This window comes from Telopea speciosissima, chromosome 5 (genome assembly GCF_018873765.1).
Source record: "Telopea speciosissima isolate NSW1024214 ecotype Mountain lineage chromosome 5, Tspe_v1, whole genome shotgun sequence".
In the NCBI taxonomy this organism is placed as follows: Eukaryota; Viridiplantae; Streptophyta; class Magnoliopsida; order Proteales; family Proteaceae; genus Telopea; species Telopea speciosissima.
The window spans coordinates 5,588,562-5,730,099 of record NC_057920.1 but is presented as its reverse complement, the minus strand read 5'-3'; the positions used below and the strand labels follow the sequence as shown (position 1 = coordinate 5,730,099).

At 38.1% G+C, this 141,538-nt stretch overlaps 8 protein-coding genes across 16 annotated transcripts; 4 read left to right on the top strand and 4 right to left on the bottom strand.

Moving 5' to 3' along the window:
* Positions 1–14,983: 14,983 nt before the first annotated feature.
* LOC122661882 (auxin-responsive protein IAA9-like) lies at positions 14,984–21,340 on the bottom strand. Of its 3 annotated transcripts, none has more exons than XM_043857391.1 (6): positions 21,153–21,338; positions 19,346–20,104; positions 19,032–19,258; positions 18,758–18,899; positions 16,195–16,256; positions 14,984–15,367 (listed from the first exon to the last, which is right to left on the bottom strand). In XM_043857391.1, exons 2-6 carry the CDS (start codon positions 20,062–20,064, stop codon positions 15,330–15,332), a joined length of 1,188 nt encoding a protein of 395 aa, XP_043713326.1. In that variant the 5' UTR covers positions 20,065–20,104; positions 21,153–21,338; the 3' UTR covers positions 14,984–15,329. The 3 variants fall into 3 exon arrangements, with proteins under 3 accessions (XP_043713326.1, XP_043713327.1, XP_043713328.1); XM_043857392.1 differs by having other exon boundaries at positions 21,058–21,159; XM_043857393.1 differs by lacking the exons at positions 14,984–15,367; positions 16,195–16,256 and having other exon boundaries at positions 18,754–18,899; positions 21,153–21,340.
* A 34,326-nt stretch (positions 21,341–55,666) lies between these two features.
* On the top strand, positions 55,667–60,867 carry LOC122661787. The gene is made up of 2 exons (XM_043857293.1): positions 55,667–56,749; positions 60,101–60,867. Exons 1-2 carry the CDS (start codon positions 55,667–55,669, stop codon positions 60,692–60,694), a joined length of 1,677 nt encoding a protein of 558 aa, XP_043713228.1. The 3' UTR covers positions 60,695–60,867.
* LOC122661226 (phosphoglycerate mutase-like protein 1) lies at positions 58,643–85,600 on the top strand. 3 transcript variants are annotated; one of them, XM_043856569.1, is made up of 11 exons: positions 58,643–58,653; positions 61,238–61,240; positions 72,703–72,764; positions 72,928–73,035; positions 73,173–73,252; positions 74,417–74,579; positions 75,861–75,935; positions 76,070–76,158; positions 76,692–76,811; positions 77,094–77,138; positions 77,260–77,543. In XM_043856569.1, the coding sequence occupies exons 3-11, from the start codon at positions 72,705–72,707 to the stop codon at positions 77,381–77,383; spliced, it is 864 nt and encodes a 287-aa protein (XP_043712504.1). In that variant the 5' UTR covers positions 58,643–58,653; positions 61,238–61,240; positions 72,703–72,704; the 3' UTR covers positions 77,384–77,543. The 3 variants fall into 3 exon arrangements, with proteins under 3 accessions (XP_043712504.1, XP_043712503.1, XP_043712502.1); XM_043856568.1 differs by lacking the exons at positions 58,643–58,653; positions 61,238–61,240; positions 77,260–77,543 and adding exons at positions 71,768–71,939; positions 85,458–85,600; XM_043856567.1 differs by lacking the exons at positions 58,643–58,653; positions 61,238–61,240 and adding an exon at positions 71,768–71,939.
* Positions 62,229–63,817, bottom strand: LOC122661225 (transcription factor bHLH93-like). 2 transcript variants are annotated; one of them, XM_043856565.1, is made up of 4 exons: positions 63,119–63,817; positions 62,883–63,069; positions 62,614–62,781; positions 62,229–62,488 (listed from the first exon to the last, which is right to left on the bottom strand). In XM_043856565.1, the coding sequence occupies exons 1-4, from the start codon at positions 63,781–63,783 to the stop codon at positions 62,402–62,404; spliced, it is 1,107 nt and encodes a 368-aa protein (XP_043712500.1). In that variant the 5' UTR covers positions 63,784–63,817; the 3' UTR covers positions 62,229–62,401. The 2 variants fall into 2 exon arrangements, with proteins under 2 accessions (XP_043712500.1, XP_043712501.1); XM_043856566.1 differs by having other exon boundaries at positions 62,883–63,050; positions 63,193–63,816.
* On the top strand, positions 82,812–84,570 carry LOC122661710 (phosphoglycerate mutase-like protein 1). The gene is made up of 6 exons (XM_043857209.1): positions 82,812–82,892; positions 83,036–83,143; positions 83,238–83,317; positions 83,522–83,687; positions 84,276–84,350; positions 84,478–84,570. The coding sequence occupies exons 1-6, from the start codon at positions 82,833–82,835 to the stop codon at positions 84,568–84,570; spliced, it is 582 nt and encodes a 193-aa protein (XP_043713144.1). The 5' UTR covers positions 82,812–82,832.
* Positions 85,601–85,838: 238 nt separating the features above from the next.
* LOC122661224 (protein odr-4 homolog) lies at positions 85,839–109,762 on the bottom strand. Of its 3 annotated transcripts, XM_043856562.1 has the most exons (12): positions 109,597–109,760; positions 109,275–109,484; positions 106,033–106,128; positions 104,980–105,068; positions 104,706–104,834; positions 102,421–102,541; positions 98,798–98,882; positions 98,581–98,690; positions 96,508–96,662; positions 95,615–95,711; positions 87,357–87,692; positions 85,839–85,852 (listed from the first exon to the last, which is right to left on the bottom strand). In XM_043856562.1, exons 1-11 carry the CDS (start codon positions 109,675–109,677, stop codon positions 87,390–87,392), a joined length of 1,476 nt encoding a protein of 491 aa, XP_043712497.1. In that variant the 5' UTR covers positions 109,678–109,760; the 3' UTR covers positions 85,839–85,852; positions 87,357–87,389. The 3 variants fall into 3 exon arrangements, with proteins under 3 accessions (XP_043712497.1, XP_043712496.1, XP_043712498.1); XM_043856561.1 differs by lacking the exon at positions 85,839–85,852 and having other exon boundaries at positions 87,344–87,692; XM_043856563.1 differs by lacking the exons at positions 85,839–85,852; positions 95,615–95,711; positions 96,508–96,662 and having other exon boundaries at positions 87,344–87,692; positions 109,597–109,762.
* Positions 109,763–112,953: 3,191 nt separating this feature from the next.
* On the bottom strand, positions 112,954–128,890 carry LOC122662123 (fatty acid amide hydrolase-like). 2 transcript variants are annotated; one of them, XM_043857689.1, is made up of 21 exons: positions 128,872–128,890; positions 128,612–128,692; positions 128,322–128,431; positions 128,140–128,200; positions 127,371–127,555; positions 127,158–127,287; positions 126,933–127,010; positions 126,701–126,848; positions 126,112–126,224; positions 125,950–126,025; positions 123,849–123,920; positions 122,847–122,898; positions 120,848–120,928; positions 120,605–120,688; positions 120,402–120,505; positions 120,164–120,256; positions 118,449–118,517; positions 118,106–118,170; positions 115,654–115,715; positions 113,406–113,501; positions 112,954–113,271 (listed from the first exon to the last, which is right to left on the bottom strand). In XM_043857689.1, the coding sequence occupies exons 2-21, from the start codon at positions 128,688–128,690 to the stop codon at positions 113,209–113,211; spliced, it is 1,821 nt and encodes a 606-aa protein (XP_043713624.1). In that variant the 5' UTR covers positions 128,691–128,692; positions 128,872–128,890; the 3' UTR covers positions 112,954–113,208. The 2 variants fall into 2 exon arrangements, with proteins under 2 accessions (XP_043713624.1, XP_043713622.1); XM_043857687.1 differs by lacking the exon at positions 128,872–128,890 and having other exon boundaries at positions 128,612–128,787.
* A 10,257-nt stretch (positions 128,891–139,147) lies between these two features.
* LOC122661052 lies at positions 139,148–141,024 on the top strand. Its single transcript, XM_043856363.1, has one exon. It carries the CDS (start codon positions 139,372–139,374, stop codon positions 140,821–140,823), a length of 1,452 nt encoding a protein of 483 aa, XP_043712298.1. The 5' UTR covers positions 139,148–139,371; the 3' UTR covers positions 140,824–141,024.
* The last annotated feature ends 514 nt before the right edge of the window (positions 141,025–141,538 follow it).

Here is a 141,538-nt window from a genome sequence, read left to right as displayed (position 1 = left end):
TAATAATCTCAAAACTTAAAAAATTGAAATAGCATTATATAATAAGATCCCAATGTGGTCAAACCCTACCACCACACTCTTTGACTATTGCAGATGGAGATTTAAAAAGAGAGTGAGGGCACAACCTGTGATTGGAATAGGAGGATTTGAGTGACTCATTCTAATGATATATAAATATTAAAACAAGAGCAGCAAGGGAGGGAGTGGTGGTGCATTGGGGATATCCCTATAAACGTGATTGAGACTTCAAAAGAGCTCAAAACAGCCCACATTGCACATGATATAATTAGACATACCATATGGGAGATCCCAAAGGACTCTTAAAACAATTTTTTTTAAAACCCAGTGAAGATTTGGGAGGTCATTACTGGTCCAGGCAAATTGGTAAGTCAAATTAGTTTCATAAACCATGTTTGGGTAGATCTAATCATCAGTTAGCTCCATGTGTGATGGAATCACTTGTTGGGGGTTCTCCATTTTAGTTGTTAGGTTGGTTTTGTGATTGATTAAGCATTAATAAATAGATAATGATCTCTATATAGTGAGATTAATACTGAGATTTGGTTGGCAATAATGATGTAATATTCGATTGATCAGAATAAAAAGAAGACATTCCTTCACCAGAGTCCACCCTGGTGAGAGTCATAGCAAAGCTGGGGGGGGGGGGGGCATGGAGATGCTGCCAATTGCTAAACTACCATTAATAATGCATGGTTTAGTCAAGGAGCTAATGTTGTTAGTTGATACTTTGGTATAGGTGGGGGCATGGACTTAGGTATCGGAATCAATCTCGATCGATATCAATATTGATATCGATATTGATACTAATTTTTTTTTTTAAACAGAATACTACCATGATTTATTAGTCAATACGCCCTTCAAAATTTTTTTTCAGAGAGGAACTGGAAGTACAAGGGGAAGAGAGGGTGGAGGATTAACCACTAAACATTATAAAAAAACAAATTCGAAGCTCTTACAGCAAACTAATGAGCTTCAGAATTAAGCCTGCGAGGATTATAACGAAACAAAACAGGAAAAACTGACAAACAAGAGACTTTATATGTACTACTAGATCCCATGTAACCCAATCAACCGTATCAAGCCGGATCAAACTGTTTTGTCCCTTAAAATACCGATATGGGTTTTTGTGGACCATTTTGGCTTCCCCTATTCTGATTTTGTATCAGTATTGGCCATGGATGGGGGACCACTACTTGGGTTCCTTAACCTCAGCTAACATGAACTTAAAAATTAAGTAATGAAATAATTTAAAATAAAGCATTATTAGAGATAACAAAGGCCATGCTCATGATAGAAGCAAGCAAGCAAGCATGCACAGATGAGTTCAAACTGTCAAGATTTGAAGAAGCTCATCTGTGGGTGTGTGGTCACATGGATAAGTACTGAAGGGGTTGATCAACTTGAATAAGGAAGTGGAGAAAGAGATGATCATCAATTAATAATTAATTTTTATTTCTTCTGATAATGTAATGGAAAAAGAAAGGTTTCCTCCCAGTTGGTGGGTGAGATGTTAGTTGCCATTATTAGGGCACATGACCTAAACTAATAACTGCTAAGGAATCCCTAACTAACTTGTTTACAATAATATACAAATATATTATTATTATTATAACTCAATCCCTTCCACCATCTCCTATTCTAAAACATATTTCTTTGCTTCAATTATGGCCATATGCCAAGTGGGTCCTCTCTCTTTCTTTCTATTACTTACTTATAATTCATGTATATAGACATCCAACTATCCAAACCTTTTTCTTTAGAATTTTTTTTTTCCTCAAGGGAATGCAAGGGTCCAAATCATAACTAAGAGTGGTATATATTTTCAGTGATGGACCCAAAAAAAAAGAGAGAAAGCTATAAGTCTTGATCAATCATCATCTTATGAGGGACCTGACAAAGAGAAAATTATTGATCAAGTGATCTTTTCATATATAGTTTCACTGTTTCACTCTTTCATACAAATTAAAAGGACAAACCTAATGCATGAGGCTCCTGTTAGTGTGGGATCTAGGAAGGATCGTAATGTATGCAGTCTTATCCTTGTTTTTGCAGGTCCGTCAGGTCAATTTTACAAATTGTTCTTCAAATTATTTTTTTCAAAAAAAAATATTTTACTATTTTTGGTCTATACAAATACAATAGACGACTTCAAAATATACCTTTAACAACCTGTATCAGACCAATAAAATTGATCTATATTGGAAAAAATAGATATCTGTATTTACTACTTTGAGAAGGGGAAATTTGAAAGTTGGTCAAAATCAACATGAGATCCTCTTTAAGTTATTATTATTATTTTGTGTTTAGATCTATAAATCTTAAAGGGTGCATCTTCATGGGATCCAACGATTACTTGGGTTAGCCTATGAGTGTGAGTGCCTCCGAATCCCCAGTTAGTCATGTGCTTTGCACGTGGCCGATGGGAATTTTTTTGTCTTTTTTTGGTAACCTGGCCGATGGGATTGAAACTGGCTTTCTACCACCCTATCAATCAACCGTATTTATCCAAAAAAAAAACCAAAAAATAAAACAAAACAAAACAAAACAAAAACATCCATTCAGTAGGGGCTGTGGCAAACAGTATTTATGGTTGTAATTTAAGCACGCAAAACAAAGACTCACAAGGGCCTACTGGGTCATACTTATTACTACAACTATCTCAAGAAAGGGTTTTGCGAGAGCGGGAGGGGGAGGAGTGTTGGAATTTTTCAAAATATTGATGTGGACTTTTAGTCCCACATCGGCTATGAAAGGAAAGCTCATTGGATTTATATGTGTTAGTAGTAAGTAGTAATTATTATCACATGTAATGTTAGAAGAGATTGTGCGGTGCACTTGCGAGCGAGGACGGTACCTGTCCGAGCGCGTACGCGTGCGCATGCGTGTGCGTGAGGCGTAATGTGGCGCTTTGATAGCGCACTTTGCACTTCGCACGTGCGCATCGTCGCAGTATGTCGCCTTAATCCTTTCGGGATCGACGGTGTCTGATCAAAGGGTGCTTAGGATCGATCCGACCGTTGGATCGGTGGCTGATCAAAGAGGGAGTGCAACCCTTGGTTTAACATTGACCCCAAGAGTTGCAGCCCACACGAACAGCCAAGGGAGCCCAGCCCAATAGTCATGACCTGTCAGGTCAAGCCATATGAGCCAATGGGTGTGACCCATCCGAACAGGCCTTGTGGGCCTATAAATGGGCCACGAATTCTCTCAGTCCAGGGATTAAAAAAAAAAGATTCTCTGATAGCTTCACAGTGTTACTGTCTCTGCAACCAGTAACAGTCCGCCTGATTTATCTTGGGAGGCAGGTTTGCTGCAACCCTTTGCAGGATTAGGAGGGTGCAAATACTGTCTTAAGGACAGAACGATTTCGTTCGACTCAGGCCTTCTTTCTGTCCTCTCCTTTTTTGTTCAGATTTTTCACAAGGAGGGTCGAACTTGTGACAATCTCTGGACTTCCACTAGATACAACTGTCTAACCCCCTACCATTGAGCTAGAAACTCATCCCCAAAGACCCCAACTATCAAGTTGATAGGGAAAGCCATTTCGTGTGCTGGATTGATGTAAAAAAAGACATAACTAATGCACAAGCTTTCCGCCACTATGAGGTTTGAGGAGGATCATAATTTAGATAGCCTTACCCCCCACTTTGTAGAGAGACTGGTTATTGATTCGAACCCAGGACCATTAAGTTGTAATGGAGCAATCTTATCATCGCACCGTTGTCCGCTTTCTATGACGTAAGTGGAGATAAATTGAAAGTGACATAGCATTATGGATTTTTAATGAATAAACAGTGTTTTGATCAACCCTGATAGGACCGATACTTATATGTATCAGTATTGATATTGACAGCAATTGATACTAAATCCATGCTACGTTGTATACTTTTGTGTAAACCTAATTCTTGTTTTCTTGGTATGACTGTGGGAGCCTATTCTATATATAGCCCCACCAATAAACATTGAAAGGGAAATGCATGCTTGTCCAACTTGCATGCAACATATAGCAAGGGATGTATATGACATTGCCAACCCATTTCTATTGATTGGGAGCTTTTTTTGTCATTATATATAGGAAATCATGATAAATGAGGGTTTCTAGGAGTAACTTTTTTTTTGGGTAGAAGATTTCTAGGAAAAAATTACATATAGGTCAAGTTTGGTTTCAAATCATCTTTTATCACCCAATGCTTGTGTTAGGTCTCCTATATCGTAAGGCTTCATTCTTTACCATGTGGAAAACTGATATGATTGGTACCAACAGTTAGATGTATGAGCATAAGAATTTTCTTTCCTAGATATGGGTTTTGAGACACCTCTTATCCGATAGATCTAATTTTTAAGAAAAACAATGCCTAAAATGGCGATTTATAGAAGAAATACGAAAAACAGAGAAGAACAAGCTCACACAAACACACAGGATTTATATGGTTCATCCCCAAGATGATAGCTACATCCACGGCCGAGCAACAGAACGAATTTCACTATTCTCTGGAAAATGTTACAAAAAACCTTTCTTCCAATCTTCTCAGAGATAAGAACATTATATAGAGAAGCCCTAACCTGAAGAAGTACAAGAATACCCCTGGACCCAAAAATTGCCAAACCGGACAGGGTCTAACCAAAACATAACGTATATCTCATAATATACCGTTTCGAAGATCTCGACGAGCCTAACACAAAACCCTGCTTAGCAGGTATGTACGCCATTTTTTGGCAATCCGAGATCGTTTGGAGGCCAAAATGGCCCTCCGAAAGATCTCAACCGCACATTCTGGACCAAAAACAGGCTTCACCAATAACACTAATCTCCTTTCATGTTTAATAAAAGGGAAGCAGTTTTCTGTCTGAGAATGTGGCCTATGCCAACACTCCCATGTGTCTATCTCTCTCCTCCTTAGAACAAGGGGGTAGAGCTATCTTTTCATATGGCCTAGGTCAAGTTTGGTTTCAAATCATCTTTTATCACCCAATGCTTGTGTTAGGTCTCCTATATCGTAAGGCTTCATTCTTTACCATGTGGAAAACTGATATGATTGGTACCAACAGTTAGATGTATGAGCATAAGAATTTTCTTTCCTAGATATGGGTTTTGAGACACCTCTTATCCGATACATCTAATTTTTAAGAAAAACAATGCCTAAAATGGCGATTTGTAGAAGAAATACGAAAAACAGAGAAGAACAAGCTCACACAAACACACAGGATTTATATGGTTCATCCCCAAGATGATAGCTACATCCACGGCCGAGCAACAGAACGAATTTCACTATTCTCTGGAAAATGTTACAAAAAACCTTTCTTCCAATCTTCTCAGAGATAAGAACATTATATAAAGAAGCCCTAACCTGAAGAAGTACAAGAATACCCCTGGACCCAAAAATTGCCAAACCGGACAGGGTCTAACCAAAACATAACGTATATCTCATAATATACCGTTTCGAAGATCTCGACGAGCCTAACACAAAACCCTGCTTAGCAGGTATGTACGCCATTTTTTGGCAATCCGAGATCGTTTGGAGGCCAAAATGGCCCTCCGAAAGATCTCAACCGCACATTCTGGACCAAAAACAGGCTTCACCAATAACACTAATCTCCTTTCATGTTTAATAAAAGGGAAGCAGTTTTCTGTCTGAAAATGTGGCCTATGCCAACACTCCCATGTGTCTATCTCTCTCCTCCTTAGAACAAGGGGGTAGAGCTATCTTTTCATATGGGGAGAAGAGAGATAGACTCATGGGAGTGCTAGCGTAGGCCGCACTCCTTGACAGAGTTATTTTTCCCTTAATAAAATTCTACCCCATAAGCGGGTTTGAAGCAACCACAGAGAGAGAGAGAGAGAGAGAGAGAGAGATGTATAAAGAACCTTTTGAATTTGTAACTCCACCTATAGAGGACGGTTCACCCACCATCCTAGGATTCACAAACCCCTCCTAATGTTATATAAATATTCTCTTGATACTCATGCCTGTAACTTTAGTGCCTGAGCAGCCCTATATATAATTCACTTTTTAATGTATTATTTTCATTGTATTTCCATTGAAATAAATTTTGTAAATGAAATCCTCATTTTCACCAAGAATTTTAATCATTTAAGTGCGGCATAGAAAATTCCATTCCAATTAAAACTTGAAACTTGAGTAAGGAAGGTGGGACCTACTTCTTGAGGCATATTTTGGGTCGACATGACCTTTCAAATGTCCTAAAGAACATATGGTGCATTTGAAAGATGCGAAATGCAATTAGTGAAGGCGGGGACCTTAGGTTCTATATCCTGGGATGAAAATCCTACCTAGGAAAAGACATCTTGTCTCTTAATTCACAAGTGAGTCTATTTACTTCTTTTTTAGAAAGAGATCACTGCTTAGACCTTTAGAGCCTGAGAGCATGCATGTAAGCAGTGTTTGGACAAGATTTTCATTTTTTCATGGGATAGTGTGGTACTTTTGCTTACTTCTATGTCTAGACATAAGAGCCTCAAGACCAAGCAACGTTCTTTTTCCCCTTTATCAAAGGTATCTGATGGGCATTTTGAACATTCATCTTGTAAAAGCAAACTTTTATTTTCTTCTGAATTTCTTACCAACAACACCCACTTGATGGTAAAAGCGTCGTACAAGAACTACAAGATTTAACCTTAACCTGACACTTTGATAGCCTTCAGCAACTACCAAACATCCAATAAGGAGTTAGGCTTCCTCAATAGAGTCCATCTTTTGTCATCATGAAATTCAATAGTATATTGGTGGGTGAAGAGTGGGTACGCTGACGGCTTTGATCAATGGGCTGGTGGCATGGGAGGGGCAGAGTGGGTGAGAGACAGTCACAGCTTGGGCACCCTGGTGGCCAGACTTTTCCCTATAAATTTGTAAACTTCAAGGGAAAAAGACCTTGTCTAGTCACATGATCCTACACCTAGACATAAGAGCACTTTAAATCACTATCTCACTTCCCAGGAAATCAAAAAAATTCATCCAAGTAGATGCTCTCATTCCCCCCCCCCCCCCCCCACACATTGGTGTAAGAGCAACACGAACCAAACAGAAATATCTTGCCCCAACTTCAAATATGTTAGGCCGCTTGTCTCATCATAGTAGGCATTAGCCTTGGTCTCAAGTTAGAGCCCTCCCCTGCATTTGAAGTGCTAGTTGCTATTCTCTTTGAGTGCCTCCCTCTTGGGAGACCAACCTAGTGCCCTATAGATCCTGGTTAGGAAGGACAAAAAAAAAATCCCACCTCTATTGGATGTCACCCTTGCACACTCTCGTTGGCTAGAAAAGAAAAAAAAAATTAAAAGGGTCTTAATTCTTAACCATGGTTTGAAAACCCTGGTCAATAGTACAAGGGACAATGGGAGCATGCGTAAAAGCATTACCTAGAGCAACATCTCTGCCTTTGAGGGGGATAGGGTGGTCATTTTGTGCCTTGTCTGCAGGGACTTGGGTTCCTTCAAGCAAAAACAAGATTGCCTCCAACAAAAAGGGGAGTTTGGTCATTCCAAGAGAAAAAAGAAAGATTTTGCACTTAAACTGTGAAACAAGAATACTTGTAAGGGTAAAACATCTCTTCAAATAAAAAAAAAAGACAGAAAAACAAAGTAGAGTGAAAGGATAGAGTTTCTGAGAATTATGAGAAACCCGGCCACCATTATTAATCCTCCTGAACTGTGAAGGGTTAGAAATAGCGATGGATCAGATCAGATGAGGTTCTATTCATCATCATCATCATCATCGGCCAAGTGGTCATCCAACATTTCCTTAACAGATCTTGAGGACAAAGGATGGAAAGCTTTACCCCACACAGCGACAAACACTCGAACTACAGACATCTTTTGTTTATCGTCGTCCACTGCCGCCATTCTCCACCTCTTCTTAAGCTGCTTCTCCGTCAAACGAAGATGGCGACACAAGTCTTCAAATAAGAATTGTTTGCTCTTCTTCATTGCCTCTTTTTCACTTACCCAATGCTTTTGTATCTTCGCTACCCTTTCTGCTAAATCTCCGCTAACCTCCTCTGCTGCATCACCACCACCTCTTCCTATGCATTTGGCTTTGGATATCTCCATCTTCGCCTTTCCCCTCTTATTATTATTATTATTATTATCATTAAGAATCGTTATTAGTGAATAAGGAAAAACAGGGATTGAGACTTGGTGAGGTTTTGGGAGGATCTGGGGTGAAAAGGAAGGAGCTTTGAAGGCCATCTATCTATTATCTATCTGAGAGAATCTCAATCACACCTCAACATTGCTCTAAATTTAATGAAAGATCGATAAGATCATAATTCATAACTGCTAGGGTTTCGTTTTGTAGTTTTAGTCCCGTAACTTAAGTATCCCCAATTCCATACCTTACCATCTTCAGAACCTTTCGGCTAATTTTGCGGAACGGAACAGCTCTTGTTAATTTCCTACATCAAATTACTATGATACAACTTTTGCATCATTAGATTGGAATATTCGATCGAATTATTGGGAACTTGGGATTACTGCTTTGGTGAGGAGTCTCGAAATGGATTGGATCGGCCATCTTTTACATGAAACAAACAAACACACTCATGGCAGGAGTAGGAACACTTCTCCTAACACGTAATGTGTATGACTTGTTAGGAGAAGTGTTGTAACATCATTCACTTGAAACCGTATCGGTGGATTGGTGCAGACAAGGATAAAAATGTAAAAAATTAATTATTTTTAAGAAATCATGATTGATCCAGATTGATTGGACGGGCAAATATCGATACCAATTACTAAAACCCTGCATACGACATTTGAAATAGAAATCCGAGAATGTTGCCTAGACGTTGATGGTGCTAAAAACCCCGCTCCCCTAATGTTTCAGGTCAATTGTCCTCTCACATAGGTTTTTTATAGATAAGATTTGCCTTCTCCACTAGGTGAAGGTTGACCACACCATCCTAGGGTTTACAAATCCCTATAGGGTTTCAGTATATTCCTTAAAATACCCTATTGATACCTTCTTGTGTGCATCTGAAACTCCCCGGTAAATGAATTCCCACACCATGGCTGAGGGAAAACTTGGTCCTTTTTATTATTATTATTATTATTTTCCTACTTCAAATATATGGGTCATATGTGGATGATACTTTTGCAACAACCATTGGTATGGTGTGCAGATTCCTCCCCTACACTGGCGCCATGGGAAACCCTCTCTCCCTAAAAAATTAAAAAACAAAGGGAAAAAGAATCTTGAAAGGCAAAAATCCCGCTCCTTATTGATGCTTCTGCAAATTATCACCCCGTCCCCTTGGAAGGCAAAAATCTCACCCTTGTTGATGCCTCCATGCATGTTCCTATTATCCCCACTCTGGTGCAAAGGTCATGTTGCCTTTCAGGAACCCTCTCCCAAAAAATTAGAAGGGAAATGGGGGATAATTCAATAAATCAAAAGAAAGCAAAACTTTTTCATCACACATGGTGAAGGGTTCATCCACATTACTCCCCCTCATATGTTGAAAAAGAGGGTCCCAATGCATGAGACTCCCGCTACAACAGAGCTTGAGGGGGGCAAAATGTACGAAGCCTTACCCCTACTTTGCAAAAGAGGTTGTTTTCAAATTTCGAACTCGCAACCAACAAGTTGCAATAGTGCAACTTAACAGTTGCACCGACGCTCGCTCACTGCTACTTCTCATATGTTGAAGTTTGGAAATTCCCTCCGACCTCCTAACACCCATCAAAACACAATGATGGCCATGGGTGAAGGAATTCCTCCTTCATTGTAGCTTTAGGAAAACTGAATCCATCAAAAGAAAATAAAAGTTTTTCTCTCCACGTGAGTTGAGTTCGTCATTGCCCATTTCATAATCTAAAGGTCTACGTCCCCTAAATGGGAAGCTTACAAGTCAAATTTAGTTGTTCATCCCAACTCTCAGTTGTAGGACCTTATGCCCTATTTTAGAAGGACGCTTTTTATTTGAGTAACGTGGATAAATAATTTGGCAATTCCGACTATTGGATAAAGACAGGAAAAATAATCCTCTCCAATTCCTTAAAAGTGCAGTTTGGAGATGACAGCTCGGTACCGTTGAATTTAACATCTTACACATGTTAAGCTCTCAGCCCAAATTTCACCGCCCTGCACTTTTAGGGAATTGGAGAGAATCTTTTTCCAATCAAATATCTTCTTGTGTATTTACATGTATATACTATATACACTAGTATATACACATATATTTGTGGATTTTTAAAGCCTATTTTAACTCTTTTAAGATTCCAATTGGACTGAAACTTGACCATTTGAGCGAAGGACCTAAGAGTCTACCATTCACAGAATCTAGGTTTAAGGGCGGTTTATATCTAAAATGTCTTGATCATCTTTAGCATTAATCCTCCGTCTCATATTATATAATTTTCAAAGATATTGAAATCTCACATGATGTTGAAACCCAAGATTTCACCCCCATAGTTAATAAAATCTTGTATTATTTATCTGCTTAAAGTCTCAAACTGAAAAGCATATTTACCAAAGGTATAAAACAATAATTAAAAACTCCAAAGGCTAGACTGGAAAGATCTAGGTGACCACACTTTAAATTTTTGCACAAAAGTGCAGGGTTCTTAAAAGGTTGATTTTTCTTGAATGATGTCAAGAAAGATTCTCATCAATTAACTTTTTTTCTTTTTAATTTGATCTTGAAGATTCTCATCAATCAACTTTTAAAAAAAAAAAAAATTGAGCTTGAACAGTTAAAAAAAAAAAAGCAAGATCGAGTTTCCCTCCACCCACGATGACTGTGGGGTCGAGAGAGAATGGAAAATGGTATTGAGAGGATATTATAAAACATACCAAACCTTAGGAGGGGTTTGTGAACCATAGAATGGTGGGTGAACCGTCCTCTGTGGTTGGAGGGAGTTTAGTCCTAAAAAAAAATAGTGGTGGAAATTATTGAAACAAAGCACCCTAGGTAGCTAGGCTACTAGGTTTTCTTTTGTAGGGCATGGAGGTGCAAAATATAAACTATGGGACTAAACCAAATGAGAGAGACTAAATTCCTTAACAACAGTAATTAAATAAACTAAATGAATGGATTAAGGAAACAAAAGTCATGCAAAGTACAAATAAGGTGACAATGTATGAGAATGATAGCAGCCTAATCCTAATTAAATAAGTGGATTAATCAAAGATTCTTCCCAATTAAACACAAAATTAGCGCAGCTCGCAAGGAATGATTAGAAGAACTTGCATCTTTATGGATATTTTGATGATCTTTTAACACAATCTAGTAGCATTGTTAATAGCAGTGTCTGCATTATTTTGAAATTCTAGAGCAAACAACCACTAAACTCTGTTTTCTTATGTCAATTATTATAAAAAAAGGCACACTATACCCAATAAAGCATACCAGACTGAGGTAGTTTTTCTACAGATTTTACTGATTTAGAAAGATTGAGTGCTTTGAAAATTGAGTTGTGAGACAGTTCTGAGACGTCCAAATTAAAATTAAGGATAAGATTAGAAAGCAATTTGATTCCTTAGACGAATACAATGGTCAAAGAGCCGCAGAGTTCTAGATGAATGGATTCAAGGAAATATGTCACCATGAGCATATCAAATGTAGAAAACAAAGCTCTATATTTTCCTTTGAAAACACAAAGTGCTCTAGTTAGGTAGTGATGGAGCAATGCACTAGTGAGTATTGAGTATTTTAAAACCTTGAAATGTGAGAATAGAGTATTTAAAAAGCTTGAAATTTCATGATTTTCAAGATATGATCCACCAAACATTACTAATGGGAGTTGGTGTTAAAAGACTCAAAAAAAATCAAAATTCTAAGGCACAATCATCGGGTCTGTATAAAAATTGATTCAATCTCAAGCAACTAAAATAAAGATGCAGCAAGGGACCCAAGAGGAGATGACATGTGAATCTCAAGAAAGAAACATGTCACCAAGCTTCAAGTGTAATGGGTAATATCTGCAAATCCGCAATAAGTAAAGGATTTGACCTTACATCCCCTTCTACTCTAAAGTCTAAACCATTGGAAGCTAGTTTTGTTTGCAAAAATGAGTAAAACCCATTTTAAACAAAAGGTTGTGGAGGTATAGGAGTGATTCTATTGCCACTTAAGAAAGAAGTCAACTAGCAAACATGAGTTTGAATGGTTCTTTTTGAGTTTTCTTGTCTTTTTGTTTTCTTTTAGTATTCCCAAATATCATGAAACTACATGACAAGTTCATGGAGACAGTAGCAGAGACACCCAGAAAGGACTCTGGTTAGCATTGTGGCACTAGATGAGTGGCAGTGTAGTTTCAAGCTTTGCCTCCTCTATGGTCTTCTGTATTGACTGTTACATTAGAAACTAGAGTTTGGTGCCCTCAGCTTAGAAGTATGAATTTACAGGAATGCTTGGGATCGGGTTCGAATAGGTAGATTCGCCCAATATGATTCTGATTTTTAAATCGGGGATCGGCCAAATTCCAGAATGGCAGGAATTGGGATTGGATTTGAATAAGCAGGTTCACTCAATTCGATTCCGATTTTCAAACTCATGACATACAAGAAAATACAAGAATACATGGACAAAGAATTTCATTGAATTTGATCCTAAACATTGAGATATGCTTAATACAAAATTTAAACATGTCTATTCAAAATAGTGGACCATTCTTGTAAAGCTTATGAGAACATTGATGGATTTCAATATTTCATCTCATAAATCACCACCGTAGTATGCTATTATAGGTTTCAGCCAGAACTCCGACAAAGCTCTTATAAGAGCCCAAGCGATTGTTCAACAACTCTGCATAGTATGCAATATCTAGAACCTTAAATATGCTTTAATGTACCCTTGGACCATCTCTATCTAATGCCTTAAGGTTTTATAGATTGAACCCTTAAATGGTACAATACATATTGGAGTTACCAAGTCCTCTTTGACTTCCAGCCAGAACTTATCTCCACATTCAAGGTAAAGGGCTAAAGAAGTATTCACTTATGTGGAGGCTATAAGGAAAGTCTTTAGTATTTTGGGACTGCCCAATGAATTTGGCAAATCAAAGGCCAAACTATTTTCTGATATAATAGACAGGACCTTGAGGAAGAATGTCTGGTGGAAAGAACAATAGCTTTCTTTTGGTCGGAAGGAAACCTTGATTTAGTAGTTTTTAGTATACCCAACTCTGTTATGTCTTATTGTTGGAATTTTTCAAAATATTGATGTGGACTTTTAGTCCCACATCGGCTATGAAAGGAAAGCTCATTGGGTTTATATGTATTAGTAGTTAATAATTATTATTATCACATGTAATGCTAGAAGAGATTGTACGGTGTACTTGGGAGCGAAAACGGTAACTGTCCGAGCGCGTGCGCGCGTGAGACGCAATGTGATGCTTTGATGGCCAACCTTACTTTAGGATTCCCAATTGCATCATTTTGTCAAGAGGAAAAAAAATTGATTTACAGCAAATTCTGTGGAGAGGGTGATTTAAAAGAAAATACATTGGGTGAACTGGGAAAAATTGAATCCCAGTAAATTTGGTGGAGGGATGGATTTCAAAGAGTGGGAAATATAAGGAAAATTATCACCTCCAGTTTGTTGACCGGCCCAGTTCCCCAGTTCCTCTAATAGGGGGATGGTGGACCCCATCCGGGCAGGGTGTTTGGGCATGGGTAGAGAGGTCATTTCAGCCCCCCTTTGTTAGAGGAACTGGGGAACTGGGCCGGTCAGCAAACTGGAGGTGATAAAGATCCGAAATATAATGTCTTATATTGGAAAATTATCACCACCAGTTTGCTGACCGGCCCAATTCCCCAGTTCCTCTAATAGGGGGATGGTGGACCCCACCCGGGCAGGGTGTTTGGGCATGGGTAGAGAAATCTTATATTACATCACTTACGTTTCTGGGTTGATTACTCCGAGCCATTAAGAGGAAGAGCGCCAAAGGCCGGGAGGAATCGGCCCACCTTGCGTGTTATCTTTGTTACTTGGTCTTCGACGAACCAGTGGGTCCATGGTGAGGGTTGGGGCCAGTAATAAATATCTATTTGAATATGCAAGGAAAAATAGGCCATACTAGGAAGGAAGGTACAGCAAATCCCATACTTGATCTCTTTCCATTCAATTGTTTGGATCAACTCTAGTCGGCCAATCACATCATAGAAATAGGAATGTAGGAACTATAGTCTCCCATCAATTTCCAAGGGCGAGTTGGGGAACATAATGGAGATTACATTGGCTTGGAGGAAGTAGAGTAGAGATAATGCTTGGGCTGGGCTTCAGCTTGTACAAGCTGGACCAGGGTGGCATTTCCACGCCTGAGGCTGAGTCGAGCTGGGCCTGACCGAGGCCTTGGGTTGATAGTAAGCATTATAATTTACATTTAATATAAATTCTTTATTTAATATTTTTAAATATATAAATAAAGCCCTTTTAAGTGTCACTATGCCTAATGAAATATACCGATCCACTATTTGCCACTTAACAATACATAAATTAATCCATGTGATACAAGACCCCACATACATCTCAATGAAATTTTTTTAATCAAAAGTAAATGAAAGTAAATTGCTCAAACTCTTCTTCAAAATTTAATAAATTAACAAAATGCCATCAAATGTAGAAGAATATAAAATACAAAGTGACATCCTTTGTAAGTTCAGCAAACTTCCTCTATTCATCTTAATTTGAAATTGTACCAATGATAAGCTTACCTGCTCTTATTGAGAGAGCCTGAGAAGAGCTAAACGTTACCCTATATCAAGTCCCATTTAGGAGTGATTCTGGACATTGAATCGACAAAGATCCAACCCAGATCCAGATACACTAGTGATAATCCAAAATTCAGACGTGGAACAAATACCCCAGCTCCAAACCACTACTATTACACTGATGACAGTGGTAGAAATCGAAGACATCACTACTTGACAGTCCAGGCAGTGGATAGATTAATTTGTAGAAGTACTAACTGGGGAGAAAGTATTTATAGAGCAAACACAAAGCAAGCACCAACCATGTCCACCAATAACTCAAACCACTTTACATACTAGAATTCCTGAGGGCAAACATGAACTCACCAGAAGAATCAAATTACGAAAAGAGGTACTCCCATAGGTTGTGGCCTCAGCTCTATAATTATAATGGACTCAAGACAATTAAAAGCAACATGAATTATCAGCAACGCAAAATATGTATCTAACCCCAAGATCTGCCATCCAGACCATTGCATCTGGCCACACCATTCCTTCCTGAATCAAGGTCTCCCTCCCTTAATTTGCTTCCCTACCATCCATGAATACTTTCAACTATTGATTGTTGGCTGGAGAGCAGTCATGATGTTGAGACAATACCTAGTTTCTGTTCCTGCATTTCTCCATTGCCCTTGGAGCTGCAGGCACCAAACAAAACAGAGATTCTAAAAGTTAAAGCCAACCTACTACCTAACAACAGAAATAACTTATAAGTTGCCTGAAGTACTATTCCAAACCATACAACTCTCATTTACTAACAGAAAGCTGCTTGTTACAGCAATTTACAACATCGATCCACTGACATTGAAATTTACAAGCATTTATAAATTAGCCTATATAGGACCGAGTTTTCCTTCACCCATCGTGAATGAAGAATCCCTTGACTATGGCCATAGGTAGATGACCAAGGGAAGAGTATTTTCAAATTCGTCAATAGGGTGTGGGAGTTTGTTGATGGGACTCTTGTCCCATCATATGGTCACATCACCAGCGGGCAAGAGATTCTTCCCACTCCATTGGTGAAGGAAAACTTTCACCAGTGGAGGAGGAAGAATCCCCATATCACTGGTGATGTGATCATGTGATGGGACTCTTGTCCCATCAACAAACTCCCACCCCTATTGACCAATTCGAAAATACCTCCCCCTTGGTCATCCGACAGTCCCGATGCCCATGGGCAAGAGATTCCTTCACCATGGGTGAAAGAAAACTCAATCCACATATTTCTTATCATGTTACCGGAATTAAAAAGTATAATTCCATGCAAGGATACTGGAGGTTGGAATAAAAAGATGGTCCAACTCCCATTCATGTGCTATGCATATGAAAGAGACAGGTTCAACGACATTCTCATCCTGACAAAATTATTCATCTCAAAACGATATATTCTCAGGACAAGGGTGAAACTCTCTTACAGGGTCAACCTCTAAAAAGATATTGAAGGATAAATGGAAAACAGACTCACCTAAGCCAATTGCATCAGAGCTCTTCATGATCCTCAACCTTTTGCATGAATCAATAAACATCCTGCCATGAGTCCAAAAATAACAATCAGCACAGTTACCAACAATGCCGGTTGGTCAAGGCAAAACATTTTGCATGTGACTAATGAAATTGGAGGGTTCACTGTAACACAGGGTAGTCAAGATGATACATTCACTTATCAACTAAGTTATCAATTTCTTATTGTCAATTGAAGTATGGTATTTTAATTATTTTTACTTGTTCTCAATTCCTTATCTCTAAACCATTGACTCTGCAATGGTATAATACAGTCACTAGATGTTTCAAGTCATTAGACCTAAGCATACGATACTGTCAATCCATGAAACAAGCTTCCAATGCTAGATAACAAAATTGCCTGCTGCTGTGATAACCAGACAATTGGGTTATAATATGCAGACATCAACTCTGTGTCACGTCTTCCATTTTTACCCTCTTTGGACATGGATATGGTATGGTCATCCAATAGCCAGAAGAATTCCATCCAAAATTCTTCTTAGAGAGAGAGAGAGAAGTGTTTAGTGTTTATCAAATTCATATGTACAATGTACTGCAAGAAGGCAAAAAAAAATTTCAAGGTTCTAGGATGGAGCTCCTACACGCTCGTGTAATAAATGCCAGATGGCAGTTCCTTTTGGGTCCCAAATTTGGTGGATATGTTATCTACAACATCATCTATATAAGGTTAAAATTTCAGACCAATCTGACATGCCCACGTGTAGTGAGAGTATGCATGGAGGAGATATACATGGGAGGGTATGATTGAATTCAAAGTTTGAAAACATGGAGAAAACCCATACATGGTGGGCCATACGACTGAGATAGGCCACCAAATTTGACACATGACCTATAAGGGAGGTCCCAAAACTACCCAACGGTCAGCCTGCCAAATCATCAGTCCACATGGCTTAAAAATGGTAGGCATGAAGGAAAGGGTTCTTGGTATAGGTGTGCAAGAAACATTTTGGTAATAAAATATGGACAAGTTTTCCAACACACCACTCCTTCCAACGATTTCCAAGATACCAACTATATTTCTGCCACATGGAATGATGATTTGATCATGCTGATCATTGGATAGATGAGATCTTACTGGATAGGCCACATGTCAAATTCGGTAGACCACCTCAACCATAAGGCCCACCATGAATGGATTTTCTCTAATGTTTTTCAATGTTCTCCTTTCTTGAAATAGTCACAAAAATAGTTGGCTATTTCCAACAATTTTCAAAATATTGCATTGAAATTGTTAAATCAGATTGGTCTGAAAATTAATCCACTACTGTGATGCAGACTAATCCAATTTACTCAATTAACCAAACCGTCATATGGCAGTTACAGCTAAGCATGCAGTAAAGACTTACGGGGGTGCAGTGCCAGAAACATGCACCCATAGAATAAACATAGAGGTACTGGATCCTTACATCTCATACATATGTTTCAACTCCATTATTTGTAGGAATGCATTAGCACTTGCTACTAAAGCAGGGCTATGATTTTGGCTGATCACCTGACCTCAGTTGCAAGTAAAACAAATGCTCACTAGATCAACACACAAAAGTTTAAACACTGTTACAGTAATAAACAAACCAACACATTTATAGTTTCTTTATTTTCTTTTTCTTGTCCTTCCTTTCTTGAGCCTAAAAGGTTTGCATCTTGAACCTTTCACCGTGGGTGTATTCAGCCTTTTCATCAATACCATTCTCAAATTGTATTAATGAGCCATCAATGGAGTTAAACTCCAAAATCCCCTTTTCCTCATTCTCTCTCCCATTACATTTCGATAACAGTGGCTCATGACTACCTTTGAGCCCAAACTCTACTAGACCAGCTTATGCAAAGTGCATTATCACTGCTCAGTGGTTTGGGAGGAATTTAAATTTTGGCCAAGAAAAGCCTTGACGAAGACCTTCCATTCTTGTTATATGGTCTGCAGTCAGGATTTTATGACGGGTGTCCATAATGATAGCAAACAATGTACAGTATTACTTAATACTGTGATTAGATTTTTTTTTTTTTTTTAATATTATACCCTTGAAAAAATTACTGTGTTAATTTGACCCCCTTTCCCCTCCATTCCTTATGTACTCTTTTCTTTTTTTAGCCAAACTGGTAAAAGATTCCACCTGTTTATTAATGCTTTTCTATATTATTTTTTACTTGCAGCAGATAGTCCAGATTTTATTGTCTCAAGATAGCATTCTCATGGAATGCATGAACATATCCTTATCATTCAACAAAGGATACTTGTATGATATGTTCCTTTCACTACTAGTGGTGCAGTTGATGGCACAGATATGATTTAGTGACTAGAATTTCCTAACTGCATGCTATTGACAATGTGACAAACTGACAATTAGGACACCACGAAAAACACAGCAACTGTTAAGACATAATGGCATTCTCAGTCTTCATATCCATAACACTTCTGTGATCTTTATGTAGTTGATCGTATAAACTAAGAAAAACAACATGAAACAAAATTTAAGGCGGTCAAAATAGGTAAGAATATAAGTGCTTACTCCCACGGGACATCTCCCACAAGCATCCAGTCACCATCCTTGTCCTCATAGGTAAGAACGTATTCTGACCCATGTAGTAGGTCCCTCAGGTTACTCTCACTCAGCATCTCCCTCCCTGGATCTCCATGTGATCCACACTGGCCTGAAATCACATGCAAACAGCAGTAACTGGATCTATGCTAACATGACTGCAAAACCACGACTCAGCACAAATCCACATAATAAAAGTTTATATGATGAGATCTTACAAGATTGGAACCATAGAATAGCTCACCTATGGTAAAACAACTGAACATCTTCTCCAGTGCAGAGGAGAGCTCCTGATATGCAGAATATGTTCTGAGGTCTACCTTCCTTAAATAAGGAGCACCGTCCATGCTGACCTTGACGAAAAGAGCACCTGGGCCTGGTTTACCATCGACTTCATCATTGTTCTTGGAAGTGGTCGCCAAAGTGTTCTTCCTAAATGATCTAATTGGTGGCCAACCTACTACTTCAGCCCTGCCGTGAACGGAACATCAGTGACCAATTTACACAGTTAACCCAAAACCATTTGATCAGAGCCTTCTTTGAAGCAATATCACTTACTTGGCAGCAGGTGCACTGCTATTGTTCTTAGCAGCAGCACTAGGATTATGGCTGTTCTCATTGGCAGTATGGGGGCTCTCTTGTAATACCTTCACAGGGGTGGCTTCTTTCAACATGCCTGGCTGAGCTCCAGAATGCTCCTTCACAGAAACAGATTTCACCCCCGAGTTCAGGGAAGGTCTAGGTGATAGCATAACATTAACTCCCGAGTTAACAGAAAATTTCCCTTGAGGTGCCGAATGAGCAGTTTCTGAATCAGAGCCAGCAGCTGGAAACATCCAATTCCCTTCATTAAATGTAGCACTTTTAATTTCAGAGAAACCATCCATGGCAACCGAGAACCCTCTCTTGTTTCCTAAAACAGCAACCTTTTGTGATGAAGACTGAGTACCGCCCTTCAAAGGAAGTAAAGAAAACAAGGGTTTCTCATCTAGTTTTCCGGGACTCAGCAAGGACAGCTCTGGATCCCTCTGGGGGGATTGGGATCCAGGAAGTCCAAGCCTCAGCTCTGTTGCTTTCAGATTCAGGCTGCTATTTTTTCCTTCAGACAAACTTGAGATTGCGGAGCTGTCCACTGAAGAACAATTAGATAACCCCATGTAATTACGCTCTTTTAATTCGGAGTTATTCTGGCAGCTACCATCTGCGGAGGCCGGCGGCAAGGCCACCAGAGAGACATTCCCCTGCCCTTCCACGACACCAAGCAAAGGCGGAGACATTAGGTGTATGTTTCCAGAACTACAAGATTTCCTCGCGGACCTGCTTGCAATTAAATCATGTTCTCATTGGGGAAATGCAAAAGAAAAAGCGAAGCAATTCTACCGCTCACGAAACTAAATGTTTATTTTCCACCAAAGTAAAAAAAGGAGAATGCATTGAATTAAAAAAATCCGTGTAGCTGATGAAAAAGCTAGTAAAACAAAACCCAACTGCTAGAACTCTCCTGCGCCACTTCTATTCATGAAAATGCTCTTTGGTCTAGAAAATTCCCTGTTCCATGGATAACAACCAACTAAAGAGAATACCAAAAAATCTAACCAGACTCGTCAGAATCTTAAGTCTTAGGAAAATATTAAAAAGAAAAAAAATAAAAACAAAAACAAAAACAAACAGCTTAAACCCGTACGGATCTATACTTCAGAAGAAAAAAAGGGTAGAGCCAGCATTACTATAACCCCGGGCTTTGCAGAGATGAAAACACACAAAGAGTAGCCTTCAAAGTTCAACAAGAGATCACCAAGAATAAGCCCGCAAAATAAGAAAAGCAAAAAGGATTTCTACCTTGAAACAAATTGCAAAACTGAAAATAAAAGTTTACAACAAAAATTCAATACAAAGGCTGTCGTCTCCCCCCACCCCCAAAAAAAATCCCGAGCGCCGGAAGAAGAGTCCTAGTTTCAGTGACTGAAGCTCCAAATCAGCACAAATCTCGGTACGAAAACGCGAACTGAAAAATGAATGCAGGAAAAAAATGAAGAAACACTACTAGCTACTACAGCTACTAACTTTCACACCCAACAGAGAAAGACAAATATTAAAAACCCCGGGGAGGGGGGGGGGGGGGAGAGGGGGTGCAATCCAAAGCATAAACAAGAAAAACAGAAAAGCTTAAGACATTTATGGTGAAATCAGCCTCAAACGAAGTAAATACCTCCATGGGGATCAGATAGCTACCAAGTAAGACAAAATTTGCGCACAGAGCAAGAATAAACCAGTGAATTGTTAGATCTCAACAGGAACAACTTCAAATAACAGAGTTAAAGAGGTTCCTGAAAACAGAGAAACTTAAAATTTTAGTGTAACTTGCCTGAGCAATTACGCAGACCGATTTGAAGAGACGGAGATCGATTAAAGCTCTTAGCAGAAAATGTACGAGTCAAGTAACGAAAGATAGAGAGAGAGAGAGAGAGAACGCTAAGGCCCCTCCATTTTAGCAGGAACTAGAGAAAGCAACAAAACCACAAGAAGGCCGTTCGCTGTGAAGCTCAAAATAAGGAAAGAAATATAAGGCGGAAATAAAAAATAAGAACGCCTTTTGTTCTGTCACGACAAATCCTGTCTGTCATTTTAGGGGCAATGCCTTTATATCCCCGCCGATCAAGTAGTGGTAACAACCATTGATCAACATCTATCCTTCTCAGGTTTTTTGAATCTACACCGTTGATCTTCTGTCTCGGTTGTTGAAAAGGAGAAAGGCTCTTCTTTTCTTTTTCCTTTTTTATTTTTTTTATTTTTTTACTAAACCTGCTCGTGTGTTCGTAAAAGGGGTAAAGTCGTAATGATAGTTTCGGGTTTCTGCCTTTGGGTGTTACTCGCTAAAATACGCTTGTTTGAGGCTGGAATTACAAGTATACCCCAAACCCACGTGCTTCTCTGTTTGTCTCTACTATCTATATATAAGACGATAGATCGTTTGTCTTTGTCAGATGGCTCAGATCTCAGTGGCGAGAGTACATAATAGTGACTGTAAGGGCACCATTGTACTTCAGTCTTAAACTTTTTTTTTTGAAAGAAAACGCTGCCCAGCAGTCCCTGCGGCGTTTTGCATGGCGCATTGAAATGACCACCCCACCCCTCCCCTCCCCTCCCCTCCCCTCCCCTCCCCTCAAGGATTCCTGACATCCTCCCTTTGACCCACGTTAACACAGGAGCCACAGCCTTCCAACAAACAAAGAAGAAGAAAATTTCATGAGAGAAATTTGAGACCTGCTTATGTATTTCATATGGTGTTCAATTAGTATATAGACGAGTCCACGTCGTCGTTGAAGGAAAAGACTATGATGGGTGTGTACACTATACATCAAACTGTTGTGTGGTTGTGTGGTTGTGTGCCTACCTTTTTGTATTTTCATTTATGAAAAAAAAGAACTATGTCCGAGAGTGTTGTCTACTTCAGTACTCTCATGAGTCTATCGCTTCCCTCTGCATACTTGCATACTGTATCAATCAAATATTAATATTAGTCATGATCGATATCGATACAAATTGATCAATATAGTTGATTCGATATTGATTCCTAAAATCATATGTGGAACCTCTTCGGTTCTTCTATGACGATTTGTAACCCATTAAAAATAATTTCTGTTTTTATGAATCTAATATAAATGGGCAAAGTCTCATCCTTCTCCCATATAATAAATTAATCACTAAGGAAAAGATTGCAAATAAGGTGAAAACTAGGTTTTTCATGTCCATGTCTCTTTTTTTTTTTTTTTGGTAGAAAGCAAGGCTATTGATTCATGCACACCCAACACCAAAAGAAAGAAAACAAGAAACATAACGCAGATAACGCAAATAGTTGACATATGATACATAAGGTTTCAAAACTGATAGAGTTCAGAAATCAGTGAGAGACATATGGTCCTGACATACATGTCATAAACAGGACCGGTGGGGGAGGGAATAGGGAGCAACCACATCCCAAGAAAACTCGATATAGACACAGCTTACATAATGAAGCGCATGCACGAACATGATCCTGGAAGACAGGAAAAGTCACAATATGCACGTAGTCCAATGAAATTCTTGATAGTCATTGCATTGATTCCAGGGCCCACATTCTGAGTAGCTTCACCATCGCCAGCGACGGTAACTACCCAATCGAAAGGGGGAAGGGCTTTGATTCCGGGCAAAGCCATAAAGAGAATAAGGTGCTTCAAAAACATTGTTATTGAGAAGGGATACATAATTTATGACCACCCATCCATCGCTAATATTTTTTTTGGAACGCCTTAAGGTTGTTTATACTACTTCCAACCCCTTACCCAGCCTTTGAAAGTTGAAACCTTGTTTGACCATGTCCTCTCTAATTCTGTTAATTTTATTTTTTAGTGTTTTACCCACTGAAGATGAAATAAGCATTCTGTTTTTATCATTAGTGCTCTGAAGGCCCCCTGGTCATGATGGAGTGTCAAGTTTATTTTTCCAGAGATATTGGGATGTTGGTAGAAGGGATGTGGTGTACTTTTATTTCTTGATGTTTATCTTTCTTTTGGATCAACCACAATCTCATTTCCTTGGTTCCCAATGAGGATAATGTTGAAACTGTATATGATTTTAGGCCCATTAGTCTTTGTGCAATTTTTTTTTAAATTATATATACGTTGTTGACTATAGATTAAGGGGGTATTAAATAATGTTATATCCCTATTACCGGAAAAAAAACGATAATATTATCTTCCTTTTTTGGCCTGCTTTTATCCTTTGACGCCATATTACTGAAAATATACTTATCGGTCATGAACTTTTTGATTATCTTAGATGGCACAAAGGGAAAAGAAGTTGGACGGCTCTCAAACTCGACATGTACAAAGCTTATCATAGACTTGAGTGGAGTAATCCTAAAACCTTGCTCGAATTCTTAGGTTTTGATCAGAAGTGGTGTGACATGATCCAGCTACCTAATATTCACTTGTAGATATTCCATTAAATTTTGCACATAGGGTACTTATTTCAATTTTTTTGAACCCTCCAGGATATCCGTCAAGGATGTTTTCTAAGCCCATATCTCTTTAGTCTTGTTCTAGAAGGTCTCTCGAGGCTTCTTATTTTCTACTGTGACCTTAATCTCTTTAAAGGAATTAAGATGGGTCATGATAGTATTGAAATCTCATATATCCTTTTTGTTGGTGACACTTTGATATTCTGTCGGGCTATTGAAAATGTTGTTTTAACCATCCAAGCCATTTTGAAAATATTTTTCTGGATTTGTCTAGGGTTTTTTTTTTTTTTTTTTGGTAAGAGGATTTGTCTAGATAACATAACATTTTCTCTGAGAGTGGTGGAGTTGTTTTTTTTTTTTTTTTTCTTTTCAAAAGTGACTCCATGTTAACTAGAGTGAAAATAATTAAACTTCTTGAAGGTGCTCTTTATCTTGATACCCCTTTGGTGTTTTGAAAGGGGAAGCTAGTTATTTGATACAACAATCTTGATACGGCGGGGTTATGGCAGGCATCCCTTTTGTTTCAGGTTGGATGTTATGATCTTATTAAAGCAGTGTTAGGCTTTGTACCCGGAGTTTTATCCTTTAAAGTGCGGTGCACTAGGCAATGCACCACATTTGAGAATCCAACCGTCCATCCAACACTTGAGAAAATGAAAAGGCATCATTGCCCATGTTTTACGATTGGACTCTCAATTTACCTTGGTCTCAATGAGTTATGATGTTTTAGGAATGTGCTAGCATAAGAAACCAGAAAATGTCTTGCAGGGTTCGCAGTGCGAAGTGGCACAAAGATACAAGGAAGTAGAGGTTTGGTTGAATGACTAAAATCTTGTCTCGTGGATGATTTAGAAGACTCAAGCAGGCTGAGGTGTGGATCTGTTTAATCAGCTTTTGGCTATTCCGTCTTTGTTTAAGGGATGATTGTAATTTTATTTCTTAAAAATGTTGTTACTATTTCGGTCGTTATTAGGACAGTTAAACAGAGTGCAGAGAATGTTCACGTACGTGAGCGTATATGAACAACTCACAACTGTTCAAATGGAATCTATTATGTGAAAATGTTCCATCTGAACTGCTGTAAATTGTTCACTACGATCACGTACGTGAACATTCACCCCCTCAGTTAAGCATGATAGGGATAGTAAAATTACTTATACAAGTTACACAGTTATACAATATGGATCCGTTTGTTTATCGGAAAAGAGTGTGGTGGGGAAAAAAAACAGAAAATCTTCCATAAATACTAAAAACTGTGTTTGAATGGTTTCCACGTGGGAGGATGAAAAGACATTCATGCATAAATAAGCGGGACTGTTGGCTTGCATGGCAATCAAAATTTTCCATCCCATTCCTCTCCAAAATCTTTCTCACTCTTTTGGGTTGGATTTTGTGGGCAAGGGAGGGTAATAAAGCTTTTGGCTAATTAACAATAACGCACAATGGTCAAAAGGGAGGGTAAACTATGTGGTTCCAAGCCCCGTTGTGGTCACGTAGGTGAAGATTCTGTGATAAGATTTCATGTGGAGAGGGTGTGGGGTGTTGGGAAGAACATGGGAGTTGGGGTAGGGAAGGATGAGGGCCAGCAGGAGACGAGGGGTGTTTTAGGGCTGGTAAGGATTGCATAGTAGAAACTTTGTGTTTCACCCCTTTTTTTTTTCTCTTTTTGTTTTTTCTTAGTATTTTTATTAAGGGAAAGAGAATGTTACCTGGGCACGTGCAGTATGCTGTCCTTGCGCCCAAACACAGGGACACGCAAAATGATCATTATACCCTCAGAAATTTCCACCTTTTTATGGAGGCACAACGATCATTTTGCACACTCCTATGACTGGGTGCAGGAGCAGCACACCACATGCACTAAAAGAGGAGATTGACTAGGACACTCCGTCTCTCCATTCATCTACACCTTTCTTTTCTTGTGCATCTGTCCGACCTGATTCACAGTTCAATTTCACCTTCGGAATGGGGTTCCTTGAATTAACTTTTCAGGATAAAGTTTCATGATTCAAGTTTTCAGGTCTTAGATTTTTTTGTTGGTAAATTTCAAGTCTTAGATTACATATTTTAAGGTTTTACGGTCTATGAATTTAAGGTTTTTAGTGCGGAAGGGTGTTGCAACAGCATCAAGTTGTCTATGCAAATCTCTAAGAAGAAAAAGAGAAGAGGTTGAAATTGATTGTTTTATTAAATGTGAGGCCCGTAATTTTACTCCATAATTTCCTTTGTTCTCTTTCTTGTTCACTTACTCCATTAATTACTATCCCACCTATTTTTTTCCGGCTGACAAACTAACTTTATAGGATGTAACTAGGGATGTAAATGGATAATCAGAAATCCGTACCTAATCCATGTTTGAATCCTTTTAGAATGTTTTTGAATCCGAAATTTTGGTTTTCAAAAAATATCTAAATCCATCCAAAAGATAATCAGATTTGGATTCGGATATTTTCATTTTGGACTTAAATATCCGGATAATTTGCTATCTGATTGTAAAATACTATTAGTTTGAAAACATATGATATATTATAAATATTTTTTATAAGGATATTTTGGTAGTATGCCTAATCTTAAGTCCTAACCCAAACCTAACCATGAGTCCATATAAGTCAGATTCGTTTAGTAATTTGATAGTTTATCAGATAATAGCCAGATATCCGATAAACTCCATAATTCAAATATGATATTATTTTTAAAATTCCATCAAATATCGAATCGAATATGCATATGTCATTTAATAAATGGATTCAAATTTGGATAATAGTAATTCTGAACAAACCTAACCATGAGTCCATATAGGTCAGATTCATTTAGTAATTTGATAGTTTATCGGATAATAGCCAGATATCCGATAAACTCCATAATTCAAATATGATATTATTTTTAAAATTCCATCAGATGTCGAATCGAATCGAATATAGATATGTCATTTAATAAACGGATTCGAATTTGAATAATAGTAAATCTGAACCGAATCCAATCCGTTTACATCTTCCATGTAATTGGGTTTAGCTTTGATTAATTTTATTTTGTTTTTTTCTATTTTTATTTAAAAAAATGGGGAGGAACAATAACCCTTGGTGGCTTGGTGGCAATAAAACGTCTGTACCCATACACAACTGGAGACGAAATGACTGGCCTGCCACCGACGTGAATGTGTAAAATCTCATCCCTATTTATGCTCCCGCGCGTGTTGTGACTTGCCCCCGCACTAGCACAGGGCCATGCTGCCAGCAGAGAATTCTCTCTAATAAATAACAAATTAAAAAGGAAGGAGTGCCAGAGTGTGTTGAAATTATGAGAATAGAAGAAGGGTAAAATGGAAGATCAAAAAATGTAAATAGAAATTATATGTTTTTTTGGTGGGGTTGGGGTAACCCAAGCGTGAAAGGGAGGTGTAAAGTTACGAAAGAAGCATTAATTGGGTGGGGATTGAGTTGGGGGACAGAGGAAAACAGGGAATGGGAGACAAGAAAGCGGCATTTGGAGTTGGATTGCCGGGTAGGGAAGCTGACACCTAACTTCTCTCTCTCTCTCTCTCTCTCTCTCTCTCTCTCTCTCTCTCTTCCCATTCTTTCACATTTTCATCATTGCTTTCTTTCCTCCTTTTACTGATGGGGATATATTTATGTATTTTATAATTTAATTAATAAACGAAGAATAGAAATTCTCCAAAAATACACATTAAATAAAACATTCTTGAAAATAATAATCTTCACGAAAACATCATTTAATAATATGTTAAATAAAAAGTATTTATTAAAAGGGGACAGACAGAGAATGGCCGTCATGATTAACTACCCAACTAAGATAAGGGGCCCACTTTCTAACCCCTCTCAAGTCTCACCCCCACGCTCTCCTTGAAAGCTTCTTGCCCACCACATTCATTCCTTTGGCCAATGGCCATGGCAATAACCTGAACATCCATCATGAATGCCATTGTAGGCCTATGGGATGGGATGGGATGGGATGGACCCCTCCATCATGTCCCCCCTTCTTCTTCTTCTTCTTCTTCTTCTTCTTCTTCTTCTTCTTCTTCATCATCATATCTCTTGATATCATATCATATCATATCACATCTTTCATTTCGCTTCACTGCTGTACATCTCACCTCACGTCATCATTACATTCCCGACATAAACTGATAAATTAACAACCATTTCCGAAATCGATACATTATCGATACGTATCGGTTTATATGAGTTGAACCATATAAAGGGCTTTTTTTTTTTTTTTACTGATAACATGACTTCGATATCAAATCGAATCGACTAATATTGGATCAAGATATATGGTTGATCCAATATCGATACCTTAAATCATGATACCAGATCGGTGGTACAAAAAACATGGAGGATAAAAAATATCCGTGAAATCACTACAAAATTTTTAAAAAATATCATTTTTTTGTTAATACCGTTGATGCTATACAAATCGGCTGATATGACTGATCCGATATCAACATTTAAAACCGGATACCAATTCGGTGGTACAAAATCACAGAGGACAAAGGATTTATAAAATAAAAGTAAGAATCAGGGTAGGGTAGGGTAGGGTAGGGTAGGGTGGGGTGGGGGGGGGAAACGTTTGATCTAATCCAATATGGGTCGATTGCAGTAGCGATCTAATACCTTGATTATTGATGCATCCGACGGTGAGTGATGCTTCCAGATCCAACCCATAACATCGGAACCTAGAGGCCAGGGCAAAAGGAATTCAGTACAATGCCCCGTTAATTTAAAGGGGAAGGTGGGTGGGATTATTGAGAAGATTAGAAGATGGGATCGACATGTTGGTAGGATTTTGTTGTGTGGAAATGTTGAGTTAAAGTTACTTTTTTTCATGAATAGTAATTAAGGTCACACAAATTTGATGTGACTTTAAATAAGTTAAGATGGGATTTTGAGGTGCCACATCAGCAGACAAAACATTTACTGATGTTCCCTAAGAGTCTGTTTATTTATCGAATGAAAGTAAGATAGACAAATATGGATGGGAAACGCCTACTATTTCCGAGTGTAAATTGGATGGTTGTTGTGTGCCTAGTAATCATGAGTTTTCTTTTGGGTTTCATATAGTTTTTCCATTTCTCAAATAGTTCACCATAACATTCAGTTTAGGGCAGCAAAACCATGTTAAGTGCTATCTTTATTCTAGGTTTTGAACTTGGAGCCTTCTATGTCGTTGTCGAACATAATCCTCTTTAATTCCTAAAAGCGTACAGTGCGGTAGTGCTAGGTGGAGATGTCGACACCTAACAGCTAGACATCCAACGGTCCGAATTCATTGACATCCACCGTTGCATGTCCGACCTGCCAGGTGTCAAAATCTCCATCTAATCCTACCATACTGCACACATTTTGGAATTGGAAAGGATTAAAATCCAGTTGTGTTGTGGTAACGATACATTGATCCCTTGAAATCATGACATTTTTGTAATTAAAACTAGATAAAAAAAAATCAGAGTGATTCTACCAATTCCATACCAATCAATAATTCTATGTTGAATATACTATGAGATCATCTCCAACAACGAAAGTTTACCCATAGGTGATTCTGTTCCCAAAAATTATAGAAAAAACAAAAAATTGATTCTACCCAGAATCATGGAATTGAGAGCGGAAGTGTTACCAATCAATGCCTTAATTTATGTAACTCACAATTTTGCAGTTATGGCAGATTGTAGTCATATGTAAGCTCTCTTTATTTTTCTAATGCATCTATGTTTTTCACAAAAAGAAAAAAAAGAAGGTTCTTGTCAAGAGTTTTTTTTTTTTTTGGTCTCAAGAGATCAATCCCAGAATCATCTTATATAAACGCGCTCAAAACTATGATTTGATGTTGTTTAATAATAGGATCATTTGATTCCCCTTTTTTTGACTATTCTCAACACTCAAACCACTCAAATATGAGCGTTTCATTGTATTCTTGACATAACTCGGTTTTAGTTCCTTAATGGTTTTGGTTCTCCAACGCTAAATTATAAATGTCTTATAACACACAACAATATCTCAATCTTATCCCAACTAAATGAGTTCAGTTCATGAATTCTTACAAAAACAAAAATCATTAAATACACTAGTAAAAGAAAGGATCAAAACCACATCAATAAAATCTCAGGGATATTTTACCTGAATGGGGCTGGCTACATGGATCGTTGCCTTCCAATCAGTTATTCGAGGTCTTACTTGAGGCAAGGCCTAAACTATACATGTCTTTCCTAACTATTTCTCCTAGTCATTTTAGGCTTGCCCCTAATTCTTTCAGATCATTTTGACTCAAACAAATACTCCCTACTAGTGCATCCTAAGGCCTATGTTGAACATGAACATGCCATCTCAAATGACTAACTTGAAGCTTCTCATGTAAGGAGCTACTCCCAACTCAGATCTAATATGGTCATTCCATCCTCTATCTTTCTTAGTCTTGTCAAATATCATCTCAACATTTTCATCTTCGTGACACTTACTTTATCTATGTGTTGCTTCTTAATTGTCTAACATTCCACACCATATATCATTATTGGTTGTATGACAATCCTATAAAATTTCCTTTGAGTTTTAAAAGAATACATCGATTATACAGTACACCAGTTGCACCTCTCCACTTCATCCATCATATTGGAAAATTTCATCCTCTATATCATCTTCTCTATTTACAATAGAGCTCAGATATTTAAAATAATCAATTTAAGGTATATCTTTAGGAAAAATGTTCTTTGTGGGGGAGTTTACCCCCTGCGACCGACACATGGGGGTAGGGTGTCAATAAAGCCGGCTGGCCCGAACCCGCCCTGAGCCGGCCGGGCCGACCCGATTTTTGACCCGAGGGCGGGTTTGGGTTTAGTTATAGTCCGACCCTGGGTCGGGTCGGTCGGAGTTTAGATCCTGGGCCTAGCCGGCCCGGCCCGACCCGACCCTCGTATTAATTATAGGTATATAATATTACATATATATATATATATATATATATATATATATATATATATATATATATATATATATATATATATATATTATATACTTAATATAAGTATTTTCTTGACAAAAAAAAAAAAGAAGAAAATTGTACATAGATAACTACTAGCTTTGTCATCATCATGAAGTGGGAACCCATAAAAAGAGTAGATCATCTACTATTTTGATCGACCATAAAAAGAGTCACCGACATGATTGTTATTTAGTTGTAGCCCCTATAAGCTTCCGGCCTATTAAGGGACATCGTTACAATTGTAGAGAGAGTTTATACACACGCCATTTTTTCAACATATTTATTAGTGTCCCATAGGTTGAGATCCTATGTTACAAAAACATGTTCTAATGAGACACGTGGACGGTGCCATAAATCGGGACCAACTCGAGCCGCCCGACCCGACCTGGCAGGTCGGGTCGTGGTTGAGTTTCTTGACCACTGACGGCTGGTCGGGTCGTCAGGTCGGGGTTAAGGCCTCTAGGGTCGGGTCGGGTTTAGGCAGGCCCGCCCAACCGACCATTGACACCCCTAATGGGGGCGAAATGAACACCGCGCACACCGTGAAAGGCAATAATGACCACTTGTTGATGTCACTGCATGCACTCTCATTGGCCCCCACACATTCAGGGGCTACGCTTCCCCATTGAGAACTCTTGCTCATATCTTTGTCATCAATATTGACCACTTCATTAACTGTCATAGTGTGACTAAAGTTGCGCACCATGTACTTCGTCTTTGCTATACTTATCTTAAGGCTTTTTGATTCCAAGGTAAATCTCTATAACTCCAACTTGACGTTAATCATTGATTTTGTCTCATCCACCAACACAATATCATCAACAAAAAGCATACACCAATAAATCTCATCTTGTATGTTTCCAGTTAGATCATCCATGATAAGCGCAAACAAATAAGGGTTTACGGTTGATCTTTGATGTAGCCTGAGCGTAATTGAGAATTCAATATCTTGACCCCCCCATAGATCTTATGCTTGTCACCATGCCATCATACATATCTTTAATTATGTCTAAGCATTTACATGGTACCTTTCTCTAGTTTCTCTACAATGTGCTAGATTAGCTCTCTAATGATTCTATCATAGGCTTTTTCTAGGCATATAAAGATTATACAAAGATTCTTCTTGCCTTCTCTATACCTTTCTATGAATCTCCTAAGTAAGAATATAGCTTTAATCATAGATCTACCAGGCATAAAACTAAATTGATTCTCCAAAATATTAGTTTTCTTTCTCTGGTGGGTATCAATGTAGCTCATTAGCTTTATACCTCTATCGTTATTGTAATTCTGATTATCACTTTTATTTTTGTAAATCAAGTCTATAATGTTTCTCCTCCATTCATCTAGGATTTTCTTTATACTCAAATTTTTTTTAAACAACTTGATTAGCCCAGCTAAACTACATAACCCTTAATTTTTTTTTTTAATTATGAAATAATTTAACACTATATAGTAAAGAGAGGTTTCTCTAGCAAGCGGCATTGAGAAGCCCACCTATAAGATGTGATAAAACACAATCATATATTAGAGGACAATGTAGAAAAGAGAGAGATTGATACATATGTGCTAGTGGACCCTATCCAGCGGAATTGATTCTAGTGGTTTTAATTCCCATTATTTTCAAAATGGATTTTTAGTTTTTTATTAGGGTAGTTATTCATGTAACAAGGGTGGGTTACATTTGAAAAAATAACAAAATGGTGAATTGATCAATATGCAATGAGTAATAAAGTATTGAAGGATCAATAAGGTGGGGGTAAACTTGACATTTTAATTATTTTTTTTAAATCTCATGAATTCATTTAAAATGGCATTTCTGTCATTTCATTTTATTTCTTTCCTTAAGTCTACCTCTCTCTCTCACTTTCTGGCCGGCAAGAGCAACCGATCTCTCTTAGAAAGCTTATGGTTTTTTTCACTATTTCCCTTTATAAACCATGATTTCTTCACTACTTCACTTTCGCAAACCTTTACGGTCCTTGAATATCTTGCGAGAAGATGATATACTGCGGCTGCAACCGTGTCGTGTGGGTAAGAGGCGGGGTTTGATAGAGAGATCAGAACCGATAATACAAAGCTTGAAAAACACAGAGCACACAAAGACACTGCAGTTAAATGGAAACCCAAATTTGACAGATATAGCTAACATAAGAAAAAGTTTAATAAGGAGGGATTTTTGAGAAGAGAGAAGGGGGATTTCTTGGGAGTGAATCGTGCGGGAAGGGGATTTTTGGGAGTTAATGGTTCCTGTCTTTCCCATTCTTTGTTTTTTCTTCTTCTTTCTCATTCTCAATTCTGTTACTTCAGCGGCTTAACTAGGTTAATGGAACCTCCTCTAGCATAGCATTGGCTTATCAGCTATGCACATGCAACTTCTCAACAATGATCGTGTCGTCATCTTCGACCGCAGCGACTTCGGCATTTCCAATCTCTCCTTGCCTGACGGCATATGCCGGAATGACATCAATGACTTTGCCCTCCAACATGACTGCACTGCTCACTCCGCTGAGTATGATGTAACTACTAATTTTGTACTTCCCCTTATGGTCCAAACCGATACTTGGTGCTCTTCCGGTGCAGTCACCCCCATGGCTTCCTCATCCAGACCGGTGGATTCAATGATGGTGAGAGTGTGTAAGGATATTTAGGGATTTAGAGTTTGTGAGAGAGAGAGAGAGACTGAAACCAATGTTCACCTTCGAATTTCAGACAACTGGAAGAAACCATCGAAGGGCTTGGTTGTAGAGACTCGAATGCTGACGTTAGAAAATTGGGGAAGAAGGGCTTGCTCGGAGTGATCGAAGGCTCCGACAATACCAGAATCATATTACGTTTATACCCCTGAAGTCAAAAGTGGACAATCTTCACTTATTTTTTATTGAATTGCAATTAGGGAAAATTGCCGAGATCTACTTAGATAAAAATATTAATTACAACTTAAGTAGGTTAAAAATATATTTTACATCCATTAGTTTTGGTTTTGAAAATATTTACTTAATCCCCAAGTTATTAATTGCTCATGGGTTTTCAAAACAAAAACAAAATTGAACTTCCCAAAATACCCCAATATTTTATCTTCTCCTTTGTTTTTGTTTTTCTTTCAATTCTTTCATTTTTTATCACATGTGGGACCCACCACATCATCTTCCTCCTCCTCCTCCGCTGTGGAAGGCTGCTGCAACCTTGCACTCCAACCAGACCTATTGTCTCTTCTTGTTCTTAACTACTAAGCACAAAACCCCAGCTATCGTGCTTCAATTTCTCTCTGCCATTCTAAAAATCTGGGTTGTTGCTCCAAGTTTACTCGGAGGGAGAAAGGGTTCGAACGATTCAGGAGGTTCCATCGTTGATTATGATTTTACCTTAAGCAAATCTGTCTTCCATCGGTGCCGCACCATTTTCTCCCCAGATCTGAACCTTTTAATCCTGTTTCAGCTGAAACGAAAGATCATTTTCTTCTATGGTAAGAATAAAATAATTAAAAAGAAAATTTAAAATAAAGACAAAATTTAGGAACTTTCGAATGTCCCTCCTTTTTTTTTCAGAGAACTTTTTGTCTTTTGGCTTGTTGTATCATTGGATCATACATGAATTAAGAGGAAAATCAGAATAAAAAGAAATTCAGAATTAAAGTCTAGAATGGGCAAAAGGATTACTTTTTGAAAATATTTTGAAGATGCCAACCCGACAAATTTCCCACTTCTGTAAGAGCTCTCCTCCAATTATCCACTCTATCCATCTCTTCCTTGAATCACTCTTCGTGTCTAGCGAATGCCTCTACTAAGCGCCAACTTTGTTTCCTAACATCAGAGGGATTCACATCATAGAAAACAGGAATTCAAGAACAGTCCAACCTATTTTTCTCCTGCAATCCATCGTCTTCACCAGCTCATCGAGGCACCAACTTGAAGAAGCACAGTTGTTGAAGACGACGATGGAAACCCTTGATTCTTCTATGGATTTCACCATGGCTGACTTCATACCCTCTGATTTTCCCCTCGAGTTCTGGTTGAAGCAGCTTCCACAGAGGAAGAGGAGGAGGAGGAGGAGGAGGAGGAGGAGGAGTAGCAGGAGTGGGTGGGTCCCACATGTGATTAAAAATGAAAGAATAAGAAAAAAACAAGAGATAAAATAAGGGTACTTTGGGAAGTTCAATTTTGTTTTGTTCTTAAAACCCATGAACAATTAATAACCTTGGGAATAAAGTAAATATTTTCAAAATCAAAACTAGTGGATGTAAAACATATTTTTAACTTACTTAAATTATAATTAATATTTTTATCTAGTAGATCTGGGCAATTTCCCCTTGCAATTATTAATGTGAATTAACCTTTTTATCCCTTAATTTTAGTTTCAATTTTATCTTTAAGTATGGTTTTAAAAGAATAGTTGGTGTCTTGTTATGTTTGAATAAATAGCAGACCCTTATTACATTAATAAATTTATTATTATTATTATTATTATTATTTTGTAAAATAAATTTTATTAAGGATAATGTGAGAAACACATGACTAAGATAAACAAAAATCTCGAAACCATGGATTGAAAATAGGCCACACTATCGTACACGTCACTGATAGAACTATAAATTGAAAAGATAGAAGTTCTCTGTGCAGCAGCGCAGGCTACGGCCACTGCGCCTAGATACATGGATTGCCCATTAGGGGGGGTAGGATAGTTATTTTCCCACCCTCATGTGTCTGGGTCTTAGTTAGCAAGTTCGAGAACGGCAATTGAACGGGAACGGATACATACGGCAATTAAACGGACTAGACGGTAATAATACTTTTCAAAAATCCGATTTCATAAAATGCATGCGGTAATAATACGGTAGGCATTTAATATGGGTATAATACGGCATAGACGACAATAATATTTTTAAAAAAACGGACATATATTCATTATATAACATGCATTCACCACCTAATAAACAAAATAATATCATGATTTTATGAACTAAAATAAACACAATAATATAATATGCTATATAACATCTCTAAGATTATCATTTAACATACCAAAATATCAATAATCTACAAGAAATGAATATAGATTGTTTGAAGATAAGATGAGCAAGTTGATTACCTTATCATTAAATCATTCTTCCAACATTACATTTCTTTCTATCTACAATGAGATAAGCATATATTTTTAACTAGATGTGTTCTTGTGAAGGGGGATGAGTTCCCACTAATTAACCAACACAAGACAAGAGGGAGAGTTCCAGATATGGATCTCCACTGTACACATTAGCTACAAGAGACAGAAAAATAAGAATAAAATAAAATAGAGATTGAGCCGTTCTCGTCAATATCACACCAGATTCATTTGTTTCACTACCACCATCAAAGTTCAAAGACCAGAGAAACTAGAGGAGAGTACAAGACTTAAGTGCCGCTTTGTTGAACGGAGATGGGGAGGATGATTGGAGATGGAAGGCGGCTACTGTTGCCTGCTACGGTTAGATATTCAACGCAAATCGAAAGGGACGAAAGGGAAAGTGAAATCGTTTCCTTAAATTCTAATCTTTTGGGTATTTAAAAAAAAAAAAACAAAACCTATAATACAAATATAATACTCGATCGATTAAAAAATGCATTTATTTATAAAAATATGAGAAAATATGAAAATAGAAATATTATATATTTAAATATTCGGATACGTATATAATACATATATTATATGCATATTTACTAACTAAGGTTTGAGTGCAATCTACGTTGCAGAACATTTGACCAAATTAAGACTAGGCCACACCATCGTATACATCACTGATAGACACTCCTTGCCGGGGTGTCTGCCAGTCTGCTAAAATGGACTCTTAGTTACTTGGATTAAAAACTGATCTGATGAGGATGTGGGTAATGGCATCATGATGATGGTATATGCATGGGTGGCAGTGGATGATGGTGAAGATCGCTTAAATGAAATAACAGAATAATTTATAAGAAGAGGGGACTCGTCGGCCTTTTAAAGTAAAAACCGCAGATTTTGCGGGATGCTGCCAAGACAAGTGGGACCCACTGAAGAAAGCCCTCCGCTTTTGCCGGTAATCAATGAGCAGTGAAAAATGAATAATAAACTTACCCTAAACTTAACCATGGTTTGTTTTTTAGCCTTCACCCCTAGTTCCATTCACTATGGGGAAAAAGCCCAAAAAAACAGGTCGTTTTCGGAGACAGTCTGGCCACAGAGGTTAATGCTATTGGTCTTTGGACTTTTCCTATGACTTTCATAATGGGATGGCCCATTTCAGGAGTAGGACTAGGACCCATCAGCCCAAGCATTTATGTTCTCTCAGGCATGAAAATGAGTTCTCTTATTAGACTTTTACAGCAATGGATAGGACCCACATCCATGATCCGGTTCAGATCTCTTTTTTTTTGTTATATCTAGTCGTTATTAGAGATTTAAGGCGAGACAACAAAAAAAGCTAGGGTTTGGATGCCCATTTGGAAATGGAACAGATTACCCTTTTTTGAACACATTTGAAAAGGACAACATACACTCAAAATACTAAGAAGTACTATGTATGGCCAACCCAGAAGGTGACTGACCCCATTTAGTTCATTACAAAAGTGACAGCCAAAACGCAACCATGTTAGATCATCACTTAGGTCACCCAGATGTGGACTGATATTGGCTTCATTAGTTACCATGATTGCTTCTTTAGCAAATTCTCACAACCGTTTTCAAAAGTGCAAAACCATATTTCACTTGGGAATGTGTCATTGCCAAATCCAAATTATGTTTGATGAAGTTTAATCTACAATCTAATATTTAGATATTTGGAGAGGGATTGATGTGTTGCCCTCTTATATTGGCATGATACATGTTTAGAGGAGAAGTAGGGGTGTCAATTGGTCGGGTCAGACCGGTTTTGGTCGGGCTTAATTGGACTTTCCCACTTTAGGACCTCGTATCTTGAATTCGTGATTGGCACATTTAAGTAATCGGACATCATATGTTAGGTATTATCCCATTAATAAATGGTTGGATGGGTATTGGCCCTTAATCGAGCTACCAATTACACATTGATCTCTAAACGGACTATAAACGGGCTTTAAATGTGTTGGGCTGAGTAAATGGACAATAAACAGGCTTTAAACATGTCGGGCTAGGTCAGGCTATTACTCGGTTGGTCTCGATCAGGCAATCGTCGGGCTGGACTCTTGCACCAGGATTGATCGACTATTATTTAGGCCGGGATGAAGCCTGACATGCAGGGTTTTGATAATCAGTATCGGTATCGTATCAACCGATCTGATACCGATTCCTCAAACCATGCCGACACATTTAATAAGGGGCCGTGCTCGTCTCAGGTTTTCCCGATCGGATTCGATCAGGCTTGTTGGTGTTAGCCTAAAATTGACACCCCTAAGGAGAGGAGATTCAGTGAGTATTCATTTGTATAAAAGAGGAACCCATATCATTAAATTAGGAGAGGGAATGGGGAGCCTCCGAGCCTATGAGGTAAGGGTGTCAATGAGTAACCAGGAACCAAATACCGAATTCGAATCCTAATCGAATAATCTGAACCGATCCGGACCAAATATAATATGGATAAGTCCTGGATCTGAAAATGTCTTTATAATTCAGTTCAGTTCGGATCCGGATCTACCCACTAAACAGACGGATCTAATTGAATCCAAACCGAATACCCGCCTTAAAAGTCAACTTAAACCCCTAATAGTTTATTAGGTTTAGAGTTTTAATGGTTTAAGACTCTAAGTTGACGGTTAACCCTTAGTGTCTTAAAGCCTTAGACTCACTTACTCTTTAGTCCTTACGTCTTACTAAAATACGGATTTCTTCACGATCACGACTTCTTCTATAACTGTTCAATTCTTCACCTCTTTCTCTTTACCGCTTCATCTTCTCCGTCTCTAGCAGTGTTGTAGTGACTTTATAGTCGATTCTCCATCTTCAACAGCCTTGCAATTTCAACCTCCAAGCAAGTTGGAGTTAATCTCTCTTTAAGCTTCTTTTGTGCTCATGAGTCCTAAACAAACACAATGAAGGCCGAAGGTAGAGCTTGTGAGATCATCCTCCCAATTCTCCGTTCCTCCATTGGTCTTACTGCATTGTTCCAAGGCAAGCAACTGCAACGCTGTGTATTGAAGGTATAGGAGTAATGGTCTCTCTCTCCATGAGTTTTTTTTTTTTGGATATAGTAACCAGATAAGAACTGATTGAATATTAGAACTGAATTGTAACTAGATCCGAATCGAACCGACCAAGATCGATTAGAGTATTCAATTTTAGAACCGATTCGAGATCTGGTCCGGATCTAGATCCCACTGCCATTGTTTGAAATCGAACTGGATCAAACCCAAATACCCGATTCCATACCGAATTGACACCCTTATAAGGTAATGTGTAAATTGTGGTGCATACGGGCCCCTCCCCCTTGTATTTCAGTCCTTGCACTTCTACAAATGGGAACCTAATACAAAACTCTTATTCCTTGAAGCTTTTTATTAAAAGGGTAATTGGCTTTTGGGTTAGTAAAACATGGATCAACATTTGGGAAAAAGGACGCTGTCTAGGAATATAGCTCTTGCACCCAGACATATGATGCTGCAAAATGACCACTTCACCCTTTGCATGTTGATGCTTTCTCGTAGCTTCCATTGACCCCAATGTTAGCACAGGGCTACGCTTCCCATTAGAAAATCCTCCCCTTTTAATATTAAGGGTAGAAAAAAAGAACCTTGAAAATCAGCATGATTCCCGTGTCCAGACGCAGAGGGGATTGAAATGACTATCACCCCCATGAAAGGCGATAATCACACCCCTGTTGATTCTTCCACACATGCACCCATTGGCCCCGCGCTAACGCAAAGGCCACACTTTGCTCTTGGATTAGTTCAATAAGGCCAAGAATCTTGAAAGGCATATTCTTATAGGGAAGCAGTTTTCTGTACGGTGGTATGGCCTACGCCAGCACTCCCATGTGTCTATCTCTCTCCTCATTAAAACAAGTAGGCAGAGGTGTCTTTTCACATGGGGATGAGAGATATAGATTCATGGGAGTGCTGGCATAGGCCACACTCCCGGTCAAAAAACTTTTTCCTATTTTTATATTAGTGGGACTGGCTTTGCTCTTTGATTAGTTCAATAACGGCATACATTAAATAGGACAGGATAAGAAGAAAAAAGAGAGGGTCTAAGTCATCCACTTCATCTGTTAAAGTGCTGGATAAGGACCAAATCATGTAAATATGAGGGTGGATTTAGGGCCCTAAATCCACCCTCATATTGCATGAGTTGGTAATTGGCTCTCACAATTCTCAGCAATAAATTGGCTCATTACCAAAAAAAATAATAATAATAACTTGCCTCTATTCTAGAGTGCATTGTTTGTTTAGCATTTGATAGCTATTTATTTGAGTTAACTTTAAAGCTATTTCTTTGAAGAAAAAATAATTCCTATGCCAATGTGGGAATGTCTTCTCACGTCCTTTCACATCTTCTCTCTTTATTAACCATGTGGTGTCTCTATTAATGAAATAATGTTACGTGTTTCAATTGGTGCAATGTGGTGTATTGTAGTGTGAGAGATTCCCCTATCCACTGGCAGCATCGAAAACCCTCTTCTTTTTTTTTTTTTGTAAAAAATATTAGATAATATCCCATTATTCGGAGGCATATACCAATATTTAAAACACACAGATTGATCCAAAAAGAAAAAAAAACAAAAAGGTAAAAGCCTACATGGCTATTTGTTTTGACAAAGAATGTTCTCTATTAGGGATGTCAATTTGGCCTGACCAACTTGAGACCATTGAGCCTGGACAGGGCCTAGGTTGGCATTATCAAGCCTGAGGCTGGATAGGACCAGGTCTAGGCTGATGTCTCGGGCTAAGCCCAACCTGACACTATGTACCATGTATCATGTTTATAAAATAAAGGGAGAAAGAACGTTACTTGGGTGCGTGCGGTGTACTATCCATGTGCCTACACACAAGGGCACACAAAATGATCATCACACCTCCATAGAAAAGGTGGAAAATCCTGGGGTGCGGTGGTCATTTCGTGCCTCTGTGTCTGGGCGCAAAGGCAGCGCACCAAACACACCCAGGTAGCCTTCCCATAAATAAATTTTTACACACATCAATCACATTCTTTAATTTTTAATCAACCCACACCACTCACACTCTAATCCACCAAAGCGAACGTCCACCAACATCTCTCAATGACTCATTCCTTTTTCTTTTTTTTTTTAATTCTTGTTAAGAAAGAAGAAGCCGAGCCATATTAAACCCTAAAGAACCAAGGTCAATCAGGGCCAAGCCGGCCCTGAAATGGCAAAAATTAGGGGCTTCCATGGTCAATCAGGCCCAACACAGCCCAATCAGTGTCAATTAGTGCCGAACTGGGTTGGACTGAGGTGACAGGGCTGGGCCTGGGCTAATACACACAATGACCATTTATAATGGGCAAGATTAGCATTCGGATTGGACTATGGATGTCAAGAGAAATGGGTCCAACTTAAGTCTACTAATTATTAAATAGGCTGGAGTGGTCAATCAGAGCCCAACCCATTTATAATGGACCAGATTTGTTGCAATTTAGCCATTGAATAAATAAAACACCTTTTGGATAGTTGGGTAAGTTTCATAGCCTATTTGAAATATAGCCCACCACCATCTTGTGGATTTTTCTCCTCTTGTATTTTTAAGCATTAAATCAATGAAAGGTTGCTAGGGCAACTCTAAGCATTAGATAGATAGGGAACATTTGGATTAGCCATTTGTGAAGATTCAAAGTGAAATCATTCAGATGGCCTTCCTATCTGTTCAATCTTTTTACTAGCCATCAAAACTTTGACCAAAATTGACCTGTTGAATTTGCCACATGTGGTAAAATTTCTCTTTGGCAAGGACAATGTCCACAACATTTTAGTATCGACTATGGACGCTTGAGGAATACCACTTCTAGTTGTGTTCGTCTCCATTTGTTTCTTATAATTTTTTGATAATAAAAGGGTGTACCCAGTGCATGAGGCAACAGTCACTGCGGAGTTTTGAGAGGGGCAGATATGTAAGCAACCTTACCCCCACTTTACGAAAATTCTGTTTTTCAATTAGAATTCACGAACACTAGGTCACAATGGAGCAATCTTACTGTTGCTAGGTCTGTAAGCTTGTAAATTAGGAAGGCACATGGTTGGAAGTTGAAGCCCCCACAAAGTTGATGGGCAGTAATGTGGGCTTGCTGGTTCTTGGCTTCATTTATGGGCTCATGTAAGTACAACATATAGTTATTGGGCCGAATGGTCCTCTCAAGATCCCAATCCCCACTCAAAGGTCCCAAAGAGAGTTGCCTTTTGTTGATTTCAAATTTCAAAATGTGTTAAGGATAAGAAGAGCTTGGGGGTAGGTAAGTACTAAGTACCACTTAAAATTCTTTAATGCAGCAACGGTGTAAGAACTACTAGTACTGGCAGCAGGTGTGAACGGGCAAAAGTGAAAATCAAGGGAAGCATTTGGTGGGAAAATTATCATCTCCAAATCCTTAAAGTGTGGTAGTGTGGCAGTGCTAGGTGGAGATGTTGACATTTGACAGCTGCCACATTCAACCATCAATATTAATAAGCTTGGACCTTTGGATGTGGCAACTGGGGAAGTGTCAACATCTCCACCTAGCACTGTCACATTGCCACACTTTAGGAATTGAAAAGAATAATAAGTATTGTTTCCCAATTACAACTAAAGATTTGAGACTGCTAACAACAATCACATAATGCACACAAGATTATCTATGTCCATAGTGAGATAGAGATCTGCTTCTCTATTAAAGAAGAACAAAGGTTACAATCTCTCGTCCTCACATCTCTCTAATATTCCAAAGTGACCCAGAGCTGGGAAGAAGCAGCAATGATACCTAGCGGGGTAGGCACTAGCCAGCCACTGTAAGAGACAAATAACCACAGATCACCCAGAGTCAGCCTGCTGTGAAAATCACTTCTGTCGGTTACTAATGAAAGATCTTGGCGGTGTGGATAAACACTAAGAAAATTGGGACAGAGGGAGTCCCACAGAGTTCTGAAAACGACATGAATATAGGCCACTGGCCATTTTCACTTTTTTTTTTCTAGGGAAGAAGAGAAGTTCCATTTCTCTTTAGGTTACCCTGTTCAATGTAAATTTTGATAGAAGGGAATAGAGGGGCAATACTAAAAGGAAAATAAAGAGACTCCTCTTATCTCAGGAGAAAGAAGTGTATATTGTATCTTTAATGCATCAGTGGAGAAGGAGATCACTTTGTGGGTGTGTGACCACAACCACCAAGATCGCTGGAAACCTGAAAAGCATATTCAGTTGACGTGTTATACACAACTCTCTCCTTTTTCTAGGATTTGAATCGTGGATGTAAAGGTCAATGTAACCTTGCCAAAAACAATGTTTATTATTTTCGGTAATCACACAAACTACACGTCAATCCTAAAAGATTAACCAACTTTTGAGATGGAAGAATGACGGATATACACAATGTAGACCACATTAATACACCACATGTGAGATTAAACCCATGCACCAGGGCACGTAGCACAATGGTGTTTTTTGTATTTGTTTTTGATAATCACACAAATCATTATGAACTAAAGAGCAATGCTGATAATCCAACTTAATGGTTTTAAAGTTCGGATTTGAATCGACGAATGGTGCAATCGAGTCTAACTAATTTTGAAACAAGTCGAATTATATGGCAAGGGGATGGTGAGTAAGACCACACCAAGTCGCCAAATAAAATAAGGGAAAAAGTAATCCTAGCTATCAAGGCAAGGTACAGTAGCACTTCACTACTTCTCATATGAAATGTTCTTGCTGTCCTCTTATATATCAATTCAGCTCTTCTCCAGCTGTGATGGGAAACTGGAGGATCCAGCCCAACAAAACAACGGGTATCTAGGTCATTTTATAGGTAGAACCCCTTGAAATGACCAACCCCACTTTTGATGCGCTAGATCATCCAGTTCCCACCAGGGCTAGAGGAGAGCCAAATCCCTTATATATAATTCTGTTTTATCACACCTGATTGGTGTGTTCCCATGTGCTGCTATCTCTCTCCTCACATGAAACAATGACATACATGTACTTTCAAAATACCCGTTTTTTTTAACCTATGCTTTTGCATTGATTGCTACTTATTATTTATTTTGGAAAAGATTCTTGACAATTGGGGACCGTATATTGGGGGAGGGGTCGAAACTCGAGAGATCGTTTCCATATGAGAGGAGAGAGAGAAGTATTAGACTTGAGTCTCACAGAACCTTTTTTACTCTAATTGTTTTAAGGGAGAGAGTTCCCGTGGGCATGGTGCCATGGTTTCAGTGCACAGTATCGGTCTCCTACAAAATCAATATAAGAACGATATGGTATCGGCATGGATTGGTCCTAACTAATTTATTCTTGATTTTCTTTAAAATATTAGATTTTTTTTTATTATTTTACCCCTTCTCCGTAATATATCATTGAAATGATATCGGCAAGATGTCAAGATCAATCACTAGTAAAACCGTTACGTATCAACCCCAAGAGGCAGTGCAGTTGGACAGGGACGAGGCCTAAGGAAGCTAAAGGCCCTGAGATCGACTCCGCCTCCCCCCTTGGGGCCACCTGCCTGAGAGGAAACTCCCTGGTGAACATGGGAGTCCCAGTATCTCCCACTTTGTGTGTGTTGCAGGGTCATACACGAGCCCTGAGGGATTAGTCGGCCAAAGGCCGTATACCCCCTGTTCTCAACGAAAAAAAAAAAAAAAAAACCGTTACGTATCACCCTATAGCGATACGATACCGATACCTCCATGGTTCTAGTGCATGGTATTGAATCGAGTATCGGTCACTTGCAAAACCAATAAGATAACGATACGGTATCAGAACGGATCAGTTGTATTGAACTAAATTACCCTTGAATCTTCTTAAAAAATGACTTTCTGACCATTTTACCCATTGTCTGTACCGTGTCACCGATACGGTATCGACACAATATCGAGATCGGCTACATGCAAAACCGATACATAGACGATAAGATACTGATACTTAAAACCATGGATACCTCAAAGTAGGGCTATAATAGGGTAGGGTCGGGTTGGGCTGGGCTTTATAGAACCCTAGCCCAACCCTAAGTCCCCTTAGCTCGGCCCAGGCCCAACCCAACCCTGACTCAGGGTCAGAAGAATCCAACCCTGACTCGCCCTCAAGGTTGGGCCAGACTGACCCTGATTGGCCCTGATCATGGGGAGGGAGAAAGAAATGCATGGGTTGGATGTTGGAATGGCTCGGGGAAAACATTATAAATTTTACATAAAATAACACTATAATGTATTATATCACTTATTGCCTTCATATATAATATATTATAAAAAAAAATGTGGGTGACGTTTAAAGTTTACAATGTATATATTCTATCAATATATATTTTGTAATATAACTTAAATCAGGGTCGAGCTTGGCCAGGCCAAGGTTAGCCCGAGGTCTCAATCCTAATCCGACCCAATCCTGACTCAGGGTCAAAAATTTTCAACCCTAACCCGTCCGTCAAGGGAATCGTTATCACCTCCAATTTGCTATCCATTCCAATTCCCTCCAATTCCTCACATAGGAGCAGAAATGATCACCTTACCCCTTGCCTGAACACATTGCCCAAGGTGGAGTAGGGTGGTCATTTCTGCTCCTATGTGAGGAATTGGAGGGAATTGGAGGAGACAACAAATTGGAGATAATAAAAATTACCCTCAAGGCCAAATATCTCAGCCCAAGTCCTATTCGGGCTCAGGTCGAACCAGGAAAGATTCGGACCGACAAGACCAAATTTGCACCCCTACCTCAAAGTCTCAAACCATGCCTGTGTGATGTGGCATGTAGGGAATCTCTCATGCCATCCCAATTCCCCATGGTGGGAATAGTGTCATAAACATGGAGCCCACTGTGAAAAAGAGAAAAAATAATAAAAATAATCTTTCTTGAGATGGTATATTGTGCATACTCGGTAGAAAATTTTTCACTTATATTCTTATGAGAAATGGTTCTCTGAGCCGACACGGAGAGGTAACAGCTTTTTTTTCTCTCTTTCTCACATGCAAATGATGGAATGACGTTGGACCCTCTTCTCTCCTTAGTCCTTATTCTATTTTAATTCTTCCTTTCTCAGTAAAGCTTTGAAGGCAGTACCGTGAAGTGGTACCCACTCCGTACGATGGCCTGGACAGCCATGGCCGGACGGGGGAAGTGTACCTTTACACGTCCCCCTCCCCCACAAAACCCCTGCCCTAGGCCCTATTCCCTAGTAGTTACAGCCCTTTCCCCACCTTTGGAATCTCAATAAATTCTCACCCCCCTCACCCCCCTCATCACTCATCTGTTTCCCTTTCGATCGGCCCAGTGGTCTGATCTGCTCTGTTCAAGTTCTCTGCTCTGCTTTCAGGGGCGTGGTAGTTAGTTAGTTAGTACATGAGAGAAAGAGAGAGAAAAGAGAAAAATGGAGAATCAGGAATGGAAGCCCCAACATTCTGAAGCATCGAGACCGTCCATAGGGTTCCCTCTAGGTACAGCCCTGCTTCTGATCATCATATTCTGCCTCAGTGGTTTCTTCTCCTGCTGCTACCAGTGGGATAAGCTTCGTTCTCTCCGTCGTTCTTTCTCTGAAGACACAACCACCGATCCCGACTTGGATACAACAACCCCTCAATCCCCTTCCAAATCTAAACCCACCCACATGGTTAGTATCTCCTCTCTCTTTCTTTAATCTGTCTCTCTCTCTCTCTCTGTTTCAATCTTTCTTAAAAAAAAAATTCACTTTTGCTGAACAGGGCTCGAAGCAAAACAAGAGTGAGAGCTTACCAGTAGTAATGCCCGGAGATCGGATTCCAAAGTTTATAGCAATGCCGTGTCCTTGTGAACCGCCGCGACGGGAGGAGACTGTCGTGGTGGTGCATATGCCTCCTCAACCACCACCACTACCACTACCACCACCACCACCACCTCCTCCTCTACAGATACCTTATTATATTTGACGATTCATTTTAAAAATATTTCAAAGATTTCCCCTTTTGCTTTCTTTGATATAGTGTTTGTATATATTAATTAAATAATTGAAGAAAAATCCAACCATTATTCTTACTCCAACATGAACATGGGTTATCATTGTAGAACACCTTGTAATGGTTTTATGGAATAGATTCTAAATTAACAGTCCTGAACTTGTAAGAATTAATGAACTACTGTAGTTGTTCTTAAGGCCTTCTTTAATGGGTTCCGTTTCAATTGTCCTGTCACGCAGCCATTGACCCTCCCTGGTCCCTGTTCTACACAGAATTTCCTATAAAAAAATTTCTTTCCATCCACCCACAATGTCTCTTCTTCTTCTCGGTCACGTTTAATCAAATCTGAGTTTTTGTCTCTTTTAATATCAACCCCACCACCCCCCATGTGTATCATCTGTAAAGTAATTTGTCTGCCCTTTTCATTAACGGATCACAAGTGAATCTTAAAAACAAAATCAGACATGGAGAGCTACACACCACCAAAATAAATCAAAGGGTCAGTCTCCCGTAGAAAGTGAGAATGGGATCCAACTACTCTTTCTAAAAGAACAAGAAACCAAGAATTAAATGGGATTTCCTCTATAAACTAACAGAAACATTATCAAGAAGGCAAGATCCACGTCTCTCTTAACTTCTTTCCACATTAATGAATGTATGTGCCTTAAAAGCTAGGCTAGCTATTGCCACAACCAATCTCTTTTGCTTTAATTTTTTTTCTTTTCTATGTATGGCCACTTTACTTTTCCTTTCTTACTTGTGAGCCTTTTGTTAATGTTTATTAAATTTGATTGATGAAGACTGATGCTCATACCTCTACCATCCAACTCCACTGGACACATACTGCACTCCTCTCCAACATTTCTAATGGTTAGGAGCTCTCTCTCCTACTAATCAATCAATTAATTTTTGGCAATGAGTTTTTTTTGAGTCGCCAGGTACACTATGCTACCTCACAGATATTTTAATAGGAGAGGTTCCGGCAGAACCACTATCTATCTCTTTCCTCTTTTTATGAAATAACCTCGCTGCCCTCCAATGTATGATAACGTTTTACTACACCTTATTGATGTGCTCTTCTATACCGTTTGCTTAGAAAGCCTAATCCCAATATCTGTGAGGAGGTACAGGATAACTTGATAGTTCAGAGATATTTTTTCCATTAAAATTAATTGTGCCGGCCCAACTACCTCACTCATGCATGAAAATTTTAAGAAGTTGAGGTAGATACCTCTTTTACAATTAAAGACTTGGCTAGAACTGATCCTAAAAAACTGTTCGTGATGATCAAGCACCTATAAATGTCCACACTGGACTACTCACATCTGATTATGGGATTATTACTTCTACATTCCTTGGTGGATCCCAACCTTTACTTCTTCAATTCTATTGCAAATTCTTCTAGTGTTCTCATTCTATAATGAATGGTTGAGATCTCATTGCCACATCCAATCAAAGTGATTTGTTGATGTCTCAACAACTTTGTCTAGGTTTGAGGTCTGAGGTGCTAAATGGTAACAACTTTTGTCCTGATTATTACTGTGCCAAAAGAATTTAAACCTAAAAAAATAAAAAAATAAAAGGAAAGAAAGAAAGGGTCCCTCATTCCCAAGCACCATCACTCCCCATCCAGAATTGCATAAAGGAGAAGAAATCTATAAGGGGACGATTTGTACTGCTTCCGTGCTGTTATCATTTGATGCAAGAAGTACACATCACTTTTTCTTTTTCTTTTTTGATATTTTGGGTTTTTATTTTGCATCTTCCCCCTACTTTCCTCTTGCTCATTATTGTTAGCTAAATAGCCTGCACCAATATGAGTATACCCGCACTAATGGTAACACACGCTCTACAGTTACCTGAATTTGACACATCCTTGTCCCACTTTTTGATAATGACTCTTAGGATGCTAGTTGAGGGTATTAATGTCTTTTTAACTATTAATGGTTCTAAACCTAGATGCTCATCTATGGAGACTAGAGAATTTCTTTTGAGAAAATTTTCCTACATCCATAGTGTGGTAACCTCCTAGGTCCTAAAACATCTCCTATTGGACGAAGTAGAAACTATCTTTCCTTAACGAGTGATAGAGGAAAAGTTGGTTTGATTTTTTTGTTTCTTCATCCATGATGAACAGAGAAAAATAGGAAAGACAGTTCGTGCATTCATACATTTTGGGAGCTAGCTAAAGAATTTTTTTTATGGAAATTGATGTCCCCCATTCCAACTCTAAGCATAAATAAACCCATTTCATTATATATGTTGATGTAAATGCCTTTGTGTTCCCGATCTATTTGGTCTAATGATCAATAAATACTGCCCATGCGGATCCTTGTGGGGATGTGGGGATGTGGGGATGAGTACAAGGTTTAAAAACTCAAAATCTAGACTGTGTTTGGTATGCATTCTTGGAATGCATTCTACGATGATAAAAATAATTGTTTTTATCATCCAAGAATGCAAAAATGTACCTAGAGTGCATTCCAAGAATGCATACCAAACACAGTTTTAGTGTTTGGAATTAGATGAAATCAAAAAGAAGAAACATGGAATGCCCATGTTATTTTACTTTTTGAAAAATGCTTTATATGTGTTCAACATATGCAGGTGAGGGATTTTAGCTCACCTAGGGATATGTGCGGCACAGATCAATGGCTGGCAGCACCCTGGGCGTGCTGGGCTCCCAAGAGACGAGCTAAATTCAATTAGCTCCTATTGTTCTTTATTGAGTTTGAAGTCGGTTTTGTCAAAAAACAAAATTTGTTGGATCATCATTTTTTTTAAGTGTTATAGAATGTGATGACAACTACCATGTACTATTATGGAGTCTGGTCATGAGTTTAGTCATGAGTCTTTCAAGTATAATGGATTAGTCCTCTCCTAGTGACTCCACTTGAGCAGATTTTTGTCCCCCTCACTTACACCTATACTTAGTGAGAATGTTTGGGATGTGGAGAGATGAGGGGGCCCTTTGGGATATTTTCAAATATTCTGTTAATTATTGAAGAGAAATGCTTAAACTAAAGAAAAAGAGAAGGATTAGTTGGAAAGCAAATAACAATCAATGGGCAATAAGGTAGGCCAGTGGGCTGGCTGCAATACACCAAATTAAAATGGGACATGGTGTTTGTAGATGAGGAGAGAATGGATTGCTTTAGTGTGGCTTATCTCAATTCTCTATAGGAGATGATATAACCTGTCTCCTCCATAACTAAGGATATATATTGAAGGACTAAGTTTTCCTTCCACCACCTGGTGAATAGGGTCCCACCATTCTAGGGTTGGCAAACCCCTCTTAGGTTTTAGTACCAAATACCCTTCGATCCCCCTTGCACGCATCTGAACCCAACTTAATGGATTCATACAAATGAGGACAGCAAGGTCTTTTCATGTGAGGAGAGAGAGGATGCTAATGGATCCTCCCTTGATGGCACTTATAACTTTTTTTTTTTTTAATAATTGTGTAAATATGTGAAGTCCCAGACATTAGAATCTTATCCTATGCTCTAAGCCAATACATGTGCTTAATTTGGCTAAGCAATTGATTAACCATTTGGCCTTTGATTAATCCTATGCAGACTAGAATCATAATATTTGACAATGGTTATTAAAATCTGATTGGAATCGGCTAATTCAACTCGAAATTGACTTCGATTCTTCACTTATTGAGTCCATCAAAGTTAGATCGAATTCGACCAATTCCGAGATTATTCCGACGGATTCCAAATTTCTCCTTTGGTTTTTTGGGGCACTGCAATAATATACTGTTTAATTTTCTATTAAGTAGTATATGTTTTGCAAATGAACCCTTAAGTTCTTTTTGATCTTTTGATTGCAAGTGGTTGCACATCATCCATATGAATTGAATGTGCCAAAACCTAGTCTATTCAATTGAACTTCCACCACCCCACCCCCACCCCCACCCCCACCCCCACTCCCACTCCCCCCCCAAAAAACAATTCAAACTTCAAACTGTTATAAGGATGGGAATGTATCAGGTATGTATTTCTTGGTGTATACATGCTGCTTGTTCTTTCTTCTTCTTTTATATTGTTTCTGCTGGACTTTCCTAATGTATAAATCATTTTCTTCTTTCAAGTGGAAAAGGGGGGGAAGAACATATTATCATTTTGCACAGAATGATGAAATTTTAAAATAATGGAGGCTGCAGCTGCTGCAAATGTCAATTTTGCAACAGTTGATATGATATGACCCAACTGAAGTGGATTGTCATTATAATATTCCTACAACCAATTCCATTAATGTTGGGACAAGGTTTCCTTGATGATTAGTTGATTGATTGACACCAAACAATGCTTTCCAAAAACTTCCTCAATCATTTCAAGTTATCCAGAGGATCCCTTGATGAAGGAATTATCTTCAAGGCCAATTAGCAGAGGCAGTTGTCCACTCTATGTGATCTTGGTTTATAGATATTTTCAATGTTTCAATTCTATCTCTTTTGTTTACCTAATGTGTTAGGTATCCTCACTATCAGCTTCAGTCTATTTCTTTTGCTTTCATCCATACTAACTTAAAGCATTGCAGCTCATGCTGTACTGTAGCTAAGTGATGTTCCTAATTTGAAGGGTGTGATCATTTCCTTTAGTCATTTTGCTTTGTGACTAACAGATTATAATATTATACTAGGGATTTGTTGCTTTTGTGGGATTTTTATTTAAGATTCTCCCTACTGAAAGAATCCAAGGATGTTGAATTCCTTGCTACAAGACGACAGAGAAGAAAATAAAAAGAATTTTCAGATAACGATGCTTTAAACGATCATTGCTCTCTTGATTCCTGTTGATAAGTTGAGGTTGGCGTCCGTTTTACCCACCATTCTATATTAGGACTCATAGAACTCGTCCTTAAAAGCTAGCCATAAAGGATAGGGTGCCTAAGTCCTTATAAGCTTTCACATCAGACTACTCACATCCGTTGTGAAACAACTCCAACACACCATTAACTACCAATGTCAATTGATTAAATCAAACATGTATATGTCCTTTTTGCCTGATGGTTGCAGCACACATCACCAACCAAAAGTTGGAGTAGCTCTATCCATGGCTCTGTCACAGTAACAGTTGAGGTAGCTTGCTTTACTGTCTCCATTATCATCTCATTCCTGGATATAATGGAGAGTAAATTACATCAAGGTATCAAAGCATAAAAATAGCAATCTGAGAGTGAATTGAATGCCTGAAAAGACTTCAATGCCAACATTGGGTCAGAGTGCTGGATTGCATTTATCAGGTTGATGTTGAACTATCAATGGTGTGCGAGTATAGGAGAATTAGGGAATGATAAGTACTTGTTTTCCCAGAGTTTCTGGTGCAAATCCTACTAAAAGGGTTGCCCATGAAAACTTAAAAAAAAGATGACTTCATCTACATCTTGGTAATTTAAGGTTGGATACACAGTGATGGAACTAAGAGCATAATGTAATATGACTTAAAAGTGGAAGCATTCTACCATCCATGGGTTGTAGGGCTAGGAACTTGTTTACCCCTAAGTCACCTACTAAAGTGTCTTGTGGAAATTATGTCATGAGCACAACCAACCACAGATGCCAATGTGATTTAAAGGAGAAACTGAAGACAGAGTACCTTGGTTGTTTTGTCAGTCACTGAAATTCGAATTAGTTGAAGAGGACAGTTTAGTTCTTCAAGTAGGGTCATTTTGCTTCCTCAATAGTGAAAACTACTTTAATTAATGATTAAAGTAAATAATAATTGAACCAACTAAATCAAATTAAAGCTTGTATATTTCTCATATTGAATGTTTGTGCAAACAGCCCAAAAAAGATGGTATTGGCTTTAAAAACAATAAGAAAAGCTGAGAAATGTATGTGATTCTTGGGAGGAACATCCTTTACTTAATCTGTTCTTTGAGTCTTCTATAATCTTCAAGTTTTCTTATTGTCTCTGATTAATAAAGGGTCCTAATATTTCTTCTTCTGTTTCTAATCTTTGTCTCACTTTGCATGTTTCCTCCTACTGTAAGAAAATAAAATGAGATGGTGATGCTCCCAAACCATGATCTGCTTCTTAAGAAATATCATAAAATTGACAATAAAGAGTTCTTCTACCATGACTTGTCACCAGTTCTGTTAATGGAATTGAGCTCTTTTGTCCATCTGAAATCCTATGGCACCTTCCCATAGGATTTCCTTTTGAGATTTTCCTCCTGATCGTTGCATGTTCTAGAAGACCAAATTGTATTCATAATTTAGTCCTGATACATTTGCTCACTATCAAATTTTAAAACAGAGGATATATGAAAGTGGAGTAGGATAGTGATATCCACATACCCAACTCCAAATAATTGGGATGGACTTTTGTTTACTTGAAGAAAAAAAATGAATTTTCTAGTCATATCCTCTCAGGATCAACTAGCAACTAGGGATGCCCACACTATGTAATCTTGAGTTAGATTATTTAATATTGGATTTGGGGTCCCTAAATCTTTCCTTGATTGTGTATATTGTATTATCCTATGGAGAAACTATTTATAATAGATTCTGGATCCCTGATTTATTATTTAAGAAAGCTGGGTCTTGATGCTCACAGATTGACTCCAAAATGTTTATTGCTCTCTCTTCCTTCTTTTGTGACAGAGGTGGTTTGAATAATTCTCCAAATGTCATTGCAGATGAATGCCCACATGAGGAAAGACTCCTGTTTTGCACTGATCAAGTTGCTGTTGATAGTATAAAAGGAAAAAAAGTATTAGGCCTTAAGAGGTACTTGCTTTGTTAGGGACTGAAAGGTGTAAAAATCCTAGTAAAAAAGGTAGATAAAGTAGCACAATTTCATCATTTGCTTCCTTGAGTTCCTTATAACAATGAATTGGTAAAAGATCAAAGTTTAAGTTATATATGATTACTAGTCTCTTTCAAAGTGATTGGATATAAAGTGTTCTAGTGGAAATTTTGAGAAGATAAGGCGCCACTAATTTATTCTGATATGGTTTAAAAATGGAAAGCATTCTACCACTTGCAGGTTACATGAAAGTCTTTGTTTAAAGCTGTTGGTGGTAGGGTTTGAAACTTAGTTTATATATCCCTGATCACATTGAGACTCCTTTATAACATTTCTTGAACTCCATAAATATAAAAGTAGGCTACTAATTGGTTGTGCAAAATCAACAAATGAGGTCATGACCCACTAATTCCTAGAGATACCCAGCACTGATATTAACCCGGAAACTGAAGACATGATCCACTAATTCTGGTTCTTTAAGTAGGTTAAGTTAATTTCTTATGCTTCTACTAATCTTTAATGGTATTATAGCACCATATGTGGTTCATAAATTGCGATATATACTCGAAATGCTCTGTCTGCTAACATTTCTCTTCCTACCGAAGAATTTTAATTGTAAGAAGACAGTGAACAAAGCAGCAGATGAATTGAAATGAATAAGTGATATAACAAAAACACAACCATAGCTATTTAGATGTTCTAATCAGACTAATCTGGAAACTGCTCTATCTCAGAATAAAACAAAAACACAATCATAGCATCCTTTAATAGATAATATGGGCCTTTTGGGCCTCTAGTGGACTGGACTGACTCAGTTTCTATTACTAGGCTTAAAGGGCCGCAAGGCATGGGATTCCTTTGGGGTCTGCTAAGTGAATGGGGGCGTAGGCCTATTAGAGTTTTACAAATGGGCCCTACCTATCTCATGGCCCGTAGGCCTATTAGAGTTATACAAGAAGCGTTTTCTGCTACAAATTTTAGGGCCTGGGCCTGATCAGGTTGGTTTATGCATCTCACCAAGTTCTAGACATTTGGCTCTTACATTAATCTTTGGGTTTTTTTGTGTGTATGTGAACATACTTCATTACCATAACTTGAAAACAAAAGTCTTTTTTAGAAGGATTTGAACCGGATCATCTATCATTCTATCCGTATGTAAACAACATACGGTTCGTATGTAAATGACATACGGTTTTATGACAACATGTTAAGCTTGTCAATCAATTCGGTTCCAGGTATTCGATTCGATCAAAATAAGTGTTAGTGTGAATCGAAACGGAACCGAATACAGAATTATATTTGAAAAAACCTAAATGTGGGAGACCATGAATGTAGTTTATGCAGTCTATGATAAGGGTTAGATTTTGGGGCTGTATGGACTATGAACTAGATGAGTTCTTGTTTCCCAAATGGGATATACTTTTGAACATGTAATGAAGAATTGGTATCGTATTGGCAGACATATTTTGGTAACATCGAAGGTTGATATCAATACGAATCGATGTATTGGCCAAAAAGTGATTTTTTTCATGAAATTTCATCGGATATCAGAACAATATAGTAGTTTTATACCAAACCAATGCAGATGTATCGGTATTGATATCATCATATACCGATACAGCCTTCGATACCGATACTTATAATCTGACTTTTGAAGGCTGTGATCATATCATGGATGCCTATAATGCATAATTGACTTGTTCAAATTTGTTTGAATATAAAAACAATAGATGAACTAATAGACTTTGCTCTCTAGCAACTTTCTCTATTACCAACAGGACTAGTATTCCTCCCTTTCTCTATGATATAAATATGTTTTTCTCTCTTTAGTGGAATATATTACTGTTTCTCATCAAAACAAAATTTGTTTGAACATTTTCCCAAAGAGGGTACCAGTAATTACTTGTTATCTGAACCGACCGGATGGTGCGGTTTATTTCGATCTTTTTGGTTCGGCTCCAAATTGACAACCCTATCAGTACTCAGTCAGTCCGTCCCACATCCTCTTCCTCTCTCCCTCTCTCTTTGATTCGCAAGGTCACAACTGCAACACAGTCGACGAACCAGCAGTGTTGTTGTCAATGCCCCAAAGGATCTCGAATGGTGGCAATGAAATTACGACTCTCAGAAGATCCCCTAGATTTCTTCCTCGGGAAGATGCCTCTGGTAAGGAACCTGAAGTATGGAAGAACCGAGTGAGTTCTTCTCGGAACCTCTCTGCCAACGAACCAGCAGTGTTATTGTCAATGCCCCAAAGGAGCTCGAATGGTGGCAATGAAATTACGATTCTCAGAAGATCCCCTAGATTTTTTCCTCGGGAAGATGCCTCCGGTAAGGAACCTGAAGTATGGAAGAACCGAGTGAGTTCTTCTCGGAACCTCTCTGCCAACAAAACCCATTCTCGTTCTCCTCTCAGCTCTATAGAAAATACCCTTCCAAGGAAAAACCGGGTATGCTCTCTTTCTACTGCTGGTGCTGTGAAAATCCATTCTGATTCCATTCTTAGTCCGACCGCTACTGTTTCTCTGGAGAAAACCCATGAATGTTATTCCGAAAATATTACGAAGAGGTCGATTAGATCTAGTGGTTTGCGAGAAACTTCTGCGAAACCGCTCAATGGGTCAAGAAAATGTACAAGCCGTATCTCTGTGTCCGAGATCTTCCCAAGTCTAAGACGATCACCGAGGTTCTCTAATAACGAAATTACACCGGCATTTGTCGACAACAAGGCCGGGAATAATCAGGCAGAATTATTGGTATGCCGTAAGGGAAATGATTTTTTAGATAAAAAGATTTCTTCTGAGGTAACCCAGAAAGGAAATTTGGGGAAAAACAGATCAAGAAATGTTGGAGTTCAAAGGGTTTTCTCCAAGGCGGCAGGAAAAGTTGATAAGGGCGTTAATTCGTTCAATGACTTGGCAAAGTACAGGGAAGGCATTGAGAGAGAGATTTCTACAGTTTCTCCAGCAATGACGCCAAAGGGAATGGGAGGGGAGAAAAGGAGCGATCTTCGGAACGAGGGGATTCGGGTTGACAGGAAAAGAAAGCAACGGGATGAAGGTTGCAGTCCTGAAGGGTGGACGAAAGAACAAGAAGCTGCATTGCGGAGAGCTTTCTTTGCTGCAAAGCCTACGCCCCATTTCTGGAAGAAGGTTTCTAAGCTGGTAATTTCTATTTATGTTTTTGTTGAATTTTGTTACCATATAGAATGAGGAAAATCTATGTACTTTTGTTTCTGGGAGTGTTATCTTTTGTCTTCATTTTATAGTTGAATTTGCATATTGGTGATGGTGTGACCTACTCATATTATGTTTATGAAATTACGGATTCGTCTTTATTTAGAACTTGGTCTTTAAGCAATAGGATATCTGTCTCTGTTCAGTGGCCTTATATTTCAATCATCTCATTATATCTCAGTTTGAGTGTTTGAATTCGAAAAAATAACAAACAACAAGAGGAACGAAAAATTTTGGATGGGAAGCAAAACTTTGAACTGTGGAGAACAAGATGGTTAATATTTTTGTGGTCTAGGAAAAGTGACAAATGATGTGATATCACTCGGTCACTCTTTACCTCAGGAGTCCAGCATCAGGCACATTGGAGGGGGAGTTCACATGGGGTTGCTTGTCGTTCTGCATGATCAAGATGTGTCGATGACAAACCCATTCACTTCTTTTTCGCCTTATTTACATTGGTATTATCTGTAATTGTGTCTTGCCTTGAGCTTCTAGTTTTTGTATATGTCAATGATACCATTAGAAACTAACTGATGTCTATCCAGCAACCGAAGGTCCTACCATTCCAGCATGGTTAAACCTCCCCCCCCCCCCCCACTCTTCTGTAGCTGTAGTTTTAGTTTTACAGATTTAAGAAATTTCTATTTTAAGTCTTGATTGTAAGAGGAGTAGTAATGTAGATCCCTACTTCTTTCTTGTTGAACTAGTCTATCATTTAGTTTGCTTTACCTTAATGATGATGATTTTGTATAGATGGTTTTTCTGTAAAATCCTTTGAAATCCTGTCTTAACCACAAAGATAATTCCTTGAGTTTCCCTAGTTTCCAACTCAATTATTGACAGCAAAATTTTTTCCTACCTATTAATATGTTTAACTAATGATATATTACCTTGGAAGTGTGCTTCCTCTTTCATGCCTCTCTTTGCCAACCGTTAGACAGATACACAATAATCACTCTTTTCTTTTCACTGGTACAGATAAATGGCTTTTCCCCATGAATCATATTCCTTCAACTCCTAATTATTGCATTTATTGTTTAAATGTCACTCTCAAGAACTTTAGACCACAAATATGTGACCCTGTATCCTTAGTTTGCCTACTCAATGATGTGGTTGGGAGATTAAAGAATTAATAATCTTAGCTTTCCAGTTTGGTTTTTGGTTTTCTTTGAGGCCTTTTTCGCAAAATCACCTTAGCCACTCATGTTTGTTTAGTAGGCAAAGTTGAACTTCCATAATGAACTAGTTAAACTACGGGTGAGACAATCAAGATAACCTTCCCCGGAGAATTAACCATGTTTTTTTTTTTTTTTTTACTTATCTACAACAAGAGAGACAAAAAAAGGAGAAAAGAAAAGGCTACGAATGGTTCTAAAACTCTTTGAAGGGCCTTTTGGTGAGGATAAGTTTACAGGATCTTCTTTATGGGAAATGTTAAATGTTTACTGTGAGGGTGATTAAGAAGTTTCATAATTTTGTTATCCGCCCTCCTTGGCCAGAACCAGAGCTCACCCCTACTTGCTCCTCAAATTTTAAAGGTCAATTTTTATGAACCAAATCTGTTTGCTCTTTAGCACTATTTGGAAGAAAAATAATGATGTCCCACAGATTTGGAGCCCAATAAACCCGAATATTCGCCATAGCTACATCTCCATTTCCCAAACATGAGTTGCTTGATGACATTCTTTCTTTCATATATGTGGAAGAATCTCCTCAGGTATGGTATGCAAATCTTAAGGAAAGAGCACACTATGCCTTTCTAAAATTATGCATTATTATTAAAAGGTTTGAATTTTTTTATTTTATGATACAATATCCTAATTCCATTCTTTGTTTCTATACGTTTTCAAATATTGAACACCAATATTGAAACCATCTAGATTATGAATTTGCTTGCTTAATGAAAATGTTATGTTACTATGATGAATGATGTTAGCTTAGTGGAAAGTGATTTGGTGTGGGTTGATCCGGAGTGGTCCGCCGTGGACGTCAATTCGGAAGCGTGGAGGATTGTTACGGTCCCATATCAGTCATATGGGATCTAATCCCACACCGGTTATGAAAGTGATTTGGTGTGGGTTGATATGGTCTTGGGTTCCATCACCTTGTAAGTTGGTTTATGGGGTTGAGTTCCCAAGTTTGAATCAGGTTTGTACCCAACTCTCCCTCCTTTTAGACTTTCTGGATGTACCTGTATCCCCATGATCCTAGGTCACCTTCTCCTTTAGTTTGTTCTTTCTTTGTTCTCTCTGAGACTTGGCCTATGTGACCAACAAGTGACATAGACCTCATCAATATGACAAAGTTAAGAAATCTTGGACTATCTCATTATACCAAGCAGACTATCATAATCATCTCAAAAGAGATTCATTTGATCATTTAATGAATGAAGTTCACCCCATTTTGGTAGGCACAGCCCCTGACATCCCCCTGCAGGAAACGAAGTTGGTATTCTTCTAACTCATCCATTCAATATTAGATATTTGCAATAGCATGCTATATTTAAGGACAAAATATAATAGTTTCCAACATTAAAAAACTAATGATGATTCATTTCATATGATGATATATTTAATTTTGAGGAATACTAGTGCTACTGCTACCCATTTTAGAAGTCAGTAGAGATTACAAGCCACTGGCTTTTTGACACCTGGGCACAGTGAAACTGGATACATTGGGGGGCCTTTTGACACCTGGGCACATATTGTAACAGTTTTACTCTCGAGAAGAAGCCTCTTCTCTGTTGCCTGCAAGAATGCAATTGCATTTCTGTGTGTGCAAGGCAGCTCAGAGGTCATTTGTTTGAAAACCTTTTTATTCCTTATTTTAATACCTTATACAAAGATTATAGACTGAGTGTGAAAGAATGTTGCAGGGGTGTTGTTCTCATTGTAATTAGAGTTGCAGCTTTTAGAGTTGTATGAAGACGGTGTAATTGCTTAAGCTTTGGAGTCTGATTGGTGATCTCATCAGTCCTTCAAAGATTACTGCTAGTTGCATCTCCTTCTTTTGGGGTGTAGAACTCATTCTGTGCTAGTACCCGGAAGTCATGGTTTCTGATATATCTTTTGTTTAGAGTACAGTTTTTATTTTTCTCAATAACATAAAGTTTCAGTGCTTTTTATTTCTTTTGATTTTTCTCAATAACATCAATTTTCAATGCTTTAAATCTCAGTTGTGGTTTTATCTCCTATTGTGTTATGCATTCAATGTCAGTTGTTGCATTTCAATAGAGCAAACTGTGTGCACGTATGGAATAATCTGAGATCACTTTTCCAGGTTACAGGAAAGTCTGCACAGGAATGCTTTGATAAAGTCCATTCTGACCTCATTACTCCACCTCACCCCCAACCTCGTTCCAGGGCAAACAGAACAAATTCATCTCCATTGGGTCAATTCTCAATCTCTGCAAGTAAACTCCTTGAACCAACCGAGATGAATGTTAAAAGGCAAAAGAACAGTAAACAGAAAAGTCATCTCAAACAGAAAGCTGTGAGACATTTGCTACGGAAGCATTATCTTGTGGACCAAATTTCTGAAGTGGATCTATCTTCGTGTCAAAAGAATCTTGCAAGTCCCCCGGTTTTGAAGCAGGTTAAAAACATGGCGTTACATGAGAAGTACATTGACCAGCTACATTGCAGGGAAGCAAGAAGAAAGGCTGCATCATCTTCTGTGGTAAAACACATTATCACAGGATATGATGGAAAGGAGAATCATATGCAGGAAACGGATGGTGTTGAAATAGCCAGGAATTCTCTTATTTCTGATGCACAAGACATGATCAACAAATTTAAATGTCTGCAAGCTGCTGATGGATTGAGTAATAATGATGATTATGATGAAGATGAAGAAGGTGATGAATTCCCTTGATAAGCATTGCTAATTCATTGACTTGCACAATAGATAATTCATAACTGATTTTGAGCTAATGGAAGCACAGTGAATAGTTTCTATCATGTGAGATTGGCTGAATTTGTGGTAAGAGAGCAATTGGTTGTGGACAGTTCTCTCCCATTCATCATCTATCGATGAGATGATGGAAAGCCCACCTCCCAAAAGAGGGTTTTTTTTGTGGGAGAGGGTTAGGGGCGGGGGGGGGGGGGGAGTGGTTGAGGTTGTTGGGAAAAGCCACTTAATTTGCATTTGTTGGACTTGATCCTACTGACTAAAATTAAATAGGCAAAGCTAAAAGAGGAAAGGGGGAGAATGATGCTTGCTTACTTTTACTAAGAAGTAACTAGTTGGAGGTCGTGGTTTCATTGGTAGAGATCATAGTGGAGCTGTGGTTTTCTCAGTCTCTAAGCCATCTTCTATGCCCTCAATCCTGATTGGAGAAATTGAAGCCATAAGATCAGCCATTCTTTTCGTGTTGGAAGCAGGTTTTTGCGTTTTATTGGTGAATCTGACTCGAAGGAAGTGATCCAAGCCCTCTCAGATGCCACTATTGCTCCTCCTTTGGACATCTCTCGTATTGTGGATGATATTAAGTATCTCTGTGCCCCACCCCCATTGTGTGCCTCTTTTCGCACATTCCTAGAGCTGTTAATGGCATTGCCGACACTCTAGCCCGGAAAGGTCTGTCCAGTCAGTGTAGGACAATTTGATCTCATTCCACTCCTTGGCTATCCCATCTTATTAATGATGAAGACTCGGCTTGTAACCGATTTCCCCTTCAATAAATATCTCCTTTACCCCAAAAAAAAACTAAAACATGTGAGGTTAGTGGAAGCTCTGATTACTGATTTTGGGTCTCAAAGCTGCATATTTTGTCATTTCATTGCGATTTTATTCTCAGATAATTTTCCTCCTGGGTTTTAAAATCTTTTAGTTAAGGTTATGAAGAAGAAATCAATGCCCTTGGTAAAGATTCTTTTGGGGGGGTGGGAGTGGGGGTTGTGGCGGGGGGGGGGGGGGATTGGAAATTACAAGTAAAAAAACACAAAATCAAGAACCCTTTGATCAGGGTTAAGAAAACGGGGATCAAATCTTGGCCAGAATCTGATCAGAATCCGCCGGATCAATTCCTATTCCAATTTTTTAAAACAGTGCATTGGATTATTAACTGCTTCTTTACCTGAATCAGAGAGGGTAAAGCCATAAAGGTAAAGAAAGTGAGAACGTGTCTAGAATAAGCTGTCGAATCACACTACCCAGCACTGATTGCTTCTGGGATTCTGGTGAAGCAGAGATGCATTTCTAAAAGGGTTATTGTTCAAAATCTGCATCTCCCACAGAATTCCAGACAAAGTAAGTAAATTATGAAGATATTTCTCCTTCAGAATTTGTATAATTGGGTGGCTACTGACCAAAGCAAGAAAGCACAGCCATTATCAAATATCAATAAGCAAATAAAATTCTCTTCAATGGAAGCTAATCTTAAGAGTAATATTGGGTTGTGTTTTAAGATGGGTCCCTGATGAATATCAACCACATCTTTGAATAGAAAATTTTACTACACAACCTCTCACTGGAAATTTGAAAAGAGAATGGAAAACCATCTCCTCTTTGAGACTTTGGAAAGTCAAGCTTCCTGTAATGGCCACATTGATATTTATTTATTACCCCTTGATTTGATTTCTACAGGCACCTCCCTCCATAACCTGCACTTCTGAACAATGTTTGCTTTATGTCCTCAGAACTTATTATTGCTCTCTGCTCCATTTCCTATCACATGAGTTTGTCACATAAGAGTAAACATCAGTCGATGCTGGCCCAGATGATTTTGAGTTTGAAAATGTGAAGGAAGTCTGTGTGTTTGAGTGAAAAGATTGGATTAATTAAAAGTATACCTCAGAGCAAGAAGCATGCATAGCAAAATCATTGAAACAACTTATGACACATTGTTCAATCTCAAGACCCAGTGCTTCCAAGGTGGTCACTGTTGATAGCAACAACCCAGGCTTCCCTGCGCAGCAAATCTCGACCGTGGTATCTATATTCCTCCTTTGCACATCAAACTACACAAATTAAAGATTTGATTCAGGAATTTGGGTTCATTAATTCCCGGAGATTGTTCTTATTAACGAGCTGAGCTTGCAGAATGGAGAATAAACCATACCTTGGGGGTGTTCCTAACCAGGACTTCATTTGGTTTTAGCTCCTTGAAAGTGTCCACCAGGTTCGACTGATCCGAACCCTCTTCGTTTTCCCCTTGCAAACTCTTAATCCTCCCCAGAAGCTCTTTCATGTAATCTATGGTATCTCCAAGTATGGATGTTCTGTCCATCTGTTGTTCATTATAACATCTACTCCTTAATCTTAACGCTAATAAAAGAATTAAAGCATTCAACTTTTGAGACAGAGAGAGAGAGAGGGAAAAAAACAGAGAATGTTGAAACAGATAGCAGAAGAAGTGGATTGATTGAAACCTTGCTTATTTTAGGAACGACTGATCTGAGCATGGAAAGACGATCGTTCAATCTTTTCCTTCTCCTCCTCTCTGCCATTAGATTCTTGGAAGGCTGACCCTCCACCTTCTTCGCTCGATTCTTTCTCTCTAAACACAAGCCCATGTTGAAAACAGGAACATCAGTGGCTTGGACTGGTTCCACCTTACAACTTGTCTCATGAAGCTCCTCCAAGTTGCGGAGCTTCTTCCAGAGGGTCTCACTGGGCTCTTCCTCCTCCATGAGAGGCGAAGGGCATTCTTTTTGGCTGTTTGGGAATGGCAATGTACCATATCCTCTTTTCTCACAAGATGATGAATCCATATCTGGAAGCAGCTGTGAGAATTCATCTCCAAATGGGTAGTAGACTTCATCCAAGGATGGTACCTTCGACATGGTGAATCCACCACATGAGGAAGAATCAGGGCCGACCATTCCTGGGTTTTCATTAAAACAATCTAAGCTCCACCCATTAGCTAAGAACTCGTTCATTCCTGTAGCAGGGAGACCCTCCCAAGTCTCTCTTCTTAGAGATAATAGCTCCTCTAAGAAACCCTGCTCATTGAGTTCCATCTCAAAAAATACCCAGGTACTGCTTCTCTTTCACTCACTGGGATATGGGTATATTTATATACAATAAGAAGTAATGCAAGGCAGAACCTAAAAACCTTGATAACTTGAAGTTGCAGCAAGTCAAGGGAATGTGTTTTCATATATAAACTACATTAGACCCGGATAAAATGATTCTTTGCCCCCATTAAGAAATGGATTATTGTATATAATTTTCTTTTTTGGGATGTTAATATAATTGCATTAGAACCTAGAACCTAAGATTGAAATGGAATCTCCTTTTTTTTTTTTTTTTTTTTTTTGGGTTTTTGGGTATAGATAATAGTTTCTTCTACATCATCTCCTTCTCCGGATGATTTTTGTGTCATTTTCACCGAAATTTGGAACCCAAAAGATAAAAATTTTTAATTCCATTACACAGTGAATACTTTGACCCACAGAATCTGTCTGAAACGAAAACGATGGAGTCAGTATCATAGACCTCGTCAGGTTCTTTGTATGATAAATAAAAAAACTTGTGTGGTATTTAATTAGTCGTTCCCTCGTGAGTCATGACCAGAAACCAACAGAAGACAGCGCATCTCTCTCTCTCTCTCTGTCTATCTCCTCTGTCTTCTCTCCCTCTTTCTCCTTTCTCTGTCTCTTAGACATGGAAAAGTTCTGAGTTGGGCCCCAAGCTCAATGCGTCTGGTACTCTGGTTCTTTCTCTCGATTCTCGTATCGGAATAAAAGGGTTGGAAATACGTATTAAGCGATTAAATTCATAAACTGGGAATATAGGTTTGTAGGTACCACCCAATATTAATGATGATGTTCTAATATGGTTATGGGAACAATGAAGAAGTAATGTCGTTAATGGTGATTATAATTGCTGCTATCATGAAGCTTTGGCTAGTTATGGCCATAACTACGAATCCACCATTGACGCACTGGTTGTTGGGTCAACTGAGCAAGCCGCTTGTGAGTTGTTGTAGAGATGAGATGGGCTCCCTACCCTACATAGTACGTAGGTTGCAGTAAGGGCAGCCTACGTCCCATATAGGGCTGTCGATGACCTGAAAATATGAGAAGCCCGAAACGAAAGAGACAAAGGGAAAATCCAGAATCTTTTGGGTTGTTTTTGGCATAATGTAATATTATAGATATATTAATATTAACTATATTGGTCATCAACGATATTGAAATTTTTGTTTAAATATTAGTTACTTGATCGATACGTTAAAGTCAATAATTCAAAAATGTTGAAACATGTGATGCGTACTGATATCAAATGCTACAAACTTAATCAATATGACAAAAGCTTCAGAATTGATTGAACACATTAAATCAAACACTGTAGCTTATCTTATGCTAAATTGACTAAATGTAATGCCCATACATTTGATCAAATCCCATTAAACACATAATATTTTCTTAATCTGTTTTAATATATAAGGCAAGAGATCATTGTTTGATCGTAAATCACCTAAACCCTAGACACCAGTGCAGAGCCAATGAGAGTAAATGCTGGAGCATCGATGTAGAGGTGGTTTTTTTTTTTCATGGGGGTAGCGTTCTTGTGTCTAGATGCATGAACCACATAACAGATAGTTTTTTTTTTTTTCCTTAATATTATTGATACTTGATCCATGGTCTTTATAACTAGGGTTGTAAATAGATAATCGAAAATTTGATTTTAATCTGCATCCGTATTCGTTTAGGGATATTCATATTCGTTTAGAGATATCTGAATACAGGAATCGAATTGTAATAAAATCTGAACAAAACTGTCGAAGATCGATTAAAGTAATCAATTCGGGAATTAGTCTGAATCTATATCCCACTGCCGTTGTTTGGAACGGAACTGAGTTCCCGATTCCGTACCCAATTGATACGGAACTCTTCAGTGTATGCATATGAGAACTTTTTTTTTTATTTTGGTTTGTTGCAGTAGACCGTACACATATGAGAGTGGCCCCACATTCTCAAGGATTAGAGAAAGTGGAGGTAGGAGAAGGGGGGTTTGCTACTTTAATAAGAAAGAAGAAGAGGAAGATATGTGCAGAAGTGTTTGTGCGGTGTATGTCGGACCTGAAAAATGGGAGCTTTTGAGTTTTGAATGCTGAAGAAATTAAACAAAGGAAATTAATTACAAAAAAGAATAATAATAATAATGGGAAAAAATAACAAGAGAAGAAAGGGTGTGAGAGCAGAGCAGACAAGTATGGTATGAGCCTATAATTATAAGTATGAAGGGGTCGGGGAGAAGAAAAATTCGCGGCAGGTTCCCCCAACTCCCGACACCTCTGGTTTTGAAAGAAGCGGTATTCGATCAACAGCGACTGGCAGAGTGGCGTGGAGCGAGCGAGAGAGAGAGAGAGAGAACAAGTGGTGAGTGATGACAAATATCCGATCTCCATATATTTAATTATTGTCTTGTGGTGTGGGAGTGAGGAGGGAGTAGTGGGACGTACTCTCTCATTTTCCCGAGTTTCATCTGGATCAGCCAGCCCACAATATCAGACTTGACTTAAAACAGTTCTCTTACACAAAACCACTCTTCACTTCAGGGACTCCACTCTCTCTCATATCTGCACGGAACGATGCCACAAAGGGCTAAGGAAGGTACTGTTGGCAAAATAATCTTTACGTCACGATTCAAGATTACTCTATATCTTCTTCTTCATCATTCTCCACTTTCGTTTTTTTCCCAAATCGTTGTTGTTTTTGTTCAATCTCTCTGTTTTTCCTGCTTACAATCGAGTAGGAGCAGTAAGTAGTATTTGATCCATATATACCACATGGATGGTAACCGACACTGAATGGCTGAAGGAGAGACAGAGAGTAGTCCAGTCAGGGAGGGATGAGGTTGCGTCGCCTTCCTCTGTATCTTGGAGAGGGCCTGCTGCCAGACGAGACGACAGGAAAACAAAGAAGCTCACTTTATTAGCTCTCAAATTAATTAAATTAAATAAACTTCTCCAAAACTCCAATCTCATACGCATCTCCTTTCTGGAGTCTGGAATATCATAGTTAGCAAAAACGAAAACGGTTGTTAAAAAAAAAAAAAAAAAAAAAAATGTGGTACAGTATAAGTTTTAAACGGTAAAAATTACAAATAGATAGTCAAATAAATCGATTCAAAAAACAGGGAATGGTAAAAAACGAAAAATAAATGATATGAATTTTAAATGTTTATATTTTAAAAGAACAAAACAAAAAAAAATTGGCATTTTTTTTATATAAATTAAAGAATTTTTATTTAAAACATATATTTTTATTTTCGATATTTATACATTGATCTTAAATTGAAGGTGATATCATGAAAAATATAGTTCTTCGATTACGTCGATGAAAGAATCAGATCAATCAGAATTCGAGAGAGAAAGATATGAGTAGTTAAATTTAAAGTCTTAAAAAACACCCAAAAAAAAGGATAATGTATTTTAAACGTATTTAAAATGAAAATAATTTCTATTTATTGTTTTTTAACATATGTTAGAACAATATACGGTAAAACGTGTTTAAAATAATAAAAAAAACGAAAATATATTTAAAATAGAATTTTAAGCGCGTTTTTCCTAAAGTGGTCTGCACCATCATCCCCGTAATTAACCTCCGTCCACCTCCGCTATCGTCGCTAATTTCTTTTTTTTTTCCTCCCCCCCTCTCTTTGCAAACATTAGTTATTACCTTTGGGCTTTCAAAACAAAGAAACATAGAAATATAGATCCAAAGTACTAATAATTCTTTAAGAGAGGACGTCGGGACGTCAATCATGAGTCAAATCAGCACAATACAGCTAGCTAGGGTTCTCACCTTCTCTCCATTATGTGTACCTCTCAAGTCTCCCCTAACCCTTATATTAGGGTTTAACTTTAAACAACTCCTTTTGTTGACATACTCGGCTACTCGCTCTACTATCTTACTCATGGTTCTTGATTTTATAATAATTGTCATTTGGGGGAAGAGTTGTGTGTGGGTGTGTGGATCCATGGAGGGGTCAGATCTGAACTCGGGTTTTGAGGGGCTCCTGTGCATACGGCCAATCACCAATGAGAGTGCTTGTGATGGTATTATAGGTTGATCATTATCGTCTTTTATGGAGGGTGGAGCAGTCATTTCATCCTCTCTGTTTTTGAGCTAGGACGTACTCCCCCACACCCCAACAAAGAACTTTCTCCTATTTTTTCGATAAAACAAAATCTATAGTTAATGAGGTCATTTCATATGAAGAGGAGAACGATAGAGAGAAAGTGGTAGTGTATCCTTGAAAAAAATCTTGCTACTACATTTAAAGTAGGAATGGCTAGCAACCAAAGAAATGGAATAATTCGCAGCCCCTTTGGGTTTATAAATACCCTCCTAGATTTTAGTATTTTTCTAAAATACCCCTTAAAATCTCATTTCCTTCGCTGCTAGACTTGGAAATACCCTCTCCTATGAGCTATGAGCCTATGACAACTCAAAAAAACTTTCCCCAACTAATTAACTTGAAACTTAACATTTAAACACAAGACCTTCAAGTTTATCTATTTACAAAATTTCAGTTAAATAACGTAGGATCCAAGTAAGTCATTTAGATTCCATGTGGACAATTAATTAATAGCTCCTAAGCCCTACCTAATATTTTCCTTCTTACAAAGAATTGATTTATTGTGATTTAGATTATCCAAATAGGCCAAACCCTGATCAAGAAGATTTCTTTTAATATGGCTAACAAATGACATGCGGTTTGAGTAAATGGGGCATCCGTGGTGTATTAGTTGGTTCCCTTAGCAATCATTATTGAAGAAAATTATATTAAGATAAAATTAGGGGCTCATGTTCACTATACCGCAGCGCATGCTGTGTTCAGACACATGGGTCTGCCACTCAGGGGGGTAGGATGGTCATTGTGCCCATCCTTATGTGTCTGGGAGCAGTCTACGCCCCCGGCATAGAGAACATTCTCCCTTAAACTAATGATAAAAGTGATTTTATTTTAATTTTTTTTATCAAGCTGCATATCTACCCCTGTCGTGGAAGGAGTGAGATAGACACACCGGAGCAAACGCTAAGCTACATAGCCGGATAAGAATCTCAAACCTTTTTTTTGTTCCTTTAAAATTTCTTATTTTCTTGCCAACCAAAAAAATACCCTCCATGCTTAACGGTTTACATAAAATTAGAGATAAGTAGGTTGCTGACCCCATAACCTTTTGTGAGCTTGGGACTAAGATTCTCAAATGTAGTACCTTGTACTAATGTCAGGTTAGGATTGGAAAGGTTTGCTTATGCGTCTATTATTGACCTTTTTTGTATTTACCGGGTAAGGGAGGAACAAAAAAAAAAAGAGTTATGGCTCTCTTGTATATTGAGCTACCAAGGTGTGATTAGGGTGTAACTAGGGCCCGAAAAGCCGAGGCTACTTTAAGGCTGTACTAAAAAGTTGGGCTTAGACTGAGGCTTTCAGCCCATGCAACAGAGTTGGGCTCACAGACATAGATAGAACCATGGTTGGGCCGGGTCAGGCTTTGGGTTAAAAGCATTGGGCTGGAGCTATGTTAGATAGGTTTGATGTATACATTTCAGATATGTTGTTTATTTAGTATTGGGAAAAAGAATACCACCTAGTTGCATGGCTCTTGCGCTAGATATAGGAGCGCACGAAAGTACCACCATGCCGCCTATGAAATCAAAAAATTACATCTATGTTGATGGTCCTGCATGCGCTCTCATTGGCCCATGCACTGATGCAAACATTACATGACCAGACAACGATCTCTTATGTTAGGATGTACTATACACATGATATCAGCCATTGATTAAGTAGTATGTCCTTGTTGTTGTGTACTGCTGATACAATGATACTATGGTTCTGCTCTTTCAATTCTTCTTTCTTTCTTTTTTTTAAATATGTTTCTCTGTCATTTTTTTTTTTCAAAATTTTATATTGAAATGAAGTCATTTTATTTTTGTTTTATATTGAAATTTGAATATTTCTTATAGATTAGATATAGCCTGATCTAATGATCTCACAAGTCAAACTATTATGTTCTTGACACTTATGGATTAGATATAGCCTGATCTATATTATACAATTCATATTAAGAATAAAATTACCCCAAGGGAGTTGCTCAGTTGACAAAGACCAACACTTCCAAAGTAAGAGGTCATAAGATCAACTCTCCTTGGGGCCTCCCCCTTTGAAAGGGGGGGGGGGTTTAATTATCCATGACTAATTGTTTTCAAATTAATGATCCAATGTTTATGATATACAAAGTTATATAATATATATGTATCAGTTTTCATGGTTTTTATTAGACTAAAGTTTCATTATTTATTTATTTATTTTTTGGTAAGAACTAAAATTTCATTATTAGACATTTATACTATAGGCTCCGTTTGTAAGGCTCAATAATGAAATTTCCAAGAAAACCAATTGGTATTTTCTATGTACTTTCTAGTGGGCATTAAAAACAAATTTCTTGGTCAAACTTAACCAAACTTAACCTAAGCGTCACGATATCTGATGACGACTCCCTCCTCTAGTCGACAGTTTAGAAGCTGGTGAATTGGATCCACGTGGCTAGTCTACCTTTCTCCGGTGGCCGCCCTAATTCCTTCCCAACTGAAGATTGAATAAGGGGATGGGACATGAGAAAGGGTTTCATACACTGAGACAAGTTCAATTTTGCAACGATACGTTGAGGGTGATGAATCGTCCAAAACCAAAAGTAAGCCTTTATTGTGTAGAGATAGGGTAGGGTCCATGTGTGAGAGGGTAAGGCGGCAAGCGCAAAAATCTACTTAAAACCAGAGACTGACTGTTTCAGTTTACGTTCACGTACATGAGTCTACGAGAACAACTCATAGTCATCAAGATGAAATTCACCCTATGAGTCCACGTACGAGAACTGCTCATAATCGTAAAGATGGAATCCACCGTGAGACTATGATGTCGTGTAAGGGATCTTCCGCCACAACTTCCATGGTACGTCTAGCTAGGGCTATAAATGGAACGGATTCGGCTCGGATAGTGCTATATCCGCATCCGCATCCGTTATCGGACGGATTTGGATGTTGCTAAATGGATACGGACATGGATACGGATCGAATATTTTATCCGTTTAGATATAAATATAGCTTTTCAGATAGCTATAGCCTATCCGTATCCACATCCATTTAGCTTTCGAACGGATTCGGATAGTGCTAAACGGATACGAACATAGATACAGAAATAGATCTTGACTATTCATTTACACCCCTACGTCTAGCTGATCAGCTTTCATCTTTGATTCTCTAAATTTAAGAAATAAGTGGCTTTCTTTTTTTATTTGTAAAAATATAAATAATTAATTTATGATGCCAATAGACAATGATACTCTTAACCGTTCCAAAAATAAAAAACCCTCAACAACCCCAAGTTTTATTTAATATTACTGATTGGCAGGGCGGTAGACACTTCTAACTATGGATAGATTTAGGTATTCTAATCGTATTGGTCAAATACATATCGACATTAGTGGTGATACCGATACAAGTATACAACGCGTTGATATGGTGGTTTTACACTTATGACCTTATGGGGGATCTATACTGTAATAGTATAGATTACTCGAGGGTAAGTATGTCATAATAATCAGATTCCCGATGGCAAATAAGGAATATCGAAAAAGCTGCGACACTTTCCTCTAATGGCGCTTAAGAATGAATGAGTAGAAAATACTAAAATAGAGGATTTTTTTGGGGTCGAAACTCGAAAGCAGAAAATAGAAGATGAAAATACAGAAAGTTGAAAGAGAGACCTCAAGCATTTCGAGGAAGGCTCCTTCCTACGTTACGTGGAGATTGGGAGTTGTGACCGAGTCCGCAGAACGCTCTACTCAGTCACGCACGCGAAAGCGAAACCAATTTAAGCCCAACAAAAAATTTAATAAATGAAGAAGAAATTAGTAAAACCCATGGTAGCATTGTCTAGAGCAAGTGAGCACAACCCATTTAGCCATTTCTTCCTTCGTGTCTTCTGTAACCTTTTCCTATGCCAGCTCTCTCTTCTTCCATTTCCATTACCGTTTCAAGGTTCATACCCAGAGCTACCAGACGACTTCCCCTTTCTTTTCATGCACTTCCTACGACATCGACGACGACAGCCACAGCTCGCTCCACCACTTCCGTTTGCTTCTCCACTCTCACAAGTGAGTCATTATTACTTCTCTGATTTCCCACTCTCCGATTCCCCTCTCTCGCTAATTTTAATATTCGATTCCTGTTTATTTTCTTATTCGGATTATCTTTTACCACTTTGCTGAATCTGTTGATCATGTGACTTAACCATTAGAAAAGAGGCTACTTCAACTTGGTTCCCATTATCCATTTCCTTGAAATCCCCTCCATGGAAAACAGGAAACAGGGAACGAATCAAGATATTCTTATTCCTCCTCAATTTTGTTAGGAATAAGAATCTCTTTATTATTTCAACCAGGATCTCCTATATTGTTATTTATTGCACTTCAACTAGTTGCCTCTCTTATAATTGATCCACAAGTGTTCCTAATCAAGATATTCTTATTCCTCCTCCTCAATTTGGTGAGGAGGAATAAGAATCTCTTTATTATTCCAACCAGGACTTCCTATGTTTTCATTAATATTTGACAAAGGGGAATAACTTCTTTTGCACCTTCAATGAGTACCAAACTGGGTGTCCAATACTTTTCATTGATATTTGGCTTAATTCCCTCTGCCTACCTAGGTGATTCAATTCATGTTTATTGACTACCCTTTTCCCCACCCCAAGTTCCCCAACTGAAAAAAAAAAAAAGTTGAGTTAGTTTGGAAAATTTAAGTATTCAATTTCTCTATAGTTTACCTAACTATGTGCTGTTTTATTTTAGTTTTTTTTTTTTACTTTCTGAGGCTTTTGTTGCCTTTCTCTGATTAGTTTCATTGTTTGCATTGCAGATATGGATTGCACTCCAGGCCCTACTCTGTTTCCGTTGCATCGCTGTAAAACTTTGCACCTGGTTCGTGTCATTCTTATCTTTCTGTCTTTCATAGCATTGTAATCAATTATATGGTTTGTAGATATGAAGCTACTGCATTTGATCTGAAGGATGTCAAAATTGTCTTCTTTGTTTCTTTGCTGTGATTAATATGCATTGAGGGTCTTATAAACCTTTTATCCAGGTGAGACATGCTCAAGGGATTCACAATGTTGAAGGTGAAATTGACCATAAAGCATACCTATCTCCAAAACTTTTTGATGCACACCTTACCCCCTTGGGTTGGCAGCAGGTAATAGTTGGTCACTTCATCCCCCTGGGGTGACAGTCTTTCCAATTAAATAGAATTGCGTATGCTAACTCTAAAATATGCTTGGTAAGACCCTTAAGAAAATGCCTCAAAAAGCTTTTTATGGTGACTTTTAACAGGTTGATAATTTGCGTGAGCATGTTCACTCATCTGGACTTGCCAAGAGCATTGAGTTAGTTATTACATCCCCTCTTCTAAGGTATCAATTTGACAGGATTTCAAATTATTTTCATGGCTTAAGTAAGAGAAATTTGTTCTTTTATTTAACTAGCATCAAGCAACATGGTATTTTTTTTGCTTCTTTTAATCCCTGATTACCATGGGAGATTGGGAATATCTGAAAATATAACTTTTCCTTTACCTCCAGGGTTTCCACTTGAGACGTCTTAATTTCTGGTAGGTGTTATTTTGAAATAGATTATCAAGTACTGGACCTACTTCATTAAGTAAATGGGGTGAAAAAATGGATAACTAATAGCGTCACTCACACCTCTCTACCATTCTATTATTCTACTTACACTCTGTTGCACTAGAAGATTGCTTTCTCTTCCCCCTCCCCAAAGCCATAAAAACTGGAAGATAAATTGAAATATATCTTTTGCTTGGAAAATATGTAAATTAGTGTATATGATGCTCTGTTGGTTCCACGTGCGAGTGCTAGCACATGTTTACATGCACACACAATGTACTCATACAGGGTTCGATTTGCCAAATTTTATTTCAAATGACTTTCAAGTGTGCTTACAAGAGCTCTTATTGAAAAGTATAAATTGAAGCTTTCTAAACCGCTGTCTTGATTAGCTGAGCAAGATACGTGACCTGATGTAGATAAACAGATAGACAAGCCAATGTTATTGTTGCATAGATAGGCTGCCATCTCGATTGGCTATACATCAAATTATGTAGTGCGTTTTGACAATATGACTCACCGTTTGTTGTACTTCTTCCTTGAATCATCAGCTGTCTTACAGTTAAACAAAACATCGACTATTCAATTATTTCAAAGCTTTAATCTGCAACACAAAATGTTCAGTTTGGAAAGAGATTGATAGATCGGTAGCCGATACGCCACATGTCCTTCTAGACAGCATCCTGCTGATTTCTTCTTAGAGTATAAATAGATTGGTTGGTCACATATAGGTTTAGCTTCTTTTTTTTTGGGGGGGGGGGATTATTGAATATATAGGTTTAGCTGTTGGTATACCTCTTTTGATTTTGTTTATTTGATATTTTTGTAGTAGAATTATTTTGACATGCTATTTGGGAAATAGATTCTGTGTTTGTAGAAGGGTTCCTTACTGAGAAAATATCTATTTTTGTTATCCCATTATTACCTGCTATGGGTTTCTTTTGTGCTTTTTAGGACAATGCAAACAGCTGTTGGAGTGTTTGGTGGGGCGGGCTATGTAGATGGGATGGAGGCACCTCCACTAATGGTCTCAAAAGCTGGAAATAGTGACCGTCCTGCAATTTCAAGTATAGATTGCCCACCTTTCCTAGCCGTGGAGCTTTGTCGAGAACACTTGGTATGTCATACATTCTACTTATGATTTGCTTGATTCTGATATATGGTATATCATACATTCTACTTATAACTTGCTTGATTCTGATTTATGGTATGTCATACATTCTACTTATGATTTGCTTGAATTCTGATATAAATTTCAAAACTTGATGCAATACATCCCCCACCAAGAGGTTGCATGAGATCTTTCGATTGCAAGTTTTATTTCAGTTGGAGAATTTTTTTTGTATTGGAGATGGAGTAGGGACTGACATGAAGTGACCTGTCAAAGAGGTCCATTTTTTGGCAATTGGACAGATTTCGGTTCTCTCTGGTACTTCTTAGGTATCTGGGTCATTGCAGCCAAAATTGATAGCCGTGGCTGAAATTTGTTGCAGTATGAAATTGGGTTAACTGTTTTGGGCTGGATTTCTAGTTGTAGACTTCCGGCCCATATGTAAGTCGGGTCCATTTTCTTTCAGAGTTGGAGCATTTGAAACTTGATTTCATGTGGCCAGCGGAGTTCAGCCAATACCAGACTCAATCCATTTAAAACTATGATTAAACTTGTACCCAACCTGCCCCTTGAAACTTGCATAGGTCTTACCAATTTCTATGTCTGAAGAGATGAGTCCTGCAACTTATATCTTTGTGTACTTGCATTGGGGGGGGGGCAATATTTTCTCTGACCTAGATTTAATTCTGTCCGGACAAGAATATTCTATCTTGAATCTAGACCAGACAATAAGGTGTCCTCTGAACTAAAGCCCATTCATGTCTGAGTTTAACAATTCAAACGACTCAATTTAGTCTGTCTAACTTAGGGATATTAAAATATGTTAAATAATTGGCTGATTTAATCTTTAAGTTAAAAAAATTTTTAGTTTGGTTAAATAGATTTTGGGTTCTTAAAAGTTTTATTTTGCATTAACTAAACACAATCAGAGGAATTGCCTAAAGGAGGAAGCCATTTCTGACATGTCAACCTGGATTAGAACTGGTTTGGACTCGGACTGAGCTTCTCTGAAGCTTTTGTCCAGGTTGGATGTTGGTCAGACTGATAATCAAAGATGCCCGGTCATTGTCTGACCCAAACTAAGCTTTCTGGGTGTTTTTTTAATCCAATCCCTACTTGGGAATGTTTTATCAGTTTCTCTTGATATGTAAAGTTTATCAAACTATTTATAAGGAGGGGAAAAGAAGGGGGTTTGGTGGGTGAACATATGGATATGCATGTATCCCAGTTTTAATTAGTTTTTCACATTGGATTCCTTACACTTTTTCTGTGTACTATTGACTGCAGGGAGTTCACCCATGTGATAAGAGAAGAAGCATTCGGGAGTATCAGCCTCTTTTTCCTGCAATTGATTTTTCCCTGGCAAGTACTGTGTTAAGACTTCATTTTTGAAGTGCATAAACCTGCAGTTATGAAAATGATTTATCGTTTGCTTACTGAGAATTGGGTTATAGCTTAGTTGTAGGAAGTGTTATAATGTATGAATTTCTTTTCAGATAGAAAGTGATGAGGACATTTTGTGGAAGGCCGACATTAGAGAGACAAAAGAAGAAGTTGGAGCTAGGGGAATGAAGTTTATTAACTGGTGAATATGTTTCCCATCATTATTAACATATATGGTTGAAGCTGGTAAATACTGTTAAAAACAGACAGTAACGTGAGGCAGAAGGGTGGCATGGTATTTTGTACAATGGTAATTGAGGCATTAGGCTATATGTTCTCTTAGTCTAGTGCACATTGTCTTATACCATTTGTTATTATTGTACATTTCTGATGATCACTGATCCTGCTTACTCTTCTAATCTTAACTCTTCCTCCCCCCCCTCCCCCCCTCTTTTTTTTTTTTTCCTTTTTCTTTGTAAAGAACCCCTCCCTTGCTGCCTTTGGCTTTCTAAAAGTACAATGTCAAAAACTTCTTGATAGTGACATGAAAAGTCATACCAAGAAATATGAATGCCTTTATTGTTCTCATTCTTACTTGGACTGAATCAGATTGGAAGTTTGGCACCCTTTTCTATGGTTTTTTAGGTGCCATTCGTAGTGGTTAATTTTATGATTTCTCTAGATATTTAGCATACAATGGACTGATAGAAATGGGATCCAACTATTTCTTTATAGGTTGTGGACACGAAAAGAGAAGGAGATTGCAGTTGTTACCCATAGTGGATTCTTGGCTCATACCCTAAAAAATTTTGGAAATGACTGTCACCCAGAGGTGAAGAAAGAGATCTGCAAACGGTGAGTGTCAAACTAAATACAGTTTTGCTTTAGTTTGTACATAATGGCTTTGAATCTATATTTACTACTTACTAGAATGTGTTTTTAGCACGAACTATTTGTTATCAAATAGGTAAGGTTATTGTTGAATATGGAATTGTCCAAATTCCACCTTCATGCTAACAACTAGCAACCAACCAACTCAGGTGGTAATAGTTCAATTATCAGTGCTGTCTTTTGTTCTAGTTCTTAATGACAAACGAGGGAATGACTAATCCATGACTTTAACATCTGCACTTGCAGCTATGCTAATTGCGAGCTCCTCTCCGTGGTGATCGTTGACAGAGGGTGAGTCTTGCAAACCCATTTAGAGAGAACTTGTGCTTTCTTACGCAGGAGGTTCTTTTTTATTGCTACCATACTTTATTTCCTTTTTTTCCCCCCTCTTACAGTTTCTTATGAACTGCAGTATGAAAGGATCGGACACCTCAACAACTAATTTTCCAGGAATAATTCCTCGTGGACCTGATCTCCCCAGTGAAGTTGCTGATGAGAATCAGAAAGAGATGGGAGTTCCCAATTCTTCAGCCTAATTGGTGGGCAAGTTATAAGTTGAAATCTTATTCACCCATGATAGCATTTTTGGGAAGTGGGTATGAAGGTTCCCACTTCATTTAGGATAAACCGTGCTGGTTTTTTAGGCTATGCCAATATATTCTTTAAAAGATTTTTACCATTCAGAGATAGTGGTAGACCTTCTAGCAGAAGAACTGTTGGATTAAAATTCTATTCCATGGTTAGAATTGCATTCATGTTTTGTGTGGCATGTTGTCAATGCCCGTAACAGGGAGATTCCTATAGCAATGTTTTTCCTTTTGTAAGGGGTGGGTGGAGGGGGGGGGGGGGAATAATACTACAATGGGTACGAGTGTACGGCAGCTGTACAGTGGGAGTACCTTACATTGGCAAGATGCATGATCGTAGTATATGTTCTGTCAATAACCTTAATAGGTAGTCCCCAGGTATTGCAGCACCGTATGTTTAATTTCATTTACAGGAATCAGGTTCGTATTAGGAGAACGTTGGGGATAAAGGGTTTTCAGGAATCAGTCTTGCATTATGAGAAAGGTGAGGGAGACAGAACACCAAGCTTTCTAATCCTACTTTTTCCAGAGTTTCTTTGGTGCATTGTGGTTCATATATTTTGTAATTTCTTGGCGGAATTAGGCTGAGGTTTGTTTCAGTTTCAACCATTGCACATGATGGAAGAAAAAAGTTATTACTTTAAATACAGAAAAAGTAACACACAAACCCCTCCTAGAGTTTTTGTTTGTTCCAATATACCTCTCACGATACCCATTCCAGTCCTCTCCCACCCCGCATTCACTCTGGGTGGAGGGATTCTCGGTCTTTTTAAATAAGGGAACATTAGAGTACTTTAGGTCGGATCACATTCTTGTACGAAAAGCCAGCCACATGGAATCCACTAGGATTTGGATCCTCTGTGGCCTGGGGTTGAGCAGCCATCATGATGCACTCAACTCCTAGGCCACCACATCAGATTCAATGTCGATCCAATGGTTCCCAGACTGCAGAAGATCAAAGTCCAATCCACTAATGGAAGAGAGGAGTGGATTCCATGTGGCTGGCTAAGGGCGTACATACATGATTACGTTCTCGTACGAGAGTGGGATCCGAGCTCTAGTTTTCATGGCATGTTCATTATGGAATCCTTTTTTTTTTTTTTTTGGTAAGCATTATGGAATCCTTTAAAAGCATCAAATAACAACTATGTGACAACTCATAGGATTTTAATCCTCTTCAATTCCTAAAAGTGTGCAGTGCGGGCCAGGTGGAGATGTTGACACCTGGCAGTTCGGACATCTAACGGTCCAATTCTTTTTTCTTCTCGAGCTCGGCACCATTGGATATCTGAGCTGCTTGGTGTCGACATCTCCACCTAGCAATGTCGGATTGCACACATTTAGGAAATTGGAGAGGATTATTTTCCCAATTCGTATGGGAAAGATATTTTTATGGATATATAGACTTCTGGGCTTTCAGCCTAATAGAATCTTAGTTAGCCAAAATGCAAGATAAAGCTTCGATAGAAAATGAATGTTAGGTTGAGTATATTACAAGATAATAGGGTAGAGCTTTGTGGTGGATTTTTTAACACCATTAAAGCTTCTCTTAGAGATTTCTTTATCGTCGAAAATCCATTACTAAATGTGGCACAAAAGTTTTTTAAGTAACCCATATATAATGTACCTTTTAGCCGTGGTTTTTTTTATCGTCATTAATTAAAAATAAAAATATTCGCTTTATTATGGTGGTTTAGTAACCGCTACTAACAGTAAGTATTTTTAATAAAAAAATCCACCCCTACCAAATCCGAATCCGGATCCTCTACCCATGTGGGTTTCACTCCATGTGGTGAGAACCGCTCAAACAGAATTTCCACCACATCTGACATAGGGTCAGAGTGGATCAGAGGTATGGAGATTCTGTTTGAATGGTTCTCACTAGGGGTGAAACAGGTCCAGGTCCTCTTAGCTCAGCCCAAGCCCAACCCGGCCCTGAGGTCGGACTTAGAAATAAAGCTGGAAAATTGAAAAAACAAAACCATTTACTTGTGGTACTGTCTTTTTTTTTAAATTAAAAATAGCACATATAGGGGCGACCTTAGTAGTCCATTTCAATATGAAATTTATCTGAAGTTGCACCCACGAGTTACTACTTCAGCACGGGGTTGCAAGTTGAGTAAAACCACAAACACTATAAAGGAAAAAAAATATGCAATACAACTCTGGTTCCTCATAGTAGAGCATTTAACAAATAAGGAAAAAAAAATCATTTACAGGGATCATTCATATAAGGTCTACCATTTTGAGTCACTTGGATGGGTTTTTTTTTTTTTTTCTTTTTTAAAGGAGTCAATGTTTCCCTTCAAACTTTGCTTTTGTTTCATCTATCAAAACAATATCATCAGCAAAAACTATATATCAAGGGACCTGATATTGAATAACTCTGGTTAATTCATCTATGAAAAGCGTAAAAAATAAGGATATAATTGAGAATTCACTACATTGTTCCCTATAGTTCTTACAATAATTACTATACTATTATACATATAGTTAACTATGTCCACACATTTACATGAGACACTTTTCTTCTCTAATATTTACCAAATTGACTCTCTAGTGACTCTGTCATAAGGTTTTTTTAGTTTAATAAAGACGATATGTATATCCTTCTTGCATTCCCAAAAATTTTCCATGAGTCTCCAAAGCAAGTATATAGTATTGATCTTCCTAGTATAAAACTAACTGGTTATCTATAATAATAGTTTCTTGTCTCATGTGTTGGTGTATACACCCATTGATACAAAATGCCATTACATGAGATGCTACATGATTGAATAAGGTGATATAACCCTATGATCTATGAATATTGGATTTCATAATAGTTATTCATAGTGGAATCCAAGGGGTCATTCTATATTACAAACGTAATTGGCACTCATAATCATATGTTATTTATTATTGCCAAGCATATGCGACAGTAAGTCAATCTCGAGCAATGGTATTGTAGATAGCCTAACAAGAAAGGTCATCAATTTCGTGTAAGTCAATTTGGCCGCATTCCATTCCTTAGCTTCGATCATGAGCTAGTTGTTCAAGAGGCCTTGAGTATTCTACGAAATTCTAATGAATGACTTTTCTTATTACCAAAAGAAAAAAGTCAGTCTCGAGCAATTATATATGTAAAATATTCCGAAATGGTGAGTCACGGATTAGTTAAATAATACACAATAATCATTACAAACAAAATCACATACGTATGTTAGTTATTTCGGCCATGATGTGTGGGATTTTTCAAAAAAAATAGATTTATATTAAATAAGAAGAAAAACAAGTCCTTTATAATATTACTAAAAGAAAAGGTGACGTATAGGAATTTCATGTAAGACAATTTGACCGCATTCCATTCCATATCTTTACGAGCTAATTGTTCAAGAAGCCTTGTATATTCCATGAAATTCTAATGAATGACCTTTCTTATTACCAAAAGAAAGAAAAAAGTCAATCTCGAACAATTATATATGTAAAATATTCCGAAGTGGTGAATCATGGATTAGTTAAAAAAATACACAATAATCAGGCAAAATGGTCGCGGTACTTACTTAAGAATTAGTTTGCGGAACGTTCTTCTCTCATTACCGTCGATTTCACCAAACAAAATCTGAACCGTAAAAATGTATAAACCTGTTAGTGTTAGACTGGTTGTCATTGCGACAGTCGGTTTCTATGTTTATCAACAACCTTACCACTTCATCGCATGGAGATCTCCCTCGCGCAGTCCCCTTCCCTGCTCTCCCTCTCCTTGATCGGCGATGGCATTGCAGCGATATCTCATTTCAATCCCTCTCTTTTCTCTCGTCTGACCTAATTGGTTCAAATAAAGATTTTTTTTTGGGCGGGGCGGGGATGGTGAACTCAACTGGAACCCTAATGAGGAGCGATCTTCTTTGTGCACTAGTAGAAACCCCAAATCACTTTTGACACATTAAAGAAAAAGAAGAAGAAAAAATGACGAAGAATCATTGGGAGAACGGAATATTCGCTTCTTGCTCTTCTCTTGGACTTCAATCCTCTTTATGCAAACAACTCCGTGGTTTTGCTCTGTCTCTCTCTCTCTCTCATTTATGCTCTGAACTGGTTACTCGTTATTTTAAAGTAATTACAGTAAGAAGTGAAAATCTGCGACATGTATTTCATCAAAACAAATGAAATCCTGCACTCTTAACCGATCCCCCAAACGATTCAGATTCTGCTTCGTGAAATTAATGGTTAATAGAGAAGGACGTTCTGCAAACTAATTCTCACGTACGTACTGCGACCATTGACCCCAATAATCATTACAAACAAAATCACATACGTAAGTTATCTATTTTATTTCGGCCGTAATGGGTGGGAATTTTTTTAAAAATAGATTTATGTTTAATAAGAAGAAAAACAAGTCCTTTATAATATTTTACTAAAAGAAAAGGTTACGGACAGGGGTATGATTGATTGATAGATTGGATCATGTTTAATAAGAAGAAAAACAAGTCCTTCATAATATTACTGAAAGAAAAAGTGGCGAAATGGGGTATGGTTGATAGATTTAGGTTTAATAAGAAGAAAAACAAATCCTTTATGATTTTATTAAAAGAAAAGGTGACGTTTAGAGGTATGGTTGATCGGTAGGCTGACTTCCTCGAAGAAATTTGTTATGCAATGCTACTTACTTGAGGACTTCTATTTACCAAAAAAAACTATATGTGTTGGCGTTTTTTGTGGGGAGCGTGCATGGGCTTGCATGCGTGGAGGCCAATAACGCATACATTGGCATTATGGGGGTGTGATAGTCATTTTGTCTTCTCTATGTCTAAACATAGGTGGTACACTCCTCACAGAGAACTTTTCAATAATTGATTTGGATTGATATTGATATCAATATCGATGCAGATAAAATGTGTGTGTGTGTGTGTGTGTGTGTGTGTGTTCCTAATCAAGATATTCTTATTCCTCCTCATCAATTTGATTAGGAATAAGAATCTTTTTATTATTCCAACCAGGTTCTCCTATGTTGTTATTTATTCCACTGCAACGTATTGCCTCTCTTATAATTGGTCTTCAATTTGGCGAAGAGGAATAATAATCTATTTATTAGTCCAACCAGGACCTCCTATGTTTTCATTCATTAATATTTGACAAAGGGGAATAAAACTTCTGTTACTCCTTCAAATAAGTTCCAAACTGGTTGGGTGTCCAATACTTTCATTGATATTTGCTTTAATTCCCTCTGCCTACCTACCTACCTACCTAGGTGATTCAATTCATGTTTATTGACCCACCCCTACTCCCCCAACTGAATTTTTTTTTTATTTTATTTTATTTTTTTTGGAGTTAGTTTGGAAAATTTAAGTATTGAATTTCTCTATAGTTTGTAACTTTTAACTCTATGCTGTTTTCTTTGAGTTCTTGCATTGCAGAAATGGATTGCACTCCAGGCCCTGCTCTGTTTCCTTTGCATCGCTGTAAAACTCTGCACCTGGTTCGTTGGTGTCGTTCTTATCTTTTCTGTCTTTCGTATCCTTGTAATCAATTATATGGTTTCTTGATATGAAGCTACTTATATACTGCATTTGATCTGAAGGATGTCAAAATTGTCTTCTTAATTAAAAACCTTTTATCCAGGTGAGACATGCTCAAGGAATTCATAATGCTGAAGCTGAAATTGACCATGAAGCGTACCTATCTCCAAAACTTTTTGATGCACACCTTACCCCCTTGGGTTGGCAGCAGGTACTAATAGTTGGTCACTTCATCCATCCCCAACAGGGGTGTGTGACCCTTAAGAAAATGCCCTCAAAAAGTGTTTTTTGTGTTGATTTAACAGGTTGATAATTTGCGTGAGCATGTTCACTCATCTGGTCTTGCCAAGAGAATTGAATTAGTTATTACATCTCCTCTGTTAAGGTATTCATCAATTTGCAAGTAACAAAAATTTGTTCTTTTTATTTAAATATCATCAAGCAACATGGTATGTTCTTATTTGGGAAATAGATTCTTCTGTATTTTGTAGAGGGGTTCCTTAATCCTTACAGATCGAGAAAGTATGTATTTTTTTTTTTGTAATCCCATTATTACCTGATATGGGTTTCTTCTTTTGTATTTTTTTAGGACAATGCAAACAGCTGTTGGAGTATTTGGTGGGGCAGGCTATGTAGATGGTGTGGAGGCACCTCCTCCACTAATGGTCTCAAATGCTGGAAATAGTGACCGTCCTGCAATTTCAAGTATAGATTGCCCACCTTTTCTAGCCGTGGAGCTTTGTCGAGAACACTTGGTATGTCATACATTCATTCTACTTATGATTTGCTTGATTCTGATCTATGGTATGTCATACATTCTACTAATGATTTGAAAGGGGTTTGCTGGTGGTTGAACATATATATGTGTTAGACCTAGTTCCTGAGACGGGAGCTTAGGAAGGAAGAAGAGACAGAAGGGAAAGATAGAGAGAAGAAGAAGAGGTTTAAAGAGATATTTCTATTCATGCCTTTCGAATGACTTGATTACATGCATCCATATAAAGAAGGATTGGACTCATAACTAACTTTTGTTATTATTCACTGACACTCTGCCTTGCTAATACCTATACCAATCATTCCCTTTAACAACTCATGACACCTGACCTTACAACTCACTAGTACCTTATACATAATCATTCAACCTCGTAGGACGCCTCTTGTTCCTTTGTGTGCTTTGCAAGCTAATTGAGGTAGATGGGGCCTTGGCCACATCACTAGCCACATCACTAGCCCCCCACGTGGCATAGTCGTAACAAAATGGATATGCATGAATCCCAGTTTTAATTAGTTTTTTCACATTTGGATTCCTTACACTTCTTTTCTATGTGTACTATTGACTGCAGGGAGTTTACTTATGTGATAAGAGAAGAAGCATTCGGGAGTATCAGCCTCTTTTTCCTGCAATTGATTTTTCCCAGGCAAGTACACTGTGTTAAGATTTCATTTTATGAAGTTATGAAAATGATTTATCGATCATTTATTTACAGAGAATTGGGTTATAGCTTAGTTGTAGGGAAGTCTTATAATGTATGAATTTCTTTTCAGATAGAAAGTGATGAAGACATTTTTTGGAGGGCTGACATTAAAGAGACAGAAGAAGAAGTTGGAGCTAGGGGAATCAAGTTTATTAACTGGTGAATACGTTAATTTCCGTTTAATAGAGGCACATTAGGCTATATGTTCTCTCATTCTAGTGTGCATATTGTCTTATACTTACCATTTCTTATTATTGTACATTTCTGATCATCACTGATCCACCTGCTTACTCTTCTAAGCTTAATTCTCCTCTTTTTTTGTTTTTTTTTTTTTTTTTTTTTTTTGTTTTGTTTTTCATTAGTAAAGAACCCCTCCCTTGATGCCTTTGGCTTTCTAAAAGTACAATGTCAAGAACTGCCTTTATTGTTTTCATTCATTCTTACTCGGACTGATTCAGATTTGGATGATTGGCACCCTTTTCTATGGTTTTTTAGGTGTCATTCTTGCTGCTAATGGTTAATTTTATGATTTCTCTAGAAATTTCCGCATACAATGAACTGAGAGAGAAATGAAATGAGATCCAACTATATATATATATTTGTATTTATAGGTTGTGGACACGAAAGGAGAAGGAGATTGCTGTTGTTACCCATAGGGGATTCTTGTCTCATACCCTAAGTAATTTTGGAAATGACTGTCATCCAGAGGTGAAGAAAGAGTTTTGCAAACGGTAAGAGTGTTGAATTGTCCGAATTCCGGCCACATTCATGCTAACAACTATCATCAACCAACCAACCAGGGAATTAATTGTCTTTAATTTGTTCTACTTCTTAATGACAAACCAGGCCGGGAATGACTAATCCATGATTTATTAACATCTGCACTTGCAGCTATGCTAATTGCGAGCTCCTCTCCGTGGTGATCGTTGACAGAGGGTGAGAGTCTTGCAAACCCCATTTAGAGAGTACTTATTGTGCTTAATTTCTTATGCAGGCAGGAGGTTGTACCTTTTTTAACCCCCACCTCTTACAGTTTCTTATGAACTGCAGGATGAAAGGGTCGGACACCTCAACAACTAATTTTCCAGGAGTAATTCCTGGTGGAGCTGATCTCCCCAGTGAAATTGCTGATGAGAATCAGACAGAGAAGGGAGTTCCCAATTCTTCAGCCTAATTGGTGGGCAAGTTATATGGTGACTTCTAATATTAATAATTCACCAAAGATGATAGCATTCTTGGTTGGGAAGTAGGTATGAAGGTTCCCGCTTCATTTAGTATAAAACAAACCGTGGCTATACCAAACCGTCCTGTTGTAAGGGTGATAATACTACAATGGGTACGACAGCTGTACGGTGGGATGATCACCTTGAATATATTGTAGGCATGGGATCCATCCAACTTGAGATTGATACAGGGCCCATTTCATGGCTGGAATCTTCCATTATCTTATATTGATTTAACATGAATATTGGCGGTAAGGCATTGCTTGCTTGGTTTGGATCCAGTCCAAACATTCTCGTGATTGTGATTCTCAAAGGTGAAAGTTTTTCTTTACCAACAATGAAGGAATCACCAACAAATCTATCGTCATAATTAATGACATGTTCCCTTTTGTTTGTTTGTGTACAAGTTTGCATGGTTGCGCATGAGTGCATGACCCTTGGATGGAAACAAGAGAGGGTTGAAATGACCAAAAACCCCTATTTTAGAGGACATAGACATAATGTTGCGCTAGTGTGCTTACCTTTACCCTTATTTTATTTTATTTTAATTATACTTCACATTTATTATTCCAATCAAATCAATTCTACTATAAAAATCAACAAAATAAAAAGCAAGTGGATCTGACCCATGGTTGTTTATACAACAACAATTCAGCCTTATCCTAACTAAATGAGGTTGGCCACGTGGATCCTTTCAAAACAAAGTAGGAAAAGTGGAGATCCTCACAAAGTGAAAGTGAAGTAAGACAAATGGAGAATAAAAATGAAGAAATGAGATAAGAAAAATGAAACATGAAATTGATAGGAAAAATGATAGCCCATAAAATCAGGAAAATCTCAACTACATGGTGTCAACAATATGGATCCTTACCTCCAATAGTTAATAGGCTCTATCCGATGTCATACTTGGCACAATACCCAAACTATGCATGTCGTTCTTCACAACCTCACATATGGTCATTTTAAGCCTGCCCCTATTTCTTTTAGCTCCTTCAATCGGAATCAGATCACTCATCCTTAGTGGAACGTTCCCAGGCCTCTGTTGCACATGGCTAAATCACCTCAGACAACATTCTCGAATCTTGTCTCTGATCAGGACATTTTCCATTAACTCTAATACGTTCATTCCTCACTTTATCCTTCTTAGTTTTGCCACGCATCCATCTTAACATCCTCATCTCTGCAAAGAAGCTATATGACACTTCTAAATTGTCAAACATTCCGCCCCATACATACATCATAGCAGGTCGGACCGCTGTCCTATAAAATTTTCCTTTAAGCTTTAAAGAAATGAACATGGAAAAGAATCCAACATCTTGGTTAACCAATGCAAACTTTTGCAGTTCTTTGAGTACTATGAATGAGCATGGAACAAGAATCCTGCCTAGAGGCTATGAATTTCAGTATTCTTGTTTGCAAATGAAATCACTGTAGTCCTCAAATGTCAATGGTTATTGTAGAATGAAGACTCACAATGGTAATCTAAAATTTTATTATTACTGAGCAACAGTTTATGAATAATGTTATTGTTACTGGACCTGCAAAGCCTGTCTCAATAGTTCCACAATTAGAGATGAAGCTTCAGTTGGAAAGCCGTGCTTTGAGGACAAGAAACATCAACACAAACTGAGATTAGTAAGGCAATGCAATGGCGGTCAAGAGTTGAAATGACATGATTTAATGGAGCTTCTGCTATATCCTTTCTCGATGAATATCTTGCATTTACTTAATGACTATAGATGAAGCTGCTGTTTACAAGCTAAGTTTTGAGAATGAAAAATACCAAACCAACTAGGATTGATACTAGGGCAAATGCAATGGCAGTTACAATGTTGAAATCAAGTGATGCAGTAGACTTTCTGCCACTTTCTTTTCCTGCTGAATGTATTTCATCCTTTCCTTTTAACTGGCAATCAGATCCATATGCTAAAGGACTGGGAGCTACTACATCCCAGAAAGATTTTGTTGTCAATGAGATGGCTTCTGTTTCTAGTTCCAAAATTGTTGAGGCCTCTATTAGATCTTCCCTGGACATCAATTCCTTGCAGTGATCTTTCAGAACCTAGTAAGCATGAGAAGCTCGAGTCAGAATGATCAACATGAAGCTCTTTGTGGTTTACCTTCTCTTTACTTCAAAAGCTAGACTACAGACATGGTAGAGAAGAGATGAATATATTAGAGATTTAATGAGGGGGGGGGGGGGGGGATAAAGTGTTCTTTGAACCATATATGGCATGCAGTCGAAATTCATTGGCTTTTTTCTATCACTCAAATATTTCCAGTTTCTATTACCAGCATTCTATTTCTTTTGACAATTGTGTAACTCGAAGACCTACCAAAAGAAAAATCTATATCTGATACAACACTGTTTGCCATTCTTGCTCCAAGTACAATTTAACCAAGCCAGAAAAAATTTCAGAAAGAAATTGTGAAAATTATTGCAGGAAGAAAGCAGCAATCATGCAACCTTGAGACATTACGAAAATTACGAGAAAAGTGTCATAATAAACAGGAGCAACGCTTAAGGAATACAACTCCAAATGCACAATAAATACTCTATTTTCCCAATTGTAGGTTCTTAATTAGATAACTCAGTAGCTATTGAGAGTATATCAGAGATATCACAGACAGTCGATGAAATGGTTGGTTTCCATACTAAATCAAAGGAACTGAAGTATGGATTTTCATAAGCAGATTGACTTTAATTGCCATCCATATTGAAGACTGCTATTCCAAATTTCTTCTCCACCAAAGTCTAACTAAAGATAATTTTTTCTTCCTAAGCCAAGATAGCAGATTTTGACATGATGATAAGAACTGTCCTGACAGAGGAGGTAGAGCATATGACTAAGGACATAGGACAAGATGCATGATCGTAGAATATGTTCTGTCAATAACCTTAATTGGTAGTCCCCAGGTATTGCAGCACCTTCGGACAGTTTCAGTATTTTCATCATATATTTATGTTTAATTTCATTTACAGGAATCAGCTTTGTATTATGAGAACGTTGGAGATAAAAGGTTTTCAGGAATCAGTCTTGTATTATGAGAAAGGTGAGGGAGACGGAACACCAAGCTTTCTAATCCTACTTTTTGCAGAGTTTGTGAAGAATGGTCATCTCAATCCTTGACCGACTTCCGCCCCTTGCCAGACCTCAAAAATTTTGCTGTCGCCTAGTTATTTTAGTTTCTTTGGTGCATTGTGGTTGATATATTTTGTAAATACTAGGCGAAATTAGGCTGAGATTTGTTTCAGTTTCAACCATTGCACATGATAGAAAAAAAAAATTTTAATTTAAATACAGAAAAAGTAACACACAAATTCCACTACACGGGTAACTATTTACCTGTACTGCAAAACTAAAACACTAAAGAGAGAAGCAAGGGAAGAAATATTTAAGAAAGAAAAGGGACCCCTCCAATGCAGCAATCTTTGGTGTTGGCCCCAAAGCAACATATAAGTTATAAATGAACCAAAATTTCACTATGGTAGTTGTAGAAATAAGTGAATGGCTTACTATGATAGCCCTCCACGATATGTATTTATAATAGTAAAGCTGGAACCTATTACAAATAGGACTCCTATTACAAATATGACTCTAATTCTATAACTCTAACTCCAACTAATTAAATAGAGTTAGAATGGAACTAGGAATGGGAAATAACTAAAATAGAAGTAACACCCCATGGGTCGATCTTATATTATGGATCGACCCATGTCACACGATATACCCATATTCCAACACTCCCCCTCAAGTTGGTGTGTAGATATCAGTCATGCCCAACTTGCACACTAGAGGTTGAAAAACTTTTCCACTTAAACCTTTGGTGAACACATCAACCAGCTGTTCTCCAGATTGAACATAAGGAACACAAACTGTCCCATTATCCAGATTCTCCTTGATAAAATGACGATCAATTTCAATATGTTTCGTCCTATCATGCTGCACTGGATTATGGGGCAATGCTTATTGCTGATTTACTGTCGCAGTAGAGTCGCATAGGCAAAGTAATAGGAATGCTCAAATCTTGTAACAAGGTTTTGAGCCACAATAGTTCACAAAGACCAAGAGCCATAGCTCTAAATTCAGTCTCTGCATTGGAACGGGCCACCACTGTTTGCTTCTTGCTGCGCCATGTAACACAATTTCCACCCACAAATGTACAGTAACCTGAGGTGGATTTTCGATCATGGGAACCAACCCAATCTGAGTCAGTGTAGGCTTCAATCTGTAAATGCTCATGACAAGAGAATAACACTCCTTTTCCAGGAGCTGACTTCAAGTATCTCAAAATCCTGAATACCGCTTCCAGATGATTAGACCAAGGATCATGCATGAATTGATTGATAAGACTCACAGCATAGGCAATGTCAGGCCTAGTGTGAGATAAATAAATTAGTCGCCCAACCAGCCTCTGATATCTCCCTTTGTCCACTGGTTCACCATCAGTGTCTCGGAAACGAACATTTGCCTCAATGGGAGTATCCACAGGAGCACAGCCTAACATGCCAGTTTCAGAAAGAAGATCTAGAGTATACTTGCGTTGAGATAAGAATAGCTCTTGAGAAAAATGGGCCACTTCAATCCCTAGAAAATAGCGAAGTATGCCTAGATCCTTAATCTCAAATTCCTTGGCCAAATAATTCTTCAACTTGGAAATTTCAGCAGAGTTATTTCCAGTTACAATGATATCATCAACATATACTATGAGGAGAGTAATAATGCTGCCCGATGTCTTGATAAATAAGGTATGATCTGCGTTGCTCTGTTTATAACCAAATGTCAACATTGCCGTCTGAAAGCGACCAAACCATGCACGTGGTGATTGTTTCAGACCATACAAAGCACGCTTAAGTTTACAAACCTTGCCTTGAGTTGAAGCAGATGAAAAACCAGGAGGAATATCCATATATACCTCTTCCTCTAATTCACCATGGAGGAAAGCATTTTTAACATCAAGTTGTTGTAGACTCCATCCTAAGTTCACAGCACAAGAGAGTATTACCCTGATAGTATTCATTTGGGCAACAGGTGCAAAAGTCTCCAAATAGTCTATCCCATATGTCTGAGTAAATCCGTGAGCAACCAGCCTTGCTTTAAAACGATCAACAGTTCCATTAGCTTTTTGTTTAATTACAAAGATCCATTTGCAGCCAACAGTCTTCTTTTGTGGTGGAAGTGTGACAAGGTCCCATGTACCACTCTTCTTTAGAGCTTGCATTTCTTCGAACATGGCATCCTTCCACCTAGTATCTGCAAATGCCTCCTGCCAAGTCTGTGGTATGGAAACAGAAGATAAAGAGGAAACAAAAGCATGAAATGATGGGGATAAAGATTCATACGAAACAGCCTGTGAAATTGGATGTTGCGTACAAGACCTTTTTCCCTTTCTAAGAGCAATGGGTAGATCAAGTGATGGATCAGAAGGAATAGGAGAAAGAGCAGCATCTAAGGGATTAGAATTATTACCAGAGGAGGTGTCATTCGGTCCTGGTTCAGAGGATAACTCTTGGTATGGTAATGCTGTAGTGGTGGGCTGTTGTTGCCCTTCTTTGTTCTTTCGATAATACTGTTGTCTAAAGTCTTTTGCTGGCTGTACCTGTTGCTCCCCCTGAACATCATCATCTAAAGGTACATGATAGTCATCAATAGGTTCATGTAGAGGAGGAATAGGAATTGACACTTCTTCTAAAGTAGGAATGGACTCCCCCTGAAGAGGTGTCGAAGATGGAAAGAAAGCCACCGCCTCATGAAAAACCACATCCGTGGAAACAAAAACACGACAAGATGTAGGATGATAACATTTATACCCTTTCTGGGTGGGAGAATAGCCAATGAAAATACAGCGGAGCCCGCGGGGATCAAGTTTACCATGGGCATAGTGGTTGCGAACAAAACAAACACATCCGCAAATTTTTGGAGGAATAATATAGGTGGAAGACCCCTTCAAAAGATCAAGAGGGGACTTATAGTCAAGTACCCGAGAGGGCATCCTATTGATAAGATAGGCAGCTGTCAAAACAGCCTCTCCCCAAAAATGAGAAGGAACATGCATTTCAAACATAATAGAGCGAGCTACATCAAGAAGATGTCTATTTTTGCGTTCAGCCACTCCATTTTGGGGTGGAGTATCAACGCAACTGGTTTGATGAATAATACCCTGAGTAGCTAGAAATAATTGAAAGGCTCCATCTAAATATTCACGACCATTGTCACTTCTGAGAGTTTGAATGGTAGCTTGAAAGTGAGTTTGAACCATGCTATAAAAGACTTTAAAACATGAAAAAACTTCACTCTTGTGTCGCATCAAATAAACCCAAGTGGTGCGTGTGTGACAATCAATAAAGGTGACAAACCACTTAAAACTAGAAATAGAAGAGGTACGTGAGGGACCCCAGACATCAGAATGAATCATAGAAAAAGGCTTAGAACATCTTTTATTTGAACTAGAATAAATAGAACGAGTTTGTTTTGCAAAAACACAAGCCTCACATAATAAAGAGTGAGGGTTACACTGCTGAAATAAAGCAGGAAAAATTTTAGCTAAAGTCCCTAAAGGTGGATGTCCCAGTTGACAATGCCATCGGTGCAATTCAGATAAATGATGTTCAGCGGAAGTAGCAGTAAGAGCCTGTCTAGATTTATTGACGGTATTATAGATAAGATCATCGTCAAGCAAGTAAAGACCACCACGCATTTTACCAGTTCCAATCGTTCCCCCTGTCCCCAAGTCCTGAAAGACACAATGTGAAGGATAAAAAATAGCTTTGCAATTAAGATCAGATGTTAAACTACTAATAGAAAGCAAATTAGAAGTTAACTTAGGAACATGTAAAACAGAGGACAAAGATAAAGAAGGAGAACAATGGATGGCTCCCTTCCTGGAGACAGAGGAAAGAGAACCATCGGCTATTTTAATTTTATCTTTGCCTGAACAAGGAGAATAACGGAAAAATAAATTGGACTGACCAGTCATGTGGTCAGTGGCTCCGGAATCGATTATCCAAGGATGAGATAATGCCGAAGCACAATGACCAGCAAAAGAAATACCTGGTTTGGAGAGAACAAGGTTCGATTCAGAAGAAGGAACCACAGTCGAGGTAGAGGCAGGTGCAGATAAAGTGGTGAAGTTAGTCATCATACGATGAAAGACTGCAAGTTCCTCTGCAGAAAGTGTGGTAGTAGGGGCTGTTTCAGTAGCTTCAGAAAGATGGGCCTGTGTGCCACCACGACCACGGCCTCTACCGTGACCACGACCACCACCATCAGAAGAGTCAGATGGCCGACCATGCAACTTCCAGCAAAAATCCACAGTATGTTGTTCCTTTCCACAATGAGTACATTTAAGAGGTTCCTTCTCAGACGAGGAACGTGTACTAAAAGAGTTACCCTTAGAAGACAGTAAAGCAAATCTCTCTGGCTGTGTAGGTGGTAACATGGTGGAACGACGAGTATCTTCCAATTGTATCATAGAGTAGGCTTGCTCCAAAGTGGGAAAAGGTGAACGACTAAGAACTTGAGACCGAAGCTAATCATATTCCACATTAAGGCCAGTCAAAAAAGTGTATACTCTGAATTTATCCTCCCTAAGCTGAAATTTGGTAATATCAGAAGGACAATCAAGCTGAAAGTTATCATAATAGTCAAGCTCTTGCCACAGGCTACGGAGTTCACAGTAGTATTCAGATAAAGTAAGTTCACCCTGTTTGGTTGCATGGATCTTTCGTTGAATATCATAAACTTGTGCATCATTCCCTACCTGGGAATAGGTACCTTTAGCAGCTTTCCAAATTTTTGCGGCTGAATCAAGTAGTGTATAGCCACGGGCAATGGATGGAGTCATTGCACTAAGAAGAAAAGCCATAACAAGAGAGTTGCTGGAACTCCACTTGTCTTGTAATGGACCAGCTTCACTGGGTTTGACAGTGGTACCATATATATATCCCTTATAGCCCCTTGAATCAATGGAAAGAAACATTTGTGTAGACCAAAGTAAGTAATTAGTGCCATCGAGCTTTATCGGGCTGATAGGAAAAGAGGGATAGTCATGATGGTTTCCCTGTGTAGAGGATTGGCCAGTGGTGGTGGTAGATGCATCTGAGTCAGGCATACTGTGAGATCTTCAACAACCGAGAGATTCAGAAAGTTGCAGAAAATTCTGCAGTAGGTAAAAAATAGTAGGCCTTCAAAAATAAAAATCTGCAGGTTGTGTAAATAAACAACTGTAGATTTGTTTCGAACAAGGATAAACTGCAGAGTTACAAAAATAAATCTGCAGGTCTTCAAGTATAAAACAACTGCACTTCTGCGAGAAAAAAATACTGCAGGTCTTCACAAAAAAAACTGCTGCAGGTCTTCAACAAAAAAACTGCAGGTCTTCAATAAGAAATCTCTTCAACAAAAAAAACTGCAGGTCTTCAAACAAAAAAGGAGTCTGCAGATCTTCGAACAAGAAGAAGTTGCAGCTCTAGAGAGGAATTCTGCAGTGCTTCGAAAAACAGATCTGCAGGTCTTCTAAACTTCAAACAGGGATCTCGCTGTGCATGGAGATCATTAAAAAAAAGGATAAAAGAAAGGAGGTAGGCTCTAGGGCAGGCACTAGATCATAGTTTGATCACCTCCAAGTACCGCCCCTGTGAAACAAAGGAAACTAGAGAAGAGAAGAGAGAAGAAGGGTCTCGGTTGGTTTAGGGTTTTAGGACTATGGATTAGTTGATCTAGGAGAGATCAATTGTGGAGGGAGACGATGGAGGAGGTCAGAATTATTTCTCAGATATCGAATTTAGGCTCTGATACTATGTAGAAATAAGTGAATGGCTTACTATGATAGCCCTCCACGATATGTATTTATAATAGTAAAGCTGGAACCTATTACAAATAGGACTCCTATTACAAATATGACTCTAACTCTATAACTCTAACTCCAACTAATTAAATAGAGTTAGAATGGAACTAGGAATGGGAAATAACTAAAATAGAAGTAACACCCCATGGGTCGATCTTATATTATGGATCGACCCATGTCACACGATATACCCATATTCCAACAGTAGTTCTTAAGCAGAGTGAAGCTGCCAGCTAAGCTTGGCTGGTAAGTCCTTGCCATTTGAGTAACCTACCTGGCTTCACTTCGAACAAAACTGTGCCTTCCCCACCCCACCCCCCCAAAAAAAAAAAATCCTAGGGGCTCTTGTAATACCACCCCACTGGGGTTGCATGTAGTGTAGTATCAGTTTGCATAGAACCCAAAAAGAGAGAGAGAAGAAGAAAGAAGGAAAGAAAGAAAAAAAAGCTCTTAAAAAGAGTACCTTCAAGAAGAAAGTGTTCCACAATGATCAAGGCAAATATAAATTCCTGTAGTGGGAGGCTTTATAGGAGTAGTGGGCAGCTTTGGGGGGCTTGCTCCTGACATTATAAAAGCCTTGTCTTTTGCCTTCCAACAAAAAATCTCTCATTCCAGTAGAGGGAGCAATTGACTCGTGCAGATAATTTGGTAAAACAGAGGTTTACATGCCCTTTTCAATGTTTCTTTTTTTCATTTTGGTGAGATAGGTGAAGGATTTTTAGTTTGTTGGCAAGTCTCCAAGTTTTTAGCCCCAACTAACATTGTTTGCAACCATCATTTCAAGTGGTTTTTTTTCTTATTTTACATTAATTTTCTTCAATTAGATTCAATTGAAGGAGCAAAAAACAGTCTCTCTGCCAGCATTAAATGTTAGGGAATAAGATTATAAATTTAAAAAAAAAAACTCTCCCTCATAAATCAGTTGAGTTTTAATTGTCAACAACACAACCAACAGGTAGCACGATTGTTTCTTTCTTTAGAAGAGAAATTCCACATGCACAACAGCAAGCAAATCATACGCCTGACAACCACAATAACTTGAATGCACTAAAGCTTTTCAACTCATCAACTGTTTTGGCAAATCAACTTAAATATAAAGGTGATTCACTCATCCAAGTAATAGAAGTTACAACTAACCTCAACTGTCTCTGATGGTTGTAGATAGTCACAAATAAAGGCACCCGCTAACCAAGGGATGAAAACCCTTCGGGAAAATAAAAGACTACAAGGTTTCCTGCTTCCAAAAGTATGCAGCAACAAATCCAGTTAGTATAAAACTTGTGAATTGTATTTAAGGATCCAGAACAAAAATAGATACGAGTCGCATCACGATTCAGAAGCAGACGAAAATGTAGTAGACTTGAAAAAACATAAAACAGAATCTAAAAATTAGCCTAGTTATGCAAAAAGATGCGACTCCAGATAGGCATAGTGACTGCAAGGGAATACAGCACTTAGCCTGACAAGATTCGATTCTGAAAAGAAAAAAAAAAACAGCAGCAGTTACAGTGCTGGTATTACTGTATGCACATCATTATAACTGCTATAAATCGCAGATCCAGTAATGAAGGCGCATTTTTCAAGTCACGGAAACAGCATAAGTTATCTCGGAATATAATAGCAATATTGCAAAGAAAACACTATTCAAGCCTGTGAAAAAAATTATTTTGGAGAGCAGAAGTGCAATAGAAAATTTCCATATGACATGAAGTTTGTTTTGAGCAGTTTGTTATAGAACATACAAAAAAGACCCCGGCACAACGGTACGGTTACTCCATTGCGACCTAGTGGTCGTGGGTTGGAGTAGGGAAACAGCCTCTCTGCAAAGTGGGGATAGGGCTCCGTACATTATGACCCTCACCAGACCCCGCAGTGGCGGGAGCCTCGTGCACTGGGTGCACCCTTTGTTATCGAACATAAAAAATAGACTTGAGGAGACACAAGTTGACAAGGATCATCAGGCTTTTGTGAACTTTAATGCATTCTCAATTAAAGCATAAGAGCATGGTTCATTATTATAGTTAACCAACCTCGATAAATGCAAGACAAGTTGAAGGATGGATTTTTCAGTTGACTTCTCATTGCTTTCTTCTTGGTGCCCATCAACAGTTGAATCTTTAACGTCTCCCTCTGCCTCATCACAGATGATGTCTAATCTGTTTCGCATACTCATAATGATATCCCCCTAAAAGCATATCAGAATCTTTCAGAACATCAAGAATAAGCAACAAGGATGGTCTGAATACAAAAAGAAATTAACCTATAAAAGGATATATGTTGTTTTAAGAATTAAAAAAAGGGCTTCAAGAATTGAAGTATGTGCAGTGCACAGAAAGAAAAAAAAAGAAGTATACTACTCATGAGAGTTCAACATGGTATTAAAGATCAAATATTCAAATGTAAACTGGACTTCATAGGAAAACAAAATTTCTCACCACAGAAAAGAAGAGAGAGACTTATGAATTCTCGAAGATGGAGAGACTTGCTCAAAGATTGATACTGCCATTAGGATCTGTGTTTAATGTCCATGTCAGAAAGAAACATGGGTATGAAGAAGAGGAACCATTATCTTTTAGTGCAAGTATGGGACTATTATCTTGGTATTTATGGAGTCAAAGTCGTCATTTATTGGCCATCTACTTTACATACTTGAAAATTTCAGGGTTACTTGGGCACTAGTCTGAAATTCCAGCAAAAGAAACACCACTTTCAGTGGAGAAAGTTGGGATGCAGAGGGAATCGAGGGTATGTTTTTGTTATGGACAGCGTAGATAGGTTTAGGAGTGAAAAGCAAGAGCTTTGTAGCTGGCTGAATGGTGAAATCAAGGATTTTTTTGCTGGACTGATACAACAAGCAATTAGGTTGTGTTTTATTGGACATTAGGGTTTAAAATGCTGGGATTCAAGATGACAGGTAGGGAAGTGAAACAGATCAGCACCTACAACTTGATAGTAACTAGGACTCAACCAGTTGGTGCTGGATTCAGTCGACAGAAAAGGAGGAAGCTTACTAAAACCCAAAGAAATACTACGAATTCTACAGAAAAAGAATAATAATGAAAAAAGCCTTTAACCCAACCCCACACATCCCCTCCTCCCCCCCCCCCCCCCCAAAATAAAAAAAAGTCAAATGACTTTATTGTTTCCCATGCAAGGGAAACTGAGCAACATTATATGATCCAATATAACAATCAAATGTAAATACCCACCAAACACTAACACTTGAGACTTCACCAGACTATTGATCACCATCAATAGTGACTCAACTAACATACACTAAATTCTCAACTCTAAAGACATTTGACTGACACAAAAATGATAAACAGAAAAACACCAAGCAAGCCTTCTGTATCAGGCCAAGAGAAATGGAGTGGTCCTAAGCTAGCTTCTCTGAGCCTGCAAAATGGGTCATGGTAGACTTGGGCCTTCAGAAATGGGCCTGGTTCATGCTGAAAGTTCACAACAGATTGGGCATGCACAAAAATGTTTTGAGACTTAATTGGGCTTTCTTTTGCTTGCACTGTCCTCCCACCTGGAAAAAAACTTGACCTCAAGTTCCAAGTGAGGTCATACCAGAACTGTACATCACATTTCTTCAGCTCATGAGCTAGGATCCATACATCATCATAACTGGAATTATCCTTTCCAGTTGTTCCCTCATATTGCAATATGCAGGGAAATTTGGGTTAATTTTCTTATTCCTTTCTCTGTATATGGCTAGATGTTTTGTCCACCCTATTGTATCACATTTCCATCGAATTTATGTGATGTCCCAAAAATATCTGAAAGGCTTCTCTGATAAAAGATCACCACACTATAGTTCAACATAGTACTTTTAAGTTTTAAACAATCAAGAACTCCACTAGTCTATTATAAGAACATTGTATCAATTTTAATGAAGCAGTTGACATGGTGTTCATCAAAAGCTTAAATCTAAAACAAAAACCTGCCAAGTATAGAAAGAATTTCAACAAGCATGCTTCCACAAATATCAGATTGATGTGTATCATTCTTACTGAGGCTTGATCAATAATTCAATATTATGTATCAGTCGTTCAACTTAAAATGAAAAGTAGCAACCAACATGGCAGCTATTTAAATACCTTTATATCATCAACAGCTTGTGAAACAGGTTCCTTTGGGCTCAAGTATGCAAAAGAACATATGGATCCAGTCAAGACAAGAACACCCACAACCTCCTTTTGGCGACAACCTTAACATAAATTTTAAAGTATTAGCATCCCATGTGTGAGTTTAAGTTTCAGAACTGACAAAATGTAAGCCAGATTGATACGGCTTAGTACAAAAGTGTCAACATACCTTCAGCAGGTGCACTCTTCATGAAAGGTAAAAGCAGTTCAATTTCATGTATACCATCTGAAGTGCTCATCTCATCTTCAGCCACCTAAAAATATATAGAAGACAGGATAACCTCCAAATACAAAGCAACAATATATATAAATGAAGGCAATCATGTCTATGAAGTATTATGAGAGAATAAAAATGTGGCCCATTCACTTCAGACTGGCTATTCACTGATGATGCTAGCTTAATTTTTAGAGCCAAATATGAGAATTTGACATGTGATATGGTCGGCTTTAAAGTGGTGACAAGTTAAAGGATCAACCATCAATAGTGTCCAAGAAGTGCTTAACTTCAACAATTTAAATGGAGCCTTGGATTGGCAAACAGGAATAGTACAAAGGACATTTGGGTCTCGTGTAGTCATTCTCTAAAACATAAGTAATAATTTTCCATACTATAGTATACTAGTGTAATAGCTAGAGATGCTCCAAAAGGTTTTGAGAATGTTATTATTGAAAGGGATTCGGCATATGTTATAGGACGGTTGAGAAAATTTCTTTGCAAGCCATGGTGATGCAGATAAATCACAGGTGTGGGCTTATTCTAGTGGGATTAAACCTTGGGATAGGTTATATACATGTTGGGCCTTTAGTCCAATGGGTTTTCTTTGTAACATGCACCTTAATGGGCTCTAAATTATGGTAGGAGGTAGGAATACAGGGATTTACTTTATTAGTTTAGTTTGAGTGTTTTATTTCATTAAGTAATTGTTATTTCCTTGGTAGTTCAGGATAGGACAGGGTCTTGCCTGAATAAAACTTTTATTCCTACTTTGGATAGATTTTTAATTGAATGGGACACCAATTCTAACTAGTTATGATAGAGTTTTAGTTATAATGGACATCTATTCTTATTATAGACACATAGGCAGCTCAACTGGGACACATAGATCCTAAAGAAGACCTTGGAGCCAAAGAAGTTCACATATGCCATGGGCCATAGCCCGAAATTCAGCATCTGCACGGGACCGAGCAACTATAGCTTGTTTCTTGCTACGCCAAGTAAACAAGGTTGCCACCAACAAAAGTGCAGTACCATAAGGTAGACCTTCTATCATCTAGGCAACCGGCTCAATCTGCACCAGTAAAGGCCTCAATACGCAAATGACTATGAGGAGAGGAAAGGATCCATAGAATTGCTGAGATATGACATGACAAGACAGTTGTCTGTATCCCTTTTTCTTTTCTTTTTTTTTTGGACCAGCAACAGAAAGCTTGACAGATTCCCCTGTAAGGTAGCCAGAGAAGCCACGGTAACCAATAGCAAGAAAACACGAACGAGACCACATCAAGTAGTTGCTCCAATCTAATTTGGTGGAGCGAATAGGGAACGAAGGAAAGTCATGCTGAATGATCCCTTCCTGTCCAGTGGATGCGATTGACATGTCGGAATATTACATGGGACCCGGGCCAGCCCCTAGAATATTATTAAAATCCAATCAATGAATAACAAATACAAGGGGGGGACGTACCACCTTACCCCAACCCATAGGAGCAATCACCCTCACCTCAACTCTGGACCCGACCCATACAAACATAAGAAAAGCAAATTTAAAATTCTATTTCCTTAGAACTGGCAAACCAGCCCTGTCGGATATTGTTGCTGATCAAATATGGTCACCCAAAAAAAAATCTTACCGCATAGAGAAAATAGCCAAAATTTTCAAATATATGAGAGATTTAGGTCATATCGGGGTAATAGACCCTTGGTGGGGGAAAAAAAACTCACCACCAAGGGTGAAGAGAAGAAAAAGGAGAGGCGAGAGAGTCGTTGAGAGGGGTGGCGGTGGGTCCTGGCGGTAAAACCGAGAAAGGGAGGGTGGCAGTGGCTGGCGGTGTAAACCGAGAAAGGGAGGGCGGTGGTGGTTGGCAGTGAAAAAACCGAGAGAGAGTGGCGGCGGCGGCGGTGGTGGTTTTAGGGTTTGGTGTGTGATCCTTGCTCTAATACATGATGGTTTTAGGGAATTGAGCTTATGTTTGTGAGACACCAGCCCAGCTTTATTTATAATAGAATGTTGTGAGGTACAAGTACAATAATGCTCCTAGGGCAACACTAATAAACCCTAATGGCCAATTCTGCCCTTGTACCCATATTACAACAAATATGAACCAAGAATCCCACTTGGTGGACATAGGTTGACATCTCATCAACCATCCTTATCAACAATAGATAGACTAGAAGAATGGCGGAATAGAAGAAAGATATGAACCACGAATCCCACTTGGATAGGTTGCCATCTCATCAACCATCCTTAGCATCCCACTAAGGGTTGTTGCATCTCACAACCAAGGTTTAAAATCTCATTTCGTTTCGGTGTTTCGGTCTGACCAAAATTTTGCCGAAATATGAATTTTTTCTATGAGTTTTGCTTGGCCATCTGTGGGTGTAAAATGACCGAAATGACCAAAATAACCGAGATTTCCGAAATTTCTGAAACGAGATGACCGAAAATTTCAAAATATTACATTTTTTCAATTCGATGTTGCATTTCGTTTCGACTCAACCGAAATACTCGAAATATTCGAAATTCCGACCGAAACGAAACGAGATTTTGAACTATGCTCACAACAAATTATTCTGAATCCCACACAACACAGAGACAGCAAATGCCAATTTTATTTAATAACAAAATCAAATGTAGCTCTCTGGCTCTTACACACACACACACACACAATATAAGTTCTATTCAGGCAAGACTCTATCCTATCCATAACGAACCAAGGAAATAACAATTACTTAATGAAATAAAACACTCAAACTAAACTATTAAAGTAAATCCCGTATTCCTACCTCCTAACATAATTTAGGGCCCATTAAGGTGCATGTTATAAAGAAAACCCATTGGACTAAAGGCTTAACATGTATATAACCCAACCACCCAAGGCCTATTTCCTCTAAAATAAGCCCACATCTGTGATTTATCTGGCATCACATGGAGACATTCCCACATTATTAGAAGCATTCAACATCTCGTCCTTGGATGAATCAATCATTTCAGGTGGAAACCAAGTGCGTGCCAATATTGTGGTAGATATTTTTAGAAAACAAGGGGTAGTCCATCCTAGGATCTGTTTTTGAAATGAGCTACGTTTCTGGGATGTAGCTTTTATGGATTTAAAAAGATTTCTCTGTACTATTCTTGTTTCGGGTTAGCTCCTTGAGCTATGTCAATCCTATGTAGCTTTGCCTCCTTGAAGGCTTGTTGTACTTCTTTCGATTATAAAAAAAATGGTTACTCAGATAAAAACAAATTTTTTTTGGGAGGAAGGGGGTTTAAAAAACAAGTATAGTGTGACAAACCAAATTTGTAAAAATCTATGAGAAGTGTCCTCTCGAACTAAATTGCAAATGTGGTCATTCCACTGCATCGGACCACATTTGTAACAATCATCAAGAGGAAACCATTAGCTGGAATTCAAGTATTCATTGTTTTATATGATCACATTGTTACAGAAATTCCATCTCCCACCCCCAAACAAAAAAAAAACATTAACTGAATTAATAGGTGTAATGCGATAGATAACCAAAAATTATGAACAGACCAAATTTGCAAGAATAAATACTCAGAGAGATTTTACCAATGTTCCATCAATTACAGCCTTTGCACCTTTCAGCTCTTGGGCATGAGTTAGAAGTCCATTGTAGAGAACATCTCTCAATGTGCTGGTACTTGATACATCCTCACGAAAAATGGGCAGTCTGGGAAAAATTATGAGATGCAACCATGAAACAATCCAGCTAACTCTTCCAGAACTTGCTTTAGGAATGTAAAAAATATCCAGAATTATTTTGAGTAGGGCAGGGCCAATCATAGAGCTGGCAAAGGCCAATGGCACTTTGTCCTGGTTTGATGGTTTGGCTCCATAAAACAAAAGACGGGATGACAGCAAAAAACAAGCCTTTCAAACAGCAACTTTTCAGTGGTTTCATGAAAACCTGTCATTTCTTTTGGTTTTTACTGGATCTCATCTATGTCCAGTCCTTAAAGATGCAATATATCCTATAGAACCAGAACATCATGGTATACATCTGATTCACCCCTGTCCAACTGACTAGTCTGGTGTGATGCTCAATATTCACAAATTGAATCTTTTCTTTTTCACCTGCGTTTTTTTTTTAATGCCAAACATTCTACAAATGCAACAATGTCAACCTAAGCAATAAAATTGATTTGAGCCAGTAGTTTTACTGCACGATGAGATATTAAGATGCATTTTAGAAAAATATTTGTTATTATTGGCAGAAGCATAGTGAAAGACTTACAGATTTTAGAGCCAATTGCTTAAGAACAATCTTCGGGAATCAGTAATTAGATACTTATTTTACACGTAAGTTATTGAGAGCCCTATTAGAAACCATTGCATTAGAACAATCTCATACTGTTTGATGTCAGGCTTGTCATTTAAATGGTTTACATACTGCACACACAACATGAGGTTTCCTGTCCAAGTTCACATATATGTAAAGAATTTACCAACCCCCTCAGAACATAGATTTAACAAGCTTGCAGAAACAAAGAGTTTGTTGTTTCACCTTAAAGATAAATGCAAAGCATCCATAACATATGGTATGAAATGTAATTGCTGCAAGATTAAGTAATAGAAGCCAAGTTTAACTAAGATGGAAGTTCCATTCGCCAGTGTAACTCGGTTCATCCTTTGTTTCCTTATATTTCCCTACTCATCTGGAATAACCGGTTCCTCTTTCCTTATAATCTTGGAAGCCTTTCCTAACACATTTGTTTCTAGAAAAGATTTTGGGCAAACATGTATTCATGTGTGTATGCACATACGTATAAGACAATGAAGGTAATTTCTCCTTTAATTAATCAAGAAACAGATTAGTCAGGTTTTATTTTATCAATAAATGTATTTATCTGCAGAGGATCGAGATATTTGGTGTAAGCATCAGCTTTTCTCAATAATACAGAACTTGAATGGGGACAAGTATATGATATTAACATAATTGGCATAGCGAAAAGGCAAGCCCAGGCAGTGGCTGGGCCGACCAGGGCGTGGTACTAATGCAGATCCAGGGTTCGAAAAACCCAGCTCAGATCGCTTATGGGCCCACCCAAATAATAGAAGGCTCAAATAAAAGGATTGGTGGCAAAATCCGTAATTATGTGGAAGTTTAAATAACCAATGGCAGAATTGTAAATAAACAGAAGTTCATAATAGGATGGTAGATCCTAGCCCTGCATTGTGTAAACACATATGTATGTGCATACACAATGCAGAAAGCCAAGTTAAACAAGGCAGGGCTAGGACCTAGCAGAAAGCTAGATACAGTCAAGTCATTGATCAATATTCTGCAGAAAAAAAGCAGCATGAAAAGTCAATGCTTGTGCTAGGTTTTACTAAACACCACACACCTTTAAGTTAACTTGGTTTTCTTTTATTTCATTCGAGCTGCTGCTGATACAAAGGCCGAGTAAAAGCCAAGTTAAACATGGCAGGGGCTAGGATCTAGCAGAAAGCTAGATACAGCAAAGTCATTGATCAATATTCTGCAGAAAAAAAGCAGCATGAAAAGTCTATGCTTGTGCTAGGTTTTACTAAACACCACACACCTTAATTACCTTAATCCTCTAACGCTTTTGTCTCTTTTAGCATATATATAGCACCCTAGCAGGTTACATTGGCCTCTCAGCAATAATTTTCTCAGGTTTGATTCAGTTCCCCCTGGGATCCAACCTAGTATCAACCTACTCTGCTCAACATCTAATATAAACAGATATTTCAAAAATCAAATAAGAATAGAGAATGGAGTTCCTTACTTTCTTTTTCTTTGATACCAAGTTCCCCACTCAATAATAGGATTACAATTAGAAGAAGAAGAGAACAGTACATCAGAGTGTTACCTTATGCCAAAGTTGTACGTGCATCTAAATGCCAGAAGGGAAGCTAATACCCTTCCCATTTTGAAATCACAAGGCCGTAGACTGCTTGATGAAATATTTGAACCCAGAATGCAATTTCTGCAGTTCCACCTATTCAACTAACTATTCAGTATTTTGATCAATAGAATATTCTAATTTGATTGTCACCAGCAGCCATTATATATATATATATATATATATATATATATATATATATATATATATATATATATATATTTGAGTTATAGGCAAATACCTCCTTGGACTATAAGAAATATGAACGAGTAGCCTTTCATCCAAATCACTGTCATAGAAAGGTGCTGCATCAGCAACTGCCTTGACAGTCTGCAAAATTCATATACTTAATAAATGTTTTTGTCACGATCCTTTCACATAATAAACGTGAAACCTCCAGGTCAAGAATCAGAAAATCCTCATGGTTACTAATTGTATCAAGTAGATCCAAAATCAAAGATAGAATAGCTCAAACAATAATGAAGAAGAAAATCATGATATTTAATAATGGAATTAAATAAACTTATTATTTGTGAACTTTAATGATGAATTAGATAAACTTATTATTGCTAATCAGAAATTTTTGCTCAGTTCTTCACTACATAACAAACTGAACTTGTGAAGAACTGAAGATGAAAGCCATAAAATGCCAATCAAGGGGAAATAATGTCAATTCATCAATTGACTATGTTACACAACCAGAGACAAAGGCCCTCCCTCCGTAAATGTGGCAACCATGTTCTGAGGTCTTTTAACATCTCTGTCAATGTGGCATCCATGTTCTGAGGGTTTTACCATTCTTGGGAATAAAGGTAAAAGAATTCACCCCACCATGTCCAGGGTTTTTCACAATATATTTTAATCACTGAGAACTTCTTCAATATATAGGTCAAGGATGATTTAACAAAGTTGTATGATAGCAGATAGAGAGATCTTTATTCTTTAGTATCTTTTGAACTCTCTTCTGTGAGCTTCTGTAATTTCTTATATACCCCTCCATGAAAATTATTCCTCTCATGACTTTTCGAAGAAGGCAAAGGAAACAAAGTTATATAACAGGTGTGTTATTAGCTTCCATGGAAACTAACAATCTAGAATAATTGAGAAAAATGTAATTTGGACTCAATGCAACTTGAATGAGTCAAACAAACCTGTAATGAGCATCCGAACTATTTAGTCACATCTATGTTTGGGCCACTTCAATATTCTTAGTGAAACAATGTTAATTTGAACAAAATTAATAAAGATACCACGAACTACATAGCTAATTTTATGGCCCAACTTTATTATATACCTGATAAAGTACAAGGTTAGACGCCTTGAATGAGTTCTCAGAAGCCCAGGCATATAATCCAACCACATTCATGCCACCCAATAGCATTTTGGATACCTGGAAGCATGACACTCACAAATCATAACCTTATCCACCATGTAACTATTCTATTAGGAATAAAATAGCTCAAAAGAAACATGTGATGAGTCTAAACATTTTTTTCTTCTTTTTCTTTTTTGATTGGGGGGGGGGGGGGGGGGGGGGATAAATCTGACGAGTCTTAACTACACTTCATTCTCAGATAAATATCTTAAAACCAAACTTCCTCAATGAGATGATATTGACAAATACAAATTTCCTTCAGTTGAATTTTATGATAACTGAATTAGAATCCAACAAAACAACCAGTGGTTAAAGTAAACAAGAATCAAGGTAAATTTTAAGCCAAAAATCCTTGAATCTCCAAGCGGTTATGTTTATGAAAAATGCAAGTGAAAGTGTGTGTTTGTGTACATATAATAAGTGAAAAGTACGTCAAGAGATGAAGTGAATTCAAATGAAATGAAATATAAAGGAAACTTGTTAATGGGGTGTTTTGTTGGAAGCAAGATTAATTTAAATGGCAAAGAGATGTGGGATGGGTCCCACAGTATAAATAAAGTAGCAGGTTAAGGATTTTCGGTGGCATTTCAGCTGAAAATGAAAAATAGTGATTTCATCATTTCAAGTAAATGTTTCACAACAAGAGCACCCCTAAAAAAATGAGAATATGATGGCAACCACAATTTGCATCACATCAAATGCATGGAGAATTACTTTTTTTTTTAATGTATAACTTGTTGAATTTGCTTTAAATTTGGCTATTTTGTTTTTGTTTTACCGATATGAATTTTATTTTAGTTCACTTCTGAATTCTGATCAGATGGAGCACAAACGTACAGAGAAAAACTATGGAAATTTTAGCCATTTAATAGAAACTAGTTGCCAACAAGCAATTAGATATGTACGAAAGGATAATGAGGCGGAAGTTAAAGAAGCCTCAAGAAAGATGAAGGCAGGCAAGACACCAGGCCAGATGAGATTCCAATAGAAGTGTGGAAAACTCTAGGAGGCTGTGGGGTTTGTTGGTTAACTAATCTGTTTAACAAGATTATGAACACAAGGAAGATGCCAGATGATGGAGGAGAAGCATTGTAGTCCCAATCTACAAAAACAAAGGTGATACCCAAAGTTGCAATAACTATAGAAGCATAAAACTAATGAGTAATACTATGAAACTTTGGGAGAAGGTTATTGAAGCCCATTTGAGAAGAGAGATTCATATCTAGGTGAACCAATTTGGCTTTATGCCAAGTAGTTCCATGACAAAAGTTATCTACTTATTGAGGAGGACCATGGAAAGATATAGAGAGAGTAAGAAGGATCTCCATATAGTCTTTATTGACCTGGAAAAAGCCTATGACCAAGTCCCTAGAGATTTAATCCGTCATGTTCTAATGAAGAGATGGGTCGTGCTTGGCGCGTTGGTCAAGTGCTCACTTGCTGAACGCTTGGTCACGGGTTCAATTCCTGGAAACAAGGGTAAGGCTGCGTACATTTGACCTTCCCCAGACCTTGCTAAACGCGGGAGCCTTATGCACTAGGTACGACCTTTTATGTTCTAGTAAAGAGAGGGGTGTCAAGTAAATATGTGAATGTAATTAAAGATATGTATGAGGGAGTGGTGACTGGTATGAGATCTGCAGGAGGTCCGGGCAAGGATTTCCCAATTACGATTGGGTTACATCAGGGATTAGCCTTAAGCCCTTATCTATTTGCGCTTATCATGGACGACCTAACTAAGAGCATCCAAGACAAGATCTCGTGGTGTATGCCCTTCGCCGATGGCATCATTTTGGTAGATGAGACAAAAGCAAGGATCAACACCAAATTAGAGCTATGGAAATCAACCTTGGAAACAAGAGGTTTTAAGATTAGTAGATCGAAGACGAAGTATATGATGTGTAATTTTGGTCAAACTATGATGGATACTGACATGGTACGAATTAGGGAAAGAGAGATACCACAAAGTGACTATTTTAGGTAATTGGAGTCAATCATAAATAAAGAAGGTGACATAGAAGATGATGTTTCACAGAGAATTAAAATGGGATGGATGAAGTGGAGAGATGCATCTGGAGTGCTATGTGACCGACCTATTCCTTTAAAGCTTAAAGGAAAGTTTTATAGAACTGTTGTATGACTGGCTATGATGTATGGGGCAGAATGTTGGGTAGTTAAGAAGTGTCATATTGAGAAGCTTTGTATCGCAGAGATGAGGATATTAAGATGGATGTGTGGAAAACCTAGGAAAAGTAAGGAATAAGTGTACTAGAGCTCACTTGGGAATTGCCCCGATCAATGACAAGCTCCGAGAGAGTCGTTTGAGGTGGTATGGTCATGTCCAACAGAGGTCCGAGGAGGCAAAGACACCCCAATAAGGAGGAGTGATATGATCCCGATTGAAGGGGCTAAAAGAGCTAGGGGTAGGCCTAAAATGAACATAGGAGAAGTTGTGAGGAAGAACATGCATAGTCTAGGTCTTGTACCAAGTATGACCTCGGATAGAGCCTATTGGATGGCAAGGATCCATGTAGCAAACCCCATTTAACTGAGATTCTCCTGACCTACTCGGCTGAGCCTCTTTCCTCTTTACTTTCTTCTTTCTTCTTTTATCCTTCCTTTTGTTTTTCATTTTTCATTTGTCATTTGTCATTTTCCAATTTTTCACTTCTCATCTCCTTTCCCCATTTACCAGTTTTTCACTTCTCATCTCGTCTCCCCATCTCTTCATTCCCCTTTCTCTGTGTTTAGACCTCAGTTCTTTACTACTTCGTTTTCTTTGGATCCATGTAGCCGACCCCATTAAGTTGGGATAAGGCTGACTTTGTTGTTGTTGTTGTTGTAGTTGTCAACAAGCAGTTTCAAGGTTCTCAATTTCTCACTGGTTACGAACAACACCCCCCCCCCAACCCACACACACACCCAAGCAAAAAATAAAAAAATAAAAAACAAAAAACGGGTGATTATAGCATGTCTCTACACAAGAATCCATAAAAACAAACTATTTTCAACATTGCACCCCATATTCAAAACCCAACAACAAAAACGGCAAAAATTGTAACCCGCTTGCCCTCTCCCCCCACCCAAAGAAAAATAAGAAACAAAGACTTCAAAAGACAGAACAAGACAAAGTATGATACTTAAGGATTTTCAAGTTGTACCTGACGCGCGTGTTCAGCAACCCAATCCACGTCGATCACCAAAGGTGAAGATTCCGCCTGAGATTTCTTCTTTGAACCCTTCTTGTCATCTCTGCCAGCCTCAGAGAGCCGACAAGCCTGTTCACCGGCATCGTTGGTTGGCGTAGGAACCAAATCGAATACAAATCCTCGGTCTAAACCACAATTAAGCTTTCCTATAACGAGACCCACCTAAGAAAATGATAACGCATTTAAGCAACCCCAGTAAATAAGGGTATCAGCCATACTCTGGAGTGTGAGAGAGAGAGAGAGAGAGAGAGAGAGAGAGAGAGAGAGAGAATACCTGAGCAGGCACTCCAGATTCGAAGAGACGATCCTCCGCTAACTTGAGTTGGGTTTCTTCTCCGAGCACAGCTTTCACCATTTCCGTGAGATTCAGCTTCCACTTCGCAAACCTGGATCCGAAAATTCCAGAGCGACCGTTAACAGCGAAATCGAGTAGACTGTAATAAAGGTACAGTGCCCTTTGCCACGTAGGTGTGGCGCATACAAAGTCGGACGCCACGCACGCCAATTTTTAAGAAAAAAAAAGGTCCACTGCTAAGGAGCCGAATTAACCGAATAAATTTGGTTCGGTTTCGATTCTGATATATGAGGATTTAAGGGCTTCCATGATAATATTTCTATTTTTGGGACATGATTCTATTTCGGAAGTTATTTTTTGTATATCTATTACTGGGCCATATTTCTGGGCAAAAAAACACTTTTGATAACACCTAATAATTTCTATTTCTTGGCTATAAAAGAAATAAAAACTCGTTTGTTATGCACAATCATTTTTGTTTCTAGAACTTATATAAAATTAAAAAAATACCATTAAACACCAAAAAATTTGATGGTGGTGGCAAAGGTGGAGGTGGCGGTGGCGGTGGAGGTTGTGGCAGTGGCGGTGGTGGTCGTAGAGGTGACAGAGGTAGTGGTGGTGCTGGAGGTGTGGAGGTGGAGGCGGTGGTGGTGGTGGTGATGGCAATGGTGGTGGTAGTTGAGGTGGCGGTGGTGGTGGTTGATGTTGCATTGGATGAGGTGTTTTATTTTGATCGTGAAATTACTGTTTTGCCCATCAAATTAATCATGTACTCATTAAAGAGCAACTCCCCTCTTATTTCTTCATTTTATTTCTAGAACAGATAAACTTTAAATTGGAGCTTCTTTTTATCTATTTCTCAGCAACTTTTTTATCCTGGTTCATTCCTAGGAACAAAAAAAATGAACTAGTGTTAACAAATGGATTTCTTTTATTTTTTTGTTCCAAGGAACAAAAAAAACAAAGAAATAGAGAAACATAAGTATTATCATGCAGGCCCTAATTCAATTCGGTTTGGTTTCAGTTTTAGTTAAAAAATCATCGGTTTAAACCAAAACCAAACTGAATACCACACACTTAAACCTATGACTTTTTTTTTTTATAGTGTTGCCTTTTGTTTTGCAACTATAATCTTGATGTGTTTCTCTTATTTTATTGATGGGTAAGCTAAAAGATAAGATCTGAAAGTGGAGAATTCACTTGGGATTCTCATTTATTTATTAATAATTCTGGTTCTTTTAAGGTTTTGTGAGCACTTTATTTATACAAATGAAGTTTGTTGAGAGCACATCAAGGCAACAACAATTGACAGCCTAGCAGAATGGAACTGTATTGGAAAATCGAATTGGAACCGTATTGGAGAACTGAATTAGACCTGCATTGAAAAACTGTAGAACCGTAACCGAACCAAACAGGTTCAAATTCGGTTTCCACTTCCCGAACCAAGTCGGTTCTCGGTTCAATTTTGTTTTATATCATCAAGGCATGGAACCAAACCGATTGACACCCTTATAAGGATCAGAATCCTCTCCAACTAGTTGGGTGTCAACTCTTCTTTAATGACTCATCCAATGGTTGGGAAAACTTAGACATATATGTCAACACCTCATGATACGTTTTCAAGTCCTCCTCATCGTTGGATAGGTAATTGGAGAAAAGTTGGAATTGAGAGTTGGAGAGGATATTTTTCCACTACTAAAGACTTCACAACTACCACACATTGGAGAATCGATGATGAAAACTGTCAATGTGGATTTTGATTAATCGATCTAAAAAAGAAAAAACTAATAGGATCAATAGATCTCAGGAATATTCCAATGATTTTGGAGTTTTTTTTTTTTTTTTTTCCAGAATCGACCATATAACATATTGAATCACTAAAAATGATTCCGATTCTTGATCCCATACATCGATTTTTTGAAACGCTAGTCTATGCTCACACTGAGGTCATAGGTGAAAGTGTAAAATTTTAGTCCATAACAAGGAACTGAGAGCCCGTTTGATAACCTTCACAGAAACTGTTTTTGGTGTTTTATGTTCTAAGCAATGGAAAAAAAACCCTAAAAACCGTTTGATAAACCTGTTTCGCTTTTAGTGTTTTTTGAAACATAAATTGGAATTTATGTGTCCTAGAACGGATTTGACAGAACAAGTCCAACTTGTTTTTACGTTTTTCAGAACAAGTTGGACAAAATTGTGCCTGATACTTTCACTTCACACATTTGACCTAACCCACTGTCTCGTCCTCACAAGCTCTCAAGAAAAATCAGCAAGGGTATTGAGGCAGACAGTGCAAACTCTCAAGATTTAGCAAGCTCATTAAATGCCAGTATGTTGATTTTTTTATGGTATCGGGAAGGTATTTTAGGGAACATTCTAAAACCTTATAGGGGTTTGCAAACCCAAAGATAATGCGGTAAACCATCACCGCATGGTGAAGGACAACTTTCTCCTTGTTTTTTTCTTGTGTTAAATGTCAATGTTATAATTTTTTAAACTTCAGAGTACACTGAATTTTGAACAACATTCTTACTCATATTGGGTTTGAAAACTTTACTAGTGTGAAAGATGCTTTCTTTTTCACTGGAACAAAAAAAAAAGGGGGGGGGGGAGTTTTTCCTTCTTATGTGGAAAAGAGTAAATAAAATATCAATTTAAATGCGAAAAACCTAATATATGATAGCACACACAATTGAATTGAACTGCCAAATTCAAATGTGAAATCATCATCTAATAAGGCAAGATGACAAAGGCTTTTTCCTCTGGAATTCTAATAGCAATCCTGTGTGGGGGCTTCAAACAATAGTGAGGTTGTCATTTCTGTAGTTTATCTCCTCATGGCACTCGCAATTTCATCAGTTCTATAGTTTATGAAGAAGTGCACAATTTCTTCTTCTTTTTTTTTTTTAAATTTTTTTTATATATGTCTAAAATATTCCTACACCACCCATAGAAAGAAGCTTTTCTATGCGGTCCAGCTTTCTTGAACCATATGAAAGTTCCCTTTAGTTAAAGTGATAGTTGGATGGGAAGATTACCCTTGGATTAACAAGGTCTCCCTCAAAGCAGCCACAGATGCATTAGTTAACCAACACATAATTTGTCACCAAAGCCCATTTCTTCCACTAAGGAAAACAATGTTTATACAACTCAAGAGGGGTCATAGGGCCATAACCCAGTTCATGTCCCATTTTCACAAGATCCCAAGAGGGTTGGACTAGAGTTTATCCTAACCTTCAGCATTATCTGCAGAAGGTGGCTGCCTTCAAAACCTGAACCAACATCTTTCACAATAGCAGCTTGAGATATTAAACATCGCACCAAGCCACGACCTTGTAGAACCCAAAAGAGGGATCAATTATTGACTTTCTATAGGACATATCCTAGAATTTTCAACAGAAAACAGATTATTTTAGAGCACACTGAGGAATGGTTCATCCAAGTGTTTATAATATCAAACTTTGTGAAATACAAGTGCCTTTGTGCTCACACTCCAATGGAGAATGAGCAGATTCTTCAAACTTATGATGATTATGTGAGACAACCTTCCAGAGAGGAAACTGGCACAGTGCAGAAATGTTCTACAGTGCTCTAATTCCCCTTCAGAATATCATAAAAGGTAGAAGGCCGCTTCCTAGAATCTGCAGATAGCTCCTGAAAATGGAAGGACATGCTATATATTAAATGTGTGCTCTTCAATTGCAAGAAAGAAGTGATGGAACATTAAGTTACAAAATGTTTCACACACAGCATCTCGTAAATCATCTCAGTCAAATAAGATGTGGTACCTCCACTGCAGAAGCCAAACGCAAGATTGAAGCTTCAGCCCATGGACGGCCTATCAGTTGCAAGCCAATTGGAAGACCTTGTTTGTCATGACCAATCTGAATATGTAATATGTTAGAAAAAAGATATCAACAGACAAAATTACAAGCTCATCTTGAAGATTAGTCAAAGCAGAATTGGTTGAACTTCAGATGGAAAGAGAGTTTTGAAGTACTCTGGACCCTTTCTGAGGCATGGATCACTAGTAACAAAAATTAGTCCTAAATTATAATCTAAGAGAAGGGAAATCCCCTTCAGCATAAAAGATTTTTCTTAAGAGCATTTCCAACCAAGGGGGAAAAAACAAGTAGACTAGTTAATTAAAATGAAGAATAAGCAGGATATTTGCCAAATGAAAGCAACAACTTTTTTTTTTTGAAAACTGCATCATTCTTTGTCGTTGCTGAGGCTTTGAATGAATCTTTATCTCCCAGTTTTTTCACAAGCATAACATACAAGAAGCCATGCCTTTTTTTACTTGCTGTCTAACTATTTTTAGCTAGCAAGTGGGCTATTATTACATTAAAAGACAATGAAAAGGATTCAGAAATTGATCTTCAGTCTATTTCTCTATACTTCAGTATGAAAAAAAAATTATTTTAGTTACAATTGTAATAATAAGAATAGGGGCCAAATGCTTGCAACCATTCACAAAATTCTTCTTTACTGAACTTTAGGTGTGATGTGGTTCAATACATATGACTTAAGAATAGATCATAGGCCTTTATACACACAACCCATCACTGAAACTGTTCACCAAAAGGGACACAATCTTCCATAGGCTTGAAGAGGGACATCATAGACTAAGCGTGTTTGTCCACATTGATAGTTGATATCACTATACTCATCAATAAAATTTTCTTCTACCAAAAAAAAAACTATGGACATTCAAAAGCCATGATCCTCTGGTAAGGCTGCCCAGAGGAGCCTTACAACAACAGTACCAAATGACTGGCTCTATCACCTAAGATTGTGAGTGCTTGTTACGTGTTGGTCAGCAGTCAGTCAGGACGAAGTGTCAAATCTTGATTGGCTCTACAAGAGGTTTTTCCGGAGAAGTTCAACCAGAATCTTGGGATTGAAAAGGTGATGGGAAGAAAATAAATGAAAAAATAGGATACATCATTATTCGCTATACTTGTTCAATGCAATTAAATATGAATACACGATTCAGTGAAGATTTTCCTCCAGTTTTCAGAAGCTGTTTGGTAAAATGTATGGATGGTGGAGGGCCGGATGGGAGAAGGGAAAAGTTGCAGGGAAAGGGAAAAAGATCACACAATCACACACTCTCACAGAGTAAACTTAACAAACTTCTATTCAATTCACTTCACTGCCCATTGTTGGATTACATGCAAGTATATAAAGGGAAAATAACATAACTCCTAGTTAGACTATGAAACTGAAATAACAACTTGCAGTATGAAACTCTAACTCTTACGTACTCAACTCAAAATAAAAGACTTAAATAACCTAATAAATTAACTAATTCCAACCCTTGTTGCTCTAAAAACCATTGGACCGGTTCTGTTTAGGTTTGGGTCTCCAAATCCTATAAAGCTGGTCCAACCAGCCAAGTGATACTGCATCAGTGGATCATCGGAACATGTACCCAAAGAAACATCAAAGGTTCTATTTGAGGACAAGCAGATCCAATTTCCCTTTCCTATGAGCTCATGAAATTGGATTGGCTTTTGTAACTTTTAACGGGTCAAGTTTACTAAGAAGACCAAAATCAATAACAAGTTGTGGAGGCACCAAGGAGTTTGTATATTATGCATTCTGTATCACAGGCTGATGGCATTATAATCCAGATTTTAAGGACCGTTCAATCTTTCTGTTCATCTGACATGTGATACGTTATCTGCCGAAGGAATGAGTAGTTAAGAAGCTTCTGATAGTAGAACATGTGGAAAGAGGAATATAATTTTAATGAATGCGGAACCTGGATGGAAAGCTTCCTGATTTTGAAGAAATTCAATTAATAGATAAGCACGTTTTGTCATCTTGCAACAACCAGCAGGTTACAAGAAATTTTATTTTCTTTCCAATACTTGTCTCAAATAGTGAAGCTCACGTGGATCTTATTCCACTTGAGTCTAGGGTGGTCCTCTCTAATAAACCACCCATGGAGCAACATATCAACTAATCAGACAATAACTACATAGTACACTTAGAGAACATATAGTGACACAGGTAAGTTTTACCCACAGGGACAGATATCGCAGGGAGTCCAAGAAGATTAGCTGCTAATATGAACCGCATGAGATATCCTGAAATCGACACACATAAAGTATGACATAAGATGAACAAGAAAATAATGAATGTCCCAATGAAAATTAAAGTTGTCAAATATCACTCTGTAACTAGTATATGGTTTTCATGATCAAGTATAATCAAATTAACGCCACAATAACCAATGAGAGGTTACATCTTGGGTCCTTCTGGGTTGGATATAAATTATTGCAAAGTAATGTTAAAGTTAAAACAAAAGCAAAATGCAAGCTTATCCAATCATGATCAACAATAATTGTACAATTAACTCAACAAAAAAAAGGGCCATATCCAGTGCACAAGGCTCTCGCGTTTGGCAGGGTCTGGGAGAGGTAGATGGTAGGCAGCCTTACCCCCTTAACGGAGAGGCTGAATCCCAGGACTCAAATCCGCGCCACTGCGCTGAGGTAACAAGACATTGTCACCGCACCAAGCGACGACCCTCTACAATTAACTCAACAATGGACTAGATATAGTAAATAAATTTTTCTTCACTTCTCAACTAAATTTATTCGATTTTAGCAAGAAAGTATAAACGTGCAGAAATTTTACTTCAGTTTTCAACCACTAATGTTGATATTTTCTGTTTTGAGTTCAGTATTTTCTTCTTAAAATAATTCACATTATTTTTCATAACTTTACATTCGACCAGATGGAGCCCTTTGTCTTTTGAAAGCACACAATTCCAAGAATTCATATAGGAAACTTTTAAATAATCATGATGCATTATCTAGAGATTGCTTCAGAGCTAGAGGATCGGGCAGAAAAAATCAATGGATTTAGAAAATTATTGCTTATTAACATAAAGTATTGTTGTGTGCAATTGACAAACATGAGAATAATGTATTTGATGATGGATCCAAATCCTATTTAAGAACACTCAAAGATCATCAAAAGAATACATAATTTTCTATTAAAATCTTTCCTCATGTCAATAATTAAAAAAAAAAGTGTAATATGCACAGATGGACATAATAGGCATAATGGATAGCCATCCATGCATGTTCAACCCCCCCCCCCCCCAAATTTTGAATGAATAATCTTGCATATGCAAACAAATATCAAGCTAAAGTGAAAATGGATGGAAGATAACGTAGGAAGGCAATGGTAGTGGACCTTCAAAGAATCCACATGACCACGATAGTTTGATTAAGATCCATATTTTGTAAGATTCTTTATATAATTATATCAGAAGGAAAACAGAGAAAGAAGTATTTACAGAGTGAAGAATAGACAGATATCACTTTGTGTTTACACTTCTACTATTTTTCTTCTTTTGAAATTGGAAAATGAAAATAGAGTTATATTAAGAAAGAGAAATGTGGCTACAAGACAAGGCTAGGAAAGAATGGGACCTGCAGATATTAAGGGATTATTCGGAATGTCTTGTTCAGATTAATTCAGCTCCAATAGCCATTGATGATTCACATGTACCCAAGTTTTTGGCTGTCTGAAATCAGCTTCACCTTAATCTACTCCAAAGTATAAGAGTTTTCTGGCAGCAGGTGATTCATCAGTTGAAATAGGATGACATTGTAGTGACTAGTGAGGGTTAGGGATCCTTAGAGGTTCTCTCCCCAAAATAGGAGATGGAACTCAATAGCATCTCCAATGAACACTGCACTGGATAAGGACTACAAATCTCCTACTGAATGGATCAGCCAAGACTGGAGCGTCTAGACCTAATATGGATATTGGAGCACTCATGAAGCCATTAGCTTCATCTGGACTACAGTCCTCCTTGACTTCATTTAAATTGGATTGTACATTGTACATGTACCATACAATTTGGATTTATCCCTCTTATTAATAAACTGTTTATTATCTGAAAAAAAATAAAAAACACAAAACACAAAACTGCATGCTGCTAAGGGACCAAGGAAACCTAAAACATGCCACACCATTTTTCCAATTTGAAATCGAATTCTTCTTACAACCCCTCCAAATCATTCATTCAATATGGGGTTGCAAAACAGATTAAATTGCATGTCAGTCAGGTCACACAGGCTATTTGATATCACTAACAAGCTCCAATTTCTGTAGCATTCCTTAAAGTTTTACCATTGCCTAGTATCTTCAAATTTAAATACCATCATATTTGAAGTTGATTTCATATTTAAAAAAATAAAAATAAATAAATAAACTATTTAGCTTGAGTTTCTTAATTTTTTTTGTTTTGCAAAGTAGCTTTTTTATATCCGGAGGATATTTAATTTTTTATTGGGCCTAATACCTAGCATGATTTGACTTTATCCTGCATCAAGAAGTAAATGCAAAGATTCGGAACAAATGAGAATAGTTGTGATAAGGCATGGTTGAGTTTGAGTCTGGAGTATTCAGAATAAATTAGGAGAAAAATCACTATCAAACTACAGGCATACTGGCTGACCTGAAACCTGTAAATTTGTCTCCCCTTGATTGAGAGAGCCTGGAGGTATTTCAGGCGCTGTGATACTGTAATGCAAAAGGACAGTAAGTTATCTTCAATCCATTGTCAGTTACAAGAAAATATATCTTCACGCATATATATACGACAACATTCGCAATGTGAAAAACACTTGCGCATTTACTCTATTATGCAAGTTTATCCTTCATGTTAAAAGGAATTGTCTACAAAATGGCAGGAAAAGAGTGCAAAGAAAAAGAACTCAATCTAAAAGCAGCCACAATAAAATAATACTATTATAAGAAGTTATGCCCATGATAATGTACTAAAAGTTAGCCCATCATACCCAGTTGTTGGGGTTACTATGATATCAACCTTCTTGAAAATTTCCATATGATGATGCATGATCCTTCTCCTGCATCAAATCCAATCAATTTGAGAGAATACGGAGATAAATTAAACATTTGATATTATAATCAACCATTAAGTTGGAAACAACCTAATTGAGAAATTTTCCATTGGCATTCCCAAAAGGAGGGAGGATATCAAAAGGATGAACAACAGAGAAATGCATAAATGGATAAAAAACATTCAAGAGAAACAGATCATAATGTAACACCCAACAAATTTCTTTTTTATGGAACATCACATCCATATGGAATCTAAGGACGGCCATGCCTAGTTGTGCCATGTGGAAGGCTGATGTGGCAATATCTAGGGAAAGGACTAAATTGGCCATATGTCAAGTTTTCGACTCAAATTCAATTATTCCCATGTATTTCCTTGCACCCTTTTGCTAGTCTGTGCACGCTCTCTGTAGGTCCTAGATTTTTCAAGTGGTTTGTATTGTCACATGGCCAACTTCGTTTGGGCTGAAAGTTGAAATGTGAGCAGGGGACCTTGGGTTCTACCTATCCACACCATCCCATCTGCCATATGGCAAACTAGGTGGCCATCAATTTATCTTGTATAGACACGCCTATCCAGCAAACCCTCACCCTTTCTTTAATCAACATACCAAAAGCTCCCCAAACATACATCAAAACTACTGAACTGGAAATCAATATAGGGAAAGTTGTGATCTACTAAAATCACTTAAGATAGAGAAAATCAAGTAATGAATGCTCATAACTGGATTTCAATTTCAGAAGATCCTAGCAAAAAATTACAACATTTCCTTCATCAACACACTCATAAGTGCCCCCAATTCACATCCGAACAGCTCAAGTGTAGATTTGTCTAAGGCAAATTGTGATTAACTAAAATTATGTAAACTTGGGAGGGGGGGGGGGAAGAACTCAAGTAAAGAAATGCTAATGACTGTGTAACAAGATAATCACTTTAGATGAAACCAAAACCAGAGAAGATTGAGAAAGGGAGAGAGTAGAGAAAGAGAAGAGAAGAGAGAAAACTGATCCAGCGATAGAACCATTGTGTACCTATCACTGGTCTTCAACTTATATTTATAAGTAAATAACAATGTGTTAAAAGGACTCACACTCAGCCTAGGACACTACCCATAAGAATAAATGATAAAATATGAAAACTAAAGAAAGCCTACCACGATGGGGATTCTCCCCCTATCGTAGATAGGTAAAACCTAATACGATGCAGAGAAGAATGGAAATTGCAAATACAATCACACAATGCGCTCAAAGATTTACATGGTTCAGCAAGGTTGCCTACGTCCACGGTGAGATGAGATCTGTTTCACTATCAATGGAGAATAGGGTTACAGTCGCTCGTTCCTCACACCTCTCTCAGATTTGCAAATACAGAGAAAGAACTCTTGCTACAGATTTATAGCGGCCCCTGGAGGCTCCACAAAGCAGTCCATCATCAGAAATCAAAACACCAAAACCTCAACATAGGTCTACCACAAACTACCGCTAGCTTTAACAGTTTGAATTTCAACTTCAAAATATTCTACTAAAACACACTTTCCAAAGTCCATCTTTGGATAATCCTGAGAACCTTGAAATATCAAATAACTCAAACTATGGCAGTAATGTTAAACAAGAATATAATAATTATTCAACTCCACAAATATTATTTCCACACCTCAGACGCTGGGAGGCGACATAATCTGATGCAGAGAAGGATCGGAAAAGTGCCAAATTTGTGCGAGTATCTAGCGTCAATTGAGCATTTTTCCTTAAAGAGCAAAAGAAGACCACCTTTCAATATAAATCTGGATTATGAAATATGATTAACAAATCATCATGTGAAAGCTCTCACTAATTAGAGGAACCATATAAAACCATTGGAGTTGGAGACTAATATAAGTAAGAAAATGTACCCATCCTCACAGTCGGGATTTAATCCACAAAGTGATTCAGAACCAATTGAAACAATATGTGCAGTTCGCATCTCACGCAGATCCGGTATTGCAATCTCTTTAATCTGGAACAAAAATCAGTAAATCTTGCATATGTCAATCCTGAAGCTGGTATTTTTTAAGAGAGGAAAAGAAGTTGAAAGTAGCACATGTAGCAGACTTACTTCACATCCATGAGTTCGTAAAATCATATTAAGAACATCCTCACACTTATCAGAAATATCGGTTGAGTATACATCATTAAACCACTGCAGAGAAACAACCATACAACTATAAAGTTATATTTGGAATCTATGAAAGTAGAAACTTCAGCCTATCTCAACATAGGACTCTATAAAGTTATATTCGGAATCTATGAAAGTAGAAACTTCAGTATATCTCAAAATAGGACTATCTTTGATCCATACCTCTGTATACTTTCCCAGTCGTATTGATCTTAAAGCATTTGAACTTTCATATGTTGTCAAATTTGGCAAACAAGGAGGGGACTACAAAAAAGAGTAGACAATTGTTTTGATGGATAGTTTTTGGGATACTTATCAAACTTAAAAATAAGATCTTAAGCATTTACAAATGTCATGTTTAGGGTAAAAGAATTGGAATACACGACAAAGCTACAGGTAAGCAAGAAATTGTCAAAATGTGTGATTACAATCTTAATGAAGGAAACAAAAGAGGTCCACCAAAAGCACAATTAGAGTTCATGATCCATTTAATATGGTTTAACATTATTATGCCCCCCCCCCCCCCCAAAAAAAAAAAAAAAACAGTACAAATTGCAGTTAATTCGTATGGGACAATCATATGAAACATATTTTTGTTTAGCTAGGTTGAAGATAAGGATTATAATGCCAAAATGGTGGCCATCCTTGATAGTTTCATTCTAATGGTTATAGCAATCATTATTATGATGGCCATGATCCATTTAATATGGTTTAACATTATTATGCCCCCCCCCCCACCAAAAAAAAAAAAAAAAAAAACAGTACAAATTGCAGTTAATTCGTATGGGACAATCGTATGAAACATATTTTTGTTTAGCTAGGTTGAAGATAAGGATTATAATGCCAAAATGGTGGCCATCCTTGATAGTTTCATTCTAATGGTTATAGCAATCATTATTATGGTGGCCACTTTTCTTAATTTTTTTGTAATATTTTAGTATTCTTATGAATGTGACCTTTAACCAGCGAAGTATAGTATCTTTATATTTGAGAGAAGAAAATATAGTTTACATTTATGTAATATTAAAACAATCATAGATGAAAATATTGTGATAATGACCATTATAGAGGCAAGAATGGTAAACAACAATTTGTAATTATTTTCAATGAATGCAACATCTTTGTAAAACCATCAGAGGCATTCCATTATTTGAAAAAGTTCAAACAGATAAATTTCCTGAGATTAAAACTTAATAAGGAGACGATACCAAACTCCCAGATAGGCTTCATAATAATTTCCCATAATATGGTAGTCAGTAAAAGAGATCAAGCCTCCATGCTTGTAAGAAAATGAATATGAAAAGAATAAGAAATCCCCCTCCTCACACACACACAAAAAAAAAACATGCTAATACTGAAATATAAGAGGTCAAGTAAATAATCAAACAGCCACAAAAGTGACCAGCATAGATTTAAATGTAAAATAATATGGGCTATCACCACCTTTCATAGTGTCTTCATTTAACATATTGGCTAAAGATATAGCATCTTTCCTACCTATCAAAATGGATAAGAAAAAAAAATTATAAGACAAATTCAGGGATAGTCACAATAATTTTGATGTTTGTGGAAGGCCTTCGTTGTTAATGCTGCGAAAAAGGTTACCTATACTGAGGGACATCAAAAGAAGAAGTAGAAGAGCAGAGCAAGAGACTTGAAGCTGAAGTTATGCAAATAGGGATTGCTGTACAGTTACCTTTGACAGGAGTGTTTCATTACTTGAATTAAAATACAATATCAAAGTCAGAAAATTAAAAGTCTCATAAACATCAGGTGCACAGTTTGTTTCATGCATTTTCCTGATGCACTTTCAGATCTGAAAATAATTGAAGGTTATACTTCAGTTTTATTACTGAATTAGACTAGAAATATCGATCTTTTGGGAAAAATCCTAAATGTATTAAAAGAAAAAAATTGAGTTTGAATCTCACTCTCTTTTTCAAGAGTAGACAAGTTTAAATTTCTTGGTAAGTTAAAAGGAAGCACACTAAGCACCAATTCATGAAAATCCTCATTCTCAAGAGAGTAAGGAGCAGTTAAAAATAACCATAAATCAACAAAGGAGTTTTAAAATATTGCATGTTCACATAAACATGCCGGAGCAACTAATATATTTCAGTTCAGATGAACAGTAAAAAGATGCTGTGTCAATTTGGATTGAAGAATAGGTTTGAAAGGTTACTGGATTCAAACTGATCCTATCAGCAGTAGAGGAGCCCAATATTGCAGCATACCTGAATGATGCATCATTACCATCAGAACACCATCAAATGAGACAAAAGCAGTCCATGAGAGAAGGAAACAATTCCCTATTTATCTTCTCAAATTACAAAAGTCGAAAGAATGTAGATACAGGATTTCTTGAATGAAACTTCAAACAATACATGAACAAAGTAGCAGTGGAGTTTATGGCAATTAAAAGTTCTAATAGGCATGTCACGTTTAGCTGAGCCTAGGAGTCTCTATCATATGAATTTTGTGAGGAGGCTGGAGGCATCCCGAATCTAGATAACAAAAATTTTAACACATTAGGAACCCAGCAAGGATTTGACAAGGAACTATAAACCATGAAAAACATCAGAACATCAGCAAGGTTTTTACTCACCATGCATGATTTTATGAGAACTTTTACCATAGTTATTGTTTTGTTCATCATCATCATAATAATAATAAATAATAATAATCTCATTATTTTGGCCAAACCGAATTGTGAGTCTGATAATGAACAAGAATATGAATTACAATAAAAGAATTGCTTGCTAAACTATGCAATAGAAATGACTCTCAAAAAATATTATATCCTGGTTGTACTAATATATGTATATATATATATATATATATATATATATATATACTATATCTTGGTAGGAAATGTATGAAGCAGCTGCTTAGGAATTGTTTCGTTGCATATGATCCTCAACTTCAGCTGGCAATAAAGTTGGATGATCCCAGCTAGAATGGGGAGTTTAAAATGTAGGCAATAGTGGATCAACCATCAGGACAAAATAAAAGAAGATTATAGGAGGGAAAAACAACAGCTACAACCTAACAGATTCGTGAAAAGGCAACAGGCAAGAGGCAAAGCACTAACAGAAGAGTCAGTCAATCGAAAATGACATGTCAGTAAAGACAGCACAGGCAATCCAATTCATGATTCATTAAGGATCCACAGATGAAAGCTTACACTAGCATGACATCCTCAACTGTTGATGCAATTGGACCAATAATTTCCACAGTCCCACAATTACACAGTGATCTGCAAAATGAAATTCAGAAGAGCTAAACTAGAATTGCTGACGCCAGATGAAACGCAAAAAGATTCTGAATTTATCAGCTTGACACAAATTGAAATAAAGCTAAAAAGAGCAGTATATTAGTGTGCGAGCCTTGGTGCAACGGTTAAGTTGAGCTATTGCAACCTGTTGGTTGCGGATCCAATCCCTGCAGTAGCAGGAGCCTCGTGCACTGGGACGCTCTTTTTCTAAAAAGAGCAGTATACTATCATGCCTTAAAAACAAAAAAAAAATCATTGCTAATAGCGAGAATTCATGTCATTATCTTCAGATGATAAATAAAACCATTCAAACTTCTTCAGTATAATAGGAAAGATAAGAGAACATTGGATTCAACTATGTGGATAGAAAGCTTAGCAATATATATTTTACATTCTTAAACCAGCGAAAACCCAGTTGTTCCATATAAATCTGATTAAATACTTTCTTTTCTTTCTTGAACATATATCATATTTTTATTCAAGTCAAATAATCTGCAAGGTGTCAACTGGTTCAGCCAGAAAAGTCTGTGACATGTTGTCACAAAGACCTGGGATCGAGTCCAGCTTTCACCTTACTACCTATCCACCCCCCCAAAATTTTTTTTTTTTTTCCCTTTATAATCCAGGTAACCAATGTTATTGTATAGCTTCGTGACAATTGTAGTCATAGATCTCGCGAGATCTCGGTTTGCCAAGGGGTCGAGACGAGACTTAATACGAGTTCCAAAAGTGCAATATCTCGGTCAAGATCTCGGGCCGACCCAGATCTCGACCCATCTTAACCTTTAAAAGTATCGTAAGATTTGTAACTCGACAGAACTCGAGATATCTCGATCAAGTTTTGTCCAAAACCTCTTTTCTTCCTCTGTGAAGGCTGTGAGCTCATTTTACCTCCGGATTTCTACGTACAACCTGCTGTAGAGTTGATTCAGCTACACAATTGAAGGATTCAGATACAAAATTGAAGGATTCATCTCAAATGCTAGGGTCCAGAACCTGTTGGAGAGTTCTGTCCAGAACCTCTTTTCTTCCCCTGTGGAAAACATTGTGCAACAGTACAGCAACACTATGACATGGGAAGACTATGTGGCACTAATGGGGACTGAATGCATGATTCAATCAAATTTTATGTGATGATAGTTGTAACATTGTTAAGCAGTTTGATGTATCACTTTAACATTTCTAATGCTTATTTAAGTTTTTACATTAATTGAATGTTTTGATTGCTTTCTATTACTAAATTATGTGTAGAGTAGGGTATTTTAGTATGTCGTCGCCTACCAACCTAGGGTCCGAAGTGAAACTCCTATTTGGACTTTGTTTTTGCAAAATCTGATAGTACCATTGTGTTTAAATGGCCTAAAATAGGCTGAGTATTAAGTTTCAGACCCAAACTAGTTCTAAAACCAACCGAAACTAGGTTTCGAGTTGAAAAAAAAAAAAATGCACCAACTCCACCGAGATCTCGAGATATATTGAGACAACTCGGTTTTTCCCAGGGTCGAGTTGGGGTCGAATTCCGAGTTTTAGTACCATGATTGTAGTTTAGTGCCTCCCTATGCACCCACCCCTCTTCAAAGAAAATCCCGGATGTATCTATATAGTTTTCCACTAAACCAAGTACATGTAGTTAGGCATCATGAACCATATTTCAACCTAGCTCTCGGACAAAATATAAAATGTGTTTAATACATACAAATCTGGATCTGCAAATGGATCAGAATATCCTAGCCCAACCTTAAAAGACTTTAAGGGATTCAGCAGGCCAGGAGGTTGGTTCTGGAATTCCCACCTGTAACCCGTTTCTAATTTCTATGTAGTTATCGTGTTCTATATAGTATAACAGGATTTGGCGAAATTCCTCATAAAGTAAATACCAGAATCCCATAGATTACTATTTGAAATTTCTGATAGTATTTTGAATAAATATGACAAAAGGATGTCATCTGACATGAAGATAAAAGGTTGACAGCAGCAATGATTACTTAAAACCCTTTGTTCACCAGCCTACCCTTTCATGTCAGTCCGCCCATAAGTCGTCTTCAACCCCACTACACCACAAAGTGAAGAAGGAATTCGCACTGAACCTGCCTTTTGAAGAAAAATAATGAAACAAAATTAGTATACATCTTAAAAAAGGATTGCTATCAACATTTCTAACATTTTGTACAACCTCCACCATCTGTTCCTAGTGCAGCTGAACATAGTCCAGAAGCTACAATTGCTGCTGGGCCAGACGAAGATCCCCCAGTATACCTATCTAGTGCATGAGGGTTCCTTGCTGACCTGTAACAAAACAGAGGTGCAGAACATAGCTTGGTTATAAGGTAATTTAGAACATCCCAGAGGAAGGCTTTCAGTTAGGAACATGAGTAAAAGGGCTCTGATGTTAAGTAATTATGCTATCTATGCATAAAAAATAGAAGAGTATAACAATTTTTAATAGGTAACATATTAAAGTATTCAATATTTAGATCTAAGGGTAAAGAAACACCAAAAGGAAAAAGACAACACCAATTGTCTATCACATAATTCACCATATCAATGTAGTACATAAAGATGCCAACAATTTTGGTAAAGGCTAACGCCCAGCTAACAAATGAAGAATAGATAAAGAAAGATGCATATAAGGTCTAAAAGGAGAATCCTCGATAAAACGCTTAAGAGCACTTGAGTACAAGCTGCAAATGATGCTTCAGTGCATGGTAAAGCAAAGTTCACATACTCTGGGGAGATCTAAATGCTGTTATGCATATCCTTACCCATAGTTTGGATTGTTTCCAGTAGTCCCAAGGCCAAACTCATGCATATTTGCCTTCCCTATAAGAATTACACCACAGCTTCGCAATCTTGAAACAGAAACTGCATCTTCTTTAACAGGACGGACCTCATGAAACCATGTTGTTCCACCTGATAGTTAAGAGAGCTAAGTTAAACATGTAAGCATCTCTAAGGAGAATAATATATTTGTGGGAAGAACAAAAAAGATATTACCCTTAGTTGGGTAAGGGTAACAGTCTATATCATCCTTGATCGCCATGAAAATGCCATCCAAAGTAGAAAGTGGTTTTCCTGCAAAACCAATGCCCACATGTCTATCACCAAGAACTTGAAGGATGATGACAGCATAGCTCAGCCATATCCAATATATTGGGTACTAACATAGCCTATAGTACAGAAGTCAGAAAGGTTACCAGGACCACCAGCTATAAAAAATACCTTCCTCAAACCTCTGTGTAGAAGCAGCAGCTTGTGTCCTCAGATCCTCGGCATTAAAGCTGATCAAGAATGGCATTGGAGGGTTCCTCTTGTTGAATTCCTCTGTGGCTGAGATAATTTTCTCTGCAACCTGTGTATTGGAGATTCAATCCTCCCTCGACAGAATTATGTAAAGGAAAATGTGATAACACCGCAGAATCTGCAGTTATTTACCATTGATGGGGTCACATGCCCAAATCGATAAGCATGTGCATAGTCACGGATCTTCCAGTACAAAAATGGAAAGTCACCAGTCCAGTGATGTGCAGGATCATAAGGTGAAAGGCACTTCAAAGCTAATTCAACACGGTCAACAGCACTACTACCTTCTTCCATGATGATAACACCAGATTCTTTTTCTACATTCACAAAAATCATGCAAACAATGTCACTCTATTACCATATTCTTATTTAAACCACTTCCGGCAGGTTTTTTCTTCCTTCCTTTTGCAAGTCTATCCTATTTACCAAGTTCCCTCCCAGATTGCTTGTCACCTTCCGGAAATTTGCAGAGCATTTCTATCCAAAAGAAGATGCTTCAAATGAACATTTTCAAGACATACGAGTTTGTCAAAGTACAGAAAAAGGTCATTGTAGTTTTGTATGAAATGAAACCATTTTTCTTAGTTATTCATATATTTGGTGATGGAATTGAATTGAATTGAATTTTAATGAAGAAAATAAGCAATTTCATTTCATTAAAAAGATACGGACTGTTGGAGAGAGAAGAAACATGACTATGGAATATAAACATCTTACTCTGGCCTTTTTGGCCCCTTTCTTTCGGGAACTTAACTTCATACAAGGACGACACCCCACCCCCACCCCCCAAAAAGATAAATGGCATTGGTACATGGATGAGGTCATTGATGAGTATTAGATATAAACCAAGTTCCAAATTAAACTTAAAAAAAAAGATCACGACAACAAGAACAGGAAAAACCTTGAGGTGGGAACTCCGGTCTAAACATGGGTTTTTCTGGTATCACAGTCCTCCGCAGCATCTATAAATTAAAACATCCTGTCATCAGTCTCGACTCTGAAATGGTTACCACCACTGGAACAGTCTACACGTGAAACTGTATAGTAGGAACTAAACTAATATTACTGAGCATAAGATCAAACCTCATCCATTCCGTTCAGCTTCTTCATTGAGGACATGATTAAGGACCCTATGAGTGGAGCCTCGGCCAACCAAACGAATAACTTCAATTGGAAACCTGTTAAATGAGGAGCTGCAAGAGAGAAACCAAATAAGAAGACGTAACCATCTCCACCAAAACCAGTCCTGTATGTTTACAATTGCATCAATTGAACCCGAAACCAGGCCACATTCTAAATTTAAGGAGAGAAAATCCAACCAAACAGAAAACAATTAAATAATTAAACTGAATGGGCAATCGAAGCAAACAAACCTGTTATCACTTCATGTTCATACTTGACGACCGTCAAGTCAACGTCCTCCACCGGCAACATCGCTCGCTTCTTGCCCATCCTAAAACAAACACCCCACGTTGAACTCAATTCATTTCAGAGTTTTGCTCATCCACCGTGATTTTAAGGCATTTGCAACATCACATTTGCAGAAACTTTTCCAGAAACGATGAAATCAAACGGTAATGTTTCAGAGATAGAGCATACCTTTTGATAGGAAAATGAGGAAGCAAAACGAAAGAAACAGAGCTGATTCTCTTTCTGATTTGTTGGGATTGACGACGAGGAGGATAGGTAGGTAGGTAGTTTATACGCCGCAAAACGAGCTGCACGGCCCCGAACCAACACCGAGAGCCTCGCTCTCTTTCTCTCCGTCTCTGGCCTAAACTTGGCAGAATTCGCGTTTAGAGGGAGCAATTGTAGAGTCCAACACAACGACGCAAGGCCGTTTCGCTGACTCTCAGCACCTATTGCGACCAATTACAACACGCTTGTCGCTTCTGCAACTAAACATTGACTTGAAAATATGGATGGATGGGCCGATGGGGGCATTAAACAAATAAATTTAAGACGACGTCGGCAACAGACTTCTTCTAAACCGTTTGTGGTTGCGTACTGCGTAGTGTCTCAGCTCAGAGGAAGAAATGAATCCAATCAAACGAAGTCAGAAGGGTAAAAAGATGATCGTCAAAGTGATCCAGCGGAATCAGTCTCGCCGCGAGATCGTTCCTTACATTCCCCAACTCCGAGTCTCCGAATGGAACCACACTAATTAATTAATTAATGCACCTCCCTATTCATAAATCAGATTCCAATTACTGGTCGAGAAGAAGGTGGTCTGACGTACAATGGTCAGGCAATGTCAGAGAAGCCCCTTGGGCCTTGCCGCCTTGGCTTGGCTTCTATCTATAATGCCATGCTCTTTCCTCCCTTGCGGTTGCGAGTTACCCAATTACTCAGTAACACCCCTGAACCTTGCCTTTGCTTTTGAGAGTCTGAGACTGAAAGACTAGTATCTTCTTCTTGTTCTTTGCCCGAGATGGCAACGTTTTGGGTTTTCTGTCAAGCGCACCAAGCCCAGAATGATCCGCAACGAAGTCGGATTCGGTGCAGGTCCTGCTTACCAGTAAAAGAGTCCAAAGTCCAAACCACCACAGTATGTCAGTATACAGCAAGTCAGCAACTCAGTTCTGGTTTCTAGATGCGGCTCGGCATGGTCCGTCTCCAGTCTAGACGTGTCAATTTATAACCGAAATCGAAATCGAAATCGAAATCGAAATCGGTCATTTAAAATCGAATCAAACCAAAGTAAATCGATTTGATTTTTGTTTCACAATCTGGTATCTCTTTCCGATCCACTCAGGTTGTTTCGATCCAAACCAAGGTTCAAAATCCAGGTATCGGACTCGGGATCGGTCATGGCTGAAACCTCTCCGAATCAGGTTCGGATCGGTCCAAATCGGTCAAAAAACCCCCCAAAATCATTTTTTTATGGATCGGGTCATGTACAGCAAGAGTTGGTGGGTGTTGTGATCTCGGGATCGGATCGGTCAAAATCGATTGGTATTAATCAGTATCGGTCGGTATTGGACAAGATAATATAAAAAACTAAAAAAAAGCTTTAAAACTTTTTAAAAAAAATCAATTGGATCGGTCAAGGATCGGATCGGATCGGCTGATCCAACCAAGTTGGACGATCCAATCAACGATCCAGTCAAACCTTGTTGTATCGATCAAATCTCAGGATCGGCCTCGACCAATACCGATCCGATCCGATCCAACAAATATCGGCCGATCCAATCCGATACCTCAAACCATGATCCAAACTGAATCGAAACGAATTACTTATTTTTTATCCACATCAAACCGAATTATACATAGGCCTCCTTTTGTTGCGTTAATCAAAGTGGTGATAATTTCTACTCCTTTTTAATGTTTAGAAAAAATTTTAATTATGAACCAAACAAATAAAGGATTTTTTATTGGTAAAGGTGTAAAAAATTGACCCAAGCACCGATATTAAAGTCCAAATAGGATCAAAATCGAATATGAAACCGAATCGACTCTGATTTGGAAACATGCTCCCATTTTGATTCGATTTACACATGTATCTTGAACCGAACCAATTGCCATCCTTACTCTAGTCCATAATTATAAATATTTTCACCAGAAAAAAGGTTATAAATATCGGTATTGGGGATCCATATTTGCATATTATGTCACTCTTGGCCAATATTGATATCGATATGTGTATCAGTTGTATCATATATATCGTATTGGAAGGATTTACGTTCAATTTCAAAAAATTATGGGTGTTTTTTCAAGTGCCCCCTCAAATTGCCCAAACGTTCAAATGCCTCCTTAAAACCTTACTAATCCCAAATGCACGTCTATTTTCCAAACTTTGTAACAATCTAATCCAGTCTATTAGTCTGAGACATTAGACATCAGTTTCAGGGAATCTAATGACCAAAATGCCCTTATGATAAGAACCCATCAAAATTAAAGAATAAAGTGACCAAATTGCCCTCATCTTCCCCAAAATACCCTTAAGTATTTTTCTTTTATGTGGATTTTGCTTAGAAACAAACAAGACCTTATTATTTCACTTCATTTAACTTTGGAGTAATGGCAACTTGGTAGGCGTGTAGGACTTAGGAGCTTAGTAAGTTCGGGAATGACAATAAAACGGATACAAATACGTATGATAATTAAACGGATTAGACGATAATAATACTTTTAAAATATTCGTTATAATAAAACAAGTATGATAATATGATACGTGCTTAATACGAGTCCTCTAAGAATAAAAATATGGGCATATATTTACTGTAAAAACATAATAATAACATGAAAACTACAAATTTATATCAATAAGAAACTTCTCAATTGAGATAAACACAAGAAAAAAAAAATTGTCGACATAATTGGTTCCTTATCTTATAACTGTAGTCTGGCAAAGATTTACAATTTTAACTCATTCCTAATATTTTTGAATGAAATACCCTTGTAATTAAGTAAAGATGAAGGGAGAGAGAAATCATTCGAGAACGACCGAACATGAAGGGGACTTGAGGGTGGGCCTTCAGAGTTGGAAGAGTTATCTTTATGGGGTAAGTGTCGGTGTTCGTACTTCCTACCTCCAATGCTATCCCTAGTAATTTTTTCTCTCTCTCACACACAGGTTCTTAAGCTCGTGGCTATCTCAGACAATAGAAGAGAGGCCCCCATCCATCAACCCAATCCAACTTTGCAATTATATTAAAGGGTAAATTACATGTCACCCTCTGATTTTCAAACGAAACTCAGAACATTCTTTGGTTTTTGAAAAAACTTAAATCATCCTTGGTTTAGACCTCAATATGATAAATTAGTCCTTACCGTTAATTTTATGTTGTTAAGTGATGATGTCAGCCAGTTAAATAAATTTAAATCCTTAAACTACCCTTGACCAATGTTGAAGATGAAGGAAGGGTAGCATTGTAAATTTAATTCTAATGTTTTAGTACAAGGGTAAAATAGTTCTTTCACACCAATAACTAACACCGTTACTGTAGAGGGGGTGATTTGAGTTTTTTCAAAAACTAATTGGTGATCTAAGTTTCGTTTGAAAACCAGGGGGTGATGTTTAATTTACCCTAATATTAAAATAGAAATATCATCGGAGTTCAAAGGACTTAGAAGAAATCAGGCAACATCAAGGATCTTTATCTGTTCCATCTGTTCCATTTCCCTACCCGGTCCATTTCCCCAAGTCCCTCTAATAGGGGCTGAAACAATCGACAAAAAGAAAGAAAAAAAATTCAGAAATGAGAGAGAGAGAGAGAGAGAGGCAGTAATCACTAATCACATCAAAGAGTGGAGTGAATCATCAAATTTCAGGGTGCCATTGCCAACCGCTACTAGAGGAAATCATCGACACTCTATTTTGCCCTAAATGTTGTTTCCGTAATTTCCTTTTTTTAAGTAATTTAGGTAGGACGTATTTTATGCATATTAAACATGTTTAGTAATCATATTTTTCAAAATTTTCGTTTTTATCCGTATTAAATGTTTAATATGTAAATATGCTTTTTTTTTATTCATACGTTTGAATACGCCTATAATGTAGATATTATGCATGTATTTACTAACTAAGCTTAGGAGTCACAACTCGCAACTAAGGTAATACTTCACAAAAAGCTAAACAAAAAAGTTACTGAAGGAGACGTCATGGGAGGGTACACTAGCAAATAGAGACATTGAATTAGTGGTGAAAAAAAAAATATGATGCCACAAATGGTTGACACATTAATATATGGGAAAAGGTTTTCTGAGTCTTCATGGGAGTTACACTAGCATCTTCTTTCTCTTGCCAGCTGCTTTCTTATTTATAAAACCGTTCCATTACACCTCATTGATTTGCTTGTAGGTCTGTATATAGCTTGTGCACAAAAGCCTTTTCTGTTCAACTATCTATCAGTTGAAACAATCTACAATTGGTCTATGAAACTCTTATGTTCAATGAAAGAGTTCAAATTTTAGCATGGGAGAGAGATAAGTACAACATTTGTGTGTGATAAGCTAACAGGTGTCCCCAATGGGGGCATGGGACATAGCATTATACAGGAGGGATAGGGGAGTTATTTCGAAGGAGGAAGAGAAAGATACACAATGGTTGCTAACTTATGATACACCGGTGGTGTGTGCCATTTTTTCCTTTTTAGTATATTCAGTAAAATATGTAATTGATACAAAAGGAATGAAAAAAAAAAAAAAAGGATTGAATTCCATGTTTGACTATATATTGTACGGTGCCTCCTTGTGTCTATCTCTCCTCTCACATAGGGGTGGAAATGGTTATTTCATAGAAGGGAGGAGAGAGAAAGACACAAGAAGACACTAGTGTATACCAAGAAGCTTGGCAATGTTTCATTTTATTAAAAAAATGGAAAAGTTTTATGTTTGAGTATAGAAGCCAATAGGAACGCATATGGAAGCATCAATAGGGGTGAAGATCATTTGGATTGGGTTCCTCTCCAGCATGTCATGGTGTGTAGCATACATTGTGCTGTTGGGAACCTCAATTTAAACGCCAACACACATCCTGACATGCATGGCGCCTAGATCGGGGCTCCCTAGCTGCATGATGTGCACTACACACCATGCCAAGCAGGAGAGGAGCCGATTCTAGATCATTTCGCTTCATCTTGTGTTTGGCGTCGTACTCTTAGACAAAATACTTTTTCTCAAAAAAAAATTTGACTAATTAGTAGGAAGATGGGGAAAATTGTCTGAAATTCGTTCGTTAATGCTAGAATGTGTGTTAACTGTCAATCTAAGGCTTGGGATGATAAGAGGAAGATTAGATAACAAATTTGTTTAGACTTTTTCAATGTGGAGCCTTTTTTTTGTCGTTTGTTTGATAAAATTGTTCAATGCGGAGCAAACTAGGATGTCAAAACACCTATTACCTAATGCCTCCTACCAGGATTTGGAGGTTAGAGGTTAATCGTAGTTTTTTTATTTTTTCTTTATGACTAATCGTGGTTATTGGTTCCTGTTTAAGTGTATTGTTTATGAGAAAAAGATTGGTACACTGGTAGGAGGTAGGTAGCTCTTAATTAAGATCCTAGGACGACCTGTTTTGTGAGATATTTATTAGTCTACACCAAATTGGACTTAAAGAGAGAGGTGGTAGTGGTAACTAACTAACAGCTTCCAACTACGACAACAGAAGGGGCGTACACTTTTCAACCTTTGCTTCTTTTGTTTTTGCACCAAACTGAGGATTTGGCTTTTCTACGGCCGAGCAGGTAGCAGTCATTGTGCTGCCTATGTTAGATTTAAAATATATTTAATATATATTTTATTTTATTTTAAGTTTTAAAATGTTTTGATTGTTTTGTTATGGTGTGGGACCCATGTGATCAAAGAAGTAATTCCAAAGGTTGTAACATTCTATGGGTACCCTAAAGTCTATTCATGGTCACTATCATGAGTGAGAATGTGGGTCAAGGATATTGAATGAGATTGATTTCTCAATCCATGGTCATAGGTGATATCTCTTCCTTTACGGGGTATTAAGGCCTTTATGGTCCTTAGTGGAGAATGACCATTTATGGGGTTTTAAGGCCTTTATGGTCTTAGTGGAGAATGAATGAATTTTAAGGTCATTCATGACCCTTAGTGGGGAATGACCATGAATTTAGAATTAACCTCCAATTCATGTCCATATTCATGTCCATAAATCTTATTATTCAATTTGATCATAAGTGGATGGTTATTCTTGGGAATTCTAAGGGAGTGCAAGGATTGGTCTTGGGCCTATATAAACCCAACCAATTGCTTTGTAAGAGATATCTTTGGATGCATGTTCATGCCTATACTTAGCAATCACTAAGAGTATTATTCTCTCTCTCTCTCTCTTTTCTTCTAAGTACGTTAGAGGGTTGTTGTGTTGAAGCTCTTGGCTCCTTCAAGGGACTAGAATGACTGCTTCATCTTCTAGTTGGAGGTTGTTTTATCTTGGGGTAGTGGTGCAGAACACTCCTTGGCAGTAGGAGGCATCAATTACCTTAAAGGCAGCACCATAAGTGTGACTCAACCTCAAGCTTGTTCAAGTTGTTGCGGGTGTGGTTCTACATCAAATCCAAGCTTTGGTCTTCTCATTTCAGCCAAAGGTCAAGTCTAGTTTCTACTGCTTAATCTATTGTATTGCAATTCGTGTTGTTTCAATTATTTGTAAAGAATTGTAATACAGTTACCCAACAGCCTACACCCAGACAGGGGCATAGACCCCACCCGACAGGGTGCTCGGGCAGTGGATAGGACAGTCATTTCATCCCTATTTAGGTATGAGCCACACAATGGCAAGTCAGCTGCCCCAGCCGTAGAGGAGCCAAATCACTCTGAGTGAATGGGAAGAAATACTTTTTGTTATTACAAATCCCAAGTCCCTTGTTCAAGCGAATCAAACCAGAATAATCAATGCATGCATAGACATAAAAGAACGGGAGTTGCAAAGAAGGTCATGGTTCACAGTAGAAGCAAGGCAAGAGTGATAGGTGGTGAGAGGGCGGGGGTAAGAAAAGATGCCAGAGAGAGGCTGCATGAGTGGGGAACCATTGGAGGAAGCTATAGGAGGGGAAGAGAGCAATGTCAATTTAGAAATGAGCAATGGATCGCTGCCACACTCTATGACGCTTTCACTAGGGCAAAGCCAATGGGGGATGACCTGCTACAAGGTTGGCAGGCAAAGAAATAGAATCTTAAAAGGTATTTTAGAAAATACTAAAATCTATGAGCATATTTATGAACCGAAAGGGGAATTGAATTATTCTATTTCCTTGACTGCCAGCTTTGTGGCAGCAAAATTTTTTCCACCAGTGCGAGCATGTAGAGGCATCAATAGGAGGATTTTTCATTTTGTAAAAAGGCAAAGTGATCATTTTAAGGTAGGTTGTGTCTGGGTGCAAGTTGCACGCCAAACTTTAATGGGGCAATTACTATCAATCCTCTATACTCAACCTATATTTATTCAAAGTCCCCTATTGTGAACTTCTTTTATGATACTCCCCTACATTTAATCTTTTACCTCTCCATCTCCTTGCTATTTAAAAATCTCCAAATTACCCCTCTGACCAGGTTAAACCATCACCCTTAACTGGATACCCCCATCACCCCTCGTTATCGTTCTCATCCTCCTTGTCCCACCACTCACAACCGCTCTTTGCAACTCCTAACCCCACCCACTCTTTGTGATGTCTCTTTAGTAAGAAATTTCTTGGTTTTTTGCTTTGCCATTGCCACTGAAGAAGATCAAATGCTTCGATTCTTTGGAGAGGGGGTGGGGTGGGAGTTGCAGAGAGTGATTGTTGGGGGGAGACTAGGAGGAGGATATGGGGGTATCTGGTCAACGTGATAGGTTTGCTTGTTCAGAGGGGTTACTTAGGAATTTTCAAATAACAGGGGAGAAGGAGAGGTAAAAGTTTAAATATAGGGAAATATCAGAAAAGAAATTCCCAAAGGAAAACTTTGAGTAAATATAAATTGAGTCCAAGGGAGTGATAGTAATTACACCAACTTTAATCGATAATTCAGATTAATTTCATGTGAAGTCTTAAATGTACTGCTATAATTAAAAGATGTCGAAATAACTTCACAGCACGTAGATCCTGCCAGGGTGCAACCACCATCCACCCTAAATGGCTAAATATAAAAGAAAGAAATCCCTTCCGGCGTGCCAGCTTCTCCAACGCGCATCCAACGATTGGAAAAATTCTATCCAAAAAAAAAAAAAAATCTAACGATTGAAAAAACTCAGGGTGTGTACCTGGGTGTTTCCAGCTAAATTTTTTCCCAACAGAAATAACAGATGCCCAACAAAGTAAGTAACCAGATTGGCCCGCAGTTTTATCAAAAAAAAAAAAAAAGATTGGCCCGCAGTCGCAGACAGCAGGTTTTCTGCTGTTTCTTACAATAATTAATTAAAGTGGGGGTGTGACCAGCGAAAATTTGGTTGGATTTCCCCTTTCTCTTTTAACTATTCTTTGACGGTCAACAGTCAATAATAGTTTTACTGGATCCGTGACACTGGAGAGAAGAGGGCATTTGTTTGCGGCGGTGTGGCGATGAGATTGGGAGGAGCGATCTCGATAAGCTCCACCACAACTCAGATGTATGTAAAACTAAAGAAAGCCCAAAATAGAGGCCCATTCCGAATTTATTACTTGTAATTGTTTGAGAGATATAACCAATACCCAATGCCCAAGAGCCCATTCGTTATTTATTACTTATTGTGGAAAGGTATTACTGACAATAAACATTTTGGGGTTTTGAGCTTTGGAGATTTCCAATATGAAATTAGTTTTCACAGTTCAACTGCACTGCAGCACTACTCTGTCTTTAAAAAAATAATATATGGATAGTGATTGAAATGACTAAAAACCCCCCTATTTAGCGCATCGTTGTCCGCCACCGTTCACGAGATCCTTCCCATTATTAATTATCTGAAACTAAAAAGCTGAGTAATTTACGCCACCTTATCATCATATGACGTCCCCCACTTCAATTCCCATCCATTTTCAAACTCATTAATTTTGAGTCCATGATTCGAAGCATTTTTGTTGGTATCGTTTCCATTATCGTATTTTGGTATCAATATCAGTCTCTCTCCCCCCGGGAGCTGTTAATTGTTGACTACCAAAATTATAATAATGGAGACTAAAAATATCTCCAAATGGAGCCCACGAGAATCCGATCAAACGGTACATGTGTCTATGATCCCCTGTTACAACTCCATTCTATCCTTTCTTCTTTTTCTTTATTTTTCATATCCGATCTCCCACCCATGTTCTTAAACAGCTGGACCCACTTCATTTATTTATTTAATTTAGATTAGATGTGTCATCTCATGTTAGAGATGTTATATGAGCATGCCCCCCGAAGACTTCTAATGCATACCTCAACCTAAACATCTTTGAATATTTTTTCTTCCACTAATGAAATCCCTAATTTAATACGCCCCCTCGTCCATCATGGACCTTAGTGTCTTAAAGGTTTGAAATTGTATAATGGAGTTTCTGATATTAAATAAGTCTCAATGTATGATCCTTTGTTTATCTAATAATTTCCTTTGTTAGAGGATGGATTATGGTGCTAATTTATTATTCTTTTTTATATATGATGATCATATATTCAAATAAACATAGTCCGTTCATCAGCCAAAAGCCAAAATGATGGGATTTATATACATCCTAAACAATGGATGGTCCTGTGGTTAAGCCGTTTTCTTGTTTGCAATGATAGAATATGGTATCACTATTGAAATATGAATCAAGTAGGTGGGACCCACTAGGGTCTTATCACATTAACATAATTCAGGCCAATAAGGTTTTAACAAATATAAGTTATACACACTAAGAAAGATAAAACACATAATAATAAATGGTAGTAGTTTAGAAGGAATTTTAATGGGATAAGATAAGATCGGGGTTTCTAGGGTTTCGGGGTCTATTCATGCTTGGTGGCGCTGAATCTTTGCCAGATCATGTACACGTCATTGCCAGATCACGGACACGTAGACTAAAAACTTTCTACTCCCTTCTCCATCACGCAGTCACGCTCCTACTCATTGTGCCCTATGGGCTCTGGCACTCCTCCGTAGCCTGTAGTCTGTCTCCATTTTTTTATTCTTGTACATGAAAGCCAATAGGACGAATATTATATTTTATCATATCCAAGTTCGCACCCTCCCACTCCAGTAATCTTAGAATTTCTCCTTAGTCATCGATGATGAGGTGGGAGGGCCCCACACCGAAACACCCCTACTTTCCAAGCGAAAAACCCCACTGGAAACTGGAAACTGGAAACTGGGAGGTACTACTACTATACTAGCTACAAGGTAAGCAAAGCCAGCGGAGTCGTGACAGTCGTCGAAGCACTCGAAACAAGAAAAAGGATAGAAAAGAAACTTCCCCCAAAAGTAGAAACTTAAAATGAAAAATAATATAGAGAGACGAGACACACCCACACATCTTCTTTCTCTCCCTAAAGACGCAATCCTCACTGTAATCTGCTCAGCTCTCATCTTTGGCTCCTCCACCGCCGCCGCAAGCCACGCCGGCGAGCCCTTACCCCTCTCCCTCATGGACCCCTTCTAAACCCTAGCCTCAGTTCTTCTAAACTACCCTAATTCTTTCTCTCCATCAGAGGGCTTCTCTCTTGAGTCTCAAGACTCCTCTCAACCCATCCGTTGCCGATGGAGAATCACTCTTATTCTTCCTACCCGGATTCCGGCGATTCCTCTCCCCGATCGCGTGAGATCGACCTGGAGAATGCTACCTGGGACGAGCCTCCCAATTACAAGGTGAAATTCATGTGTAGCTATGGCGGCAAGATCCAGCCTCGCCCTCACGATAATCAGCTCGCTTACGTCGGCGGTGACACCAAGATCCTCGCTGTTGACCGCAGCATCAGATTCTCCGGCATAATCTCCAAGCTTTCTAACCTCTGCGACACCGAGGTCTGCTTCAAGTACCAACTCCCAGGTGAAGACCTCGACGCCCTCATCTCCGTCACCAACGACGAGGATCTCGAGCACATGATGATCGAGTATGACCGTCTTCACCGCGCCTCTGCTAAGCCCGCTCGTCTTCGCCTCTTCCTCTTCCCAATCAACCCTCCTACTCCCGCTGAGCCCAAAGCCGACTGGTTCGTCGACGCCTTGAATTCCTTGCCCATCCAATCTATGGATGGCACTTCCCCCCCTGCGGCAGCCGCTAAGCAGACCAACCCTGATTTTCTCTTCGGATTGGATAAAGGATCAGCGCCGCCGGTTCCTGCTGCTAATTTGCAAGAATCTGCCCCGGAAACGGCGGTTTCGGGGGTACCTCCTAGCGAAATTTCCTCCCTGTCAGATTCGAACAGAGAAGATCGGCATATGGGAGGAGGGGAACAGCTTTTGTCCCAAGTGGAGATCCAGAGGCAGATTCAGGAGCTGCAAAGACTACAGTTAGCTAGCCAAGAGCAACAACCCGTGTTCCAGAGAAAAAGTGATGAGAACCTTACCAGGGCATATGCCGGTGAATACTACGTCCAACAGGTTCCTGAGAAGACGGTTCCGGCGCCAGCAGCAGTTCCAGCGACGATGTCGATTCCGGCGGCCTACTGGCAGGAGAGGCACATGACGACTGGAGGATACGCTCCTCCCCCACCACCAGTACCGGCGACCGGAGCTGAACAACCGGTTTATCTGATGCACCCACCGGCGGGGATGTACCAGTCCCCGCCGACCATGAGGCCGGTGACGAATCAGATGGGTCAGGGGTATTACGCGATGCAGAGAATGGTTCCGGATGTCTATAGGGATTCAGGGATGTACGGTATGGGCCCACCTCCACCCCAACAACCACCATCTCAGCCAGGGAAGATGGGGATGGGAGGGTATGCCGACGGAGGAGGGGTTGGGTTGGTAAGGCAACCACAACCACCATCAGCGGCGGCCGGGGGAGTACCGGTGCAGATGACGGCGGAGACGGGGTATACACAGGTGGGGTATGACAGTGCAGGAAGGCAGGTGTACTATACTGCGCCGGGAGGGATGGTGCCCCAGTACCAAACAGTGAGTGCGGCGAGCGTCGATGTTAGACAAGGTGGTGGAGCATTGAACCCAGAGGGTAAGTTAACCAAGGTATCGCAAGCGTCCGTGTGATTTTCCCTCTCTCCCTATAATATAAATCTCTTTCTTTCTTTCTTCTAATAAGTAGTGTTACAAGTCAGTAAACTCTGCTGGGTTTTGTTAATTTTGTGTGTAATGTATGCCGTGAAAATCAGTTTATCGTTTATATACATATATTATATTTCTTTTGATTAAATCGAAGAATAATAATCATCTATTTACTCAATCTTTCAAGTTTGAAGACAACTTCCTCATGGTTCTCATTATTTACTGAAAAAAAAGAAGAAGAAAAGCTGAAAGGAGAAGAGGAAGAAGAAGAGAGCACAAGCTTCCACACTAGAATTAGCTTAGCTTAATTAGTAATTAAGCTCAGCACTGTGGGTGGTCCATGAAATGATTGGTGATCCACATCAGTTCTTTTCTGTTAGATCTCCTACCCACCAAAGTGTTCCTCTTGTGTGTGTGTGTGAGAGAGAGAGAGAGAGAGAGAGAGAGAGAGAGAGAGAGAGAGAAGGATTGCATTGGTTATGTGACAATTGGGGCCAAACTTTGGAATCAATTGTTTGAGAGAGAGAAGGATTACATTGGTTATCTTACAATTGGGGCCAAACTTTGAAATCAATTGTTTGGTATGCATTCTTGATCAGTAACACATTCTCATAAATCATACCAAATCCAGCCTTCATTTCAAAAGGGTACACGTTCTTCGTTTGGGAGAGTGGCCCCTGTGCTAGCATGGGAGCCAATG

Coding starts and splice junctions, on each gene's coding strand:
- LOC122661882 (XM_043857391.1), bottom strand. CDS start 20,064: ATGTCTCCGCCTTTGCTTGGTGTCGTGGAAGGGCAGGGGAATGTCTCT. Junction 19,259..19,345: donor AGCAGTGCACCTGCTGCCAA/GTAAGTGATATT, acceptor CGTTCACGGCAG/GGCTGAAGTAGTAGGTTGGC. Junction 16,257..18,757: donor GTGGGAGATGTCCCGTGGGA/GTAAGCACTTAT, acceptor GACTCATGGCAG/GATGTTTATTGATTCATGCA.
- LOC122661787 (XM_043857293.1), top strand. CDS start 55,667: ATGCCCCAAAGGATCTCGAATGGTGGCAATGAAATTACGACTCTCAGA. Junction 56,750..60,100: donor GGAAGAAGGTTTCTAAGCTG/GTAATTTCTATT, acceptor TCACTTTTCCAG/GTTACAGGAAAGTCTGCACA.
- LOC122661225 (XM_043856565.1), bottom strand. CDS start 63,783: ATGGAACTCAATGAGCAGGGTTTCTTAGAGGAGCTATTATCTCTAAGA. Junction 63,070..63,118: donor CCTCTCTCTCTCTCTGTCTC/AAAAGTTGAATG, acceptor ATTAAGGAGTAG/ATGTTATAATGAACAACAGA. Junction 62,489..62,613: donor TGCATGCTTCTTGCTCTGAG/GTATACTTTTAA, acceptor CTCATGTGATAG/GAAATGGAGCAGAGAGCAAT.
- LOC122661226 (XM_043856568.1), top strand. CDS start 71,783: ATGCCAGCTCTCTCTTCTTCCATTTCCATTACCGTTTCAAGGTTCATA. Junction 71,940..72,702: donor TTGCTTCTCCACTCTCACAA/GTGAGTCATTAT, acceptor TTTGCATTGCAG/ATATGGATTGCACTCCAGGC. Junction 73,036..73,172: donor CCCCCTTGGGTTGGCAGCAG/GTAATAGTTGGT, acceptor GACTTTTAACAG/GTTGATAATTTGCGTGAGCA.
- LOC122661710 (XM_043857209.1), top strand. CDS start 82,833: ATGGATTGCACTCCAGGCCCTGCTCTGTTTCCTTTGCATCGCTGTAAA. Junction 83,144..83,237: donor CCCCCTTGGGTTGGCAGCAG/GTACTAATAGTT, acceptor TTGATTTAACAG/GTTGATAATTTGCGTGAGCA. Junction 84,351..84,477: donor CTGCAATTGATTTTTCCCAG/GCAAGTACACTG, acceptor ATTTCTTTTCAG/ATAGAAAGTGATGAAGACAT.
- LOC122661224 (XM_043856562.1), bottom strand. CDS start 109,677: ATGGTGAAAGCTGTGCTCGGAGAAGAAACCCAACTCAAGTTAGCGGAG. Junction 96,663..98,580: donor AAGCTGTTGATGATATAAAG/GTATTTAAATAG, acceptor ATATGCTTTTAG/GGGGATATCATTATGAGTAT. Junction 95,712..96,507: donor CTTGTCTTGCATTTATCGAG/GTTGGTTAACTA, acceptor TTTTGGAAGCAG/GAAACCTTGTAGTCTTTTAT.
- LOC122662123 (XM_043857689.1), bottom strand. CDS start 128,690: ATGGGCAAGAAGCGAGCGATGTTGCCGGTGGAGGACGTTGACTTGACG. Junction 126,849..126,932: donor TTACCCTTACCCAACTAAGG/GTAATATCTTTT, acceptor CTTAACTATCAG/GTGGAACAACATGGTTTCAT. Junction 118,518..120,163: donor GTCGCCTCCCAGCGTCTGAG/GTGTGGAAATAA, acceptor GATTTGATGCAG/GAGAAGGATCATGCATCATC.
- LOC122661052 (XM_043856363.1), top strand. CDS start 139,372: ATGGAGAATCACTCTTATTCTTCCTACCCGGATTCCGGCGATTCCTCT.